This window comes from Capricornis sumatraensis, chromosome 8 (assembly GCF_032405125.1).
Source record: "Capricornis sumatraensis isolate serow.1 chromosome 8, serow.2, whole genome shotgun sequence".
NCBI lineage: Eukaryota > Metazoa > Chordata > Mammalia > Artiodactyla > Bovidae > Capricornis > Capricornis sumatraensis.
The window spans coordinates 101,973,187-102,085,591 of NC_091076.1; the positions used below are offsets into that span (position 1 = coordinate 101,973,187).

At 49.0% G+C, this 112,405-nt stretch overlaps 3 protein-coding genes and 1 pseudogene across 4 annotated transcripts; 1 reads left to right on the top strand and 3 right to left on the bottom strand.

Moving 5' to 3' along the window:
• Positions 1 to 17,008: 17,008 nt before the first annotated feature.
• Positions 17,009 to 29,029, top strand: EIF4A3 (eukaryotic translation initiation factor 4A3). Its single transcript, XM_068976662.1, has 12 exons — positions 17,009 to 17,209; positions 19,185 to 19,257; positions 19,882 to 19,948; positions 21,023 to 21,085; positions 21,902 to 22,034; positions 22,238 to 22,318; positions 23,516 to 23,657; positions 24,524 to 24,662; positions 25,276 to 25,391; positions 28,297 to 28,404; positions 28,505 to 28,632; positions 28,814 to 29,029. Exons 1-12 carry the CDS (start codon positions 17,041 to 17,043, stop codon positions 28,828 to 28,830), a joined length of 1,236 nt encoding a protein of 411 aa, XP_068832763.1. The 5' UTR covers positions 17,009 to 17,040; the 3' UTR covers positions 28,831 to 29,029.
• A 2,738-nt stretch (positions 29,030 to 31,767) lies between these two features.
• Positions 31,768 to 47,515, bottom strand: GAA (alpha glucosidase). 2 transcript variants are annotated; one of them, XM_068977018.1, is made up of 20 exons: positions 47,488 to 47,515; positions 44,223 to 44,889; positions 42,876 to 43,021; positions 41,786 to 41,951; positions 41,607 to 41,703; positions 41,007 to 41,126; positions 40,815 to 40,933; positions 40,599 to 40,730; positions 39,559 to 39,669; positions 38,998 to 39,111; positions 38,816 to 38,900; positions 38,274 to 38,391; positions 37,757 to 37,890; positions 36,450 to 36,601; positions 36,139 to 36,287; positions 34,825 to 34,966; positions 34,283 to 34,426; positions 33,693 to 33,857; positions 33,259 to 33,411; positions 31,768 to 32,856 (listed from the first exon to the last, which is right to left on the bottom strand). In XM_068977018.1, exons 2-20 carry the CDS (start codon positions 44,727 to 44,729, stop codon positions 32,797 to 32,799), a joined length of 2,814 nt encoding a protein of 937 aa, XP_068833119.1. In that variant the 5' UTR covers positions 44,730 to 44,889; positions 47,488 to 47,515; the 3' UTR covers positions 31,768 to 32,796. The 2 variants fall into 2 exon arrangements, with proteins under 2 accessions (XP_068833119.1, XP_068833118.1); XM_068977017.1 differs by having other exon boundaries at positions 38,274 to 38,406.
• A 1,820-nt stretch (positions 47,516 to 49,335) lies between these two features.
• CCDC40 (coiled-coil domain 40 molecular ruler complex subunit) lies at positions 49,336 to 90,492 on the bottom strand. Its single transcript, XM_068977510.1, has 18 exons — positions 90,085 to 90,492; positions 86,990 to 87,122; positions 85,688 to 85,851; positions 84,861 to 84,946; positions 84,566 to 84,783; positions 77,985 to 78,142; positions 77,664 to 77,786; positions 74,493 to 74,614; positions 62,604 to 62,847; positions 62,341 to 62,523; positions 57,972 to 58,217; positions 56,792 to 57,005; positions 56,205 to 56,374; positions 56,025 to 56,116; positions 54,492 to 54,612; positions 52,216 to 52,404; positions 50,529 to 50,687; positions 49,336 to 49,581 (listed from the first exon to the last, which is right to left on the bottom strand). The coding sequence occupies exons 1-18, from the start codon at positions 90,490 to 90,492 to the stop codon at positions 49,336 to 49,338; spliced, it is 3,276 nt and encodes a 1,091-aa protein (XP_068833611.1).
• LOC138082764 (inorganic pyrophosphatase pseudogene) lies at positions 64,799 to 68,554 on the bottom strand (annotated as a pseudogene).
• Positions 90,493 to 112,405: the final 21,913 nt, after the last annotated feature.

The following is a 112,405-nucleotide window of genomic DNA, read 5'->3' on the forward strand; positions in this document are numbered from 1 at the left end:
ACATGGTATCTTATTTTCTCAACCAGGGATTGAACCTGTCCCCCTGCTTGGAAACTCAGAGTTTTAACCACTGGACCACCAGGGTAATCCCTCAAATACCTCTTGAAGAGGTCTATATATGAAAAATGCTTGAAAACTATAGCAAATCAACCCTTGTAAACTAAGAAAACAAGGAGATGGTCACTGGAGGGTCCTATCCCCATGGAAAGCCCCCTACAGTCCATGCGAGGAGCCCCATCTTTAGCGAGGACTCACCAAAAACTGCTCAAATTCGTTTTTGCAGGCACTCCTTGCGCTGGGATGGGATCCCGGGTCCCCTCTGAGGCCAGGTGTGGTGCCGGCAGGATGGGGCTGGGCAAGAAAAGCCTGAAAACCCGTGCTAAGATGATCTCATATCTATCTTGAGCCACATGACTTGCACAGAAACTGAGTTTCGGCACCAAAGACTAATGTAAGGAGGGAGAAAAGCAAACTGTTCCAGGAAACAATTCGACAGATCTTTGATCCCTACCATTTGCTTAGGAACTATAAAAGCTTCCTTGGGGCTTGGAACCAGGCTTGTAGAAGGAAAGTGAGCTTTGAACCCTAGGAGACCAAGGAGAGTGCGCAGGTGCAACAGTCACATGATGTGTCTCTGTCATCATGGGGCCAGACTCCACTGACACCCTTCCCCTAAGTCTTGTACTCAGAAGGAGGGATCTGCTGACAGTTGTGGGTGGGAAAGGGGCATGGGGCTCTCACTGGTTGAGGAAGAAGAGGGAGCAAGCCAAGAATAGGAGTCCTGCCCTTAGGTGGTTCATTCCTGGTTTCTTCAGGGAACAGTTGATGGATGCTTAGGAATCAGGGTTTTATAGGTTGAAGTCCTCACTCCCAGTACCTGTGAATGTGGTTTCATTTGGAAATCATGGCAGATGTGATCAAGATAAATTTGTTCGGGTGGGGCCTTGAATCCCTTATGACTTAGTGACCTTATCAGAAGAGAAACGATCCAGAGACAGACTTACAGGAAGAAGTCATGTGACAGCCAAGGCAGAGATCAGAGCGATGCTCATAGAAGCCAAGGGTCACCAAGGATTGCAAGCAATACCCGACGCTCAGAGAAAGGCATCGAGCAGATTCTCCCTGAGACCTCCAGATGGAGTCTGGACCTCCTGGCGCCTGAATTTCGGATTTCTGGTCTTCAGAACTCAGGGCAAATACATTTCTGTCATTTTAAGCCATGCAATGTGGTAATTTATTATGGAAGCCTTGGGAAACTAACACATAAGCACAAAGGGAATTTGGAAACTGGCTCAAGTCCTGGAGTGCCTGGCCATGTCCAAGCAGTCAACTACACACTTGAATGGAAAGCTCATGAGCTCCTGGGATCTCTACCCAGTGGAAGTCTGCATCTCTTTGGTGTGGCCTTTCAAATCAGGATGACCTACCTTGCATCAGGACCAGCTGTGCAATCCACAGAGCCCAGTACAAAATGAAAATATGGGCCCCTAGTTTTAAAAGTTTCCAGAAGTTCTAGACAGTGACAGCAGAGCATTAGACCAAGCACAGGGTCCTAGGGACAGGTTACATCCATGAAGCTGGCCCTGATTTGCATGATCAAGGGGTCTCCAGGCCCCCATTCTGTAATTTATGCCTAAATTCCTATCTTATCCAAGTGATTCTCTTGTGATGATCAATGCCCTTTTGTGAGGTTCTCTTTTAGATGTCGCTGGGGGAATAAGCATTCACTTCTTGGCACCTAGAGGTGGGTGGGCTTGTCAAGAGATGAAGGGCCAAATGAGACGCACCTTCTCCATGGCTGCCAGACTGGTGACTTGGGGCCAGGACAGGCTTCTAACTGGTCAACCACCCAAGGACCCAGGACAGAGGATCAATTCCAGGAGCAGTCCTTCCCAGCCCTGCCTCCAAAGGCCATAGTCTTTTGGCCTTTCGAGGTGTGGCAGAATAATATATCAGGTGCCCAGCCCCAGTGCTTGGCCAAAGGCGGTTGGGCCTGCAGTCACCCAACAACCCTGCGCCCCCAGCCAAGCTCCCATCCCCTGCCCCAGAGGCCCCGATACAGCAGAGTGCTTCTGCCCTCGGCCGATTGTGTTCCCTGCAGGCCTCCTCTGTTCCACCCACGTGTGTGCATGCTTAGTCACTTTAGTCATGTCCAACTCATTGTGACCCCATGGACTGTAGCCCAACAGGCTGCTCTGTCCATGGGATTTCCCAGGCAAGAATACTGGAGCAGGTTGCCATGCTCTCCTCCGGGGAATCTTCCTGACCCAGAGATCAAAGCTGTGTCTCTTGCATCTCCTGCATTGGCAGCATTGGCAGATTCTTTACCATCAGTGCCACCTAGGAAGCCGCCCCCTCATTCCACCCCTACACTGGCTCAGTCCAGCCTCCCATTCCCCTCAGTCAACCCCACTACCACCAGGACTGTGTTACATGGGTGCCAAGGTGCCTAGGCGAGGGGTTCCCCTTGTGCCTTTTCAGATGACAACCTCGTGAGTGCTGCAGCTCTCACCGTGTCCAGTCCAAAGGCTCTGGGTCAGATTCCACACAGAACCAGTCCAAACGGGAAAGGTGCTGAATGAAGAAACTCAGAGTCTCTCTTCCAGAGCCTTGCAAAATGAGTCAAAAAATGTAAACAAACAAACAAGAACAACAACAAAAAACCTGCAGCCACAAAATACAAACAATGGAAAGGTAAACAAGTTTCTCCCCAAAGTTGTGAGAAATGTCAGAATATCAGATGAGCCCCAAAATGGATGAAGTGGTGCTAAGAGGCTCAGGACTGCCAGCGACAGAACCGCATCTCCACGGAAGCATGTAGATTTTAAATAAAGTCTCTACCTTGTCATGGTTTTCGTAATCTCTTAACTTTAGCGGGAATTTTTAAAGAAGTAATGGTTCTTGAAACGTTTATACTGCATTTAGCAATTCAACCATAATCTTAAATGTAAGTAAAGCTAAAATTTTGCTTTTAAAACAGGTGAGGACTTCCCTGGTGGTTCAGTGGTTAGGATTTTGCCTTCTAATGCAACAGGTTCAGGTTCAATTCCTGGTCAGGAAGCTAAGATCCCACATGCCTCATGGCCAAAAAACCAAAACATAAAACAGAAGCAATATTGTAGCAAATTCAATAAACACTTTAAAAATGGTCCACATTAAAAAAATGTGTAACATGGTCTCATGTTTATGGAATGATGTCAGTGTGTCAGTCTCTCTAGCAGTCCCTCAATCTATATTTTAATTCATCCATCCATCTAATCTGTCCATCTTTCTCTCATTTGGGGTGTGTGTGTGTGTATGTATGTATGCGCATGTATGAGTACTCGAATGTATAGGAGAGAAAGACGGAGAGAGAGAAATACAAACAGAGAGACAGAAACAGAGAAACACAGAAAGAGACAGAGAAAGACAGCAGGTGGATTTTGGAATGCTGTTCACTGATGCTATTTGTGGTGGTAGAATTTTAGGAAATCAGTTTTTTTTTAATTGATTAAACTTTATAGAATGAGTGAGCCTAGGTTCAATAAAAACCATAAACTCATAGTTTCAGAAAACTATCAATTCAGTTGATCAAATAGAGAAGGAAATCATCACAGATAAGCTGCCCATCAGCCCCAGAGCACCCGGGACACTTGTTGCCTAAACGTGATTATTCATGGCACCTCCCCCTTTCTCTCTCAAAATGACGCAGTTCAGGTGACCAGTGATCAGAGACCAGCAGAGGCATCCCCTCTTTTGCTTTCCCTCAGTTCCGGGAGGAAGAGCCAACCCTTGTGTGCTGGGCACAGAGAGAACGGGAGCAGACCAGGATGACAAGCGCTGGCTGAAGTAACTTCTGGAAAAGGCAGGAACATGGGGAAAGAATACTTGGTTGGCCCAGTTCTGCATCAGTGGGGAAGGACTGCTTCTTAACCCCAAAACAGGATTTCTTAACCTGCACTTCATAAAGAAGAGCAGGGCACATTTATAAAATCCTGTTTCCCCACAAATTTCTTATAAAATATCCGTCTTAATATAAATCGAGCCTGAGCCTGAAGGTTCAAAAACATGAGAAATAAATACACCAGCCCTGAACAATGACCCTAAATGCCCTCCTTTGATTGGAGTTAATGACCTGGATTAGCTAGCTCCAAGGAGACAGTGACCAAAAAACTTGGGCTCATGGAATACTGACTTCTATTTTTAGCCAACTACACCCTGGTGTGCTGTCTGGTGTTATATGATATAGTCGCCAAGGGTTGGGGCCAGGGGCAGGAGGTTGCCTCTCCAGATTGCAACTCAAAATCTGGGAGCTCCAGATACCCAGGTCTCCATGGATGCCCTGTTGACAGGGACTCGCTGGGAAGCCTTCCCAAGGCTGGGTCATAGTGGGTGACACGCTCCTGTCCTGGGAGTGCCTTCTGGCTCAACTGCCACTCCTGCCCCTGCATGCCCATAGTATTGTAGGACTCCCAAGGACTGTCTGTCTGACTGTACAGAATCCCACTTCCACCAAAGGGAACTCGGAAAATCAGGGCCGGCTCAAGCGACAAGCTGCCTTACCAGGACAGCTGAAGACAGACCTCTCTGGGACTCTCTAAACCTCAAGCAACTGCTCCTGACTCCTGGGACCTGTCAACCACCCCAGGGTGTGCGTATAAGTAGATATAATTGAGTAGAAGCCATGCTAGTCCTTGCTTCACGCAGTGAAGCAGCTTAAGACAGGTCACCAAATGGGAATTTAAAAGGTGGGAGCTTCCTGGCAACTTAGCCTCAATGTAAATAGGGGTTAGTTCTAACAGTAAAGAAAATTTAGCCCGGAGATCCTTAAGGAGAGTTTAAACTCTATAAAATCCTCTTTTAACCCTAGAGTAATTCCAGAGGGAGTCTTAAATCATAAGAACCCTAAGCCTCTAAGATGTGGGTCCTCCTATTTCCCCATGTCAATATTCTTCTCATAGCCCAGGGCACAGATTTTTGCCTGCCTGTGAAGTAGGGGAGAAGGAGCAGTGAACACATACATGTACACACACATACACACATACACAGAGGCACATGCAGGACTCCAGAGTAGGGGGAGTAGGTTAGAGGAAGCTTAAGGGAATTGATGACCCACAAACATGGTGAGTGAGGCAGAAGGTCACCAAACACAAATGGGGTGCTCCCTTGCACCCCTCAGCTAACATCCCGCACCAAAGCATCATTGTAAATGTCTGGCTTTGCCCTTACCACCAACAGGAAGCAGTTGGTCTTATTTTATTGTTGTTGCTGTTTAATCGCTGAGTCGTGTCCAACTCTTTTATGACCCCATGGACTGTTGCTTGCCAGGTTCCTCTGTCCATGGGATTTCCCAGGTAAGACTACTGGAGTGGATTGCCATTTCCTTCTCCAGGGGATCTTCCTGACCCAAAGATTGAACCTGCGTCTCCTGCATTGGCAGGAGGATTCTTTACCACTGAGCAACGATGGAAGACCTGGTCTTACTTTACACCTGAACTTAGAAACCTTTCTTTTCTTTCATCCTGGGCAATGATGCCGAGATAGGAGTACTAAACAGAACACTTCTTTCATCCAGCATGGCCTGTACTGTCTTAGGTGGTACTTAGCAGCCAGAAGGTGTTTAAGTAATTTAACCAAACAAAATGTGACGAGCTGATTTCTCCTCTTGTCCTCAAACCTGGCACACGTCCATGCCTTGCAAGGAGGAAGCCAGCCCTTCCCATTCCCCCTACTGCTTCCCATTCCCCCCTGCCCCACAAACAGCTCTTGGACCCCATGCCTGTCCTGCCCACCCTCCCTGGGTATGCTGACCTGCTCTCCTAGAGGTAGACTCTGTACACCTGCCTTCGTCGTCCCTGAGAAGCGATAGCTGACCGGCTACAGTCTCACCTGAGCAGCAGGAGCAGCAGACGAGCAGGTTTGACAGGTGCATCTGTCTGGGCCCTGCCTACAGAAGCAGCACCTCACTCAAGCCTCCACGCATCACTGAAACTCCAATACGTTCCCACAGCAGGGAGGATGGGTATAAAGGGTGTGTTTGCCTTTGCCAGAACGAAAGGAACCTTCTGAGAACTGCCTGTGCATCTAGTCAACCCACAGAAGGTGGTGGTTGAGAAGATGATGGAAAATCTTGGGGCAGATGGAATCTTATATATGAATAGTCAGCCCATAATTCTCCAGAAAGATCCTAGGAAGTTTAGGGTAAACTCACATTAGCAATTCTGGGAAGTATCTAAATAGTCCCAATAGATCCATCTAAAATCAACCTGGATACTTACTACTTAGATTTAAATGAAAGTCTTGGTTCTTCTATGTTAAGAGGTATCCAGAATCTGATCACTCTTGCCATTTGTACTGCTGTGATCTGATCGGCGCCTACCAGGACGGCTGCAGTGACCTCCTAGCTGCTTTCTCCATGCCCCTCATAGTGAGTTCTCAACACAGCCAGAAGAGCCTCCTGTGTTGCTAGAGGATGAGTCAGGTTATATCACTTCCTTTGCTCAAATTTCCAATCCTCAAGTCCTCACCCCGCCTCACATGCTAGGCCCTGATTTCCTGGTGCTTGCTAATCTCATTAGCATTCACCTGCGCCTTGTATGGGACCTCCTTGCTAGTCTTGGATGGCTCCAGGCACATGTCAGCCCCAGGGCCTCTGCACCTGCTATTCCTTTGGCCTGCAGTGCTCTTTCACCTCCTTCACGACTTCACTCAAGGGCCACCTTCCCAGAGAGGGCTTTCCAGCCACTCTGTTTAAAATCATAGACTTCCCATACTACTTCCCCTCCCCATTTCCCTGTTTCATTTTTCTCTATTGGCCTCACTGCTCCCTGACATATTATATATTCTAATTATTTATCTGCTTTTTGCCTGACTCTCTATGACAAGCCTGACCCAGAGGACAATAATTCTTTCCTTTCTTGTTTTCTGCTGTGTCCTCACTCTGCATGATGGTTCATGAATACAGGTTGGGTGAATAAATAAACATCGGGTGCCTGGTTCACACTGATGCAGATGATAGACAAGAAAGAAGGGACAACCATAGTTCCAGGGCCTATATGAGTAAGAAGGATCTTGAGGATCATCCTCCTGACTCGGCAGGTTCCCAAGGTCACAGAGCTAATTGATAAGAGGGACAGCAACCAGAACCCAAGACTCCTCCTCCTGGCGAGTATGAGAGCTGGGACTGCAGCAGCTCAGGGCAGAGCAGGTAAGAACACAGATCTGACCTCAGACAGGGACACAAGTTCTTGGATCAGAGTCCCAACCCTGCTGCACACCAGCTAACCTCTGGGCCAGGCTATTTAAACCCCTAAGTCTCAACTTTTTTATTTTTCCAGGGGAGAAAAATAGCAGTGGCTCCTGCTCATGGTGGGAAAGCACTTCTCTCCATCCCTGGTGCACAGAAAATTCTAGATAGCTATTAAAAAATGTCAAAATGTTGTCCTTCCAAGTAAAAGAGGCAGCCAGCCGATGGTATTAAGGTGGCTAAAGCCTTCTTGAGAGACCCTTGGACTGCAAGGAGATCCAACCAGTCCTGGGTATTCTTTGGAAGGAATGATGCTAAAGCTGAAACTCCAGTACTTTGGCCACCTCGTGAGAAGAGTTGACTCATTGGAAAAGATTCTGATGCTGGGAGGGATTGGGGGCAGGAGGAAAAGGGGACAACAGAGGATAAGATGGCTGGATGGCATCACCGACTCGATGGACGTGAGTTTGAGTGAACTCCGAGAGTTGGTGATGGACAAGGAGGCCTGGCGTGCTGCAATTCATGGGGTCACAGAGTAGGACACGACTGAGCGACTGAACTGAATGAAAGCCTTGTTAAACCTGTTAAAAACAGAAATTCCTCAAGTTACGAGAACAGAGTTGAGGAAGCCCCAGGCCCCCAAGGACTGTGAGCTTTCTGAAGGCAAAAACCCTTTCTTAGTCACCACAGAGTCATCAGGATTCGACTGATAGTTATTCTGTATGACATGAGACCCTAGCTGGGTCCACACTTCTGGGGTCAACCAGGTGGCACTTTGGTGACCTGGTTCAGTGGGAAGAGCATCTCCAGAGGAATTCCAAAGGGCTGGGAGGCACCAGGAAAGCCCCACCTGGTGAGCAGGGCCCAGGGCAGCGATCAAGAAAGGAGCACAGAGTGAGAAACAGATGGACATTGTGAATGTCCTGGTAGCTCTGTGGAGGGCCTCTGGGTGTCACCTTACCCACAGAATGTAGGGAGTTGTGGGGGGTGTTCTGGGTTTGCCTTGGAATGGAGATGCTGGAACCAGGTGCTACAGGAAAGGCCCCGTAAGAATAAAGTGCAAGTTCACAGCACAGAGCACCCAAGGTCAAGGGTTCAGGTTTAAGATGGGGACCTCCAGCCCGGTACCCGCATGGGTAGCAGCCAAATGGATGACAAGGGCATCATAAGTCAGGGGAAGAGTCGCCTCTTTGCTCTTCAAGCTAACACTCAGGAGGATCCCAGGGCTTCTGTGGTTTTGGCTGTACCAGGTCTTGTGGCTCAAGAGATCTTTATGGCTGTGTGTGGGATCCAATTCCCTGACCAGGGATCAAACCCAGGCCCCTGCGTTGGGAGTGTGGAGGCTTAGCCACTGGACCACCAGGGAAGTCCTGACCCCAGGACTTCTACTGAGGCATTCTAAACAGGTTTTCAACAGGTGAACTGGCCACCTGAGCAGGCATCTAGGGGTGGGCTGGATGTGGCTCAAAGGCCTCTGCGTGGGAGCATGGACCCCTCACCCCCACCCTGGCCTCCATCAAAGCATGGGCCAGGGGAAATCAGGAAGCAGCAATTTCCACAGGAAGAGCTGACACTGCTCATTCCCTGCTTCTTTCTCACATTTGAACATGCAACTACCTACCTACAACTCCCTGGATACCTAGGCATCTCAGATTTAACTCAAGGAAATAAAATCTTTTTTTTTTTTTTTAATCTTAGAGTGGGGTCATGCTAAATTGCCCAGGCTGGAGTGCAATGGTTATTCACAAGCGCAGTCCCACTACTGATCAGTAGGAGAGTTTTGACCTGCTCTGTTTCTGACCTAGGACAACTCACCCCTCCTTAGGCAAACAGGTGGTCCTCTGCTCTCGAGGTCACAATATTGATGCCAAATTTAGTGTGGACACTATATAGGCATAATGTGTTACAGCTCAGAACTCCTGGGCTCAAGCACAGATATATATTTTTAAAATGTTTGTTAATTGAGATGAAATTCACATAACATAAAATTAACCGTTTTAAGGGAGAGGGAGAGGGTGGGATGATTTGGGAGAATAGCACTGAAACATGTATAATATCATCTGTGAAACAAATTGCTAGTCCAGGTTCAATGCATGATACAGGATGCTCGGGGCTCGTGCACTGGGATGACCCAGAGGGATGGTATTGGGAGGGAAGTGGGAGGGGGGTTCAGGATGGGGAACACATGTACACCCGTGGCGGATTCATGTTGATGTATGGCAAAACCAATACAATATTGTAAAATAAATAAATAAATAAGAAAAAAAATAAAGTGAACAGTTTAGTGGCATTTAGTACATTGACAATGCTCTGCAACCATCTCCTCTATTGAGTTCTAAAACATTTTTTCACTCAAAAACAAAAAACAAACAAAAAAAAAACCCAAAACCTTGTGTTCATTAAGCAGCTCCTCCCTCATTACCCTCATTGCTTTGTCTCTGTTCAGTTCAGTTCAGTTGCTCAGTTGTGTCCAACTATTTGCGACCCCATGAATTGCAGCACGCCAGGCCTCCCTGGCCATCACCAGCTCCCGGAGTTTATTCAAACTCATGCCCATTGAGTCGGTGATGCCATCCAACCATCTCATCCTCTGTCGTCCCCTTCTCCTCCCGTCTTCAATCTTTCCCAGCATCAGGGTCTTTTCAAATGAGTCAGCTCTTCACATCAGGTGGCCCAAGTACTGGAGTTTCAGCTTCAGCATCAGTCCTTCCAATGAATATTCAGGACTGATTTCCTTTAGGATGGACGGGTTGGATCTCCTTGCTCTCCAAGGGACTCTCAAGAGTCTTCTCCAACACCACAGTTCAAAAGCATCAATTCTTCAGCAATTCTTTGGCACTCAGCTTTCTTTATAGTCCAATTCTCACATCCATACATTACTGGAAAAATCATAGCTTTGACTAGACAGACCTTTGTTGGCAAAGTAATGTCTCTGCTTTCTAATACGCTGTTTAGGTTAATATGCAGTTCATGGGGTCACAAAGAGTCGGACATGATTAAGGGACTAGATTGAACTGAACTAGGTTGGTCATAACTTTTCTTCCAAGAAGCAAACATCTTTTAATTTTATGGCTGCACTCACCATCTGCTGTGATTTTTGGAGCCCCCCAGGTAAAGTCTGTCACTGTTTCCATTGTTTCCCAATCTATTTGTCCTAAAGTGATGGGACCAGATGCCATGATCTTAGTTTTCTGAATGTTGAGCTTTAAGCCAACTTTTTCACTCTTCTCTTTCACTTTCATCAGTTCAGTTCAGTTCAGTTCAGTTGCTCAGTTGTGTCCGACTCTTTGCGACCCCATGAATCGCAGCACACCAGGCCTCCCTGTCCATCACCAACTCCCGGAGTTCATTCAGACTCACGTCCATCGAGTCCATGATGCCACCCAGCAATCTCATCCTCTGTCGTCCCCTTCTTCTCCTGTCCCCAATCCCTCCCAGCATCAGAGTCTTTTCCAATGAGTCAACTCTTCGCATGAGGTGGCCAAAGTACTGGAGTTTCAGCTTTAGCATCATTCCTTCCAAAGAAATCCCAGGGCTGATCTCCTTCAGAATGGACTGGTTGGATCTCCTTGCAGTCCAAGGGACTCTCAAGAGTCTTCTCCAACACCACAGTTCAAAAGCATCAGTTCTTTGGTGCTCAGCCTTCTTCACAGTCCAACTCTCACATCCATACATGACTACTGGAAAAACCATACCCTTGACTAGACGGACCTTAGTCAGCAAAGTAATGTCTCTGCTTTTGAATATGCTATTTAGGTTGGTCATAATTTTTCTTCCAAGGAGTGTCTTTTAATTTCATGGCTGCAGTCACCATCTGCAGTGATTTGGGAGCCCCCCAAAATAAAGTCTGACACTGTTTCCACTGTTTCCCCATCTATTTCCCATGAAGTGATGGGACCAGATGCCATGATCTTCGTTTTCTGAATATTGAGCTTTAAGCCAACTTTTTCACTCTCCACTTTCACTTTCATCAAGAGGCTCTTTAGTTCTTCTTTGCTTTCTGCCATAAGGGTGGTGTCGTCTTGTCTCTGTGGACTTGCCTATCTGGGACATTTCACATCAGTGGAATCATACGCACGTGACGTTGGAGGTCTGGCTTCTTTCATACAGCATAATGGCTAAAATATGTCCCATCACGTGGATGGACCATGTTGTGTTGGTTTATTCATATGTTTTGTGGACCCTGGGTTGTTCCCACCTGTTGGCTGCTGTGAGTCCTGTGGCTATGAACACATGGGCATATGTTTGCTTTATCTGTTGGTTTTGCCCATGGCTTCCCCGTCTCATGATGGTACCCATCCAGATGCTCACGCCTGAAACCCAGGAGTCAATCTTCATCCTTTAAACCCTAACAGGCCCCTCTATCCCATATGTCACTCCCTGTCCAGAATATCACCTGGGCCCTCCTCTCACATCTTCACTGCATCAGCTCCAGCCACCACCACTGCCTCTCCAGTGGGGCTCCGGCTCTCAGCCCTTCTCTGGCTCCTTAATGCCAATCTCTCAACCTCTTGTTGCAGCCAGGCCACCTTTCTGCACTTGACCTTAGCCAAAAGAGTGAGAAGTGATAAGCCAGCTCGCCTTCCCAAACTGATTATCAGAATGAGTCCTCTCCCAGCAAAGAATGACCACCCTGAAGAGGCTCCTATGGCAACCATGACACATTTAAACTCTGTTTCATAATCTATTGTTGCTGTTGTTCAGGCAGCAAGTTGTATCTCACTCTTCGTGACCCCATGGACTGCAGCACACCAAACTTTCTTGTCCTTCGTTCTCTCTCAGAGTTTGCTCAAACTCATGTCCATTGAGTTGGTGATGCTATCCATCCATCTCATTCTCTGCCGCCCCCTTCTCCTACCCTCAATCTTTCCCAGCATCAAGGTCTTTTCAGATGAGTTGGATCTTCAAATCAGGTGGCCAAACATTGGAGCTTCAGTTTCAGCATCAGTCCTCCCAATGAATATTCAGGGTTGATTTCCTTTGGGACTGACTGGTTTGACCTCCTTGTAGTCCAAGGGACTCAAGAGTCTTCTCCAACACCACAGTTTGAAAGCATCAATATTTTGGTGCTCAGCCTTCAGGTGGCACTAGTGATAAAGAACACGACTGCTAATGCAGGAGACATAAGAGATGTGGGTTCAATACCTGGGTTGGGAACCTCCCCTAGAGGAGGGCATGGCAATCCACTCCAGTATTCTTGCCTGGCGAATCCCATGGACAGAGGGGCTTGGTGGGCTACAATCCATAGCACTGTACAGAGTCGGACATGACTGAAGCAACTTAGCATGCAGCTTTCTTTACGGCCCAACTCTCACATCCATACATGGCTACTGGAAAGACCATAACTTTGACTGTACAGACCTTTGTCAGCAAAGCGATCTCTCTGCTTTTTAATATGCTGCCTAGGTTTGTCATAGCTTTTCTTCCAAGGAGCAAGTGCTTTTTAATCTCATGGCTGCAGACATCATTTGCAGTGATTTCAAAACCCAACAAAATAAAGTCTGTCACTGTTTCCACTTTTCTCCCTTCTATTTGCCATGAAGTGATGGGACCAGATGCCATGATCTTAGTTTTATTTTTTAATGTTGTTTTAAGCCAGCTTTTTCACTCTCCTCTCTCACCCTAATCAAGAGGCTCTTTACAGCCTCTTCAATTTCTGCCATTAGAGTGGTATCATCTGCATGTCTGAGGTGGTTGATATTTCTCCTGGCAATTTTGAATCCAGCTTGTGATTTATCCAGCCCAGCCTTTTGCATGATGTAATTTGCATACAAGCTAAATAAGCAGGGTGACAGTATATAGCGTTGATCTATTTCTTTCCCAATTTTGAACCAGTCCATTGTTACATGTCCAGTTCTAACTGTTGCTTCTTGACTTGCATACAGGTTTCTCAGGAGGCAGGTAAGGTGGTTTGGTATTCCCATCTCTTTAAGAATTTTCCAGAGTTTGTTGTGATCCACAGAGTCAAAGGCTTTCAAATAGTCAATGAAGCAGATGTTTTTTTGGAATTCTCTTGCTTTTGCTTGGATTCAATGGATATTGGCAATTTGATCTCTGGTTCCTCTGCTTTTTCTAAACCCAGCTTGTACATCATAGTCTGTAAGACCTTTTATGACCTGGCTCAGCTCACCCCTTCTGTCACTCTCCCTCTGGCCCACATTCTGGATACTGTAACCAGGCTGGCTTTCTGTCCCTTGGTTGTGCCAATCCCCTGTTCACTTGGCAGTCTCCACCCTACCTGTCCCTTGTTCCTGGAACCTGGGGTGTTACTGTGGCCACCTCTTCTCACAATTTACGTGGCACCTTCTTCCAGTTACCTGGTAAATCCATCACCCACTAACTCTGCTACTTTGCCTCATTTTATTTGAATCACAGTAATTAAAAAATCTATAACTGTCTTATTGCCCTTCTCTGGAACACAAGCTCTGTGAGAGCAGCACTATCTGTCCTGTTTACTGCTCAATCCAGCCACTGAAACAGTGCCTGCATTAGGATGGTGAGGCCAAAATGTCAGATGCCAGTCATGTGGAGTCCCAGGTCTGGCTAGGTGTGGACCAGGTGGTGTTTAGTAGGATGCCCTGCCTGGCTGGGTGGGTTAGAGATACTTGTGCCTACAAAGGAACAGTGTTTGCCATTTCATACCAGGTGATAGGTGCGGTTTCTGGTAGGAAGTTGCTCTTTGGGGACAGTCCCTAGGATCTGGGACATCAACTCCTGTGGTGATGACTCATGGAAACCTAGCCCAGCCCAGGAGCACTGCACCCAAACCTCCACCTATTCCAGACAAGACGAGCTGCCTTGATCATCTACACCCTGAGTCCAATAAGGGTTCAGGGAAGAGGCAGGTCGGCTCCTCGGGTGTAGCTGTTCCTGTCTTGCCCACCACTCCAGCGTGAGCTGGGGGTTTCTGTGTTCCTCCTGCCCTCTTGTTCTGGACATCCAGGCACACCACACTGGAGCCCTGGGGACAAAATAGACACAGGCCAGCTCTCCTTGAGATTAGTCTAATCAGGTGAGATAAACTCCCTCTCCCAAATTTGGAGACTGTGGGAAATGAGACAGAGGGCTGAACCCTAATGTAACAGGTAGGTCCACCTTGGTGACCACTAGCCCTGGGACAAAGGGCATGGTAAGCCATATAAATAGTTTTTCAGGGACTCAGAGTGGGGCAGCTTTTACCCCTTGCTGTGCTGGAGGTTACTTTAACTTAGCAGGCGGGGCCTTAGTTTTCCCAGCAGTAGAACGGTTAAGACAATATATATGACTGCACTCCTTAGTCGAAATTGTGATGGAGGTTTCTGATAAGAACTGGAACATTAATCTGGACATTTAAGCAGTGAAATTATGTACTGACAGCTGAGCTGGGCTGTCAATTCCTGCTTTCAAAGTACAGTTTACTCTTAACAACAGAACTTTAAACTGTGTGGGTAACATCTACAGTGTTTTGGATCATATGACAACATCGATGTAGGTACCGAGAGACTGATAAGTCACCTTGCAAACAATGTAAACTTGGGTTATCAACAATTACAGTACAGTGCTGGTAAATGTATTTTCTCTTATGATTTTCTTAAAAAAAAAAAAATTTTAGGCTGCACCAAGTCTTAGTTGCAGCACACGGGATCTTTAGTTGCATCATGTGGGATCTATTTCCCTGATCAGGGATCTACCTTGGGCCCCTGCATTGGGAGCACAGAGTCTTAGCCACTGAACCACCAGGGAAGTCCCCTATGATTTTCTTAATAATATTTTCTTTTGTCTAGCTTATTGTTAAGAATACAGTGTATAATTCATAGAAATACACTATGTGTTATAAACTATTTATATTATGGGTAAGGCTTATGGTCAACAGTAGTTAAATTTGCAGTAAGTCAAAGATTATACTCAGATTTTCAAGTATGCAGGGAGTTGGCAGCCCAACCCCCATGTTGCTCAAAGGTCAACTTGGGTGGAAGCTTCGGTCCAGCATAACATGCCTACGCAGAGCAAATATTTTAACAAGCGTGAAGAGCCAGGCTTGTTCCAACACACTATTGCTTAGATTATCCTCACCTTCTGGTAATAAAGCAAAGTGTGTTTCAGGGAATTCCCTGGAGGTCCAGCGGCTAGGACTCTGCGCTTCTACTGCATCCTCATCAGGCACATTTAAAAAATCAATTACATGGACATATTCATACCTCAGGGCAAGAGCGTCAGGAGAAGTAAGACCCTTCGCTTGTTTGCTGTCTGTGTGCTGTGCTTAGTCACTCAGTCACGTCCGACTCTTTGCAAACCCATGTACTGTAGCCCGCCAAGTTCCTCTCTGTCCACGGAGATTCTCCAGGCAAGAATATCGGAGTGGGTTGCCATGCCTTCCTCCAGGGGATCTTCCCAACCCAAGGATCGTTTGCTGTCAACATACTGCAAACCTCTGCTTTCTAATGTGCCTGGCTTAGTGGATAAAATGATTACCTAGTTTTCACTAAATTAACATTCACAAGAGGCCAGCAGTTCAAGCAGTTCTGGAAAGAGGCTGTGGATTAAAGATATGGCTAGTGATTGGAGGGGCTTCCTGGCTGGCTCAGCGATAAAGAATTCGCCTGCCAAACAGGTTCCACCTCTGAGTTGGGAGAAGATCCTCTGGAGAAGGAAATGGCAGCCCACTCCGGTATTCTTGCCTGGACAATCTAATGGACAGAGGAATCTGGCTGGCTACAGTTCACGGGGTCGCAGAGTCGGACACGACTTAGTGACTAAACCACCACAGTGATGTGAGGCAAGCAAACAATGGTAAAGGACAGAGCTGGCACCTGGGGAAGTTTGTTTCACAAGACGCTATTCTCTCACGACACAGATGAACCCGCCGCAGGTAGCGACGGTGGTCCAGAAGCCGATTCTGAGCTGGATTCTTAGAGGCACTTAGAGAAGCTTAGCGTAAGATGCCATAACTGGTAATATTCTACAAGGCAACCGAAAGCCATCACCTCCAGGGCCATCTTTTCTGCAAGGCGGGATTTATTAGCGCCGCCATCAGACACGCAGAATACAGGGACTCAAAGAACAAGGAGACGCAGTCCAAGGTCACGCGACCATTCCTGGAGGCCGTGGAGCTGGGGACCATCTCAGAAGCCTAACTCTCCTACACTCGACCCCGGGTAGGAGCTTTTCCATTAGCAGGTTAAAAACCGGCCTGGGGGAGTGGGATCGGGGGGGCGGGGTGGTTAAAGTGAGAGCTGACAAGCAGGCAGTTAGATTCCAGATTTTTCAAAAGACGATGTACAGTGGGGATATCCATCAGAAGGCAGTGATAACGAGTAATAACGCGTGTGCCGGTGCAGGGTTGGGGACGTGCGCCCAAGTTCCCACACGAAGCAGGGCCACCAGGGGGATTTCGCCCGGAGCACGGGCGTACTGGCGCGGCCTGCAATCCCGTCTGCAGGGGCTACAGGTTTACAGTCCCGCACAGAGAATCCGGGAAACGCGAGGCGGTAGGGAAACCAATTCAGCCCGAGAACCCACCCAACAGGGCCCCACGCGGTAGGCTCCTCGGCGCCCCGCTGCCTCCGCACCGATTAATCTTAGGAGTGAGTAGAGTTCTGCCCTGCGAGATCCCACGCGAACCCCTCCCGAGCGAGAGCCACAGCACCGTCCGTCTCTCTGCGGCCAGCCTCCGTTCCCCTTTCACGTGACCAGGAACGCCCCGCCCCTTCCGAGGAGTGGCCCCGACGCACGCTCGTACGCATGCGTGATGGCGTCACTTCCTGGCGGCGGCGGCGCGGGGCCTTGCTTCCGATTTCCGCTGCGGCGCGCGCTCGGCTTTCAGCCGGTTCGGTATCATGGCGGCTACGGCCACGATGGCGACCTCGGGTTCGGCGCGGAAGCGGCTGCTCAAAGAAGAAGACATGACCAAAGTGGAATTCGAGACTAGCGAGGAGGTGGACGTGACCCCCACGTTCGACACCATGGGCCTGCGAGAGGACTTGCTGCGCGGCATCTATGCCTACGGTAGGTGGGCTCGGGGCGTGGGCTGGGGGCGCCCACGGAGAGAGCAGGGGCCCGGCCGGGGGTGGGGCCCGAGACTGGGAGTCCTGCTCCCCTGGGGGCTGGCGGTCGGAGGTGAGGCCTAGCCCTGGGGCCCTACCCACGTTTGTGTCGGCTGTTCAAGTGTTCTCTCGGCATGGCGCCGTGCTGGGTCCCGCGAGGGCTGCAGGGTTCTCTGTGCACTCCCAAGTCATTCATTCAGTGGATGACTGTCTTGTAACTAACAGGTGCTAGAACGTGCGCGGCTCTAGGCACTGAGGGTTTAGCAGTGAACCAGACAGGCCTAGGGTGCTTAAGTTGCATTTGGGAGAAAGTGGTAATGACTACGAAGAAAATAAAGCGGGTTAACTGAATCAAGCATGACTGGGGGAGGAGAGAGTTAATAGGGCAGTTAGATTTGGGACCTCCCAGGCTGGAATCTGACCTGAGATCTGGGACAAAGCCCGTTATGAGTAGATGATGGTAGAACCGAGCAGAGAGAGAAGCTGGTCCCAGGGCCCTGCAGCCTGAAGCCTTGTATATTCCAAGAAGAAAAAGAATTCCCCCTGTCCTGGGAACCTAGGGGCAAGATTGGGGCGTGGGAGGGGCACAGCCAACAAAGCGTGGTGCCAGATGATGAAGAATTTGAATTTTATTTTCAAGTCTAGTGGGGCCTTTGGAGGGTTCTAAACAGGGAAGTGGTGGGATCAGATTAACAGTTACAGAGGTGGTCCTGGGTGTCTGAAAACGGAGGGAGGCGAGGCAGGAGAGGAATCAGGGAATGTTAAGAGGCTTTTGTTCCAGTCCAGGGAAGCGATGTATTGTGTTGGAAATGGAGTGCTGACAGGGTTTGATTATTGGTTGAATGTGAGGCTCAGAGGAAAGTCCTGGGTGTGTGAATAACTGGGTAGGTGATGATTCCCTCTCTTCTGGTGGGGGGCACTGGAGGGAACTCTTTTCTGGATGAGTGGAGCTTGAGGGACCTGTGAACTATCCTGTGGGACATGTAAGGGAGGCAGCTGGGGAGCCTGAGAAGAGGTGGGGTTGGAGATGCAGATAGGAGTGATCAGCACTTGTGCTTAATGCCTGGGACTGGGACAGACATCTTTTCTATCCAACAGTCTCTGACACTGACAGTTCAGCACAGAGAAGGTGCTGAGGGAATGGGAGTTGAAGAGCCATAGCAGCCAGGCCTGGTAGTGTGGCTGACAGCCCTGTGTGCCTCTGGGCACCCAAGACATCGCTGCCCTAAAAACACTGTGTTTAGTTTCCCAAACCATGTGCTGCGTCATCATGAGGGATTTAATTCATCTGTTATATTTGCTTTTGTGTTAGATAGGAAAGTGTATTATATTTTAGAAAACTACCAGAAATTGAGGTATGCTATGTTTATTTTCTTGCACAATAGAGGGATGGTGTTGTAGTTTATGTAGCTGCATCAAGCAGGAATGTGATCCAAGCAGTAGGTGAAATGGAGTTCTAGGTGATATGAACAACTTGCAGACTTACTACTGGTTGGGAGTGGTGGCTACAGTACTGATTGGTTTATCCTCCTTTTTTACCTTAAAAAGTAATGTCACGGAACCCCCAGCAGTGCAGGTTATTATAATGTAAGCCAAACAATACACAAGTAATTGGAGTAAAGTGTGAGCCTCCCTGACCCGGATTCTCCAGGAGTAACCACAGACATTCTTTTTTTAACCTCAGGTCTCTCTGTTTTGCAACAATGTTCCTTAGAGATTGTTTCTGTATAAATAAGATTGTGTGTTGGTATGAAAATCTCCTTCAGCCTAGTACTTCATTCAGTAGCAGTTTCTTCCGAGCTTCCTATATTGGACATTGGGTTACGAGTGGGTGGGGAATTTTAAAAAAATACCATCTTCCCTACAAGGAGCGCCCGTTATGGTTTTGAGTATGCTGTCCTAGTGGCTAGAGCTCATTTTTTTGTTTTAATTTACAGGTTTTGAAAAACCATCAGCAATCCAGCAGCGGGCTATTAAGCAGATAATTAAAGGAAGAGATGTCATTGCGCAGTAAGTCTGCACATGCAGTAGGATTTAGGTGCTAGTCAGCCCAGGAATTTGCGGTTTAGTGCTTCTCCATTCAAACGCCTCTACCAGCTCTTGACTGGACTTCAGCTATGGGCTGTTTTTATTTTTGTGTCCTCCACTCTAGAAAGCATTTTTTTTTTTTCTTTAAGCCAGATTTACTTACCTATTGTTTGGTGTATGGAACTATACATTAATATTATTTTAATAGCTTTATTTCTGATTTGCCTTATTTTTAAAGACTCATTTACCAAAAAAAAAAAAAGTCTGAAATTGTAGAAAAGAATTATATAAAAGGTAATCCTTTTGTGCTGCCTGGAACACCCATTCTACAGATTCTGCAGTTCTGTAACCCCCTGATGCAAAGGCCACTTTTACTGTCCTTATCACCTGTGATTTAAGGTTGTGCCTAAGTCCTACCCCCTTGTAGTTAAGATGTTGGTTAGGGCATTGGGGTCAGTGAAGGGGGGACTCTCCTTGGAAGAAGCTGCCTAAATGCTGCTGCAGCCCACCGCCTCGGAGCACTGCTGCAGCAGGGGTTACCTGAATGGGAGCAGTGGCATGTAGCCGAGCATTCTACATCCCGTTTATCTGTGTTTTCTTTACTAGATCCCAGTCTGGTACAGGCAAAACAGCCACCTTCAGTATTTCTGTCCTCCAGTGTTTGGATATTCAGGTAATCTTAAACTTTAATCCTTGGAAATACTTCCTTTACCTTCTGTAACTACAGTGTTCAAGAAGTACAGTTCTTAAATATATCTAGTACTGAATAAACATTTTTTAAGAGAATCTTAATTGTACACTAGTATCTGAGCTACTATCCTGTCAGAAATTCCTTTTTATTTAAACAGGTTTTTTTAAAATTTATTTATTTATTTATTTAAAAAATTTTTATTTTCACTTTATTTTACTTTACAATACTGTATTGGTTTTGCCATACATTGACATGAATCCACCACGGGTGTACATGCGTTCCCAAACATGAACCCCCCTCCCACCTCCCTCCCCATAACATCTCTCTGGGTCATCACCGTGCACCAGCCCCAAGCATGCTGTATCCTGCGTCGGACATAGACTGGCGATTCGATTCTTACATGATAGTATACATGTTACAATGCCATTCTCCCAAATCATCCCACCCTCTCCCTCTCCCTCTGAGTCCAAAAGTTTTATTGAAATGCAGTTGATTTGCAGTGCTACATTAGTTTCAGATGTACAGCAAAGTGCTTCAGATGTGTGTGGATATATATACACATACATATATACTTTTAAAGATTCTTTTCCATTATAAGTTATCTATTTTATGTATATAGTAGTGTGTATATTTTATTTCCAAACTCCTAATTTATTCTGCTTCCCACCCTTTCCCATATTGTTTTCTATGTAAATTGGGAGGTTTTTTTAACTAGTGGAAATCCTTGTCTGCAAACAAGAATCCTGACTAGTATACCTCATTATTGCTGGTTATCTGGTTTAAGTAATATTCAGACTTGCTTCCCTGAAATCAGATGTGTGGTTAACATGAGGTGATATTCAGAGTAGATCTGAGTCTGAATATGTGTAGTCTACCTGGAGAAGGGAATGGCACCCCACTACAGTATTTTTGCCTGGAGAATCCCATGGACAGAGGAACCTGGTGGCCTACAGTCCATGGGGATGCAAAGAGTTGGACACAACTGAGCAACTAACAGACACACACCTCTCAAAAATACTGAGGTTCTCTATTTTCTGACAAAAATTATTTTCCTAGGTTCGTGAAACCCAAGCTTTGATCTTGGCTCCAACAAGAGAGTTAGCTGTACAGATCCAGAAGGTGAGTTGGTTAAAGATGGCAATGTCGTATTTGCAAATACACTTGGTCCTTGAATACATGAGTTTGAACTGCGTGAATCCCATTTATATGCAGGTTTTTAAAAATGAATACGTACTACAGTACTGCCTGATCTGAACTTAGGTGGCTCCAAGGATAGGGAGGGCTGACTGAAGTCTGTGTGGATTTCTGACTAAGCTTGGGTTTAGAGGTGTTTGGAGTCAGTATATAGGCGTCATCCCTAACCATCCTTTGCCGTTCACACTGGTCAAGCCAACTGATTGACTTTATTGAATCTGTTTTTTCTCTTCTATTGGATTTTTTCCCCCGATTCCTTATGTTTTGCCATAAATCACTGGTTTGTATGAAGTCATCTTTAGTTCTGCTTGTATGATTCCCCTTGGTTTTTTGCAATCTCACAATTATAATTTTTTTCAAAAAAAGTCCATCTTAATAAAAATAATTGTAACTATTCTGTTTTTATAGTGTAAACACTGTGGAAATGGAAATGTGTTTGTTAAGATGTTAATATTGTCTCTGGGTGGTAGGATTGAATTTTGCATGTTTTCTTATTTTTCTATAGTTTCTAATACATACTGCTTTTGTAATAATAAAATAGTAAAACTAACCAGTCTGGTGCAGAAAAGAGTGGAAGGAGGAGACTTAGGCTGTCTGTAGTTTTATGATAGAAGTAATAGCATACTGATGGTCATTTTAAATTAGAACAGAAGCAGTCTTCGTTTGGGGAGAACTCAGATATTTCTGACTCTAGAGTGGTCTTTGGGCAGACCTTGGACATGAACCTGTGTTTTAATTCAGGGCCTGCTTGCTTTGGGTGACTACATGAATGTCCAGTGCCACGCCTGCATCGGGGGCACCAATGTCGGGGAGGACATCAGGAAATTAGACTACGGACAGCACGTTGTCGCCGGCACACCTGGGCGTGTCTTTGGTGATTAATTGCTTTCGTCTGTAAAAAGTGCTTCAGTGATAGAGGACTATTTTCATTTTGATATGCTATCTGATAACTTTTTGCATTTGAGTAACTTTTAAAAAGTGGAGGGAAGGTCCCTGAAATGTGATGAAAACTGGTTGAAATGGCTGGCTTTTTACTTAAAACCTGACCTCTACTTATTTGGAAATCTAATTTTATAGATATGATTCGTCGCAGGAGTTTGAGGACACGTGCTATCAAGATGTTGGTTTTGGATGAGGCTGATGAAATGTTGAATAAAGGTATGAATAACAAGAGTTTTCTAGAATTGAGATGTACTTCGTGTATTTCTACTAAAATACATGCGGACAAATAAGTGAGGACCCCTTCGTGACAGCAGTTGTGCTCTTACTACAGTGACTGGGAGGTGTGTAATGACAGCTGTCACCTTGGTTCAGTAGCAGCTGTGACCAGTACCCCAGAGTCTTCACGCCTCTGTTCCCTGCACACCCCCCTCTGCAGTCTTCCTTCCGCATCGGGGCCCGGGTGGGTCATCTCTAGATACTCTGGTCTCCCAGAGTAAAGGGAATAGTTTCCTTCTCAGGAGTCACCAGTAACTCGTGGGGTTCTTCCCAGGTGTTTTTCTGGTCCCTGGTCCTTGAGCAGTTCTCTTAGAACCTAGAGGCTAATGGTGTCCCTCGGAGCTGCCCTCCACCCCACGTCTGTCTGGGGCCCCTTACCTGGAGGTCCTGCTCGTCAGCTAAGTTAAAGGTACAGTTACTACAAAGTGAGGTCTCTAGACCAGCAACATCTATGTCAGCTGGGAATGCACTGGAAATACAGTGTCTGGCCCCCTGATCTCAGCAGTCAGGGCCTGCCCCCTTCTCATGTGCTGTCTTCTAACCCCGTCCTGCAGAGGTGGTGGTGTGGTGACCTGAGGGCGAGGTCCTGCTTGCCAGCAGATTTTATTCATCCTGTACCCTGTGAAATAATGTAAACTAGTTGCATTATTTAATAGGGAGGTTTTTAAGTCAAGATATCACTGACGTCTAACATTTTCAGGTGTATAGCATGAGTCAGTATCTGTGGGAGATTGGTTTTGAATGGGGGGTTTTTTAATTGAAGATTTTTTGGTGAAAATCCAGATCTCTGGATTTACTTAAAGTATGGCAGGTTTGGCCACCATGGGTGTACATCCTCAGGGCACCAGCAGCTGGAACTGAGGTATGACCACCTGGCAGAGGCCTTGGGTTATGGGCTCAGGTTTCTGTTGTTTTTAACTGTTGGCATCCAGGACTCTTGGGTGGGATCATGGTCGCCAGAGCTCACCAGGGAGAGAAGAGGGGATGTGAAAATTTGGTCCAGCTCTATAAGAAGATTCCTTGTGAAATCTCATACCTTAAAACCACAGTCTACATCTAATTAAATGAACGTTGATGTGCGACTTGTGTCAGAGTGTACAGCTTTAAAGTTCCTGTGTATCTCATTCCTCATCCCAGGTTTCAAAGAACAGATCTACGACGTGTACAGGTACTTGCCCCCAGCCACACAGGTGGTGCTTATCAGTGCCACACTGCCCCATGAGATCCTCGAGATGACCAACAAGTTCATGACCGACCCCATACGCATCTTGGTAAAACGGTGAGGATGCCCTCTTTCTCAAGAGAGACTAAAACATAGCATCATTGTATCAGGTTTTCAGTTCAGTTCTGTTGCTGAGTCGTGTCCGACTCTTGGCGACCCCATGGACTGCAGCACACCAGGCTTCCCTGTCCATCACCAACTCCTGGAGCTTGCTCAGACTCACGTCCATCGAGTCGGTGATGCTATCCAACCATCTCATCTTCTGTTGTGTCCTTCTGCCTTCAGTCTTTCCCAACATCAGGGTCTTTTCCAGTGAGTCAGTTCTTTGCCTCAGGTGGCCAAAGTTTTGGAACTTTAGCAGCAGTCTTTCCAGTGAATATTCAGAACTGATTTCCTTTAGGATTAACTGGTTTGATCTCCTTGCAGTCCAAGAGACTCTCAAGTCTTCTCCAACACCACAGTTCAAAAGGGTCAATTCTTTGGCTCTCAGCTTTCTTTATGGTCCAACTCTCACATCCATACAGAACATGAAAATTCTTTTGACTTTTCTCTTTTGAAAAGCAAGCTTTTATATATTCTCCTTTGATTCAGTAATTTCAGGTATAAAAATTTGCTGATAGTATTTATTTATCAGTGAGATTGTTTGTTGCTGGGAGTAAAATGTGTATTCTATTAAACAGCCAAACATTTTGTTTAGAACCATATGCAAGGTGTGGTTAAAGGTTCAGCCTAACCTCGAGCTTGGGCTCATTCAGTGGAAGTGGTGACTCCTGGGAGGATGTGGCAGGTGGGAGGGTTGGGGATCTAATGACCAGACTCCTGTGCTGCCAGGGTTCAGGCTGGCACCTGGAATGGCACCTGGGCTGTGTGTGCCCTCGTTTGGGTTGGAGGGATGAGTTGACAAAATTGTCTTTGTCCTCCAGTGATGAACTGACTCTCGAAGGCATCAAGCAGTTTTTTGTGGCTGTGGAACGGGAAGAGTGGAAGTTTGACACCCTGTGTGACCTCTACGACACGCTGACCATCACACAGGCTGTCATCTTCTGTAACACCAAGAGGAAGGTGCGTGGTTGTCCTGGCTCTTTAGTGTCCTTGTGGCAAAACAAAAAATGAAAATCATAGAGCTTACACTTTTCCTGTTGAAGGCCAGAAGTACATGTTTTAGGCTCTGGGTACATGGTCTCTGCAGCATACACTTGGCTTTGCCCTTTAGATCAAAGTTGCCATATGTGATGGGTGGACAAGTGAGTATGTCCAGGGAACATGTGTACCGGGTGTTGGTCTGGTCCCGCGATTGTAGGCTCGGGATCACTGGTTTGGATGGCACTGGAGCCTGCGTTCTGTGAGCTCCCATGTGATGCTGATGTGTGGGTAGAGCTGAGAACCCTGGCAACTTTCCTTGGAAAAGGAGGATTTGGACTACATTCCAAAAAAGATTGGAATTAAAATTTCTAATGAGAACATTGAAGCACATATATATGAATATTTTTAAAGAGAATTTTTGCCCCAATATTTGCTGGACAAATTTAAGTTTTCTGCACATCCAGTGAAGATCAGTGTGAGTTTTAAGAACATTTGTTTTATGAGTATTTGTATTGGTCCTGCAGGTAATTGACATGAAATCCTGAATCCAGTCTCTGGTTTGGTTTGTGAGCTTATGTCTACTCATCTGTAGGTTGACTGGCTGACGGAGAAGATGAGGGAAGCTAACTTTACAGTGTCGTCCATGCACGGGGACATGCCCCAGAAGGAGCGAGAGTCCATCATGAAGGAGTTCCGGTCAGGTGCCAGGTGGGTTGGGTGCGCCCTCTGCTCCTGCACTGGGGCCAGCATTTACGGGGTGTTACCTGAGCTCTGGGAGGTCGCTGACATGCTTGGTGAGCAGGGCAGCCACTGTGATGTGATAGACTAGGCTGAGGTGAGAACTAACCTTAACTAGAGGATCAGTTGTCTTATTTAGAAGCATATTTTTCTTGTTTCCAAAAAAGACGGGGATTTTCTGTTTATCCTTTTGTATTGGTTTTAGCTTAATCTCACCACAGCTGGCGAACCCGGTTTGTATGATTTCTTCCCCTCGGTGTGCATTCAGAGTCGCCTTGTGGCCCAGCATGGGGTTGTTTTGAGGCCATTCTTTGTGCTTAGACAGGAGGGGTTCTGCGCTGTGAAGGCGCCCTGTGTCCTGGCTGTGCCTGTTGGCTTTCAGTTGGTTAATTGTGTTTCTCAGACCTTCATCCTTATCCCTCTCCCCTTGACTCTGTTTCATCTGTGTTGAGAGTGCTGGTCTTTCTCTTGGGGGTTCTACTTGTGTGTCCAAGTTCAGAATTACTAGATGTCTGGAGAATTTAGCCGCTACCTTGGAAGTACCTGCCCCGCTTTACTCGGGCCTCTGTCCTCGGGCTCGTCTGCACCAGCCTCCTTAGTGTACCTTTCTTCTTTCACATCTGGTTTCCAGACTTAAGCTTTAGATGGATTTCGTGCAACCAGCATAGTGTTGGGTTTTGTTTTTCCTCTCCTTTAAAAAAAAAGTTAAGTTGCAGCTTGTGGAATCTTTAGTTGCAGCTTGTGTGTTCTTGTTCCCCGAGCAGGGATTGAACCCAGGCCCCCTGAATTGGGAGCTAAGAGTCTTAGCCCGTGGACCACCAGGGAAGTCCCTGTTTTTCCTTTTCTTTTAATCTGATGATGATTGCGCTCTTTTAATTGGAATATTTAGCCCAGTTTTGTTGTTTGTTGTTCAGTTACGCAGTTGTGTTGAACTCTTTGTGACCCCATGGACTGCAGCATGCCAGGCTTCCTTCCCTGTCCTTCACTATCTCCTGGAGTTTGCTCAAACTCATGTCCATTGAGTTGGTGATGGTATCCAATCATCTCATTCTCTGTGTCCCCCTTCTCTTCTTGCCTTCAGTCTTTCCCAGCATCAGGGTCTTTTCTAATGAGTCAACTCTTTATATCAGGTTGCCAAAATATTGGAGCTTCAGTTTCAGCATCAGCCCTTCCAGTGAATATTCAGGATTGATTTCCTTTAGGACTGACTGGTTTGATCTCCTTGCTATCCAAAGGACTCTTCTAGCACCACAGTTTGAAAGCATCAATTCTCTGGCGCTCTTATATTTGGTCTTAAATTTTATAAGACAAAATTGTCTATCTTTAAGTGTATTTTACTTGTCATTTCTTTAGTTTGGATTTTATTCTTGTTATTCCTTTCTTCACTTTTTATTTTGGAAAATGTTTATATTTTATTTCTTTGTGTATTTAGCTGCTGATGATGCTTAAGACTTATCAGCAACGATGGTTGATGGTACTTTTATACCCTCCCCTGAGGGTATAGAGAACTTGAAATCCTTGACTTTAGTGACCCTCCAGACTTCTGTCGCTGTTTTCATGGGTTTTAATTTACATGTATTTCAACCCCCACAAGACGTTTTTGCTTCATGTGACGAAACGGGTCTGATTCATATCATAAATGCTTTGTGCTGACCACCTGCGTTATTCTTCTCTCTTTCCGTTATCTCTGAGCAGCTTCTGTCAGGGCTGCATTTCCTTCTGCCTGAAGGATGTCTCTATTTCGTTTGTGTCAGCTGGCCTCTGAAAATGTCTACTTCATCTTAAAACATCTCCTGATGTTGAAGGAGGCAGTCCAGCAGGATTGGTCTCAGGAGTCCCGTGGACATCAAGCTCTGGGTGCTCACATCCCTTCTGTGAAGTGGTCTGGTGCAGCTGGCCTTCCGTGTTTGGTGTTTCTTGGTTGCCGTTGTTCCTGTCAAGATGCCACTCCTATGAAAACTGTCTTTTCTGCAGGCTGCTCCTTAGGTCTGTTTCGTTTGTGCTTTGTTTCAGTGGTTTTCACCCTCCTGGATCCATGTGTGAGTTGGTCTTTCCCCTCCTGTTTGGAGTTCACATGGCTCTTGGCCTCACCCCACAGGTGGTGCTCTGGCTGCACTCTTTGCTCTCCCTCTGGGCTCCAGTTCTGTGTGATTGTCTGGTAGCAGCAACACCTCTCCTGCTCTTCTGAACTTTTTTTCCTGTTCTATTGTCCCTTCAAACTTTGAATGTTTCTATACCAGTGATATCCAGTAGGAATGTAAATCATGTAAACATATGTTATTTAATCCTGATATCATTTCAGCATATCATCAGCATTAAAAATATTAATGAGGTTTTCTGCCCTTTTTTTTTTTTTGGTACTAAGTATCCAAATATAGTGTGAATTTTACAACTTCAGGCAATCTCATTTAAGACCAGCCACTCCGGTGCTTTGTGACCTGGTGGCCTCAGCATTGGATAGCATGGGTCTGTGGTGTGACAGATTCTGTCCTTTGAGAAGGACAGAGTGGTGTGAGTTGCACTTCTAATTAGAAGACACTGTTGTGCACCAAAATCAGTGAGGCCGGTGTACTTGATTTTTCGCTAGACAGAAGTAAAATGTCCTTCCCAAGTAGTTGTTGCTCTAAACAAATTAAAATGTAATAGAGTAAAAGATAGCCTATATACACACACACATATATGTATTTTTTTATTTTAATGAGGTAAACACATGACTTAACTAAGTAAACCAAACACGCCTTCTGAATGGGGCTTTCTGGTGCTGTGCTGCATGCTTTAGCCTGCGGAGGGACCAGTATGAGGAGCCCTAGTGTGCTCATAGCTGGTTTGACCCTTTTATGCTAGGCGATTGTCTCAAATGCCTTTCTTTCTACAGCCGAGTGCTCATTTCTACAGACGTCTGGGCCCGGGGGCTGGACGTGCCCCAGGTGTCCCTTATCATTAACTATGACCTGCCCAACAACAGAGAGCTGTACATACACAGGTATGCCATGCATGCTTTTCCTTGGTTTCATTCTTGTAGGTGGATATACTGAAACCTTATTTGCTATGTTTACTAAAGTGATTTTGCTTTATTCTTAAAGAATTGGGCGATCCGGTCGATATGGCCGAAAGGGTGTGGCCATTAATTTTGTGAAGAATGATGATATCCGCATCCTCAGAGACATCGAGCAGTACTACTCCACTCAGATTGATGAGATGCCCATGAACGGTGAGACCCTAAGTCTGTCTGTGATTGTTGTAGGAAGAACTTCCTGGTTCCTGGTTTGGGGCACTTGAGGTTTTCTCATTTGGCTTTGTTTCTGCGAAGTCTTTTGTGAGCTTTTAGTTAACTTTATAAATTTTCATTTTGTTTGTATTATTTCTTATTGTTTATCTTTCTTCACTTTCAGTTGCTGATCTGATCTGAAAAATCTGCTCACTGGAGCCTCTTCATCTATTTTGTATCAGTTTGGAAATATTTAGAGGCGGTTTCTATTTAACGGGGTTTGTGCGAACTCTATTCTTAAACCACCTCTCTCCCCACCACCTCACCCCAGAACGAACTCTGGAGATGGGGCTACCTTTTCTTACCCACGTGTAAATAATACATTGCTTTCTTTTTCATTAAACATTTAAAACTTTTCCCATAAATTCTAATTTGTATTTCTTAAGGTGGACCCAGCTTTTACTGTCTGTATGATCTCCTTTTACTCTGAATTTTGACCTTTAAGATGGTAAAATAGAAATGGTAAGCTGCCTGGCCTCTCCACGCTTCCCCAGATTAGAACCTGATCCCATTTCTTTAAGGATGGCAGGTGGGGGAGTCAGACCATCAGTACTTTTCTTTGGGTTGGCCTGGGTCTGTGTGCCTGGGTGCAGAGGGCAAGATAGGATCCCTGGGCGGATAACTGTAAGGAACCGTTCACAGCCAGGCTTCTCTGGGTTAATGAGCCCACCTGTCTTGGCTGAGGAGGGGCCGACAGGAAACAAACCTCAAGGGAAGACACCTGAGAAACTCAGCCTAAATCAGATGTTGTCAAGTAAAGAAACAAATGCAGACGTCCACAGAAGTGTACCCTTGGGGATGATTCAAGAGTGGTATGTGATTTCCAACGGTTTCATAACCATTAGCCCTGAGTGTTGGTGAAGAAAGTGTGATGTTCATGTGAGTAGGTACAGACTTTCTGGAAGGCAGCCAGGCTCTTGGGCAGTAGGAGCCGTTGGAATGATACTCCCCTTTGAGGGAGTCACTCTGCCATCGGCAGTGGTCTGGAGTGCAGGCTGCACAGGTGTGCTCACCAGTGTCCCCAGCACCAGGGAAAGAGGCCTGAAAGGGCTGTGCAGCGCCAAGGGTTGGGGGGTGAAGCGACGTCCTATCTGCACGGATGCACACGGGCGGGTGTCTGGGACCGCTAGTGTCACAGGCCGAGTGGGTTCAGCTGCTCTCCATGGTGGCTAAGTGTTGGAGTTGGTGTGGAAATAACCCAAATGCCCACTGAACTGAAAGATGCAAGTACACATGATGGCTATTGTTTGGCAGTAGGAGGGAATGAAGAGCTGGCACATGTTGCAATTTGAACCTTGAAATAGGCTGAGTAGAACAAGCCAGTCACAAAGAGCCACACAAGTGCTTCTATTTCTATTAAATGTGTAAATCCATAGAGACAGTGGATAACCGGTTTTCTGGGGGCTGAGAGGGGGTGACTGTAAAGGGTACAGGGCTTCTTTGAGGGTGATGAAAATGTTCTGGAACTAGAAGTATGGTTGCACAATTCTATGAATATACGAAAAGGTACGGAATTGTACATTTTAAAGTGGTAAATTGTGCATTATGTGAATTGCATCAAAAATCGGGTGGGGAATCTAACACTTCCTCTAAATTATACTTAAAAAGGGCATGAGCAAGGGGGAAAATACTTGTAAAGCATGTACTTGACAAAAGACAAACTGGAAAATACAAAGAATTTTGTGTGTAGGTAGAATGATGGTCCCCCCAAATGTGTGCTTAGTTGCTTAGTCGTGTCCAACTTTTTGTGACCCTGAGGACTGTAGCCAGCCAGGCTCCTCTGCCCATGGAATTTTCCAGGCAAGAATGCTGGAGTTAATTGCCATTTTCTCCTCCAGGAGATCTTCCCGACCCAAGGATTGAACCTGTGACTCTTGAGTCTCCTGCATTGGCAGGCAGGTTCTTTATCACTAGCACCACCTGGAATTGGGGTCTAACATGACAAACTCAGAACTGAGGGCTAAGTATGAGGGCTACTAATTGTCTATCAACTTCCATTTTTTTTCTTAGGACCTCAGACAATAGTGAAAATGAACAAGGAATTACTGTCTGTCAGTGCTGTGGGCAAGAATATGTCCTAGATAAGGAGTCTCTATTAAGAAATCCATCTGCGGGCTTCCCTGTTGGCTCAGTGGTAAAGACTCTGCATACTAATGCAGGAAACACAGGTTTGATCCCTGATCTGGGGAGGATCCCACATGGCTCAGAGCAGACTAAGCCTGTGCTCTAGAGCCCATGTGCTGCAACTACTAAAGCCCATGCTCTCACTCTGAGAACTGAGAGAAACCCATCCACCCCACCGCGAATGCCCATATCTTAATCCCTGGAACCTGTGAATATCCCACATTAAATGGCCAGAGGGGCTTTGCAGGTGAGATTAAGTTGAAGATTTTGAGATGAAGGGCTACCATGGGTCAGAGTAGTGTAATGGAAGAGGCGAAAGAGAGTCTCAATGGTGAGGATTCAGCTCACTGTTGCTGGATTTGGTGCCCCGAGCTATGATCTGGAGTAGCCCCTAGAAGCTCAGGAGGATGTGTAGGTGACGGTGGACCTCAGACCTGTATGCTCGGGAGACCGAATTCCGGAGAGGAAGCAGCAGCTCTGCTAACACCTGATTTTAGCCTGGTGAGACCAAGTCAGACTTCTGAACTACAGAACTGTGATAGAATAAATCTGTTGTTTTAAGCTACGGAAGACTGTGGTAATTTGTCAGTAGCAATGGAAAAACTATTTTATAACTCAGGGGGAACAAATCCAAGTAAAAAATAGGCAAAATACCTGAACAGACACTTCACCAAAGAAAACTGAGTTACATAAGTCCAAGAAAAGATGCTCACCATCTTCAGTCATTAGGAACACGAATCAGACCCATGAGATCCACTGTCCCTGGAATGACTGAAATTGAAGAGACTAGACCAAGCCACAGCAAAGCTAGTAGGAGCGCAGAGCAGATCACCCACTTTGGAAAACAGTTCAATTATACACACACCCCCTCCATGTGATCTGACCCTGTCATGCTTGGTGTCTGCTCAAGAGAAATGAAAACATGTGCATTCACACTGGTCCCCGACTGCTGACCACATCTTTATTCCTAACAGTAAAAGGCTGAAAACACACTTAAGGCCATTAAAATTTGATAAACCATGTGGCACCTCCACACCACGGAAAACTATTTGGCAATGAAAAAGCACACATACTACATGGATGAATCTCAGAGCAGTTGGATTAATACTAGGGCCCCCCCAACTCGCTGTATGATTCCATTCATAGAAAATTCGAGAAAACATAAACTGATTTATAGTGACCAAAAGCAGACCAGTGGTCGCCTGGGAACGGAAGCGTGGGCATAGCAGCTTTAGTCCACAGAGCCCTTGGGCAGGGTTGGGGAGGGCGCGCATCTCCCATCAGGTGATTGACACCAGGCCTGGCTGGCTGTTCTCCAGTCACCCGAGAGAGGGTGCTGCGGTGTGAGCGGTGGGCTGTGGGGGGCTGCTCTGAGAGCACACAGTGAAGCATGCACACTGCCCGAAAGTGTTCAGGGGCCCATCGAGGATGGAGCCCTACTTCTGTATCAAGACCTTCAGGTGCATCCTTTTATTGAAAATAACTGCACTTCAGATTGAGGGTTCCCTGAGTCCTGTGAACTCTGCTGAGTTGGGGGCAGCAGCCCAGAAAGCAGGCTGCAGCAGCCCCCAGTTCTGTGCTTTCATCATGTCCCAGCAGCAGGGCCTCCCGAGGTGGGGGGCCTTGCAATGCAGGTACCACCCTGTCCAGGCACCACCTCTGCGTCATAGGCAGGCAGTGGTGGCTGACAGTGCACACACTGCAGTGACAGGCTACAGGAGCCAAGCTTCCGGTAAACATTTCCAATACAGGGCACCCCTCAGGGCACTGATCTGACTGGCATCTGGGCAGAAGACTCAGACAAGCTGCTGGCCCAGAGCCAGGGAGACAGACTCACAAGCGGATCTGGGTGTTCAAGGACGTCAGTGCCATGTGACTCGGGGCAGGCGCTTCTGACCCAAGGCCCCTGCACCGCCGACTGAGGGTGCAGGCGCTGGGCCACTGGGAGGTCTGTGAAGGAGCAGCACACCGCTGGGCCCCGGGTTAAGACCAACTGATGACAAACTGCTCTCCCATGGTCAGCGAGACAGGGATGGCCAGAGTCTGGGGACGAGAAATAGGAAAACTGGGCTGGCAACTGAAGTGAGCAGACAGGAGCCTGTAGTGTGGCTGGGCAGTGGACGTGGGGCCTGGCCCAGCCCTGGGAGTCTCGCTGGGTTCCCTCCCAGCACTCTTGGCAGCGGCTGGCTCAATCTGCTTTGGAAACGAGCTGCCCTTTAACCAGGGACCGACAACATGGACACGGGCAGAGGAAAGATGTGAAGTGTAAGGGGCTAAACTTCCCACTCTTCCCTGATGTTCAGCTTCCTTTCTGCTCCTTCTAACACTCAAGTGTCCTCTCCATGCTGGACAGGGAGTCCCATGATGCCAGCTCAGCTGGCATTTCCCACCCCCTCACCCACCCTCAGGGACAGGCCCTCTGGGCCCAATTGTGGGCTCTCTTGCCTCCGTGACAGGATTGAAGGTGAAGCTGGAGACAGGAACGCTGTTGCAGAGGACCTGCTGCGGGGCTGTGGCCACCCCTAGGACGGTCACGTTCCTCAGCTGCAGGCTGGCCCCCTCACTGCTCATGTGCACCAGCTTGTTTACAAAGGTGTTCTGGCCGGAGCAGAGAGAGAGGACAGGAGGTGTGAGCAGATCGTCTGGGGCAGCAAGCCCCACTCGGGCAGGGTCTCTGGGCAGCACACCCCCCGCAACCCCTGGGATGCTGGCACAGTGCAGGGAACTCTAGTCAAGGGACTTGGCCCATGGGCTCTTCTCCCCTTCAGTCTGGTTGACCCAGTGACAGGTGGCCACCCCAGGACCCCAGGCCCAGCTACCCTCACCGAGTCAGGATAGTCACCCCAAGATGGCCCCCAGCCTGGGCGGATCTGACTCACGTTCTTGGCCAGGAAGATGAGCTGCGTGTAGTCCCCACCATCCAGCACTCCCAGGCTCTCCCCGTCGTCCCAGAACAGCTCCCCTTGGGCCTCCCCACTGGCTGTCAGGGCCACAGCCAGGGCCATGGGCTGCTTGCGGGACTCGGTGGTCGTGAGGGCAGGGCCCTGGGAGAGGGTGGCCCACGTCACTGTCCCAAGCCAGGTGGAGGCCTCCAAACCCAGGTGTGAGGAACGCTAGGCTAGGACGGTGCCATAGTGGAAGAAAGCGAGATCCGCAGGACAGTCTACGGCCAAGTAGCCTGGAGGCCCATGGAGACCACTGACCCAGGGGGACACCTCAGAGGACACAAGGCCCATGGAGGTTTGCAGACTGTTTTCTGAGCAGGGCCAATGAAGCTCTAGAAGGCCCTCCCCTCTGCCTGGCCTGGGAGTCAGTCGGTGCAGGGATGTGTCCTTCCCCAGCCCAGGTCATCCTCACCCCTCAGAAGCATCATCTCTCCCTGGGGGCAGACCTCCAGCTGGACAGAGGCATGTGGGGGCCCAGTAGCCCCAGGGCTGGATGAATGGGCTCAGGGGCCCGGTCCAGATACCTGCATAGGGATGATGTGCCCGGCCCGGAGGTGGACGTTGATGGTGTCCAGCGGGGCGGACAGAGTCACCCACTGCCCCTTGCTGTGGATGACAGACGTGAGGGGTGCAGGAGGCGGGAGGCTGCCAAAGGCTTCCATTGGTACCTGGTGGGGGATGTCATGTCACAAAGGGTCCTGAGCAGTGGCCAAGACACTGCTGCTGTTGGGAGGCAAGAGCGGAGACTGAGCCCCACAGTGGGGACAGAGCGAGGGAGGCAGAAGCCAGGGCTCGGGTGGGGCCGCTCAGAGAATGGGAGAAGGGGCAGGTGTGTGGAAGCAGGAGAACTGGAGTCCTGGCTCAGCTTGGTGGCAAGTCACCCATCCAGCCTCAGTTTCTCCATCTAGAAAATGGGTCCTGCAAGGCTCGTACAAGGTGATGCTAGTGGAGCAGCTCCAGGTGAGGGCCCTCATGTAGCAAGGACCCCTCCATACCAACAGCGCCAGAGGGAGAACCCCTCCACCATCTCCCCCATCCTCCCAGGCTTCGAGGCCCCAGGACTCACCGTCTGCAGGTCGTACCATGTGCCCTGGGGGAAGTAGCCAGTGACTTCAACCTTCTCAGCCTCGAGCACTGGGGTGATGAGCAGAGCCTCCCCCCACAGGAGCTGGCGGTCCACAGTCCAGGTGCTGGGGTCCTCGGGGAACCTTCAAAGAGGAAAGACTGGCAGGGTGGTCTAGCAACCTCTGAGGTCAGTGGGCTCAGGAGGCCCATGGGGAGGTTTGGAAGGGAGCTGAAGGACCTGGGTTACACGTGGCAGGGCTGGTTCTGGCTAAATGAAGTCAAGGCAGGAGCCAAGAATAACCTCTCCTTGCCTGATTATCTGGGCGTGACCTGTTTACATTTCCTACTTGCAAACTGTGTTCTTGCCCACGTGTTGTATTTGGTTCTTGATGTTAGTCTTACGCTTGGTCTGAGTTTCTGTACATTAGGGAGAGTGTCATTTTATTGACAAGTGAAAGTCACTCAGTCATGTCCAACTCTTTGTGACCCCATGGACTATACAGTCCATGGAATTCTCCAGGCTGGAATACTGGAGTGGGCAGCCTTTCCCTTCTCTAGGGGATCTTCCCAACCCAGGGATCGAACCCTGGTCTGCTGCATTGCAGGCAGATTCAACTGAGCCACAAAGGTTTTCTGCTATTCATTTGCCTTGACAATCTATGTTTAGAGCAGTTTTCTGTTTATTTTTCTGTTTATGTTCAGAGAAATGTTATCTTTTCTTTCTCTAAGTTAAACCTCCTTCCTTTGCTTTCTGCTTTTGATGCTTAGAAAGCCCTCTCCTGCCAGAGCAGAGGGAAACACGGACTGTTTCCCTGGGGCTTTTTCTACAGTTTAACTTTTGACATTTAATTCATTTGGAATTTAAGTTTGTATGAGATGAGAGGAAAATAGATTTTTGCAAATAGCTTACTAATTACCACACTACTGAAAAATCCTTTAACCCTCTGATTCAAGGAGCCATTTTACATAATAGTAGCTTCTCAGGTATACTGAGTCCTATCTGGGGGATAGCTATTGGATTTCTTTGGTGGTCTTATTACCTTAAGCCCCAAACAGATTCAATCATGATAGACTTACAACTTGTTTTGCCATCTGGGAGGCCTGGTCTGTACTCAGTGTTCACCATGGGATTTTGTTATCAAGGGCTCCCAGCCCTGAACTGGAATCCAGTGGGTGGGGACTGGGGGTATCAGCGGGGAGAGCCCAGATTTTGCTGCCACCTCTTTCCTCTTGGTGCCTGGAACACCCGACGCAGGAGGGTGGCTGCCCTGGGGTCAGTGGGCCTGAGGCCATTGCTCCCAACCCAGGCACTCACTCCAGGAAGAGGGGCCGGGCCACCGTCTCGCCTCTGACGTGGGCCCCGTGGAACAGCGTGTAGAGATAGGGCAGCAGCACGTAGCGCAGGGTGAAGGCCTTCCTCATGGCTTGCTGCGCCGTCTCGCTGAACCTGTATGGTTCCTGCGGCTGCAGTGGAGGGAGTGGCAGAAGCACCTGGGATCTGGGGTGGCAGTGCCCGGTGCCCCCACCACAGGAGACCTGGCAGTTTGGGGCCAGCCAGCGCTGGGCTCCCTGGCACAGAAAGTGGCGTTCCCCAGGGCACAGCCTCCTCTGCCGTCCCCACCCTACCTGGCTGATCAGGGCATTGTGGTTCCGCATGAAGGGGTAGAAGGCCCCCAGCTGGGTCCAACGCACACACAGCTCCTCTGAGGTGTTGCCCAGGAAGCCACAGATGTCGGCCCCCACCAGGGGCACCCCCAGCAGATTGAAAAGCAGGATTTCTGGAGGGCAGAGTCGGACAGGTCTGCAGATGCCACAGCTGGACCAGTCCAGGAGCCTGACAGATGTGTCTGTTGAACTGGCGAGGAAGGAGGATCTCTCCCAAAGACCCTCCCACCCAGCCCCCACCCGATGGCTGGTGCATCCTGCACTTGTGGTTTCAGCAGAACAACCAGCCGTATCTGCTCCCTAACACCTAGAGTGTGCAGGGCAACCTAGATTGGTCAGGGATGAATTGAATCCCCTCCCCTCCCCACAAAGGTTAAGTTCTAGTCCTAACCCCCAGTTGCTGGAAATGTGACCACATTTGGAAACAGGGTCACTGCAGACATAATCAGGTTGAGGACATCAGGGTGGGCACTGATCTACCATGACTCATTTCCCTATCAGAAGAAGGAATCAGGTACAGGAAACACAGAGAGTCCCAAACAAGATGAACTCAAACAGACCTACACCAAGATACAATTACAATGGCAAAAGTTAAAGAGGATTCTGGCCTGACCGCCACGCTGGCCCCAGGGTGAAAATCAGAGCCAGTCAGCACCCGTGGGCAGAGCCGGCAGTGGCTTTGTGAAGGAAGACTGGACTCAGCTTGGCAGGACATCACATACAGGACGTCACATATGCGACATCACATACACATCACACATGGAAGCGAGCCTGTGACTAGGAAAGCACTTCCAGGCTGGAGGGTTTGGGGGAGGCTCTCTTCAGCTGTGACTTCAGGGGGTCACCTCTCCCCTCTCCCCAGGGCTCCTGAGCCATCCCTGGACGTAAGACGTCTGCAGCATCAGAGCTCTTGGAACAAAAATCAAAATTCTCTTTGCAAGGTGGAGCCAGGCAGAGACAACAGGGGTGGGGGCACCCTTTGGACTGAGCTCAGATGCAGTTTTCATGCAGCTCAGAACGTGGTCATCAGAAGGGATGTTCTGACAAAGCATGAATCCAAGATGGGATGCTGGGAAGAGCAGCACCACAGGTGAGCCCACTCACATGGGTAGCTGACTTGCACAGGTGAGCCCTCTCACAGGAGTTGGTGGCAGGCCCCACCCCATCGCAGCAGCAGCATCTCTTTGAGGACCTGGCTCTGGACAAACTCCCCTGGAGAGGGGGCCCACCCTCCCCTCCTTGCCCCACCTCCTGGCAGGTGTGCTCACCTGGCACAGAGTAGGAAAGCTGCTCCCAGTTGCTCCACACATCCCCTGTCCAGTGGCCAGAGTATCGGCCATGGCCGGCAAAGGTTGAGCGAGAGATCACGAAGGGACGAGTCCCTCGAGCCTTCACCAGGGCCCTGGGTGGAGAGAGCTGTGCTTGAGCGGGGTCACCAGGAACCCCATCACTGCTGGCAAGAGTGCCTCGCAGTGCAGCAGGGAGGGCGGGCTGGGAGCAAGGAGCCAGGTAGCTGAGGCCTCCGCCCATGTCTGCCGGGCAGTCAGCACTGCCACCCAAATACCCTCAAAATGCACGTGTCCCATGCTGGACAAACATCCCTTGAAGCTCAAGGAAGCCAGAGGTCCTGGCCAGCCCTGGCTCCCTGTTTCATCACCATGCCCTTCCTCTGAGGCACCAGGCATGGAGCTGGAGGGCAAGAAGGGTTAGAATGGGGGTGGCAGGGGCCCTGGGGGTAAGGGGCCCTGGGCTTCCTTCTCTCCTTCCCCAACCCTGGCCCCTCACCTGTGGGAGGCTAAGGCTTCAGTCAGGCCATACAGGTTGTGCAGGTCGTAGTGCGTGGACAGGAACTGGTGGCTGGAGGCACAGATGGTGGCTGCCCGGAGGGTCCCGCCAACCACCCCTGGAGAAGAGGGGGCTGTTTCCTTGGAGCCTCTGTCCAGCAGGCTGGTGCCCCCCACATCCTGGAGCCCCTTGGAACCTGGGTACAGTCTCCACTTCTCCAAGGACAGGACAAGGTGGTGCCACAGCCTGGCCTCTGCAGACCCAGACTTCACCTCTGCCTGCTTCTGAACCAGCTACGTCTGGAGCGCCCCCTCTGAGCGCTTACGCAGCACACGCCTGGTCAGCATCACGTGGCTGGGGTCTCCCCACGGGAACCTCACTCCTGTCCCAGGCTCCTGCTATCCATCAGCTTCTCAGAAACCAGGGCTTCAAGCCTCCCAAACCAGAGAAGGGAAATCCCTTGATTTGAGCTATTAAATCCCCAGCTGACTAGTGCTGGGAACAGGCGGGTGGAGGCAGGCAGGGATCAGGGGACAGCTCACCTGGGAGGTAGGGCGGGTTCTCCAGGCTGTTGTCTGGGCAGCCATCCACTGAGCCCCTCACAAAATTGGATGGCTCGTTCATATCCTGCGAGAAAGGACCAGGGGTTGGACATCCTACCTGGTGCAGGGCTTGGGGCTGGTCCCCAAGGCCACAGGACACCCAGGGGCAGGGCCACACTCACAATCCACATGCCATCGAAGGGCACTTGGGCGTGGAACTCGGTCACCATGTCCTGCCACCAGTCAAGAGCTTCGGGGTTGGTGAAGTCGGGGAAGGCGGTGAGTCCGGGCCACACCTGGACAAGAGGTCAGAGGGCAGACAGGGCCCCTGGAGCCTGCACAGAGGCCCTGGGCAAACCAGCTGTGGGCAGGGCTGCAGCCTCACTCCTCTCCCCTGGGGGTGGGTAGACTGCAAGGGGGAGGAACATGGGGAAAGGCCCCGGAAGCTACCCTCCTGGTCCTGCGCTTGCCCTCGGGAAGAGGCAGGGACTCTTCTGGATGCACCCCTGCAACCCCTACCACCCTTCCTCAGAAAGCCCCTGGGGACCCAGAGGCTCTGAGGTCTCCCTGAGGAACTTTGGAGCTCGTGTCTGAACTGCCTGCAAACAAGGGCCCCTGACACAAGGATTCTAGGTGCCCTGCCTTGTCAGAAGCCACTGTCACCCCTAGCTGTGAACCCCGCCTTCAGTACCACTGGCTGGAGACCCCTCTTTCTCCCCCTTGCCCCCCAGGCCCCACTGTACCTGCCCAATCAGTGGCTGCCCAGTCTCATTGGTGATGAAGACCCCCCGCCTCAGACCCTCGTCGTAGGGTCGGTAGGTCCCAGCAGGGCCTGAGCTGCTGATGGCAGGATCCTGGAGAGAGAAACCGGTCAGGATGAGAAGTAAACGCCTGAAACCTTGGCCCCATCGCTGGGAAAACGCTCTCCCTAAATGTTAGCAAGGCAGAAATGGATGCGGCTTCACATGAGTCAACACGCTGCGCATGGAGGTGCACGCGACCTGCCCCCGGATGGCCAAACAGGGAGCACCTGGATGCAAGTTACTTTTGCTTGAAGGGCCCAGAATTTCACAAATGCTCTACAGCGACCATTTATTTCATTTAGAAATAAAAATAAGAAACGGTCTGCACCTGCCCTCCTTACTCTGAGTGAGTGGCCCTGGACACTGCTCCCTTCAGAGGCGCCGTGAGGATGGAAATACCATCAGTCCAATTCCAAACGGATTTCCTCTCCTGAAGGGCATCCACAGTGGCGACCACTTGGTTGTCTCCCCCTCCCCACCTCCTCCTCCGGGCACCCACCCCCACAAGCTATACCAGCCCGAACTGCACCCCTCTGGCTGCGGGGACTGGCCTAGGGAAGTGTGTCTTTGTGCTGAACCACTCAGAGCCTGCTCTGCTCCCCACAAGGCAGAGCTGACCACTGGGAGGAAAGGCAGGGGTCTCACAGAGCGTTGCAGCTGCTCCGGCACACAGCTCCACCTGGCCTGCCCACAGCTGAGCGGTGTCAGCCGAGGGATGCCCTCACCACTTGCTTTCAGCGGTTCAAGCAACTTACAGCTGCAAGGATCCTGAGCAAAGACACATTTCCAGGGACATCACTGGATCGCAAAGGCCAAATCTATAAATCTGATATTCCCTCAATACCAAAGACCCTCAGAAATGTCCTCTGTGCCCAAGGCAGGTCAACAACGATGCCACTGAGTTGGAGCCACCAGATGCTCAGACCCTTGGCTTCTAAAAGAGCCCGCTCCGTGTGGCACAGGACACAAGGGGCACTCACCACGATCATGATGTACCGCCGACCACCCTGGTGGAGCTCCTGCACCATGGCCGGGAAGTCCCCGAAGTGGTCCTTGTTGAAAGTGAAGTCCCGTCTGGCATCCATGTAGTCGAGGTCATTCCACTGGACGTCCTGCAGCCAGAGCACAGGGCGATTGGGGCCCAGGCTCACCACCCCCGCCCCGCAACGGGCCCCAGGCCCCTCCCCAGCACTCACCAGGGGGAAGTAGGCCCTGGTCATGTTCTCCACGACCTGGCGGGTGATGGCGGAGGTGGAGTAGCCCCAGCGGCACAGGTGGAAGCCCAGGCCCCAGTACGGCGGCATGAACGGGTAGCCTGGGGGCCAAGGTGACTGTGAGTGGGCAGGAGGGGCTGGGGAGGGAGCAGCCGGGGCTGGGGCGAGGCCTACCCACGACATCCAGGTACTGCTGCACCACGCTCTTGGGCTCCGGGCCCAGGAAGATGTACACGTCCAGGATCCCGCCTGTCGACCTCCAGCTGAGGGCTGGGCTGGGCTGCAGGACCACATCTGGAGGAAGCAGCCTTGGGGCTCAGGGACAAATACTCACCCCCCTTCCCTGGGGCCTTCAGCGCTGCACCAATGGGCCAAACACCTGCTGCAGAGGTCCTCCCGCAGGGAGCTGGGGGACCAGGACAGTCACTCTTAAGCCCAGCTCACTGAGAGACTTGGAGCAAGACAGGAAGGTGCTGAGCAGCCTGAGGCCCCGCTTTTTGGCCTTAGTCCCCCTCCTCACATCAGAGGTCTCACCTTAGGGGCACCGAAGGATAGAGCTGGCAGAGGCCATGGCCCACTGCTCATTTCTCGGAGAATGTACAAGGCCCAATTCTCTGCCCCCTCTCTGAGACCTGCAGCCTGTCAGGCAGGTACAGAGAGCCCCAGGCCCCTCAAGGTAGGAGGGGGTGTAGCTGCACCAGGGAAACCCTGGCTGGGGGCTTAGAAGCAGAACTGGCCAGAAGATGTGGAGGGCCCCAGTGCCCCCATGCTTACCCATGGCATTGCTGTTCAGCAGGAAGACCCCGTGAGCCAACCCGCCATCCTCCAGGACCAGGTAGAAAGGGTGAGATCCGTACAGGTTCACGTTGGGCTGGGACATGGCAGACACCCCACTTTACGTCCTGGCCTATGAAGCCCCTCTGATCCCAGACCCCCTTCTGCCACCCTTTTACCTCAGGGGCGATGTCCCGGTTCCAGAGGGTGATCTTGGTCCAGCTGGTGCTGAGCATCAGGGACCCAAGGTGCTCGGCAAGGCCTGTGATGTGGTGGGATGGCAGGGAGGTGGACAGCTGCAGAAATTGGTCCGCAAAGAACAGGGGGGCCACCGTAGTGTTCAGCCTGCCAGAAGAGTCCAGGTGGCCTCACATGAGAAGCTGACAGCTCTGTGAGCCCTGGCCACAAGCGGCTGCTGCCCCAAACCCTTCCAGTCCTGGGAGTTGTGGCCCGAGTACCACCTCCCAGGAGGGCCAAACTGCTCCCAGACTTCGTGGAGCTGCCCAGCCAGAGGCAGTTAGGGCACTCCGAGGTTCCACAGGGTCAAGAGAAAGGATGAGACAAGTTAATAACTGCAGTGTCTGGTAAACTGATATGTGCCGTGTGCTGTGCTTAGTCACTCAGTCGTGTCTGGCTCTGTGACCCCATGGACTGTAGCCCGGCAGGCTCCTCTGCCCATGGGGATTTTCCAGGCAAGAATACTGGAGTGGGTTGCCATGTCCTCCTCCGGGGGATCTTCCCGACCCAGGGATCAAACCCAGGTCTCCCGCACTGCAGGCAGATTCTTTACTGGCTGAGCTACTAGGGAAGCCCATGTTGAGATGTACTATGTGATAAGTAAATAATAAAGCAGAGTAGGGGGTATTGCCTGGAGTGGGGCTGCTCCTTTAGACTGGACAGGGTTTCTCAGCCGAGGCACTGGGCCAATCCCTCTGTGTTCTGGGCCGTCCTGTGTGCCATGGGGAGCTGGGTGGAATCCCTGCATCCCCGCCTTGGTGGTGACAATGTCTCCAGCTGTTGCCAAGTGTCCCCCGGGGAAAATCACTCCCAGTGGGCCTCCCTGGGGGTGGACAGTGTGAGTGGGGGGCCTTTGAGAAGGGGCCTTTGAAGGCTCGGGTGCAGGGAACAGTGAGTACCAGGGCCCCCGGGGGCCACGAACAGCAAGGAGGCCAGAGCAGGAGGGTGGACCACAACAGGGTCAGGGACAATGCCCTCCAGCTCCCTGGCCTTCCCACCCAGATTGGGGGGGCACAGAGACTGGGCACTCACAGCACCCGTCCGTCCAGCTTCCGCCGCACGACCACCCCAAAGGGCTCCTCCGAGAACTCCACGCTGTAGAGTGTGAACGGTGCCTGACTGTAGACACGCGGGGTCTCCAAGGGCACCTCATAGCGTCTATTGGCGGGATCTTTGATCTAGAGGACAAGAATAGTGTCATGAGGCCCTTGGTGGCTGGCTGCCCCTAACACCTGTCTACTCCAGCCTTCACCCAGAGGAGGGAGGAGTCAGTTCAAGTCCCAGGGCAGCTGCACAGAGCGTGAGAGTTGTGGACAGACTAGCCCACACCCCTGAGCCTCAGTATCCTATAGAGCCAGGAGAGCACCTCCTGTGGGCTGCAAGGTAAAATACAGAACAGCAGGAAATCTGGGTTTCAGACACACAATTGTTTCTAGTATTAATATGTCCCAGAAATTCTATGGGACATACTTATGCTTTAAAAAAAAAAGACCAATTCCTCCGTTATCTGAAATTCAAAATTGTATTTTTATTTCCTGAATCTGGCAACGGTTTTCTGCCTGGCATTCCTAGTCATAGGGTGAATGTGAATACATAATTCGATCACCCAACCATTGTTTGGGTACACAGTCATCACTCACTAATTCATGGCTGTTGTTAATTACTTTGTTAAAATAACTGGGTATTACTGAACTGCGTGCTGCAGGCTCTCTCACCTTTGTGTCTGGACATTCATTCAGTTGACAAGTTTTTACTGAGCACCTGCTATGTGACAGATACTGTCCCAGCAGCTGGGAATAAATCGGACAAGAGGCCCTGCCCTCAGTGGCTGGGATCCCACCGCCCACTGCCTGGAATGTGTCCCCCTTCCTGCCTCCTGCTTTAGGTCCCAGCTGGGATGTCACTTCCTGGGGGGGAACCTAACCCCCCACCACCTCACTTTAAGCCCTGCCCTCTAGAACACTCCTAGAGCCTCCCAGTCACTGTCTGAGTGACGCACTATCCCCTGAATGTGATGCCAGGTCTGCTCAAACCCAGACTCTGGTGAGGGCACAGTACACATCTGTGCGTAAATAAACACCCCACAGAGTCTGTCTTCAGGCTTCCCTGGTGGCTCAGATGCTAAAGAATCCACCTGCAATGCAGGAGACCTGGCTTCAGTCCCTGGGTTGGAAGATCCCCTGGAGGAGGGCATGGCAACCCACTCAAGTATTCTTGCCTGGAGAATCCCCGTGGACAGAGGAGCCTGGTGGGCTACAGTCCATGGGGCCTCAAAGAGTCGGACATGACTGAGCCACTCAGCACAGTAGAACCCGTCTTCATCCACTGTCCACACACTCTCTCTGCCCCTGCCCAGCCCGTGGCTCCCATCCTGCCCACCGTGAAGTGAAGTCTGCTCTCGGTCTCCATCAACACGTCCAGCCTCAAGGTCATGATGTCCTTGGGGAAGAAGGTCGGGACGGCACGGGTCAGGGTGGCCGTGTACCCCGTCTCAGTGGTGGTCAGGTTCTCCAGCCTGTAACTGGGGTAGCTGGGAGGGAAGAAGCACCAGGGCTGCCCCATCTGGGCATCCGGAGGCCACTCTGCAGGCACGTAGCAGCAGCCACGGGCCTCACACTGCTGCTGGGTGATGCCCTTGTCTGGGGCGCAGTCGAAGCGGCTGTTGGGGGGCAGGTCGCACTGTGTGGGCGCTGCCCTGGGGCTGCCACGGCATTCTGGGCTGCTGGCTCCTGGCTGGCAAGCTTGGTGAATCTCGTCTTGGGAGAAGCCTCGTAGTTCTCGGGGGACCACCTCCAAGTCATGAAGCAGGATGTGCCCCAGGAGGGCCAAGGAGAGGAGGGTGCAGACCCCCAGCAGGGTGCGGGAGCAGGGTGGCCACCTCATCATGGGTGGACAGTGGATCTAGGAAGCGGGCAGACAGAAGAACCAGGCTCAACAGGACAGCAGGAGGGAATGCCCAGGTCCTCAGGGGACTCTCAAAGCAGATTCCAGACTTGACTTGGGGCTGGCCCAACAGCGCCCAGGGCGGAAGTGAGTGAGGGCAGACCTGGGGCAGGGAGGAAAAAGGGAAAGGAGAGAAAAGTCCCAAACAGGGAGTTGCAGAATTCTGCCCATTGTGAAGTCTTCTAATATGTCACAAATTAACGCATCTAGAATGTCTGTCGAAATGACTTAATGACTTAACAAAGACAAGATAACAAAATGACTTGACAAAATGACTTACTAAAGACCCACGTGACAAATCAAGCCGAACAAGTTCCCACAGTAGATGGAGTAAGTCCCGCTCTTGAATGAGGATTGTGGCTGAGGTGATTAAATCTTGGCCAATGGGGCAGAAGTGCACCCTTTCTCTGTCCCTCTCTGCTGACCTGGATGTGGATACAGCCTCTGAGGGGTCTTGGGCACCACAACCCAGGGCAACACTCAGGGACGGCCAAGCACACGAGAGAGGCCTGGCCCCCTGGACTTGGCAAGGGGAGCCCCTCCTGGCCCCTGCCGTCAGGTGTGTGAGAAACCTGCCCATAGCAGTCTGTGCCATAGCCACTGCACTGGAGCCTCGCTCTGGTGAGTCTGGTGCTGAGACTGTTATTACCTGCATCTTGCTTGTTTGTCCAGCTCCTCTGAGGAGCAGCAGCCATGGATATGGGACTAAACATAAATCTGCTTGAGAGAAAATGAGGAGGTTGGCAGAGAGGCTGAGACCACCCACATGTACCCAACCGTTTGACCTCACAGGAGAATAGTGGCTCCCAGAGCCCCAGACTGTTATGCAGGTTATGAAAGGTTGGGCAAGGCCATGGCGGTGGGAGTCCTCAAGCCAAAGCTGGTCCTCAGAGGGGTCCAGGTCTCCCAGAAAAAGCCTGCCCTAGTGTTAAGGGCCAGGAGGTGGCCCCTTGCAGGAGATGGCAGTGATGATTTCAGGGCACAGGAGCTGAACCTCTGTCAGCAAAGCTCCTTGTGGCAGGAGGTCTGTAGGCTGCATTCTCACGGCCTCTGGAAACACGCAGATACTGGGGGGTGGGGGTGGGGAGAAGTCACCCACCGCAGAAGTGCACCCACGTCACTGAGAGTCTGAGCCTGTCCCAAACACAGACCAGTCACCTGGGACATTCTGGGCACCATACTGCACCAGTATGTAAGGTGTAAGAGCAAACTGTTTTCATTCACAGCACTTCTGACACCAAAAGTGTGGGGCTTTTGCACACTCAGGTCAATTCAATTCTGACGAGAACTACTGGATTAGCAAAGACCCTACAGGTTGAGGGCTCAGTGCCATGAACTTCCCCCACCTCAGACACTACCTGCAAGTTCCAGACTGTCACTTGCACTTTTGACCACGCAGCTATAAATTCCAGGGTTCACACAACACCCCTCACATCAGGTTCAATAACTGGCTAGAACAACTCACAGAACTCAGGAAAGCACTTTACTTGTTTATTATAAAAGATACAACCTAGGAATACCCAGAGGGCAAGGTATGGAGAAGGGGTGCTCAGCTTCTATGCCCTCTCTGGGCTGGCCACCCTCTGAGCAACAAAATGTGTTCACCAGCTTGGAAGCTCTCTAAACCCCAACTACTTTAGGGTTTTATTATGTAGGCACGAAAGGATGAGATCATTGACCACTGGTAATTAACTTAATCACCAGCCTCGTTCCTGGGAGTGAGGCCAGGTGAAAGTTCCCACCCTGGAATCCTGCCTTGGTCCTTCTGGGGACTAGTTCCCATTCTGAAGCTGTTTACAAACCCCCAGTCATCTCATTAGCATGAAACACATTCTTATCACCACCAAGATTCTAGTGTCTTTAGGAGTTATGTGTCAGGAACTGGAGGCAAAGACTGGGGATAAATATAAATTTTTTATACCACACAGTGCCCCAGCTCCACTTGACTCTGCCAGACACATTTATGATGGTGATTATTCAGAAACTTGGGGAACTCAAAGTGGAAGGTCTTGGCCCTTCCCACCCAGACTTCAGAAGTTGCAGAGGTGGCCAGTGGCACAGTCAGGGCAGCACCCCATCCCTTCCCTGTTTCCATTTTACAGACAGGGAAGACAGCCTAGAGGGGGAAGAGACCCTACAGTGGGGAAGGGCCACCCTCACAGCGCTCGACAGTTTAGAGAGAAAAATGGAGAAGGACTGACCGTCAGTAGGTTAAGTGACGCCCCGGAGGGCCTGTCGCCCCGTTTTCTGGGCTGTGACTTTGAACCATTGGTCCCCAGGCCACAGTGGTGGTACGGACAAGCTTCCTTCAGAGCCCAGCTCCACCACCAGCAGAGGCAGCTGAAGAATTTTAAACCTCCCGTGCCTCAGCTTCCTCCCTGGGAACGTGGGCAAGCACAGCCTTCCTCGTCCAGCTCGGGGGCAGTGAGTGGGTACCGTGGAGCTTCCGGGATCCCCATGTTACTGAGGTCTCTGTCGTCACTGCTGACCGCTGGCGCGCGGCCCTGGCGCGATGCCCTCAACTTCTCCAAAAGGAAAGCACTGACGACCAACCCTTCTATCGATCGACCCCTCCCTTCTCGGGCTTGACGACTTCCTGGATCCGCCAAGCCTCCAGTCTGTGGGGTTAACGCGGACCGCCCCGTCCCCGCCACTCGCTGGGACCACCCGCAGCCCCAGTCCAGCTGTCGGGCCGGCTCACCTCCGCGCACGCGCGCCGGCCGCAGCGGCCACCTCGGGATCCAGCGCCTGCGGCGCAGCGGCGGCGAGTCACGTGACAGTTCCCTGCGCAGGCGCCCTTGGTGAGTGCTCATCCCCGGGCGTGCGCCCTCTGGTGGTGGGGCGCGCAGGGGCATCCTCGCCCTCTTGGCCTCGGCGCCCCTGGAAAGTGGGAGGGGCCCAGTGGCCATGCGCACTGCAGGAGAGAGGGCTCTGGGGAGAAGCCTGGCCTCGCCTTTTGCGATCTGGGGAGGGTGCGACGCCCCCGATTGAGCGAGCTCACCGCGTTCTAGAGCCCACCAGGCCACTCCAGAGGCCTGACTGCGAATTTATCACCCAGAGGCCGAAAATTTGGAAGCAACTTAAACTTCTGAAAGGAAAATATCATAACCCATAAAACCGACTGTCATGAAAATGTTCGATGACAAGTTACTTTTCATACAGTGAGAAAAGGCTCATGTTAAGAGGAGCAAGCTTGTACTGCAAGAAACTAACACAACATTGTAAAGCAACCACGAGCTAAGTTGCTTCAGTGGTGTCTGATTCCTTGCGACCCCGTGGACTGAGACCGCTGGGCTCTTCTGTCCATGGGATTCTCCAGGTAAGAATACTGGAGTGGGTTTCCATGCCCTGCTCCAGGGCATCTACCTGATTCAGATATCGAACCTGCATCTCTTCCATCTCCTGCATTGGCAGGCAGGTTCTTTACCACTAGTGCCACCTGAAGTGAAAGTGAAAGTCGCTCAGTCATGTCCCACTCTTTGCAACCCCATGGACTATACAATTCATGGAATTCTCCAGGTCAGAATACTGGAGTGGGTAGCCTTTCCCTTCTCCAGGGGATCTTCCCAACCGAGGGATCGAACCCAGTTCTCCCACATTGCAGGCGGATTCTTTACCAGCTGAGCCACAAGGAAAGCCAAAAAATACTGGAGTGGGTAACCTATCCCTTCTCCAGCGGATCTTCCTGACCCAGGAATCCAATCCAATGCAGGTCTCCTGCATTGCAGGCAGATTCTTTACCAACTGAGCTATCAGGGAAAGCAGCACCACCTGGGAACCCCAAAGCAACTATACTCAAATATAAATTAATAATAATAATAAAAGAGGAGCAAAATTTTCAAGTGAAAAGTTGGATCCTGTGACCCTGTCAGGTGGAATCAGGTACAGAAAGCCCTACACAGCAGTGTCAGAGTGGGATTGAGGGCTTCCCTGCTTCTTTGTGGGGTTTGCGTTTCTGAAATATTTTAGAATAAATACACTTTTTCTCGCACATTCAGGAAAAAATTTTATTTTCCTGCTGAAACATTTAAAATTATAGAACATTTTCCCTTTAAACTGCAGGGAAGGCATAGGTAGCAGGTGCTTGGGAGTCAGAGTGTGGGCGGAGGCACCCTGGGTGGACAAGGACTCTGGACAAGTGGGGAGACAAAGGGAGGTCTGTATTTACACACCTGTGTGATCTCACCTCAGGCTTTAGGCCTCCAGACGCAGCCAGGGATTCACATCCCCCTGGACTTGCTCCCATAAGTTGGGAATCTGGATTTAACCTATGCTGGAGGTGGGGGCAGGAGCAGAGGCCTGTATTTCCAGTTTTACTATGAGAAGTTAGCCCAACGTGGGAATGCAGGTTTGTGTTCACTGACACTGCCTTTGCAAGTGGAACACTCATCGAAATGGAACCACAAATGCAGGGATTTCCTACAAAAAATTCCTACAATGCCACCCTGTCTCTCTTAAATGGTGTCATTCTCTGAGGGTAGGAAGATTCCAGTTCTGATGACACACAAGACTGGTCTCCTCCTTGTGGGGGTTGGAGTCATCCGGCTCTCTAGGACCCGGATGACTCCAGCCTTTTGGCGATGGACTGGCTGACCTTGAGCAGGGCCTCTTGGAACTGGGGGTACTCTTCCTTCACGTGATGGAGGATGGTGCTGATGCTGACCAGCCTGTCATGCAGACGCTTGAGCTCCATCAGCAATGACTGCTTATTGTGGTGCGTGAAGACGTACCGCCCGTCCTTCACGGCCTGCAGGTACTTAAGGCGCGTCTGCAGGGCCACGAGCTCAGAAAGATTCTTGGGAGGGACAAGAGACCCCATGTCAGGCTATGTGTGTTCAAAAGAGGACACCTGCTGGCCTGGCCCAACTTGAGGATGCGCCAGTGGAAAGCTTGGCAGATCCAGGGGAAGGGGCTGATGGACCCGCCCTCACCCACAGTCCAACCTGACACGTGCCCACCACACCCATCTAAGCTGATCGGGCCCAAACACTGCAGCCCTGAGTGACCCCTGCCTTCTGCTCACACCATATTCAATCCAGCAGAAAATCCCAGTGGGGCAGCTTTGAAATAACGTGCGGAGTCTGATGGCTTCTCACCAGCCTGAGGTTACCCCTGGTCCATGCATCCTTCTTAAGAACTATGATGGCCTAAGACAGGTCCTGTGTCCACTCTCGGCCCTCACATTCCACACTCATCATGAGAACCAAATGACTGTGGTGATCCTAAGTCACTCCCCCCCACCCCATCCCTGAGGGAGCAGCCCATGGTCATGGTGCTGCCCCCTTCAAGCCTCGTAAGCCCGGGGCCTTGGGCAGCCTCCACTCCTGCTGTACCTGGGAGTACTCAATCCCTTGCTTCCCCTTCAAACTTTGACTCAAATATCACTTCCCCTGTGTGGCCATCTCTGGCCACCCTGCCTCCTAGGGCTGCCCCCATCCACCCGACACCCCTTCTCTGCTTCCTCTTCCTCCAGAGTGTCTGTCACCATCAGAAATGAGGTATCATTTTGCTTATTAGTTTGATTATCTGTCCTCCCATCCTCAGATGGTGACCTCGGGGAGGGCAGGGGTTGTCACCTTTTCTGTTCGCTCTACCCCTTGCACCCAGGACAGTGTTGGCCCGTGGAGCCTTCATGAGCAATGTGAGGTGGATGACAGCAGTAGGTTGCTATGATCTGCCTGGGCTTAGCTGGGCCAGGGCAGGCCTTGCTGCTGGGTTCCTGTGGCCCTGGGGCTTGCCTACCTGTCGTTTGAGGGTCGCCAGCTGGTCCAGCTCAACTTCGAGCTCGTCGGCCTCAACATGCATCTTCGACAACTGCTCCTGTTTCTCCAGGAGGGAGTCACTCATGGATTTTTGAGATTCTTCCAGTTCCAGGATGGTTTGGGTGCACTCCTCGGTGGCCTTGGGCAGGGAGGAGGGGGTGATGAGACAGGAGCATCCTGGGACCCTGCCCCCAGTTATTCAGCGGACAGAGAAGAGTCAGGCAGGGAGGACCTCCCAGGTCCCTCTGTGCACACAATCTGGGAGGATTCCAAAGCTGGGGTGTAGGAGAGTGCCTCAGGTGGGGAGGCCAGCGAGGGAGCCATGGCCGGATACTCTCTGGCAGTAGGGAGAGGATTCTGTTGCCAGCCTGGGCAGAGGAGGCCCCTAGGGAGCCAGGAGGGGTGGAGAGGGGTGGATAAAAGAAAGTCCAGGAGTGGCCAACATGGCAGAGAAATGCACAAACCAGGACCAGAAAAGGCCCCTCTGCACCTCCAGGAGTGTCCAAATATTGAGCAGTTGGATCAAATCCATCATTTTCAGCCACGCTTTCCTTATGTGGGGCTCCCCCGACCAGGGCTATTCCAACATCCTCCACCTGGTCCTCTGGGTGACACCACGAGGTGAGGACCCATTTCACAGGTCAGTAAGCCAAGGTACAGAGAGGTCAGACAATATGCCTGAGCCACGAGTAGAAGAGCAGGGCTGGGACACATGGTGGGGCTCCAAGGCCAGGTTCTGTCTCGGATAACCCTTGCCTCTCTGGGAGGAGTCACTGCCCCTGTCTCCACTGACAGATGAGGAACTGTGGGGGTGGAAGGTTTCTCACTCACTGAGGCCACATAGCCAGCCAGTGGGGGCTGAGGGAAATCTGAGCTCGGAGCCCGGCCTGGTGACGGCAAAAGGAGGCGGCGCAGGGGCCGTAGCTGGTCCCCTCCCTGGGCACGCACACACCGCATGGTTAGTCAATGTGGCCAGGTGGACGGGGACATGGGCTCGAGTGGGTGCCCTCCATGTTCCCATCAGCCCATCCCCAGCACCCACTGGGCATCAGTGACACAGGGGCTCACACTCTTCACCAACACTCCATGCTTCCCTGACGCCATTTCTGTTAGAAGAGGGGGCAGAAACAGGGCTGCTTCCAGTCCTGAGCTGCACCTGCCCCATGGCTCTTCTGTTAAACCCAAGACAAACTCCCAAGCAAAGACCTGATCAGAGCAGCGCGGTAGGGACACCCTGGAAGCACCTGTGGATCTGGCCACCACTCTGTCTTGACCCAGAACCGGCACGTGGGGTGTGGGGCTCAGACTTTTGTCCCCCAGTCCAGAAGAAAGTGGCCTGTCTGACTCAGGAGCTGAGCTCCTTCCAGCCCCCAACCCCTACTGCCACTTGTCTTTCTCATAAAACAGCCCCGACATAGCAGCTGGGACCGCAGCTCCAGGAATGAGGGGCGAAGAGGCAGTAAGGCGGATGAGGTGGGGAGGGACCCCCCAAGAAGCAGGCTGGAAGGACCGAGTGAAATCTCAGCCCAAGTCGGAGAAAGTGCCTCAGAAATTCGGCCCTGGATGGTCACGCACGGACGCCTGCCAGTGGGGCCGATGACCCAGCCGACCACCCGTGGATGGGGGGCCCGAGGCGGGGCCTCTTCCCCATGGCCCGGCTCCCCTACCTTGTGAATGTCCCTGATCTTCCGTCGGAGCTCGGTCTGCTTGTGGTGGAAGTCTGTCCGGGTGAACAGCTTCTTGTCCATCTTGCTCTGCCCCTCAGCCCGGGTGGAGATGGTATCTCTTCGGGTGATGGCCAGCTCCATGTCCCGAATCATCTTCTCCTGCTGCTTCAGGAGCTGCCCGTGCTTGACCTGGGTGCACAGGGCAGGGGGGCTGGGCAGGAGAGGGGCCCGCGCCGCCTCCCTCCGCACCCAACTGAACCAGCGGGGAACTCATGCGGGTGATGTCCCAGGGAAGAAGGGAACATGGGGGCTTTGTCAGCTGGTCAGAATGATTTCAGTCCATGTCAAGAATACCAGGTCAGCAGGGCGACACTGAGAAACCGACAGAGACAGGGGTAGATGGGGACACTTGAGGACCACATGCAGCCTAGGGTTGGGTCCTAGAGTAGAAAAAGGACATTAGCCAAAAAAACAGTGATTTCTGCTTAGAGTTTGTAGTTTGGTTAACTGTATCACACCAAGGTTAATTGCCTTGTTAGGAAAAGGCATCGTGGTTTTGTGAGATGGTGGCCTGAAGGGTCTCTGGGGCCTGGGGCTGGGGGCTGGGCTGTGGTGGGAGTGGGGCTGTGAGGGGTGTCTGAGAGCTTTCTGCACAGGAGGGCATGGTCCACGTCTCCATGGGGCGGTGGCCACATTATGTACACTGGACATTTCAAGTGAGTTCACATTACTGCATGTAAGCTTGTTTATTGTTTAGTCGCTAAGTCATGGCCAGCTCTTTTGCAACCCCATGAACTGTAGCTCGTCAGGCTCCTCTGTCCACAGGATTCTTGGCACAAGAATACTGAAGTGGGTTGCCATTCCCTTCTCCAGGGGATCTTCCTGACCCTGTGATTGAACTCATGTCTCCTGCATTGCAGGTAGGTTCTTTACTGCTGAACCACCAGGGAAGCCCTGTAAATAAATTATTCCTCAATAAAGTTGATTTAAAATAACAAGAGGGGGACTCCCCTGGCAGTCCAGGGGCTAAGACTCTGTGCTCCCAAGGCAGAGGGCCTGGGTTCAGTCCCTGGTCAGGGAACTAGATCCCACATGTTGCAACTAGAGATACCATGTGTTGCAACTAGACCCAGTGCAGTCAAATAAATAAACATTTTAATAAATCAAGATGGTGTGGATTTGGGCTCTTAGATCAGTGCACACAGAAGACAGTCCAGAAAGAAACCCCCCAAAATATGGATGCTGATTTCCATAAGGATGTCATTGTGACATTGTTTGTAGTGACAAACAGCAACAAACTGGAGACAGTCAGCATCTTCACATCAACCTGGGAAGGCTTCGTTAAATTATGTTGTATCCATAGGATATTCTGCAACTATTAAAGAAAGTTTATGTCTGTATCACTAAAAAGACAATAAGTTGCTAAGTTATATGTACTATTTTGGTGAAGGAAAACAAAACTGAAACACAACTAGGAGGGAGGGGGCTGGCAGTCCCATTTGTGTGTGTGTCTCCCTGTGTGTATGTGTGCACCTATGTATGTGTGTGCGTCTCTGTGTGTGTGCGCCTGTGTGTGTTGTGTGTGTAAGCTTTGTGGTACAGTGCTTGACCTGCTGCAGCAACATACATGGCTTCTGTGGTTTGAAAAGTCAGTTAAATGGAGTGCTTATTAATGGGTGCATTTGATCAGAATTCCTCTGGACTCAGCCAGCAGGGTTATTATTGACCATGTAATTATAAAAGTGATATATTTCTTTTTATGACTTGCTGTGATTTGTATCCTTAAGTTCCTAAACCTTTGGCTCAGTGACAGCCTGTGATTTAATTACCAGCCTTTTTTTTTTTTAAGGTAATGAAATCCAGCTAAAGATGACAGTAGAGAGAGAACATGCCTTGATGGGGAAACATGGTGTGTTCCTTGCACTCTGTTACTGAGTGAGTCTTTTTGGCCCAATGGTGGGATACAAGTGGGTCATGAGATTGGGTGGGGATTGGTCACAGTCAGCATTTAGAAATACTGGAGTACGTTGCTTGCTTGGAGTGAGGGTAACATAGTGATTTGTGAATACCGTGCAGGTCACTGTGTGTCCTGTGACCATTTTGGTGCAGTAAGAATAAGAACTGGACAGGCACTGGTGGAGAAAGTCAGCAGGGGGAACAGCGAGTTTCCTTGGTGTGCTTGGAGTGCAGGCTGCTGTGCCAGAGTGGTTTCTTCCCAGGACCCCAAGCTCCAGGCCCCCAAGCTCCAGGCCCCCCACCTCCCTCCTTCCACCCACCTTCATCCTGTGTATCTCTGCCTTCATGGCCCGGATCTCCATCTGGCCTGTCTCAGAATCCACAGAAGCCCGCATCTCTTTTGCCAGTTGTATTTTTTTCTCCCAAAGCATGATCTGGTGTCTTTAAGGGGAGGGGAGACAGTGTAAGAGCTGCAGAACAAAGGGTTTTCTTTCTGGAGCTTCGGTGAGCATGGAGCACTGTGCTTGGGGCGTGCTGTGCTTGGAATGGGCTCAGAGCTCACAGAGCAGTGTGATAGGCTGGGAGACCCTTGCCTTCCTGATGCAGGGTGCCCTTGCCGAGCAGGTGGCATGCTTAATTTGCAGGCACCCAGGCAAGGGTTTAAATAGAAACAAATGTCCCCCATTTTGGGACCAGAAGGTAAACTCAGCCCCAAGGCCTGCCATCCTCACCTAGAGAGAGGGGGGACAAGGGAGAAGGCAGATATGTAGCTTTAGGAGAAGCTGAGTAAGTCAAATATAAGTGACAGAAGTTGACATAAGGAGAAGTCAAAAGCCTAAATAGACCAAGAGCCTGAAAACTATTAAAATGTTAGCAAAGACATATTCCCCCCACCCCTGTTGTCTGAATGTTTGTGTCCCCACCTCGCAAATCAACATGTTGGAATCCTCATGCTGGGTCTTTGGTGGGGGCACGGGTGATGAGGTCGTGAGGGTAGAGTCCCCATGAATGGGATTAGTGCGCTCATAAAAGAGACCCCAGAAAGCTCCCCTTCTCTTGCCACCCTGGGAGGACACAGTGAGGAGTCTGCAACCCAGAAGAGAGCCCTCACCCGACCTCACAAGTACCCTGATCTCGGACTTCAGGCCTCAAGAACTATGAGCAACAAATTCCTGTTGTTTATAAAGCCCCAGCCTGTGGTGTTGAGTTATAGCAGCCTGGAGGCACTAAGATCCCCTGAAAAAGTTCCAGGTAGTGTTATGTGTTGACTCTGTCAAAACGCAGGGAACGGATGGTCCCTTTGCCGCTCAGCGCCTTGGAAAGCACATGACGCCAATTAGGGTGCACAAAGGGCAGCTCAGGGGTCCTTCCAGCTCGGAACGCAGACCCGTGCACCCCGAGGGGGAAGACATCCACAGAAAAATATAATAAAGGCTGCTTCAAAGGCAGACAGAGAAAATCGCACTATGGTTTAAAACAAAAAAAAAGAGGGAAAGAAACCCACAGAGAAAATGGTAAAGGAAGAGGGCTGGATTAGGCGTGATTCTCCTTTCTACTCTGCACTCATTGCTATGGTTTACAATGCTTACCGTTGGGTCTGGGTTACTCTCATAATCAGGCACCAGAAAGATCACACAGGTTTTAAAAAGTCTGTCCTGAGGGAAGCTACTCCACTTCCAGTGATCGCCATCATGGCTTTGCAGAAGGGCTGCCCGGAGGCACAGAACTCCGCTGTTCCCAGGGATCGCGCTCAGGTTCCAGGGCCGTGCCTCCCCCGGCCCCCCCCCCCCCCCCGCAACTGGTTTCCGTGAACCGTGGGCAGCGACTCTCCGGAGCGGCGCCTGGGCACTCACTCCGCCTCCACCAGGCTGTTGAGCACGGCTGCCTTCTCCTCGCTCAGCTGATTCAGCTTCTCCTGCAGCTCGATGGTCTCCCGCTCTGCGGCCTGCGCGGGGAGGACAGGGGCGGTGGGCGGGGCCGAGGGCTGCGCGCACCTGCTTGCCCCGCCCATCCGCTCTGAGCCCGGAGCGCACCTTGAGCGAGCGCACGAACTCGCCCTGCGTGGCCAGGTTGTCCTGCTGTAGCTCCTCGGAGCTGCACCGGTTCTGGTTCCTCAGCAAGTTGAGCTTCTTCAGATCGTTGTCCAGGTCCTTCATGTGGCGCTCGATCTGCTTCTGCTCCTTCTTCTCCTGGTTGATCTTGTCTGTGGGGAGGGTGGCCGGGGGTGGGGAGTGGCCCCTGGGGGTTGTGATCGGGGGTCTGTGCCCACGGCGCCCTCCCTCCCCGCTGACCCTCGGGCATCCCCACCCAGACGGCGGAGGCAGAAGGGGACGTGGTTGCCGCTCAGACACCGAGTCCCCAGGAAAGGCCAGCAAGCTCTGGGGTAGGGGGTGGAAAGCAACGACCCCGACCTCGCACAAGCAGGTTTGGGAGCCCCGAGGGGCGGACAAGAAGGCGGCAGGACCTCTGGGAAGAAACAGGCACGATGTGTCCAGGCAGAGTGGGCCCAGGACACCGGCAGCACTTCCTGTGGGGCTGCCGGCCCGGCTGACCCGGTGGGACCAGGTGGCCCCAGAAAGCCTCAGCAGGTGCTGTGGAGGGGCTGGGCAGGGGAGCTCACTTTCTATCCGTATTTTCTTCTGCTCCAGGATGTGGATCTCCTTCTTGGACATGTTCAGGGAGATCAGGTGCTCCTCGCGCTCCTGCGTGACCTTCACCATCTCCTGCTGCAGCCGCAGCCAGGTCACCTGGGCCTGTGTCACGCTGGTGTTGTTTTCCTCGATCAGCTTGGTCAGCCTCTTGATCTCCAGCTCCAGGGGCCCCACTTCTTCCCCCTGAAAGTGATGTTCACCAGAAAGCAGGCTGAGTCCCTAAACTCAGGCGGGCTGCAGAGGGCGGGGACACCTGAGACCATGCCTCTGTATGCGGAGTGGGGGGGGTCTTTACTCAGAGGGCCTAGGGGCCCTGTCGTTGTGTCCCCTCTTCCGCAGTCCCAGGCCATATCGTGTGACCTGCTGTGGGAGATTCTGTTTTGGTGATTTGCCAGTCTGCCACCCCCTTCCCTTCCTCCACTGGCCTGGCCCCACCCTGCCCCAGTCTTGTGGGGCCTCTGTTTCCCAAAAGGGCTTTGCAAATAGTCTTTTCACAACAGACTGTCATAGGTTAGGGTCTTTACCCCCTTGGAATCCATTCGGGTTGCAGCTCTGAGACCACGCTCTGGTTGGGGTCTACCTAAGAGCGTGCCCACCGACTGCCCCTGCTGCTTTGGGATTTGAGGCTGTTGTGGGGTCCTCAGGTCAGGGACACTGGATAACCTGTAGAACTTCAAACCTCAAACCCATCAGACCACTAAGAGCAGCGGTGAGTGAGATCCTGCCCGCTGCCTGTCTTCACATAGTCCATGGGACACACAAAATATCAAAAGAAGACAATTTCGTGCCAGGCGGAAGTTATACTGAATCCAGACTTCAGGGGCCATAAGTAAGGTTTCATTGCACATGGGCGCACTCGTCTGTTTACCTACTGCCTGTGGCTCCTCCTTGTAACCGCTAGGGTGAGGGGTTGCAACAGAGACCGTATGGTCCATAACACCTGAAATATTGACTATGTGGCTCCACAGAGAAGGTCTGCAGACAGCCCCTGAGTCAGCATTCTACACAGACATGTACATTTCACCCATAAGAGGGGTAGGGTGGGAACGCCTGTGTCCTACATGAGTCCGTTCCTGAACATAAGCAGTTTCGGAAATGGCCAGGCACAGATATCAACCCGAGTGGCCTCTCCTGGTCCCAGGGTCCTACCCCAAGTTCAGAAACCATCTGCTCCAGCTGCTTGTTGAAGAAGTTGATGAGGCCTTGCTTTCTTTCAATCAGGATCGTGCGCCTGGAAATTTCATTTTCACTGTTGGTGATGAGGTCACTGACTTTTTTCACTTCCTTGTCCAGCTCAGCCAGCGTCTTCTGATGCATGTCCAGCCTGCAGTTGGTGTTCGTGACGTCCAGGGTGGCCTGAGCAATGTCGCCATCAATTTTGGAAAGATGTGTCACCTGAATAAGCAGAAAGGAACAAGTCTGAACTTTTTCCCTCTTTCTGAGAGGCTCCACATGAGCTGGTTGGCTTCTTGTTTTCCTTGATCTGGATATTCATCTGGAGAAATTCTAAAACAGAGGAGGATGTTGATTTTTTCTCCACCTTATGACCTGTCAAAGGACTTACTTGTTTGACCCTAATGATTCCTCACAAAAAAAGAAAGCTGATATTATCTCTTCTTATCAAACAGTAAAATACATTGAAATGGGGAAATGTAAAAATACAGATGATCACCCGTAAGCCTGCCACATAGTTATCCAGCATCACTATTTAGAATCTATCCTGCCTTCTTGACTTTGTATATAAACCCTCCTCCTCCCTGCCCAAACAAAAACAGGGTCACACTGTACATATAGCTTTGAAAGCCACGTTTCAATTTGACACATGTCATGTCACTTTTAATGGTTGTATAATAGTCATATTTGTAACAGAGATTGGGAAGCAAGTCACAGCTGTCCCTGGGAATGTCATCTGTTCCACAAGTACAGGGGCCCTGCTGTCGACAGCTCATGTGCTTTTGGTGAAGAAACCCAGCATGCCTGCCCTCTTTGAGCTTGTCGTCTGTCATCAACATTCCTACTCGAAATAATGCTATGACAAATGCCAGCTTCTAACTTCTATTTTATGGGACAAATGTCCTTTGCATTTCACTAAAAAATTGGACACCGTCCTGGAGAGAAAAGATTGTACTGTGGGGTGTCATTTACCACCTGGCCAGAGGCTTGTGATCCTGGAACTCTTGCCAAGCATGGTTTTGGGGTTGGGAGCTTCAGCCCAGGGCAGAGCTGCCCAGGGCTCCTTGGACCTGCCCTCTGTCCTGAAGGCTGAGCCAGCCCACCCTACCTCCTCTGCAGGTTTCAGAAGACAGATTTGCTCCATTCTTTCCTACAGTGGAGAGTTGATTGTAAGGACACTTGTGAGAATTAGGGAGGGAGGCAGCTCAGGCTCACTTTGGTATCAGGGCCCTTTTCCCTGGACTGTGGCTATGCCTTGACCTTGCCAGCCAGCCTCTCACTGTTGGCTGCCCAGCGGCTCCTGCCCATGCAAATCCTCAGCTCTCTATCAGCCTGCGGCTCCCACCAACTCCTGCCCATGCTCCAGTCATCTCTTCTCTTCCCCCACGTGACCCCAGCTGGCTTTGTCAAACACCCACTCTCTGACCAACTATCATGCCTGGCTTTCCAGGACATCCCTAGGTTTAAAGTCAGATCTTGCCAGCATCTCAAGGCACCCAGCTCCCTATGGTCACAACTTGGCCCCTTTGGCTCCTCTGAGCTCTGGTTATCCACCCATCCCTTTCTTTGCCAAGATTATCCAAGGTTGCCAGGTCTTCACAGGGACCATGCTTCCTCACCATACTGGAAGGGCTTCAGTTCCTAAGTCTCCTTTCAGCCACCAAAGAGGCCAACCAGAGCACCCTGACCTCCCCTCAGCCTCCTCAGGCTGTTTGTCCCCCATGTTGAGACCACCCTGGCCTCCTCCTGGGACATCGGTACTGCTCCTTTATTAATTGTGTAGACCCCATGGTTCACCCATGCCTGCAATCCCTCTGAACACAGCTCTGGATGATTCTGTCCCTCTACAACTTCTGCTCCCTGTCCCAGATATCCTGTTTGCCACCAGGCCACAGGGGTATTGAGCAGTTGGAGAAGTGCCTCCTTTCAAGAGCTGGATTTGCCATTGGCTATTGCAATAAATGCTGGCACAGGACTCTTTATTGCCCTCATGTGGACACGAATAGTAGTACACCTACTGCCCACAAAGCGCTCCAACACATACTGGTTCAGGACTCTTTACTGCCATCCTGTGGACATGGGTGGTAGTACACCTGCCACCCACCAACTGTTCCAACAAATGTTGGCCCAGGACTTTACTGCCCTCGTGTGGACACAGATGGTAGTACATCAGCCACCCACCAAGTGTTCCAACAAATGCTGGCCCAGAACTCTTTACTGCCTTCCTATGGACACGGGTGGTAGTACACCTGCCACACACCAGCTGTTCCAACAAATGCTAGCCCAGGACTTTATTGCCCTCCTGTGAACATGGGTGGTAGTGCACCTTTTGCCCACGCATTTTTGTAATAAATGCTGGTCCAGGACTCTTTATTGCCCTCCTGTGGACATGGGTAGCAGTACACCTGCTGACCATGAATTTTTGCAATAAATGCTGGTCCAAGTCTCTTTACCGCCCTCCTGTGGACATGGGTGGTAATACTCCTACCCCACGAATTTTTGCAATAAATGCTAGCCCAGGACTCTTTACTGCCCTCATGTGGACATGGGTGGTAGTACACCTGTATCCCACCAAGTGCACAAATGCTGGCCTGGGACTCTTTACTGCCCTTCTGTGGACATGGTGGTAGTACACCTACTGCCCACCAAGTGCTCCAACAAATGCTGGCCCAGGACCCTTTACTGTCCTCCCGTGGACATGGGTGGTAGTACACCTACTGACCATGAATTTTTGCACCACATGCTGGTCCAGTACTCCTTACTGCTGTCCTGTGGACATAGGTGGTAGTACACCTATCACCCGCCAAGTGTTCCAACAAATGCTGACCGAGGACTTTACTGCCCACCTGTGGACATGAGTGTTAGCACATGTGTTGCCCACATGGGTGACTGGGAAAGGGGGACACCAGGGAGCCTGGGGATCAGCCTCTGTGATGTTGCATCAGGGCCGGGCAAGTTTATTTCACACTCACCACACTGCATAACTTTTCCAGTGCACACTTGGGCCCCATTGTTTTGCTCCCAGCAGGTAGTCTTGCCCCCACTTCCTGGAATAAGAACTGGTAGGACTCCACTAGCATCAACCAGGACATCTCAAGGAGACCCAGGCATGCACAGTCTTGGCTCCAGCCCCCTCTCCTCAGTTCCTGGGCACAAGCAAGCCAGGAGCCAGCTTGTCTCCTCCCAGGTATCTGGGAGGCATGAGGTGCCTCAGAGTTCTAGCAAGCCACGTAGACAGCACCCTGAGGCAGGGGGTCACACAGGAAGAGCCAAAGAAGAAACAACCTAAGTAGCAAATTGCTTTTTTCAGGACATAGGGACCCCTGCTCAGAGAAAGGAAAGACCCTGGGGGAGCAAAAGAGAGCTCTTTCCAGGGATAAGGATTGGGTCCTCAGTCCAGAAGGGCCAGTCACACTCAGGACCCTCAGGCACATTCTGGGAAAGCAGAGGGTCAGGCTACTCCATGACTCATTGTAAATGCTCCTACCAATTTGACCAGGGTCTCTGCTGCAGTAATTTATCCTTAGACATGTGGACAAAGATGTGTGAACAGGTATGTTCAGTGCTGAGTTATTTCTAAAGTTTAAAACATAGAAACAACTTTAAGTGTCCAAAGAGAGAATTATTAAAGAAAACATGTATATTTGAAGGATAAAATGCGATGCATAAACCAACAGGCACTTTTTCTAATAACATTTATGGAAAATGTTATGTTAAATATGACCAATAATGTAAAATAAAGCACTACACACACAGTGAAAAATTAATGGGCTCCTACACTTGTTGTTTGTGCACTTTTCACTCTGTGTTGTGTTTCAGTAAAATTAATGAAAATGGATTAGAGTGGTTTAAAGACTGATATATAGGAAGAGTTCTATGTCCTCTTAGGTTGTGTGTGCATATGTATCTTCACATGTCTGTTCATGTATGTGAACAGGTTAAACAAATGTGTGTGTGTGTGTGTGTGTGTGAATCTGTGTGCTTATGTTTGCTCATGTGTGCATGTGGGGATGTGTATGTGAATGTGTGTTTCTGTGTGTCTTTATGTGTATGAGTATGACCATGTGTGTTTAGAAAAATTTCCAGAAGGAAATACACCCGAGTTTCAGAAGAGATTATCTGTGGATGGTGGGATTGCAGCTGTCTTAGTTTCTTCTTATGCCTTTTTATATTTCCAGGTTTTCCACAATAAAAATGCATTACTTTTACAACTAGACAAAAATGAAAGGTGAATGGACATGCTCAGTGCCCTTCCACTGTGGTCTGTCCCCACTAGAGCTGCCCAATGTTTGAGCACCATGAAAGCATCCACCCGTTGTGGCCCAGGTGTGTGCAGCTGGCATACCAGGTTGGTCTTTTCCTTCTGGAGCTTCAGGATGAGCTGGTGGAAATATTTGGTCATCTTGTTGGAGGTCATGTGCTCCTGCAGCTTCTCCGTGATGGAGGCATCCATCTTCCTCCTCAGCTCCAGCTCGTGCTGGATGGCCTGGTGGAGGGTCTGCAGTTCTCCCATAGTTGTCATGTATTCCTAGAAAGGAAGAGTCAGAGGGTGGATACCATGCAGCAGAGTGGGGAGGCTTGCCCTGCTGGTGGGGGACATGACTGTACCACATGGGCCTTGCCCAGTGCATCCTCTGTGTCCAGCAGGGTGAGCCTGTAGGTGTTAAACTCATTCTGCAGGGCCTCCTCCTTAGTCAGGCACTGTGAAGTCAGTTTCTGCATCAGGTTGGCTTCTGTCTCTGCCCGGTTCAGGATGCTGGCCAGCTTCTCATTCTTTTCTTCCTCCTTCATGATGGATTTCTTATAGGCTTCAAGCTCACCATCCATGGACTTGACTTGATGCTGGCATTCACTGCCAAAATTGAAAGAGCAAAGCCAGGACATCAGAACACCAATGTGTATGGTGGTATCCTACTGGGAGGAAGCTCACAGAGTGAAGAGAAAGAAATTAGGAAACCAACTCTATTAGTATTAGTCGAATATTAAAAAAAAACCTTTGCACTGCTTTCAAATATTATTTATTTTTTTAGCCACACTACACAACATGTAGGATCTTAATTCCCCAACAAGAGATCAAACCCATGCCTCCTGCAGTGGAAGCATGGACTCCTAACCACTGAACCATCAGGGAAGTCCCAACAGTGGTTGAATCTTGACTACTATTTTCTAATGTGCTGAAACTATTACCCTTCTCAAGCCCTAGTCTAAAACTCTTCTAATATTGTGATGATAGGAGGAGGAAGGACAGGAAACTGTTGGCTTGTGCTTGGTTGTGAGGAGTGGTCACTGCCAGCCCATCTCCTTTAGTTGTGATCATAATCTTGGAAAGAAAATGCTGCTATCTCAGTTTGGTACTCTTGAACATGAAGCTCAGGGCATTTGAGTAAATGGTGTGGCTGGGAGGAACACAGGTGGCTGTCTCTTCAAATTCTCTCAGCATACTGGCCATGGACATGCCCATAAGTAAAGTCAAGTTAAAAACTGCAGATTCTGGATAATGGAATTTGAATTTTTGTGTGTGAGACATTTTTTCCCTTAATTCTTTTCAATGACCAAATAGAACTTTAAATACCTCATTGGCATACAATTAGGCTTTATCCAGTTTTGTTTTTTTTTTTCTCATCTCATCAATGTAGCAGTAAACATCATTAGTCAGTCAGTTCAGTCACTCAGTTGTGTCCGACTCTTTGTGACCCCATGGACTGCAGCACACCAGACCTCCCTGTCCATCACCAACTCCTGGAGCCTGCTCAAACTCATGTCCATTGCATTGGTGATGCCATCCAACCATCTCTGTCATCCCCATCTCCTCCTGCCTTCAATCTTTCCCAGCATCAGGGTCTTTTCCAGTGAGTCAGTTCTTTGCATCAGGTGGCCAAAGTATTGGAGTTTCAGCTTCAACATCAGTCCTTCCAATGAATATTCAGGACTAATTTCCTTTAGGATGGACTGGTTGGATCTCCTTGCAGTCCAAGGGACTCTCAAGAGTCTTCTCCAACACCACAGTTCAAAAGCATCAATTCTTTGGCACTCAGCTTTCTTTATAGTCCAACTCTCACATCCATACATGACTACTGGAAAAACCATAGCCTTGACTAGACGGGCCTTTGTTGGCAAGGTAATATCTCTGCTTTTTAACATGCCATCTAGGTTGGTCATAACTTTTCTTCCAAGGAGTAAGCGTCTTTTAATTTCATGGCTGTAGTCACCATCTGCAGTGATTTTGGAGCCCCCCCAAAATAAAGTCTGTCATCATTACACATTAAAAAAATAAAAAAACCCGCACTCTGAAAACTAAAAGATACTGATGAAAGAAACTGAAGATGACACAAATAGATGGAAAGATATATTGTATTCCTGGGTTGGAAGAATCAGTATTGTTAAGATGACCATACTACCCAAGGCAATCTACACATTCAGTGTAATCCCTAACAAATCACCAGTGGCATTTTTCACAGAACTGGAACAATAACTTTTTTTTTTTTCAAGTTGAAACAAAATAATTTTTATTTCCTAACCCATGGCAAACATATACATCCAATATGTACTTATCTTGCATACTCGGTCACAGATGACCTCCAAACTACAACTGCCTTCATATTTAAGCAGGAACTAAAAGTTACCTTAGTTGACATGATAAATGCTCTTAGATGGATCATGTATGAATATATTGGATTGGTGACAGCAGAATCTGACTAATTAGTTCTATAAGTTTAAAGCTTGGAAAAGCTACTACGTTCACATCTAACACTTTCTGACAAGTAGGATGCAGCAATATCAGCTTGTACTCCAGAGAAATTTCCTTAGCTTTTCCACTTATCCACATCTGTTGGTATTGTGCAGGCAGATTCACATGGTGGTGGTAAAGCATCCACAATGGCTTTGGCAGCATCAGGATCACACTGGAAGGGGCTCTCAGACACCGTGGTGTTCATGCAGCTGATTCCTTTCCCATCAATTTTCTTAGTCACTAATGTTCTCCAATAGTCATGAGTGCTTTCAATAATGTCAGTTGCAAAGTTCTTATCTTTAAATTCTGCATTGAAAGCAAACTCATTCTCAGGTTTTCCATCTGGAACCTTGTACCTCCTAAACCAATCCACAGTAGCTTCCAGGTAGCCAGGTTTCAGCTGCTTGACATCATTAATATCATTATAATTGGCTGCATCAGGGTCTTCCACGTTAATAGCAATGACTTTCCAGTCGGTTTCCCCTTCGTCAATCATCGCCAGAATGCCCAGAACTTTCACTCTGATAATTTCCCCTTGTGCACACACCTTGCTTCCAATTTCACAAACATCAATTAGGTCATTGTCACCACAACAGCCAGTGTATTTGTCATTGTGTCCTGGGTCTTCCCAAGTCTGAGGGATGGCACCATAGTTCCAGATATATCCTTTATAAGGGAACAGATTTGCAACATAACGGAGTTTTCCTTTCTTCACATCTTGTTTAATTGGGTTTAAAGGGTCCTTTGTAGCAATCTCCATTTTTGCATTCGACCAGCGTGGTACTTCAACAACCATGTGAAACACTTCCTTATCTGCATAAATTGGAATATCATGAAATGGAGAGATATATTGTCCTTTTTCATTTTTGAGGAAGACTCAGTACTCGAGGGTGAAGGGCACCGTGCGCTCCCGGAACAATAACTTTTAAAATTTGTATGAAAACACAAAATATTCTGAATAGCCAAAACAATCTTGAGAAAGAAGAACAAGCTGGAGAAATCACACTCCCTGACTTCAACTATACTATGAAGCTACAGTGATCAAAACAATATGGTACTGGCACACACACACACACACACACACACAGCAGATGCATAGATCAATGGAACAGAATAGAGTCTGGAAATAAACCCCCACACACGGTCAATTAATCTAAACAAAGGAGACAAGAATATACAACGGAGAACAGACAGTCTCTTCAATAACAAGTGCTGGGAAAACCAGACAGCTACTTGCAAAAGAATGAAATTAGAACATTCTCTAACACCATATACAAAAATACACTCAAAATAAATTAAAGACTTAAATATAAAGCCAGATACTGTAAAACTCCTAGAGGAAAATATAGGCTGAATACTCTTTAACATAAATTGCAGTAATATTTTTTTTTGATCCATCTCATAGAGTAATGGAAACAAAAGCAAAAATTAACAAATGGGGACGTCCCTGGTGGTCCAGTGGTTGAGAATCTGCCTTGCAATGCAGGGGACACCAGTTTGATCTCTGGCCTGGAAAGATCCCACGTGCCATGGGACTATGCACCACAACTGCTGCGCCTGTGCTATGCAGCCCACTAGCTGCAACTAGAAGCCTGCCTGTCTAGAGCCTGTGCTCCACAATAAGAGAAGCCACTGCAATGAGAAGCCCACACACTGTGATTAGAGAGCAGTCCCGACTCTCCACAACCAGAAAGCATACACACATCAATAAAGAGCCATCACATTTAAAACATAAAATAAAAGAAAAAATAAACAAATGGGACTGAATCAAAATAAAATGTTAAAATAAACAAATGGGACGGAGAAGCTTTTTCACAGTGAAGGAAATCATAAACAAAAAAAGAAAACATACAGACTGGGAGGAAATATTTGCAAATGATACGACCGACAAGGGATTAACTTCCAATATATACAAACAGTTCAAATAGCTCAATATCAAAAAACCAAACAACCCAATCAAAAAATACGCAGAAAATCTAAACATACATTTCTCCAAAGAAGGTATACAGATAGCCAAAGATGCTCAATATGGCTAATAATTAGAGAAATGCAAATCAAAACTACAATGGATATCACCACACACCACTCAGAATGGTCATAATCAAAGTGAAAGTGAAAGTGAAAGTTGCTCAGTCGTGTCTGACTCTTTGCAACCCCATGGATTATACAGTCCATGGAATTCTCCAGGCCAGAATACTGGAGTGGGTAGCCTTTCCCTTCTCCAGGGGATCTTCCCAACCCAGGGATCAAACCCAGGTCTCCTGGATTGTAGGCAGCTTCTTTACCAGCTGAGCCACCAGGGAAGCCCAAGTATACTGGAGTGGGTAGCCTATCCCTTATCCCTTCTCCAGTGGATCTTCCCAATCCAGGAATTGATAGGGTCTCCTGCATTGCAGGTGGATTCTTTACCAACTGAGCTATGAGGGAAGCCCATCAGTCAAAATGGTCATAATCAAAAACTGCGAATAACTGGGACTTCCCTGGTGGTCCAGTGATTAAGAATCTGACTTGCAATGCAGAAGACGTGGGTTCAGTCCCTGGTTGGGGAACTAAAATTCCCACATGCCGCAGAGAAACTAAGCCCTTGTGCCCAAACTACTGGGCCCACGTGCTCCTGGAGCCCACATGCCACAACTAGAGAGCCATGTGCCACCAGCAGAGACCCCACGTGATGAAACCAAGACCCAACTTGCCCAAACAAATGAATACTTCAAAAAACCACAAACAATAAATGCTGGAGAGGGTGTGAAGAAAAAGGAATCCTCCTACACTGTTGGTAGGAATGTAAATTGGTGCAGCCTCTACAGAGAACAGTGTGGATGTTCCTTAAAAAACTAAAAATAAAGTTACCATGTGATCCAGCAATCCCACTCCTGGGCATGTATCTGGAAAAGATGAAAGCTCTAATTTGAAAAGATATATGCACCCCAGTGTTTATAGCAGCACTATTTACAATAGCCAATACACGAAAGCCATCTACATGTCCATTGACAGATGAATGGATAAAGAAGATATGGTGTATATATAAGTGATTACTCAGCCATAAAAAAGAATGAAATAATGCCATTTGCAACAGCATGGATGGACCTAGAGATTATCATATTAAGTGGAGTAAGTCAGAGAAAGACAAATACACGGTATCACTTAAATGTGTAATCTAAAAAAAAATAATACATATGAACTTATTTACAAAATAGAAATAGACTCACAGACATAGAAAACAAACTCAGGGTTACCAAGGGGGAAAGGGGTTGGAGGGATGCATTGGGAATTTGAGATTAACAGATACACTCTGCTGCTGCTGCTGCTAAGTCGCTTCAGTCGTGTCCGACTCTGTGCGACCCCATAGACGGCAACCCCCCAGGCTCCCCCGTCCCTGGGATTCTCCAGGCAAGAACACTGGAGTGGGTTGCCATTTCCTTCTCCAATGCATGAAAGTGAAAAGTGAAAGTGAAGTCGCTCAGTTGTGTCCAACTCCTAGTGAGCCCATGGACTGCAGCCCACCAGGCTCCTCCGTCCATGGGGTTTTCCAGGTAAGAGTACTGGAGTGGGGTGCCATTGCCTTCTCCAACAGATACACTCTACTATATATAATGCTAGCTAATAAACTGTCATTGTCACAAAAGGAGAAAGACGGTGGTATTTTAAACCTTTATTTCTGTTTTCCTAATTTCCTGGGATGTGATCACTTATCCTGAATAAAAATTATTCTTAAAAAAGACACACTTGGGAATTCCCTGGTGGCCCAGCGGTTAGGATTCGGTGCTTTCACGCCGTGCCCAGGTTCAATCCCTGAGGGGGAACGAAGATCCCACAAGGCACACGGCATGGCCAAAAAGTAAAATAAATAAAAAATTTAAAAGACACACTTTAAAACTGTCCTTCACAGAGAACAGACTAGTAGTTGCCGAGCAGGGGAGGTCAGAGGGGAGATGAAGTGGGAGGTTGGGGTCAGCAGATATAAGCTTTTATAGAGAGAATGGATAAACAACAAATCCTTATGTATAGCACAGGAAAACTATATTCAATATCCTATAATAAACCATAATGGAAAATAATATTTAAAAAAGAATATATATATGTATAACAGAAACACTTTGCTGTAGAGCAGAAATTACTACATTGTATGTAAATCAACTATACTTCAATAAAAATAGATTAAAATGTCCTTGATTAACAGATATGAATAGAAAAAAAAAAACCCAAAACATAAAGAACTTGTGGAGTCTAGAGTATGTCTGAAGCTTGACCCAATCCATCTGAGGATTAAGAGGGAGCCCGCTGCAGGAGCTCAAGGTGGTGAAGCTGACAGATTAACACCTGACAGAGGTGCTGAGCCCCGCCTGCCCCCGGGTTTCCTGTAGGAAAGTATGGCAGAAGCAGAAACCCAGGCACAAGGGGACCTGTGTGTGTCCTTGACCCTGAGAGGGCGTAAATTCTAGGCAGGGTGTCCTCCCTAACCCCAGGTGAGCACAGTTTTAAATTTTCTGGCTTGTTCTGAGATGTTTCACATGGGAATAACCGGTTTGCTTTTTTTTTTGTAACTTTTATTTTGTATTGGAGTACAGCCGATTAACAATGTTGTGATAGTTTCAGGTGGGCAGCGAAGGGACTCAGCCATATGCATACATGTACATATCCATTTCCCCCTGAACTCCCCTCCCATCCAGGCGGCCACATAACATTGAGCAGAGTTCCCTATGCTATGCAGTAGGACCTTGGTGGCTAGCCACTTGAAATGTGGCAGTGTGTACATGTTGACCCCAAACTCCCTAACTAGGCTAGTGGGCTTTGCAGGTGTGACTTCCAGTGTTTGCTGCAGCCTCCTCATGATTCTGTGGTTGGGACCCCTCCTGATGGGACTTTGTCACTAATGGTAAAGAGTCGGTGGGAATCTTGTCTTTCACGTCTTATTGTAGCGGAGACCCATTGATCTCAGGTCACCTGCTGGGTCCCAATCAACACGACATGCCCATGAGTCCCAGGGAGCGAGGGCCACTTGGCCTCCCCAAGTGGGAAGGGGGTGATGTGACACGATGTGTCAACAGGGCAATCCCCAAGGGCCTTGCCAGTGCCCTGTGTCTGCCCTGTGTTAACCAGCAGCTCTCTGTGCCTACGGCAGTCCTGAGTGTCCAGAACTACAGGCCTCCCTGGGCTTGGGGGACGTTGGCAGTGGTGGGGCACCACTGCCAGACCCTGGGCCTGATGGAGGCCAGCCGGTGCTGAGGAGGTAGTCCCTGCCTCCAAGTCCCATACCACCTTCGACCTCCCTCTCTTCTCCCACAGCTAAGGCACTTCCTCAGCACCCAGACAGCTCCCAGGAGGGTCAGGGGCAGGGAGGTGTCTAGCTTCATGTCCAATGTCTGGACCATCAGCCAGGAAATCACCATTTTTGTTCATTTTCTAAAATGGTCTACACGCTACAAGCTGGTATTTGGTACTTTAGTTTAGCTGCTGAACTGGCCTGGAAGTCCCAAACGATGCAATGTTCTGTTTTTGCAACACCTTGAATGCAGAGTTCCAAAGAATAGCAGGAAGAGATAAGAAAGCCTTCTTCAGCGATCAGTGCAAAGAAATAGAGGAAAACAACAGAATGGGAAAGACTAGAGATCTCTTCAAGAAAATTAGAGACACCAAGGGAACATTTCATGCAAAGATGGGCTCGATAAAGGACAGAAATGGTCTGGACCTAACAGAAGCAGAAGATATTAAGAAGAAGTGACAAGAATACATGGAAGAACTGTACAAAAAAGATCTTCATGACCCAGATAATCATGATGATGTGATCACTAATCTAGAGCCAGACATCTTGGAAAGTGAAGTCAAGTGGGCCTTAGAAAGCATCACTATGAACAAAGCTAGTGGAGGTGATAGAATTCCAGTTGAGCTGTTTCAAATCCTGAAAGATGATGCTGTGAAAGTGCTGCACTCAATATGCCAGCAAATTTGGAAAACTCAGCAGTGGCCACAGGACTGGAAAAGGTCAGTTTTCATTCCAGTCCCAAAGAAAGGCAATGCCAAAGAATGCTCAAGCTACCACACAATTGCACTCATCTCACATGCTAGTAAAGTAATGCTCAAAATTCTCCAAGCCAGACTTCAGCAATACGTGAACCGTGATCTCCCTGATGTTCAAGCTGGTTTTAGAAAAGGCAGAGGAATCAGAGATCAAATTGCCAACATCCGCTGGATCATCGAAAAAGCAAGAGAGTTCCAGAATATTGTCACCCTGCTTATTTAACTTCTATGCAGAGTACATCATGAGAAATGCTGGACTGGAAGAAACACAAGCTGGAATCAAGATTGCCGAGAGAAATATCAATAACCTCAGATATGCAGATGACACCACCCTTATGGCAGAAAGTGAAGAGGAGCTAAAGAGCCTCTTGATGAAAGTGAAAGAGGAGAGTGGAAAAGTTGGCTTAAAGCTCAACATTCAGAAAACGAAGATCATGGCATCTGGTCCTATCACTTCATGGGAAATAGATGGGAAAACAGTAGAAACAGTGTCAGACTTTATTTTTTGGGCTCCAAAATCACTGCATATGGTGACTGCAGCCATGAAATTAAAAGACACTTACTCCTTGGAAGAAAAGTTATGACCAACCTAGATAGTATATTCAAAAGCAGAGACATTACTTTGCCGACTAAGGTCCGTCTAGTCAAGGCTATGGTTTTTCCTGTGGTCATGCATGGATGTGAGAGTTGGACTGTGAAGAAGGCTGAGCGCTGAAGAATTGATGCATTTGAACTGTGGTGTTGGAGAAGACTCTTGAGAGTCCCCTGGACTGCAAGGAGATCCAACCAATCCATTCTGAGGGAGATCAACCCTGGGATTTCTTTGGAAGGAATGATGCTAAAGCTGAAGCTCCAGTACTTTGGCCACCTCATGTGAAGAGTTGACTCATTGGAAAAGACTCTGATGCTGGTAGGGATTGGGGGCAGGAGGAGAAGGGGACGACCCAGGATGAGATGGCTGGATGGCATCACTGACTCGATGGACGTGAGTCTGAGTGAGTTCTGGGAGATGGTGATGGACAGGGAGGCCTGGTGTGCTGCGATTCATGGGGTTGGAAAGAGTCGGACACGACTGAGCAACTGAACTGAACTGAACTGAACTGCCTTTGGTTAGTCTCAGATTCCCTCCTTCACACCTATCTGGATGCAGCGCTGCAATCACAGGTCACAATTCTCACAGCATCCTGTGCGGTCAACACATTTGAAAGGAGGCCTCCCTCCTCCTTGGCTGATGTATCTGGGGTTGCAGGAAGGCCAGCTGAGCCGGAACTAGTGCCCCGTGACTTGTTGTTAGGGGAGGTGTGTGTTGCTAAAATGAACATTCGATGGGCACCTGTTATATACACATGATATCATTTTTCTCATCAATGAGATCAGCACAGTCAAACATGTGCTCAGTTGTCAGGGAGGGGGCTTTGGAACACTGCTGGGGGAGGTGTTATCGTCTCAGCCCTCCTGGGGAATCCCTGTCCAGCCTGCCGAGTGCGTACCCTGGAATCCAGAACTTCCCGGCTTGACAGGGAACATAATTATACAGAATGGTATAGACTACAATCGCCCTGGATGTGACTCTGTGCAGCAACGTTGTGATGGGAAAGGCATGTGGATAACCTTGAGTCCATCAGAAGGTGTCTGGCAGGAAAAGAAGGAACAAACAGCCGGTGTGTTTTGATTTGGGAAGATCTCCAGGACACGCAGCGGAATGAAAAGAGCAGGCACAGAACATGGCACGAAAGGGAAAGTGAAGGAGGCGAATTTGTGCAGTCTCTTTGGCTGTCGTGGATGACCTAGGGATGGAGACCCAGGAAACCAGGAGGAGTGTGTGTGTGGGAAGGGGAAGCAGACCATGGAGGACACGGGCCTATTGACCTCACTGAATATGAGTCTACAGATAGTTTAGACCAAGTCACTGTGTTATCTATTCAAAATACTGAATTTCAAAACAAGAAAAAAGAAACGGAGTGACCGTCAAGCCATGCTTTAGAGGACAGGTAGGAACAGCCGGGGGGAGTGGAGGGGACAAGGTCAGGAGGAGGGTTGTAGAGGGACATCCAGTTAGTCCTGGAGACACAGAGTGCTGGGCTAAGCGCAGTGTGTCCCCCTGAACTCTGGAGGTCCCTGTGTGGGGGAGTCCATAGGCCATGAGACTCTCAGCCTTGACCTTACTCAGGGTCACTGTTGGGCAAGAGGCAAAAACTGCTCACTAGCCAAGGCCTCTGCTCACCAAACATGGGGCAGCACTCAGTCGACAGACATAGAGGGAACAGGTAGACCAGCAGCCCCGGTGGGGGCTGGGCAGGGGTCAGCCCAAGCCCACAGCCCCGAGACAGCCCAGTTCCTCACCTGCGTGTTCAAAGGGAAGGCAGATTCTTAGCCAGACTTTGCCTGGATAATTCTATGATTCTCCCTTTGGCTTTCTTTTTAAAAAATTTTATTTACTTATTTCAGATTTTAAACATTCATTCATTTAGTTCTGGCTGTGCTGGAACTTTGTTGCTGAGCGGGTTTTCTCTAGTTGCAGGGACGGGGGACTACTCTTTGCTGCAGCGCACGGCCTTCTCATTGGGGTGGCTTCTCTTGTTGCGGAACACGGGCTCTAGGTCACACGGGCATCAGTAGGTGTGGCTCATGGGCTCTAGAGCACCCGCTAAATAGTTGTGGTACATGGGCTTAGCTGCCCTGAGGCACGTGGGGTCTTCCCAGAGCAGAGATCGAACCCGTGTCCCCCGCACTGGCAGGCGGATCCTTAACCACTGGACCACCGGACCACCAGGGAAGGCCTCCCTTTGTCTTTCTATCATCGATTCAGGGACGTGAAGGAAATGAGTATTTTTAGTCTGGTATTACCCACATAAATGTGGCTTGTTTTAAAAACAGTCATAGGTATATGCCTCCATTTTTGTTTTTCTTAATCACAAGACTGAGAAGGAACGTCTCTCCTAGCTGTTGGGCTACCAGAGGCCATGCCATGGGACTGGCAAAGCAGCCCAATCCCTCCTCCCTGTGGTCAGCAGGCCTCTCCTGGGCACAGCTCACTGCCAGGCTGCACACTGAGGGCTGAGTTGAGCTATGATGCGTTCCCTCCAGGACCTGCTTCCACACTTGGGCCCCAAGCATCCTGCTGGTTTGGGGAACTAAGGCAATGGTGGAAGCCCCAGTCTCCAGCACCCCACCCAGGGTGCACGTCCAGCCCTTGCTAGAAGTGAGAGGGGAATGCCAGGCGGGGCCTCTTCCTTCCCTTTGCGGGGAGATTAAAGCAGGATTTCGGTTGGAACTCAGCCCTCGGCAGAACAATAGAAGAAGGGTGAAGTTTCTGCACACAGGTGGTGAAACTGCAAATCAAAGGGACACCTTTATCTCTCCAAGATAAATACCCCTTTTTCTTTCCCTCTCTCTCTCACTGTTTCTCCTTAATCCTCCCAGGAAATCTGAGCATGAAAGCTTTGCAGCTCCCGGTGCCACGGAAAGTTTGAAAGGATTTAAAAAACACTGAAATCTGGGTGAACAATAAGGGGGGGTTTCAAGAACGGAAATTGGGGCCGCAGGGCTGCAGGTGCACCCCTTTGTCCCAGGAGAGCCGGGGACGGGCGCTCCGTGCTCGCCTGGGAGGAGGCGGGCATGGAGTCCACTTTGCACCCGCCTCCGAGTTCCCACATGTCACGAGTTCTCCCACCGCTCCATCCAGGGCCCTGCCTGTGGCCCCGAGAAGCCTGGCCCGCCTCTGTGGCAACCAGCAGGGCCGCCCGTACCTGAGCGCCTCCTGGATGGTCCTGTGAGCCTCGTCGCGATGTTTCATGCCCACCAGGCTGGTGGCCCACTGCTGCAGGATGTGCTTCTTCTCCACGTTGATGGCCTCTATTTCCGTGCAGGCCTGCAATGGAGAGTTGAGGTTACGTGGACGCTGGTCTCACGTCATTAAGCTCAGAGCCCCCAAAAGGACGTCAGAGAGCCCCGAGCTTCCCAAATCACCTTCCTCCTCCGTGACCCTAGCTTTGCTTTATATGCAGCAACAGAAGGACGCATGTGAAATTAAACATGGCTCAAAAGGCCCATCCAACACTTGCCTGAGTCTTGAGCGCCAGCCGTGACATGGGAACAGTAACAGTACCCACATGCTGGGGCCATCAGATCAGACAGGATGGTGCCTGTAGGCCCAGCACACTCAGCTTGACCCCAAGTGCTGGGTCTCATGAATGTCCTTATGTGTCATTCCAGGGGAATCACTGCACTCCTAGCAGTTTGGCCTCATGCTGATTCTTGGAAGGGGCACAGAATGAGGGCTCGGGGGAGGCCCTCTTTAGGCCACGAGCATCTTAGTGGAGATGCTGAGTCCGATCAGCCTCTGCTCTTGCGGGACGTGCATGGTAGACACTGGAGGAGGTCAGAGCGGCCTCGAACACTCACAGGGATGATAAGAGGGCAGAGCTGGATGTGAAAGGAGGCATTGCACTGGGAATCCTACTCCTGTCGTCAGGGCTTTAATAAATCATCTATTCATTACCATTATAGAGCATAAAGTGGTGAGTTAATTATACCATGACTGCTGAGACATTTCTGGATCTGGGTAAGTTATTAACTGAAAAGCCCATTCTGTGGCATGGACCAGCTTGTACACCAATGGTACCCGGCTGAGGCAGAAGGAGCCAAAACTGCTGGGCTCCTCCCCAGGCTGGGCTCAGTGGGGACGGTCAGCCAGAGGCAGGTGCCCTCCCACGGAGCTCCCCAATCTGCCAGACAAGGGCTTGTTGACCAAGGTACAGGCTGAGATGTAAAGACTGAGCTGAATTCAGTTTTTAAATGTTTTAAACACAGTCCCCATTAAAAAAAAAGTGTTCATTCTATGCAAATTAGAATATGTAAATAAGCAAAAAGAAAATAAAAATAATCCCATTATTTGAAGTTTACATTTCTATCACCCTGATGTTATCTTCCTGTGTGTGTGTGTGTGTGTGTGTGTGTGTGTGTGTCTGTTGTATTTGCCGGTGTGTATGCAATCACATTCTATTATTGTTTTATAACTTAGTATTTAAAAGTAGCATATTGTGAATGGGTTTCCATGTCAGCAAATATTTTATTGGTGAGATAGTCCTCTACTGTATGGATATATCATAATTTGTTTAACCAACGTCCTCTTCTTGGGACTTTCTTTGCTATCACACGCAGCACTGTGTCCCCAGGGACTCTCTATTCATTTTCTTCACTGAGTATTTAATGTACAAAAAGTTAATTTGCATGCCCATTTTCCCTGGAATGAAGGCTGAACAGTGATATTTCAGGAGAGTGTGCTAGGGCATGGGGAGGGTGCCTGTGACATGTGGTGCAATACTGCCCTTGAATAAAGATCCTGATGAAGGCACGCTGCACCCCCACTATCAGTGCAGAAGCCCTGCTTCCCTTGCCTTGCTCATCTTCGCCAATTTGGTTGGGAAAACCCCTGCCCTGCCCTCGTCTGTCATCAGTGTCTGTGGTGCACCTGCCACGGCCCCTACCCTCCCCCCAGCCCCCTGCTTCTGGGTGCAGAAAGGCAGGATGAACAAACGTGGGATGGCCCTGTCCTGGCAGGACACAGCCAGCAGGGAGCGGTGGGAGACACAGAAAGACGCAATGGAAGAAAAACGACAGCGTCGTGTGTGTGTGTGTGTGTGTGTGTGTGTGTGTGTGTGTGTGATCAGCACAGAGCAGAAATGTGCGTGGCAGATTCTGGATTGATTTTCAAAATCTCTTTACACCACCAAACTTACTGGTATTATGCTTAGAAAGCCCTCTTCAGCCCAGGACTCTACAAATATTTCTTTTTCTTTCTTCTGGTATAGCTTCCCTCATTTCAATAAATTTGTTTTAGTGTGTGGTATGAGGAAAAGATGTGATTTTTTTCCCCCAAATGATTAACCAAATGTCCCAACACCACTGGGTGCATAACTCACTTGCTCTCCATTAATTTACAATCCATGAAATTTCTAGGCAAACGTTTCCTTGATTCTGGCCTCTCTCACAGGCTCCCACAGCCTACCTGTCTGTCCCTGACTCCAGTAAGTCATTATTTTAGCCACTTGGGCTTTATAGTATTTAATGTTAGGGGGGGACCCACCATCCTGGTTTGTCCTGGACTCCCCTGGTGTTAGCCTAGAAAGTCTCATGTCTCAGGAAACCTGTCATTTCTGGGCAAACAGGCTTCATGAACTTTCCTCCCTGGACACTTCTCTGCTAGTCCTCTGAATTTATATTTTAGGTAAAGTTAAGAATTGCTTTGTTAACTAAAAAGCTTCCCTCTGCCGAGATTCTGATGGGCATTCATTCTAGATTAAGTATACTCACAGGCTGGTGAGAACTGGGCACTTTCCCATGTGGACTCAGGTATATTTGTTTGTTTGTTCAAGCCCACCCATTTGTCTTTCCTTCAGTGAAACTGTTGTTTCTTTCATGCCATCACTGCACGTACGAACATAGATGGTGATTCACAGATTAAAAAGCGACAGCAATTTTGGTTTCCAGTGCCAGTCACTGAACTTGGCGTTGCATTGAGCCTGGGCTCTCTCTTACTCGCCATGGAATGGAGACGTGGGCACTGCCCAGGTGTGCCAGCAGTCCAGGCTGAGAATGGTTAGGGAAACTTCAGCCCTGCTGTTTGCTAAGAAAGAGGTCTGCTGTTGCTAAGAAGCTTGCTAAGGATGTCCCAGCAAGCAGGACAGAATGTCCCAGCTCCTGGGACATCTTCTAGTGTATCACTGCTACGATGAGATTAAGAATACTGGCCATCAGTCAGCTGGTATCATTACCGTGAGTCAGTCAGATGCTCTGAGATGCTTATGAGGACAGACAGATGTGCAGGGGGTGGGCCCGCTAACTGAGGGCTCAGTCAGCCTCTCAGCAGGCATGCAGGCACTTCCCAGGCACTGCCAGATGGCGTGGGTGATGCGTACCTCACTCACTGCTTTCCTGAGCATCTGAGTGTCTTTAGCCTGTGCGTGGTACTGGGCCTCAAACAGGGAGGTTTGTTCTTCCAGCTGGTTGGCTCGGGTGGTCAGCCGGTCCACGTGCAGGTCCTAGAAGGGCAGAGATAAGATGCATGGTGAGACGATAAGGGATAAGATGCATGGTTGGTCCCCACCAACCCAGACCCATGTCAGCGATCCCAGGCTGGACACGGCTCCCCTAGGGCTGTGGTATTCAAACAGGGGCAAGGCTGACTGGGAAATCCAAGGTGTAGCCATCGTCACGTGGGCATCATCTTTGCAGAATACCTGCTGCTTCTTCTCCAGCTCAGCCCGCATGCGCTGGGCTTCTGACTTCTTCACGACTTGCTTCATCACTTGGATGTCATCACGCACGTCCTGGTCTATGTTCTGCATGTAGAAGAGATGCAGAGCCAGGGTCTCCATCTCGGTTTGCAGAGCTGCCACTGGGAAGAGAGGGGGAGGGTGTCCCACACTGCACACAGACCAACACAAACGCAGCACTTCTCCCCCCACTGTGGGATGGGCCTGAGAAACAGCCTTAAAACTACAAAGACCCAGACCATGTCATCAAAGACCTTACAGTCTATTAATAGGTGGAGAGACAGAATATATAACAACCTACACAGCATATTAAAAAGCAGAGACATTACTTTGCCAACAAAGGTCCGTCTAGTCAAGGCTATGGTTTTTCCAGTAGTCATGTACGGATGTGAGAGTTGGACTATAAAGAAAGCTGAGTGCCGAAGAATTGATGCTTTTGAACCGCGGTGTTGGAAAAGACTCTTGAGAGTTCCTTGGACTGCAAGGAGATCCAACCAGTCCATTCTAAAGGAAGTCAGTCCTGAATATTCACTGAAGGACTGATGTTGAAGCTGAAACTCCAATACTTTGGCCACCTGATGCAAAGAACTGACTCTTGGAAAAAACCCTGATGCTGGGAAAGATTGAAGGCAAAAGGAGGGGACGATAGAGGATGAGATGGCTGGATGGTATCACTGACTCAATGGACATGAGTTTGAGTAAACTCTGGGAGTTGGTGATGGACAGGGAGGCCTGTCATGCTGTAGTCCATGAGGTCGCAAAGAGTTGGACATAACTGAGCGACTGAACTGAACTGATGCCCATCAATTGCAACATGCTCTCCAACTCCCACCACATGTTAGAGATTCTTCATGTCCAAGGATGTTTTGAAACAGTGTCAAGGTTATGAGGCCTTGTGTGAATTTTACAGATTTCTTACCACATGGAGTTGGCAACATCAGGTTCGGTCCTAAATCTCCTGGGAGAAAAACCAGCCTGAAGGGTGGGCTGAACACCACTGAAGTATGGGTTCCTTGTAACAAAACTCTCATGAGATGGATTTATAAGCTAGAACATCAGCTTATTTAGGGAGATAGACTTCCACCAGTAACTGTTCACTGGTGTAGAGCATTCCTTATTCAGTGTGTAGATCCAAATGGAAAATCGATTTATAGATTGAAAGGCTGCTGGGTGAATATCATATTAGAGTCAGGTGTTTCTGAAGGATGGACTTAAACTTGACAAACACATTTTTTTTTAACATCCAAGATGATTTAAAAACTCTAACACTAGGGAATTCTTTGGGTCCCATGTGGATAAGAATTATAGGGGAGGGGAATGGAGGGGGTACAGGGAAAAGAGGGGGGAGTTTTGTAGAAAGGGTGGTTGCTGGGTGGACTGTAGGAGTGTATCTGGGGAGAGGGTCTTTAAAGAGGTCATTAAGGTAAAATGAGGTCACTAGGGTGGGCCCGAACGACTGGTGTCTTTAGGAGAAGAGGAGGTTAGGACATAGACACACAGTGGATGGGCCCCTGTGTGGACACAGGGAGACGATGACTGTCCACAAGCCCAGGAGATTGGCCTCAGGTAGAACCACCCTGCCAACACCTTGATCATGTACATCTTGCCTCCAAAATTACAAGAAAGCAAACTTCCATTGCTCAAGTCGCCCGGCCTATGGCCCTTTGCTATGGCAGACAGCGCTGAATAACCCACCCTACCTGAATCAGGGAGCTTGCCCACCCTTCCTCCAGGGCACTCACTTCTGCCCCCTCTTTCCTTCTTTTCTGGCTGAGTGACTGAGAGCCAATATTTCAAAATTTTTTTTAATTAAAAAAATTTTATTCATTTATTTTATCTTTGCCTGCACTGGGTCACCGTTGCTACAAGCAGGCTTTCTCTAGTTGCGGCGAGCGGGGGCTGCATTCTAGCTGCGGTGCTTGGGCTTCTCATTGCAGTGGCTTCTCTGTTGCAGAGCATGGGCTTTAGGGCCTGTGGGTTCAGTCGTTGTGGCTCAGGGACTAAGTTGCCCCACAGCATGTGGGATCTTCCCAGACCAGGGATAGAACCCATGTCCCTTGCATTGACAGGCAGATTCTTACCACTAGATCATTAGGGAAGTGCTCAAATATTCTTTTTAATTTGTATTCTTTGAACATTAGTGAAATCAAGTCTGTTTTCACAGTATGAAGACCGGCTGTCCTTTTCCTTCTTTGACTTGCCTGCTCATACCATCACCCCTTCTTCTAGAGCAGGATAGTAGTCTTTTACCTATTAGGCTTTGAAGGGCCCTTCATGTAATAAGACAGGGTGGGCAGAGTCTTGAAAAGCACCCATGAGCTCTGCCCTGGTGTCACTCCTGAGATCAGGTTGTGTTTTGTGGCAAAAAGGGTAATTATCAGACGGGCCTGACCTCAGCAGGTGAGTCCTCTAGAAGCAGAGTTTTCTTGATCTGGTGTTAGAAAAGGAAGTCGGAAAGATATGCAGGGTCAACAGGCTTTGCTTAGCATGAAATAGGAGTCTAAGTGTTCCTTTTTGGATGGTCAAATGAGCGAAAATATTTAGTGATTTTAAAGTGCAATCTGTACATTCAATTTGCAGTAAATAGATAGATTCCAGAGTAAACTTCCTGGAACTCCTTACTCTGCACCATTGATCTATTTGCCCATTTTTTTCCCTTGAGCCATTTTGTTTCTATTGCTGTAGATTGATACAGTGCTTTGATACCTGTTAGGACAATATTCCCTCATTACACTTCTTTTTCAAAATTTTCTTGGATATTCTTACGCATTTAGTGTTCCAAGCGATCTTGAAAATCAATTTGTTGAGAATGGAGAATTTTTAAGGTATTGCTCTGGAATAATTTCTAGCAAGCATTGATAAGAGGGAAAAAGCAAGGAACAGAGTGGTGGGCATAGTACACAGCTACTTGTTTAAAAAAATAGAAAAAAATACCACACCCTTATAACTTTGCTTTTATATGCAAAAATATCTTTAAAAGAATATACAAGAATCAATAATACCATTGTGACTCTGCAGAGGGGGCTGGGCTGGGCCAGAGGGAGACTCCAGAGAGCTTCAATTTTGTATTATTGCTCCTCAAAAATAATAAATAACTATGTTAAATAAATTCAAGCTCGCCCAAACATCCCATTGTGGATTTTAACTGGACTTGCAGTGAACTGCTTGTTAATTTAGAGAAATAACATTTATATACTATGCATCCTCCCATCCCATTATAATCATGACTGTTCCATTTATTTAAATGTTTTATATCCTTTAGTAAAGTTTTATTGTTTTTCTTCAGACAGGTTCGCTTGCTTCTTTTTATTGATTGACTGATTTGGCTGCGCTGGGTCTTCCTTGCTGTGTGTGGGCCTTTTCTAGTTGTGGTGTGTGGGTTTCTCATTGTGATGGCTCCTCTTGTTGCAGAGCACGGGCTTCAGGGCGTGCGGGCTCAGTCACTGTGGCACAGGCTTAGTTGCCCCAGTGCATGTGGGATCCTCCAGGGCCAGGGATCTAACCCATGTCCCCTGCCTGGGCAGATGGATTCTTAACTGCTGGACCACCAGGGAAGTCTGGTTCACTTGCTTCTGATTAGACTTATTCCTAAGTATTTTATGGCTGTTATAGCTATCATGGATGAGATTTTTAAAATTACACTAATAATTCATAATCGGATATGACTGGCAGAAAAGAAAATTATAACTCTGGTATTCAGTTACTTTATAGATTTCTTATTGCTTTTATTTGCTTCTTTTTCAACAGTAATCTTGAATCTTCTAGGTAAACAATCATACCATTGGTGGAGAATGAGTTTCATGATGTCATATCCAGAATCTATACTTTGTTTATATTTTCTGTTTACTTTCATAGCTGGAACGTCCAAAACAGTGTATCCTCATCTCATTCCTTACCTTAGCTATGATCACTCCAGGGCTTTCCACTGAGTAAAACTGTCTTATTAGTTGCTGATAAACACTTACAAAGAAATTTCCTTCTACCCTAGTTTAGGATGAATAATGAGTTTTATTCAAATATCCACTGGGCATCCACCCAGAAAATCTTTTTGTTCTCTCTCCTTTAAGAAAAAAGTGCAGTGAATCAGTATATTTCCTAATTTCAAATTATTCCAGAATTAAGCCCTTCTTCACTAGGAGCCATTTTTTTCTTTTCATATATTGCTGAACCTAATCTTTTGTTGCTGAGCAAAAGTTTAATATTTGCTAATATTTTATTTAGGATTTTCATATCATGTAAGTAGGATCACTATGTTTTTGTACACTGTAAGCTTTTTCCAGTAAGGATTATACTGAGAATTATAAAACAAGCCTGGGAAGAATTTCCCAAAATTTCCACCCTCTGGAGGGTTGAATAACAGGGAATGTCTGGTTTTGTCCTGTCTGTAATCCTATGGCATTTCCCTCCTTTTACCTTTGGAATTTAAAAATTTCACCAACTATGTCTGGGCATGTTTATTTTTTCTTCCACCCACCTGGCCCTACATGAGTCTTTACACCTGAAAATTCATCTTTCTTGAACTCATGCAAACGTTTTCCTCTGATGTCATTGGTTAATGCCCCTAATCTCCTGGAATTCCTATGTTATGGGTGCTGACTTTACCAGACCTACAACCATGTCTTTTATCTCTTTCTCAGAATGTCCATCACTTTGGGTTTTTGTTCTGAATTCTGGATAGAATTCCTCACACTGGACTTTTAGTATACAAATTCAGTTGTTCAATTTTCAGCAGTGCTGATTTATCTATTTCGTACTTTTTTGGGGAGGGGGGGATGTTGCTGCTGCTGCTGCTCCTGCTGCTAAGTTGCTTCAGTCGTGTCCGACTCTGTGCGACCCCATAGACAGCAGCCCACTAGGCTCCTCTGTCCCTGGGATTCTCCAGGCAAGAACACAGGAGTGGGTTGCCATTTCCTTCTCCAGTGCATGAAAGTGAAAAGTGAAAGTGAAGTTGCTCAGTCGTGTCCGACTCTTAGCGACCCCATGGACTGCAGCCTACCAGGCTCCTCCGTCCATGGGATTTTCCAGGCAACAGTACTGGAGTGGGGTGCCATTGCCTTCTCCGACGGGGGGATGATGATTCTATTTTTTAATTCTGAGTGTCCTTTTCTCTAATAGTTGTTTTCCATTTGACTGGTGAGATAGCCTCTAAAATCTCACGTCAAACACCAGTTGCACATGCTCTGTTTTCAGAACCTGATGCTTGTCTGTGGAGAGGTCTGCTCTCCTGTCTGGGGATGGCTGCTGTGGACTCACACTTGGGTGTGACGGTTACTGACTGGTGGGTTTCACCTCCCTCCCAGGTAAGGTGGGCAACCGTAGACACTGTCCAGAGGCAAAGGCCCATGTTTCACCTACAGGACTGGGCAGTGGCAGCACCTGGTGGGCAGGGCTGCGACCATCACCCAAATTCCTTAGTTCAAAGAAGGGAGAAATGGTGCTGTGAGGTGGGTCCTTGCTCGGTGGAGCAAGCTCTGCCCCTGCTCCCTGGTGACCTCCAGAAAGGACACAATGTCCATAAAGACAACTGGATCTTTCCAGAAGCCCATCTGCGCTTGAGCCTCTGATGAGGGTGCTGGTGACCACTGACTGCCCCTTTGTGGAGGGAGTGGGGGACTTGTATCCTCTTTCAAACTGGTCTAACTTCTGTTATAACTGGAGGATGTGGCTCCACTGTTCCAGTGTGAGTGCCCTGCTCTTCTCTTTTTGGTAATTCTGTTAATTTGGTGATAATCAGGGAGGGGTGCTCCCTAAGTGAGCACTTCCCCAACTCTGTCCAGAATCCTCTCCTACATTTCTCAGGGTCCAAAATGCTTCTTTCCATTGACAGTTGAGATACAGGTGTGATTCTGTTTTCTTGCAAATTCTTTTAGGTTACTTCCCCCATTATAATAGTCACACAGAGGTGACGAAGAAAGTCGGAAACACGAAAAACACAAAAACTGAAGTAATCTGCTGCGACCACGCTGTTCACTGTGGCCCACTGCCTTGCTCTGTGCAGGGCTTCGCTCTGGTAGGAACAGTGACTAGTCCTAGCCCCGTGGTCTCTTCTGCTCCAGAGTCACCTGCTCCCCTTAACCCACCGCATGGCCTGGGGCTGCAGGGCTCTGGATCATGGGTCCCTGCACTTTGGATTGGCCTCACCTATACCTCCCCACCTGCTTAAACCCTGCCCATTCCCACTCTTCCCTGCTTTCTGGAGACCCTATCTTCCATCCCAGCAGCCCAGCAGCCTCTCCCACTTTTGACTCCATAAACCCAACCTGCCGGCTTTTAGTGTTTGCTGCTTTGCCTAATTAGGTGCATTTTAAGACATGTCTTTCCTTCCTAAAAAGGATGGGAATGCCTCCAGGATGTGAACACATCTTGCCTTTCATGATATCCCACAGTGGTCAGGACAGCACATGGGGACACCCCTTGGGGTCATGATGGCACTTGGGCCACCCCACCCGGTTGCAAAGGTATTCAGGGATTCGATGGCAGGTGAGGATCCCCTTGGGGTCTCTGTGGCATGTGGGGACACCTTCAAGGACGCGGAGCTGCCTTACGCTTTTTGCGCTCCTCGTTGGCAGTCTCACAGGTCTTGGCGTAGAGCAAGCGCACCCTCCGCAGCTCCTCCTCCTTCTGCTGCCTTGTGCACGCAGCGATGGAGTGGCGGTCGTGACTTTTCTCAAGCTGCATCTGCAGGCGGGCCAGGTGCTGCTGGACCCCGTAAAGATTCACCCCTAACTCCTGCCGCTGGACTCGGCTTTGCTTGGTGGCCACGCTCTGCACCAGAGAGAGAAACTACGTCATGGAGATGCAGGAGGGAGCACAGCTGAGTGGGAGGTGGGACAGGTACGCACCAGTTCTTGAAGTTCCAGCCTCATTTTCTCTATCTGCCGGTTAAGGTAGCTCTTCAGGGCAGCCTGGAATCTTATCATCAGGGGCTAGAACAATGGAAGAGCATAGCCAGTTATTGTCCTGTCCCCTCCAGGGCTTAGCCACAGCTCTTGGTGGGGCGGAGACAGAAATGACTTTCATACTGGGTGCTCCCCACTTCTGCCCAGGATTCTTCAGAAGTCACTTGTGGTCTCACCGTAGGCACTGAAGGACCTGAGTGCATATTTTGACAAAATGACAGGATGAGCTGGGGTGGTGGTACTGGTTTAATTCCTGGAGCTGAAGAGCAGTGATTAGCAGAGCCTTGGATGCCAGCACCAAATGAACTTTGAGCCCCATTTCCCACTGCAACCTTAGTGCCAGTCAAGACCCATCCTTCCCACTTGCCAGAGGCATGGGACACGCAAGGCAATGGCTCTCAGTGGAGGTGACCGTGCTCCCACCTAAAGTCTGGAGACATTTCTGGCCATCACAACCAAGATGGCGCTGCTGGCATCTGGTGGGCGGAGGCCCCGGGGTGCTCCTCAGCACCCTACAGTGCTCAGGAAGCCCCCACCACAAAGAAATGCTGAGTCTGAGTGAATGAACCTGAATGGAGAATACACTTGACACGGTGGCAGCCCAAAGCCTGCAGATTATCTATTCGGGGAGCAGATGAAACAGAGCATGGCATTTGCTGGGTAAAAGGCGGGCCGTGGAGGCTCCAGGCAGAATAGGGCAAATGCGGCAGTGTCTCTAAGTCCAACTTCGCCTGTGTGGGGCAAAAGCAAACCCCCCGAATGTCTTACGTGGTCTGGGTCCAAGACCACCAGCTGGGATCTGTCTTCTTCCGCCTCATCGCTGCTCTCAGATTCCACTGTCTCCACCAGGACCCCTTCCTCCACCATGCTTAGCTGCTGGATCCTGTCCACGAAGGAGGACGCGGCTCCCTCCCTGGGGTGGGTGTCGGGCTCTAGGGGGACAAGTAAGGGGGGAACAGCAAATGTTATTGAGGAGTTAATAGAGTGCTTCTCTGGGGGGAGTTCATCAGAAAGCTAAATGCCCAGCCTCGTGCAACATGAGGGAAAAGAGAAAGACAAAGCACCCCCTTGGGTTAGGGTTCACAATGCTATTCACAGGGTCTTCTGCTCATGAATTTTCTCCTAGCTAATTCAACATATTTTGTAGGAATGATGGAACTTTAAAGGTAGACAAGAAGCAAACACATTTTGTGGATACCTTTTAATACATAAGTAATGAACAGAAAGGGGGCTTCTTAATGATGGACTAGATTTTTTTTTTTTTTTTAAAGGAAAACAACGGATACGATTGAAAAGCAATCAGTGAGGCTCAAGTTTCAGCTTTTCTTCCTTCCTGAGCTGGAGAGATCCTGTTTGGTTTCTAACTCATTTACATGAGTGCTGCCTGCACGTCACTTGCAGGTTAGGTGAGGTTTTGTTGGCTGGATCGTCTGCACACCACCATCAAATGGAATACTTGTTGTTGTTTAGTCACTAAGCACTATCTCCCAGAGTTTGCTCAAACTCATGTCCACTGAGTCGGTGATGCCATCCAACCATCTCATCCTCTGTTATCCCCTTCTCCTCCGGCCCTCAATCTTTCCCAGCATCAGAGTCTTTTCCAATGAGTCAGCTCTTCCCATCAGGTTATATACAATATAAAATAACCCAATCTGCTTTCTCATGTACTCAACACTGGGATACCAGAACCAAGTGGAAAGATAGGGATGTGCCTGAAAGCACCATGGAAAACTCAGCCCACAGGGACATGTTTAGGGCCAAGCTCCCCTCAGACCAGAAGGCCAGGGCTGTGTCACTGGATTTCGGTCCAGGCTTGGTTCTGCCACTTAAATGGTTAAGTTACTTAATGACTCTCATGGTGTGTAAAATGGAGAACAGTTCCTTCCTCACCAGGTAAGTGAAAGGATTAAATTAGATAGACCAGAACAAATGTTCCACGTGTCTTATCCATCTCTATTAACGACATTTTTATCTTTAGGCTCACAGCCCAACAGGAAACGAGGTAACACGGGGCGAAGGAGTGGGAGCCCTTGCACAGAAGGGGATGGGAAGCGGCCTGTCCCGTGGTACCTGACTCCAGGGTGAAGGGCACCTCTGTGCCCGGAGGCAGCTCGTCAAGACTCAGGGATGTGTCGCTGCTCCCCGGGCTCTGTCTGAGGTGATGCCCAGCCTCCAGAGGAAAGACCTTCTGCTGGGGCGCTCCCTGGGATTATATAGAGCAAATACAACCAAATCTGAATTTATGAGGGTTTAGTCAGGACTAAGGCCTTATTCAAATTTGATTATTACAGTGTTCAAAATTTAACACAGTTGGTAAAGCAATAGAAAATTGCTTGCATATCATTTGGCTTTCGCAATTGTCAAAACAAAAAACACCTGCCTCCACCCCAATGAGGGATTTAGGAGTGGTCTCTGCCCATCTAGATCTGTAGCAAAGTGTAAACACTGAGGCATGGGCATGTGCTGGATGTGAGTTTCTTTATTTCCAAATACTGCTCTCCCCGAGGCTGGTAAACAGCATTTCTGAACGCCTGAGCCCTGTCCAGGGTCTCCCGAGAGAGCTGTTTCTTCTCTTCTTTCAAACGGTTTCACTTTGGGGACATTTCCAGAAGAAAATGTTTTCCCAAGCACCTGGCTCCGTTTTAACTCTAAAGGGGACTCTTGCAGTGATTATCGTTGACAATAACTACTGCTGCTGATGAACTGGTGAACATGAGTAAGGGCAGACAATGACCCTCCATGGGACCCTGCAAGGTGGATGCCAGGCGTTTCTGTCTCCTGCAAGGGAAGCAGCTCACGGAGGCTGAAGACCTTGCTTAAGTTCGCCTAGCCAACCAAGGGCTGTCTCAACGCCCAGCTCCTGCTTTTTCCAGCTGTTTTTCCTCAGGTGATGCTGCTTCTAGAAATGACTTCTGAGGCATCCAGAACCACAGTGACATTCATGGGAGCCCAGGGTCCAAAGCCTACCTCTGGGGGGTCCAGAAAGGGCTTTTCTTAATGACCACACCGATGACCCAGCAGCTCCCACTCCACAGTTAAGTTACTTGAGAGCTAGGAGGAGGGAAATAGGGTTCTCTCTTAGGGTTTGTCTCTGCCCTTCTGGTTGATCAAATTTGGAGACTGTTTCCCAGTGAGTTTTCTTTTTCTTATAAAGTAAGAGGTTTTATTAAGATACCAAGCCATACTGTTTTTTTCTCTCATACCAATCTTCTTTTTAAAAAGAATTATTTATTTACCTATTTATTTGGTTGCTCTGGGTCTTAGCTGAGTCATGAGGGTTCTTTAGATGCAGCATGTGGAATCAACCAGGGATTGAACCTGGGATCCTTGCATCAGGAAGGCAGAGTCTCAGCCACCAGACCACCAGAGAAGTTCCCCAGGTGAGTTTTCTAGAAACTAAACTTGAGGATGCAAACTGGGTTTACAGCTCAGCAAGCGACCTATGCTTTAATACTCCTGGCTGTGTTTGGTTGCTTGTTTTTTCAGCCATGCCATGTGGCTTGTAGGATCTTAGTTCCCCAATCAGGGACTGAACCCAGGCCCTTGGCACTGAAAGTGCAGAGTTCTAACTATTGGACCATCTGGGAATTCTCGGTCCTGGCTATCTCATAAAGGAGGGCACTGTTTAGTTGTTAAAATCTTACAAGTGGTTTTGATATGCTTTTGTCATTTGTAGTCATAAAGCTTAATTATGGTGCATCAAATATTGAATCATGTGATTCTCTAAAGTTATTATCTCTTTAGCTTTCACAGGGTGGGGAGGAACTTCACAGTTCAGAGCAAGCATGACTGCCACCATAGCTGCATGCCTCTGGGTAAGGAAGTCCTTTGGCTCCTCAGTTTCCTAATCTGAGCAATGGGGATAATAATAGTTCCCACCTTATGGGGTTGTTGTCACTGAGACAACACATGTAAAGGGCATGGAAGTGTCCAGTCCAGAGTACATGATGAATAAATATAATGCCTTCTCTTCCTGCCCTACCCCTCACTTCCCTTCTAGAACAATCAAACCTAAAGCCAACAGGTGGAGTTGACCCAGTATGGAGTGATGAGTCTGGACAAAATGAGGAAGGTGGGTTCCAGAGACTGTCCCCAAGGTGAGACACAGGTATCAGGCCTGGGCCTGGCGAGGAAGGTCTTGGCACGGAGAGTTACAGCCCAGACATTTGGGGGCTTGCCCATCAGTAATGGACAAGCTGAACTGAGGCACCACCTGATAGAACACCAGAAAAACATGGCATCCTTCAGTGACATTCTAAACCTGGAGACCTGAAAATACCAGGCAGAACCAAGCTGAGGGACATTCTACAAAACAGCTGGCCTGGGACCTTTAAAAGCGTCAAGGTCATCAAGGTCCAGGACAGATTGAGAAGACTAAAGAGACGATACAGCTGAAAGCGGCAGGCGATTCTGAAGTGGAGCTCTACTATAAAACACATTACTAGGACACTTGGTGAAGGAAGCCTGAGGTGTATTTGGTAATGTAACACATTGATTTTGATAATTATCACATGGCTGTTTGTGGAAAACATGTATGAAAACATTGGGAGGTAATTTACTGTCAAATGCTTTTAAAAAAAATTCTTAAAACTTCTTTAAGGTATTCCAGTTTTTCTGTGTGTACTTGATTAAAAAGTTCTTTAAGGTACTCAGTTTTTCTGTGTGTACTTGATTTAAAAGTAAAAAGTAAAAGTAACCCTATAACTATTATTATCCACAGCTGCTCTGTCCAGTCTGGTAACCACTTATAACAGTTGGATATATACATTTAAACTAATTAGAATCCTCAAAAGGTGAAAAGTTCAGTTTCTCTATCTCCCTGGCCACATTTTAAGTGCTCTGTAGTCACACGTGACTAATGGTTACCATACTGGACGGCGCAGATAGAGAGCATTTTCATTATCATGTAGAGTTTTACTGGACGGTGTTGCTCTGGAGACTGGACACCCGGATGCCCTTACGTGGAATGTTTCCAACTTGGGTTTGGGAACACAAAGGAGGGTCCAGAAACTCTTGGCCTATGATGGTGGCTCCTGAGACTTAAGTTTGCTAAGACATTTCTAACAGGCATTGCCATGTGAACTATTTATAGTGTACCCTGAGTTCCTCACATAGATTTACAAACGTCATGAGCAGTAAAACACTATAGACCTCAGGCTACTCACCTGGTTCATTTGCTCAGACAGGCCTAATACTTGCTGGGAGCTCTTTGTGGTGACGAACCCCATTCCTGTGGATTTGGATGGGTGGGGGGCCTCTCTGTCCTCAAGACCCATTTCCCTCCTTGCTCCTTCATACGGGTGTGCGCGGTCAAGTTCATCTTTTGGTCCCTCCCCAAGACTGATGTCTGAGGAAGCCAGATCTAGAGAACTGACTTCCCCTTCAGGGGACATGGCTTCCAAATCAGATTCTAATTCCTCTTCTAATTCAAATTCCTCTTCCATTTCCATTTCCCCTTGGCTTCCTCCATAGTCCCCCTGGGCTGTGACTTCCCCATCATTTTCAATTTCCCTTTCGGAATGCTCTGTAGCACCCTCAGCTTCTTCATTTCTCTGGTCGTTGCTCTTCTCCATCGACGATACCTGTAGCTATGAAGCAGGAAAAAAAAAATCAGGAGACAGATTGTAAAGGATCTTGTGAGATTTTATCCTTAGTAAGGTAATTATAATGATGGGAAAACTGCATCTATACACTCGGAGCATCGCTAAGAGATTATGTTTCATAGTTTAGCTTATCTGCTCTTTCTTTTTTTGGTAAATATCTTGCATCCTTTGTTACAGGAAATGAGCTCTGAAAAACTCAGGGTGATCTAGGTGTGGGATATCCAAGGCATTCTTGATGAGCCATCCACACTTCAGAAGGAGGAGGAAGGAAACTAGGTTTCTCTGCAACTGAACTGAGTCTGTTCCAGAGCAAGGTCATAGGATCATCGTGCAATTTTCTTAAACAAATCTGAACTCTAATTCCTAGTAAAAACAGCCTAGACTAATTCATCCCACAAGGAACTTCACCTTGCCGCCTTCAACATTCTGGTCCTCTTCTCCTTCAGAAGACGATTTGCCTCCCAAGTGAGACCTGGTGGCGGAGAAACAATTGAACAGTTTCAAATAACATCTTTCTTTCTCTTGGCATTTCTCCCCTCCTCACTGTCTATATATCTAGTTTTTATATTTACTTGTTAACTGTCTGCCTTCTCTCTAGGCTGATGGCCATGACCTTGTCACCAATACCAGCACTAGACCATGCCTGTCACACGGCACAAGAATCACTCCAAGAATGAGCGAAAAATGCAATGATTGAAACATTTAAGGAACAGTACAAGTAGATTATGCTAGAAGGTCACTTTAAATATACTTGTGTTTGTGACAAAATGGGGAAAATAAAAAACAAAATAGGAGAAAATTGCACAAAAAGGACAAATACTCTAGAAACTTTTAGTTTCCCTATGATTTGGATAGTACAAGAATGTCACATTCTTAAAACTGTTTTTTTTTCTAATTAAAAGTCAAACTAATACAGCAATATGTGACACAGACAATGAAAATCCCCTGTGACTTCTCTCCTGTTCAAGATAACAAGACGTAATAGTAAGAGATTTAAGGATATTTTTTATGTATTATTTTTTATTTTTTAGATATTTATTTGGCTGTGCCAGGTCTTAGTTGTGGCATGGTCTAGTTTCCTGATCAGGGATTGAACCCAGGCTCCCTGCTTTGAGAACATAGAGCCTTAGCCACTGGGCCACAAGGAAAGCCCCAAGGATATCTTCTTTCAAATATTTTTCTGTGCATTTAAAGCCACCCATCCACCAAATTAGAGATCACACTATATACACTGTTTTGGATTTAGTCTTTTCATTTATTGTAATCTGGACTTTTCCATGTCAGTAGACGCAGACCCACCTTAAAAAAAAAAAAAAGAAAGAAAGAAAGAAAGAAACAATACAGAGGTGTCCAATGTGAAAGGTAAATTTTTAAAAATAGTCTCTATCCTTTTAAACAAAGTGTAAGAGAGCAGAGGCCTGGTGGTCCTGTGTTTACCTGACTACAGCCTATCTGTGTGCTCAAGGCATTCACGGTGGGGCTGCCTGGCCATACCGAACCCAGTCCATCACCTGCCACCTCCAATCCCGGTGAGGTTGGGCTGGTCTCCCTCTCACTGACCTCGCTGGGCGGCATCCAGCACAGAGACCCCTGCTCTTAGGGCTCTGCAGCAGGGATTATCAAGCATCGTGGTTGCCATGGTTACTGTGGACTGAGCAAGTCCGGGGTTTCAGAGACAGGAGCGCCCAGAAAACGGGAAAAAGGGAGGGTACGGGAGAGGACAAAGGGATGAGAGGTGAGAAGGCAGAAGGGCGTGCAGGAATGTGGGGGTGACCGGGGAGGTCAGGAAAGGCCCAGAGAGAGGGGAGGCAGGGGTACAGGAGAGAGGAAAAGGGCATGGAAGGGAAGGGGTGCCTGGGGGGCTATGGGAAGGGGGAGGTGTGGGGGCAGCTCCAAGGCCCCAGATCCCTAGGCCCGTTTACCCGCCAGCGCTGCCGTCCGGCTCCGCCATCTCCAGTTGCTATGCGACGCCGTCAACATCCGGCGGGCAGGGACCACGCGCTGGGCTTGCAGTGCAGGAGGCCTTTGTGCCATTTGTGTACACTAGAAACACAGAATATTTAACTCTGTAAATGTATTAAAGGATAAATACGCATCTTCTCCATCTCTAAGTCCGAGCTCTACCTAGCCTGACTCAGTTTCTGTAAAGCGACAACCGTGTCAACGTGTGTCCTGCCGGCCACTCTGGCGCCCCAGGGGCTCGCGCAGGGCACCCGGGAAGCCGGGGACATGGGACGGCCAAGTGTCCTGAGGATGGCAGGAAGAGGCAGGGGCGCGAGGGGGTCCGGAGCCGGCCGCGCCTTCGGGGACCGAGCCTCCGCCTAGTGCCTGCCTGTCCATCTCCGGACCTGGGGGGCTCAGTACCCCCTTTCCGAGGTTCTTGCGAAGAATTCATGGCGGGAGAGGGATGCCCCGTGGCCTCCTGGTGGGTGTTGTTCTCTTCCTATCCCAAAATAGGAAAAACAAAAGCAGAGGGGGGGACAGAGAGGGCGAGCACGCACGTGGGACGTCCCAAGGGTCCTGCCTTTACTCCGGGGGCCACGGGGCTTCCCACTGGGGCAAAGTCCCGGGGCCGGAGGCCCGGGCGGGCGGCGAGGCCCGGAATAGGAAGGGGGCGTCCGGGCCGGGGCCTGGTATCGGAGAGCGGAAGGTGACTGGGGCAGTTCCGCGACACGGTTGGGGCCGGGTTGGGACTGGGGCTGGCGGGGGTGGGGTGGGCGGTGGGTCTGATTGGGCCGGGGGCCGGGTTGGGCCGGGGGGCGGGCCGGGGGCCGGGCCTCGCCGCGCGTCCCCGCCCCACCAAACCTCACTGGCGGCGGCTGCAGAGGCGGCGGAGGCGGCTCCGGGAGCCGGCGCAAATCCGGCCCCGGGTGCGGGACCCGGGTGGGTATCGGGGACCTGCCGGGGGCCGCGGGGGCGGGGCCTGAGGGGCCGGCGGGGGACCGGGCAGCGCCCCTCGGCGGGACGGGCTGGGGGCGCGCGGGGCGCGTGGGCCTGCAGCCGCGGGGCCCGGGAGGGGCCGGGGTCTGGCCGCAGCGCAGAGAGGTGCAGGGCAGAGCAGGAGTGGGGCGGCAGGATCACGCGGGGAGCTCCCTGAGGGCCCCCTCCGCGGTGGGTTCTGGCGCCCTGGGCAGGGAGTGGGCCTAATTTGAGGAGACTCGGTCTCAGGCTGTCTGAATCTGTGGTCCGGAGAACTTGCGGTCTTTGTCTGGCTGGATCGTCAGAGCACGCGAATGAGAACTTGTAGGGGCCCGCCGTTTGCCGACACAGCCCCCCAAAGTGTGTGTTTCACCCGCACGGGGCGCGCGCTTAACATTCTCGGCCTTGGGGTGGGTGGTCTGGCTGCTTAAGAGCCGCAGGTCATGAAACTCACACCCTTTAGGCCCGAGCTCTTCCTCTTGATCTTTTCTTAAATGATAATAAAAGAAAGGAAGAAAAAAATAGAAAGAAAAGAAAAAGGGAAAAGAAAGAAAAAAAAAAAAAAACCGGCAATTTAAGAGTTCTAAATATAACCTAAGGCACGCTGCCAGAAGGCATGAATCTTGAAATCCTGTTATTCCCACACTCGGAAGTTGGTGTCATATGTTGGCCACAACCTAGTTCAGATTCTATTCAGAAACAGAAAACGAGATAATACGTTCACTTTTCTTACCATGAAGTTTGTTTTACTGTCTCCTCAAGTTCATAAGAGAAGCCAGGCCAGCCCCTGTGTCTGGTCCCCTTGATCCTTCTTTACCACCTGCAGGCACCAATTTCTATGTCTGTAAAGAGGGAACTGGTTCTCAAAAACCAGCCATGTGATGGAGCATATTATCAAAGGGCAGGGGCAAAGGCCCAAAGGGAGAATTCCATTCTAAATCTGTCACAGATTGATTAGAGAACTTAAAAAAAAAAAATCTGTGTGTTTGTTTTAGAAATTCCCCACTAGAAACATCAATATTTTGTTGATTAGCAAACATTAAACACTTTTAAGGACCAGGAAAACTTTTGCAAAGAAAAGATTATTAAAGTGAGGAAAGCCTCTTAGTATTAACTGTGAAACTCATTCACGGCCGTGTGTTGTTGGTATTGGAAGGCTTGTTCTCTGCTGAGTGCACTTGGCTTGTGGAGCGTTCGTGGTCAGCAGAGTCTCAGAATATGACTAAGGAAAGTTCTTATCAGTGGAATTTTTTAATCCTCCAGTCATGATGATTGTTATGTAAATAGATTCTGATTATCTTGCATGAATTAAACCCATAAAATCAGGAACTGAAGTGATCCCCATTTGATAGGTAGAAACACTGACACTTAAATTCCCCCAGTTCACGCATCCCGGAGTGACAGAAGTACAGGCCTTGGGCCCAGGATGCTCCAGCTCCACTGTACCACACTGTACCACAAAACCACTGTACCATACTCCCCCCGCCCTCTTGCCCCTACAACTCACGTGCACACATTCTCCCTGCCCTAGGGACTTAGAATAACATGGTTCACTCTGCCAAGTGATTCATAAACATTTGAGAGAGTGAGGACTAACCGATGTCACCACTAGCTGCTAGTATCAATTCAGTTGAGTCTATAAAAAGCCCCCCAGGCCTCAGTGTAAAGGCATCTGAGATGATAGCCTCTGGGTTTGCAGAACCCTACCTACAACTGCTGGTCTCCCTGGCTCAGGTTTTGGGTAGCTCAGTGCATGGGTTTAAAACATGGCCTCTGAATATAGACTGCTGGATTTGAATGCCAACCCAGTGCATAGTACTGACTTAATGCTACTGTGCCTTGGTTTCTCCATCTGTAAAATGGGAGTATTATAACCTGTCACAAAGTTCTGTTACAACAGTTATCTAAAGTACCTAGTACCTGGCTCATTCAAAGTTCCTGTTAATATAAGTGTTTAATTATTATTAGTGACCATTGTTTGGATTTTTCACATTTAACTAGATTGGTAAAAATATTTGGTTTTGTTTTTTGGTTCCTTGTATATGTGGTCCATCAGGTGGAAAGCTGATCATAAGCAGAAGTGGCATTCTCCATTTAGATATATTTACAGTCTCTCTTTTTTTTTTTAGTTTTAAAATGTGGACATTTATTATTACAAAATCAACTGGTTTGATTTTAAAAAACTACTATATTTTAAAATAATACAAATACAAGTTAAAATAATTGTAAACTGTCATTCTTTTGAGTGCAAACAAATAGTTACCCAAAGAAGAAATAAAACCTCCTTGTGTGCTCAGTTGTTAAGTTGTGTCCAACTCTTTGCGACCCCATGGACTGTATCCCACCAGGCTCCTCTGTCCATGAGATTTTCCAGGCAAGAATACTGGAATGTGTTGCCATATCCTTCCCCATAGATATATTTACACTCTTGATAATTTTGTGGGGTGCTGGGTCCCCCTGGGCCGACCAGGGACCAGGGTGACCAGGTTGCCTGGCAACGCAAATCTGGAGTAGAGATTTTAACTTGTCCCCCCACATCCAGCCAAGGGTTCCCAGTTTTCTCCACAGGCCTGAATCCTCTCCTATAAAATTAGTGAATTAGCTTCATACAGTGGTACAGTTGGGGAGGGTGACTTTAAACATGAAGGATCTGTAGCAGTGAAGGTTGGTTTTATTGGTGTACTTTGTTATTGTACATTTTTCTATTGTATTAGATTTATGAATGTTGATGAGGCCATTGCACACAGAAGGCACATACTTCTCCCAGCCCACCCCCACCTCCTCGAAAATGACATAGGGAATCTTTTCCCACTCACTTCCATGTTGGTGGTTTTGATGCTAGCAACCACCCACGTGTCCTCTGGGCACTTGGTCTTGCATCTGTAATAAATCTGCTTTGATGAACTGCCTGATGATATGTGATCTGAAGCATGTCCTTTACTCCATCTTCTGAACTGATATAGCCATCCTCAGAGAGGAGAAATCAGGCACTTAAGACTTGTTTAAAAAAAAAGATCAAGTTCACCTTCTGCATGTAGTAGCCTCAGTTGTAAGGCTAGTACAAGGAAAGAACTGAAAGAACCCAAATGCATTATCCAATCTGAACGGCATTCCCTTCTCTGCCTGAGCCTCCAATGGAGAGTCTTTCCAGGTGTTTAGAGCTGATTGGAGAAGGAAATGGCAACCCACTCCAGTGTTCTTGCCTGGAGAATCCCAGGGATGGGGGAGCCTGGTGGGCTGCCATCTATGGGGTCGCACAGAGACGGACACGACTGAAGCGACTTAGCAGCAGCAGCAGAAGCAGAGCTGATATACAAGATGAGGGGTCTGTATGGACTCACCTGACTGCATACAGAGATGTGGTAGTATCTTTTCCATGCTCTTTCTAGATTGGCTCCTATAGAAACCACAATCACCTGGGTGCACCCTGAGCCTGTGTCTGAACCTGCTTGCACACTTTGGTGTTTGCTCTGGTTTTCCACTGAGTGACCCTGAATTCAAGTGGTTGATAAATTGGTTGTTACACTCTCTGGCATTGGAATCAGGACAAAGGACATATCTGTCAGATGGCATTTGATACCTTTATGATTTTTCAATTTCTTCTATTTTTTAATGTTTATTTGGCTGTGCTGGGTCTTAGTTACAACATGTGGGATCTAGTTCCCTGATCAGGGATCAAACCCAGGCCCCCTGCATTAGGAACACAGAGTCTTAGCCACTGGACCACCAGGGAAGTCCTGGTTTTTCAGTTTCTGGAGCTAAAATGCTTTCCCTGAGGAAGATCAAGTGTGTTGCATTCCGGGGGTGTTGTCAGTATGTTCCCCCCCAGTTTGATTTCTGTTTTGTGGTGCATTAGCTACTCCTTTGCCACAGACACTGAGAACCTCTCTGTGTTAAAGTTTATAGGCACAATATAGAGGTCAGATGCCCCTCATCCACTTTGGGGTTGGTCAGTGGTTTCCTGGTTGGCTTTACCCTTTTCCTTGCTTTTTGGGTTTAGTCCTTCCTCAGTATGGATCCTGACTCATCTTTGAGTCTGTTTCTCCTTGCAGGCCCCCCTTCCTTGGCATGTTGGGGGAGGTGGTTTGAGGGTATTTTCTGTCCAGGGGCATGGGCAGCAGATGGTCTTTCTCTGGATAGGCAGAGGGTTTGGGGTTTTCCAAGGAGTGGGTGATAATTGAAGTGACAACTGGACAGTTGGGAGAGGAAAAACAGCTAAGCAGGCCACCAGGTCTTCCCTCACCCTCGTTTCTTTAACTGTCTTCTCCAGTTACGGCCTCTTGAGTGTCCTTTTTCCTTATGGCAGTTGGCCCAGGGCCCCAGCTCTAGGATTTCTACCCTAAACTTCATTCCTTCGATTTAACTGCAAGTGGACTGTGTTGTCCTCACTTCCACACAGAGGGCCCCACGCACAGCAGCCCTATCTTTGGGCCACGATCTTTTCCATGTTAATCCTGAATGCAAAACACAAGTGCAGCAAATATATTTCTCTTCTGCAATGATCCCATAATTTGAACTTAAATAAGAAGAGGGGTGATATCAGCTCCCAGGTGTCTTATCTGGGCAACGAGACTGAAGAAGACCCAACTTCCCCAAACTGTGCACCCCAAAGAAAAGTTTCCTGATCTGCAATATTTGTATCACCCATTGAACTGCAAAACCGGATGTTCCCCAAAAGACTGAGGTGCATGTGCCTGGCTCTAGGAGAGAAAACCAGGGCCTCTTGTGAGGTGTATTAGCAGCAGATGTTTTATGAGAGGAAAACAATCCTTGTTTGCCTGTGCCTGGTTCATGTTTAAGATGGCATTACCATGTCCCTGCTCTGTGTTGATTGGTCTTTGAGGGCAAAGCAGATGAACCAGTTTCTTCTGCTCATCTGGCAGGTGACCAGAACTCAGGGCAGTTTGCTCCTGAGCGGTGTGACAGTGGCAAGGTTAGGGGAAGAATCACCTGTGGGTTTTGCCACACAACACGTCCCCTAAACGTTCATCGGCCCCACTCCCTACCTGTTTCCCCCTCACTGCAATGGACAGCTGTCACAGTGGACGTGGGCTGTGACAGGTGTGCGGGAACTGCCAGATCATGAGCTGCCAGGACCGCACTTGTCCTGTTGACCCAGGGTGGCCCTGCGGCGGGGACATGGCACAGAACAGTGAACGGGAGAAGTCTGGGCAGAGCCTCCCTCCTACTGGCTCCAGCCTGCTCTGTTTCTTTTGTCTTCTTAGAAAGGTTCAAGAGGTGTCTGCACCTTTGCTCTATTTGTTTTCCATTTGGGAATTGATGCAGCTCCTTACACCAGCATGGGGGCTTCCCTGGTGGCTCAGCAGTAAAGAATCTGCCTGCAATGCAGGAGAAGCATTGGGTTGGGAAGATCCCCTTGGAGAAGGAAATGGCAACCCACTCCAATATTCTTGCCTGGGAAATCCCATGAACAGAGGAGCCTGGCGGGCTATAGTCCATGGGGTTGCAAAAGGGCTGGACACGATTTGGTGACTAAACCACCACCAGCGTCAGCGCCTTACACCAGCACAGGAACCAAGGCTCTGGCACTTGTCTGTGCACAGCTTTCCTCTGTCCTGTCGAGCCATCGCAGAGGCTGGGTCTCCCCTCTGCAACATCTAGGCCCAGGTTCTCATCATATTGCTTAAAGGCTAGTTGCTCTGAATGGAAGTTTGATGGACAGTGGAGATGGAAAGCCCCCTGAAGAGTTAGAAGTCAGCTCTTTACAGTGTCCTTGGTGTGATGTGGTTGGCAGAAGAGCAGTCCCCAGATGTCCAGATGTTACTTCCTAGTTCTGGGACCTTGTGACTGTATTGGGTCATGTGGCAAAGGGGATTCAAGTCGCAGATGGAATTAAAGTTGCCTATTGGCTGACTGTGATGTGGAGAGATTGTCCTGGATTATCCAGTGAGGTCGTGTCATCACAGGGTTCTTGAAAGTGGAAGACGGGGCCAGAGTCAATGTCAGAGTGATGCCCTATGAGAAAGACTGCACCTGCACTGCTGGCTTTGAAGGAGGAGGAAGGGGCCATGAGCCAAGGGATGTACGTGGATTTGAGCTGGAAAAGACAGGATTAATGGATTGTCCCTTGGAACCTCAGGAAGGAACCCAGCCCTGCTGACACCTGAGGTTAGCTCAGTGAGACCTGGGTTGACCTCTGGCCTCTGTAACTGCAAGATAATACACTGTATAGTTTTAAGTCTCTATTTTTGTGGTGACTTGTTACAGTAGCCAATACACTGGGGATAGAAGTGCTTTGTGAAGGACGCAGGAGGGGAGACTTGTGTCTTTTCTAAAGGATGTCATTTCTGCGTCTGTGTTTTGCTCATTTCTGTCTTTTTTGATGACTTTACCTCTCTATCTAGGAGGACTTTCACTGGGTCTAAATCACTAAATCTTGGGGAATGAATTTGGGGTAATAGTTTCTTTTCTAAAAAAGAATTCTTCAGGTTTCTTTTGGCTGTTCTGCGTCCCCTTTGCTGTGCTTGGGCTTTCTCTAGTTGTGGCGAGTGGGGGCTACTCTGTTGCGATGCATGGGTTGCTCATTGCAGCAACTTCTCTTATTGCAGAGCATGGGCTCTAGGCACACGGGCTTCAGTAGTTGTGGTTCAAGGGCTTAGTTGCTCTGAGTCATATGGGATTTTCCCAGACCAGGGATCAAACCCATGTTTGATCCTGCATTGGCAGGCAGATTTTTAACCACTGGGCCACCAGGGAGGGTAATAGATTCTTAACTTTACCCCTGTAAATATTAGCTAGAGGAGAGCCCCACCCCACCACTGCCATACGGAGTTACAAAAGCCTTGCTTCCTCTGGGCCTTGCTTCCTCTGGGCCGAGTGTCAGTGGCCACGTGGTTCCTGGGGAGGGAGGAGGGAACATGTGTGGTTAACAGCAGGCCTGCTGCTGCCCACTGGCTCCAACCCAGCATGGCAGGGCCAGTTCTGAACAGGGCTGGGAGAGAAGAAATCTGCTATCCTTTCCAGGCCCCACCCTGCTTCTCTTGGGGCTGCTGCGGTTTCTGACATCTCTCTTCTATAGGCACCCTCTCCCCACTCTCCAACCACCTCAAAACCTCTCTCCTCCTGGAAGCAAACTTGAGTTACCTTCATCACCAATGTGACTTACTCCTGCAAGTCACAGAGGACCAAGAATAGTTCTCAAAGATGTTCTAATTCTTAAAAGAGTTGCAGGTTAATAGGAAGAATGACTTCCTAGTCAAGGAGTTTCTGTAGTCTTTTGTTTCATGAGCATGTTTGTGTTTGTGTGTGTGTGTGTGTGCGTTTTCTGAGGAGAGGCCAAGTTGATCTTTTCTTTCAAATTATACAATAGCCTATTTTGTAAAAAATGTGGTCCTACCCAGTGGTTCCTGATGGCTCAGAGCAGCACAGAATTCAATGTGTATTCATGCATTGACCAGAGATGGTTAAAAGCCAGCATTGGCATTTTTATTTTATATCTTTTAAAATCATTGCCTTTTTTTGCACACTCAAGCTAATGCACATTCCAGATCTTGGCCTGACTCCATTTCTGTATTCTTTGTGCCAACTGCCAGGTTGGCATCACTCTCCTTTCCATCAACAAAAACATGGCATTTGGAACTCTACTGAAGATGGCCTTTCATAAAAGGAACTTCTCAGAGATGTCGTGGGCTCTGGAGCTTATAATCTAAGATCAACAATACTGATAAGAACATAACCATTTTGAAAGTAAAAGTATTAAATGAATGCATTCAAGGAGAATGAAATTTTGTTTTGTTTTGTATTTTTAAATAGTTGTCATGGTTCTCACTGAAACTGTTTCTCTATCCACCCTTCATCTCTCAGGATTTGGGGAGAGGATTTATAATATTGGTACAAAGTGCTTTGAGCATCTCAAGCTGCTTTTTTATTTCAATTAACACTGAATCCTTAGTAGAGATGCAAAAAGTCAGATAGCTGTTTCTGACTATAGACATCACTGGTTTTGTGTGTCTCAGGATCTCTGCTGGTGGCATTTTTAGATTATACGAGAGTGTCCCCTTGTACAGGTCCTCTCCGTACACCCTCTCCAGGTCCCCACCTCTATCCAGGTCAGGAGGAGAGTCAGACTGGCCCGTAGAAAGACCCCAGATCTGTGAAGGGGACCTGGGTGTTCTGCTTGCTCCAGGTTCTGTACGTGGCAACCTTTCTGGAGCACAGTTTTCTGGTCTTCCAGTGGGGTGGGAATCTTTGTTCCCTGCAGGACTCCAGGTCCCAAAGGTCCCGGGTAAAAACTGCTTTGCACATCTGCTCAAGAACTGTTCAAGGTCATGCATCTTGTGAATTCAGGGACATTAGAAGATCTGTCATCGGGTTGCTTGGTCTTTGCCAGCCCCTGGCATTGCTGCTGGCAGCCTGCCTTCAGTGTGGGGACCTGAGCTCCCTTTGTCACTGGCCTCAAGCTCCCTGTCCTTTTCCTTGCCTCCATCCACACCATTCCACTTCATCCTGGCCTCTTTGGCTGCAAGCTTCCTGGTCCCAGACGTTTTTTTTTTTTAATTAATATATATTATTTTTTTAGGGCGGTACAGAGAATCTGTACACCCTCTCCAGGTTCCACTATCATTACTATTTTTTCATTGTGATAAAGTACACACAGCAGATTTTGAATACTGAACACTTTGAAGCACATAATTCTGCAGCATTAAATGTATTCTCATCCTTGTGCGGCCATCACCCCCATCCATCCCCAGGACTCTTTCCTCCCCTCCACCCAGGCCGCTCCTCTGGCCGGGAGCTTTTCTGCATACCTGTTCCTACTCCTCCCAATGGCTCCTTCCAAACAGCCCCTGTCATCCCAGCCCGCGGTACAGGGGTCAGGCCCTTGATTAGCTCTGCCTCCCTATCAGTCTCTCCTCCGTTTTATGGGTCCCTAGGCATCTGGTCCCATCACTTCATGGGAAATAGATGGGGAAACAGTGGGAACAGTGTCAGACTTTATTTTTGGGGGGCTCCAAAATCACTACAGATGGTGATTGCAGCCATGAAATTAAAAGGCGCTTACTCCTTGGAAGGAAAGTTATGACCAACTTAGATAGCATATTCAAAAGCAGAGGCATTATGTTGCCAACAAAGGTCCGTCTAGTCAAGGGTGTAGTTTTTCCAGTGGTCATGTATGGATGTGAGAGTTGGACTGTGAAGAAAGCTGAGTGCCGAAGAATTGATGCTTTTGAACTGTGGTGTTGGAGAAGACACCTGAGAGTCCCTTGGACTGCAAGGAGATCCGACCAGTCCAATCTAAAGGAGATCAGTCCTGGGTATTCTTTGGAAGGAATGATGCTAAAGCTGAAGCTCCAGTACTTTGGCTACCTCATGCGAAGAGTTGACTCATTGGAAAAGACTCTGATGCTGGGAGGGATTAGGGGCAGGAGAAGAAGGGGACAACAGAGGATGAGATGGCTGGATGGCATCACCAACTTGATGGACATAAGTTTGGGTGAACTCCGGGAGTTGGTGATGGACAGGGAGGCCTGGCGTGCTGCGATTCATGGGGTCGCAAAGAGTCGGACGTGACTGAGCGACTGAACTAAACTGAACTGAACTGGAGGCATCAGCCCCGCTCTGGCCTGGCAACGACCCTCTTCCTTGGCCTGAGCCCCAGCCCTGGCGTCTTTGAAGGATCGCCTCCACCATCTCCTTCAGGGCCATGACCCTGTGTAGTGCACCCTATAAAAGTTCCAGCTGCCCCTCCTGTTGGCTGTGATGTGGACCCTGCTGTGGAGCAGTCATGTGCTCCCCACGGACCCCGGGAGTGCACCCTGAAGGAGACAGGGGGCCCCTCCCAGGCTGCCCCCCTGTCTCAGCTTGGCCCCAACCCCTGCCCCACCCCCAGCCTGTTGAACCCTCTGGGGGCTCCCAGTTAGGACATAGCCTCAGGGTCAGGAGAGGGTGGCAAGTGTACAGAGGGTGCCCATGGGAGCTGTAGATGTGGCTTGAAGGTGGGATTGGCCCCAAGGCCAAGACTTTTCCTCTCTAAGGCCAATCGCTGAAGCCTGAGAGCCTGCGAGCAGAGGGGCTGGGAGAGGGATGTGAGGTGGGCTCCACCAGGAGATAGCTGGTCAGGGAAGTGGGGGAGCAGGTGCCGGGGCAGGCCCTCCTCATCCCCACCCTGCTCCACCGAACCCTCTTCCCAGTGCTCCCCCAGCCTCTGGCCTTCTAACTCCTCACCAAGCCTGTCGGAAGCCCAGGCGTGTGGTCTGCTCCGGACACAGTTTCCCCTGCAGTGGTCAACCCAGAGGAAATGATTCCGGCAGTGGGCACTGAAGGGCCAGGACGGCCCGACCTTAGAAATCTAGGCAGGGGACTTAACAGTAGTACAGAGGGGCCCGCTGCTTCCCAGGGGTCTGGTCGGGTGGATCTAGGGACCCTAAAGGAGCTGGACACTGCTCTGCTCACGTGTGGCTTATCTGTGAAGCAGGAACCACATGACTGATCATAAACCTTTCCACCATCCCAGGGTCATAGGGACACCCCTGAGGGACAGGAGGGGACACAAGGAGCTGCTCCCAGCCAGCCCACTGTTCGTCGGGTCTCGTTGCCAGACCGGTGGGCACTGAAGTCCAGGGGCCTCCTCGCAGGAGGTCTCTGAAGGCCATTCTCCAGGCCAGCTCCTTCTGTGTCGCATCTCTGGACACAGAGCTGCACGCTCCTCTGCTCTGGGTAACACATGGGCCAAAAAAAAGCCACTTTTATTAACCCAGTGACAGGTGCTGGGCTGCGGGCGGGGGAGAGGCCTTCTGCAGTCTTGGATCCACCCGACACTCAACATCCAACTGGTGACAGACCAGAGGAGGCGGTGGGGGAAGGCCCTGGGCAGCCACTGACATGTCATTAATTTGTGCTGATAACAGCACAGCCTGAGCGGCAGAGGGGCTGGTCTGCCTCCTGTCAGAGCCCGATTCTCTGGCTTCCTTGGGGGTTCAGGGAGCAGTAGGTGAATGGTTCCCAGTCCCACATGGTGATGGTGGCACCTGGGCGCCCCCTCCCCCAGACCTCCTGGGTCAGAGTGTAGGGATTTGCCCTCCAAGTTTCTTAGAGCCCCCTGCTTTGGAGAAGCACTGCATCAGGTGACCGTAGAGCCTCTGGACATCAGTGCTGTTCTGGCTGAGCCCTGCTTTCTTAGCAGCTCTGCTCGATTTGGGGCAGCTGCACCCCAAGGGCACTGTCCTGAGCTTTGGGCCTGGGAGGGCCTCCGTTCTCGTCTGGGAGGTGGAGGCCTTTCAGCAACTGTGCTCTCTGGGATTCTTTTCCTTCCCTCTCTTCTGACAGGGTAGGGGTAAACTCAGATTTATGTTCACCAGCTGGAGGACTCGGATAGAACTGCCAAATTAGGATGCTGCCAACTCGGATGGTGGGAGCAGAATAGAAATTCACACCAAGCAAGGAACCCAACCTCTGCGGACTCGCATGTTGCCTGGCTTCCCCATGGAGGTCGGCCACCAGACACAAAGTGTGACTGTGGAGCTGGGCAGCACTATGTGACAGGCGATTGTCACTCTTGGCCTGGGCGCAGGTGAGGGGCCCTTGGCAGGCCCCGCTGGGTGTGAGACATTCTGGATACATGGGCCTTGCCTTCTAAATAGCAACAAGCCATCTCTTTCAACAGAAGCAAAATAAGGCAGTAAGGGGGATTCCAGAGGAAAGGACTGCAAGGGGTGGGGATATGGACAGGGAGGGCGTATTTGGAGGGCTTGCTCTGGGTTCCTTGCTTTGGCCCAGATGAAGAAGCTGTGGCCGGCGGATCCTGAGAAGGACTGCAGTGGCTAGATGCAATCACCATGTCAGCTGCCTATGAGCAGAGCCTGGTTACTGTACACCCGGGGGGGACTGCCAGTCCCCACGGAGGAGAGGGGCTTCCATGATCGATGGCGTGAAGGGCAGGCCATTGAGTTTCTGAAATTTACTGTAACAGTGGTGCTGCAGTGGAGTGGGGGTGGTTGCTGGGGAAAGAGGTTAACATGACCCTCCCCTTCCTCCATAGCCCCCCTTTTTTAAATTTCTCATAAGTTGGTACATGACAAGTATCCGAGTTTTAGTAAGCCTTAATTGATCTCCCTATTTTTTAATCAAATAATAGTATACAGTAAAAATGGGAAATAGTGATAAAAACAACACACTCATTCAATGAGCTAGTGAATGCACAATTTTTTCAGGTAAATGTATACTTTGAATTAGACTTTTTGAAATATCAGAAGTAGTTCATTGAAAATGGAACCATAAGAAAATTAGATGAAAATATAAGCCAACAATTAATGGATTTTTGGCTTGGGAAGAATGATATAAAGTGTAAAACTGATAAAAAGAAATCACTAAGGGAAAGTTACCATCAGTTTGCCTAGATGTTTAAAACGTCTGTATTTCAAAATAGGTAACAAGATTTAAAGGCAAACAACAGATTAGGGAAAATATACATACAGCAAAAGATTAAGATCTTTGCTATATAAATACTTCTTTCCTATCAATAAGGATTCTGACACCCCAGCAGAAATATTGGCAAAGCACACAAACAGACAATTCACAGGTAGAACATAAATGTTTAATACAAATAAGGCAACTCACTCAAGCAAATGGATTATCAGAAACCATTTTGCAATGACCAAATTAGCAAAAAGTCAAATTCCTCAAAACTCTGATACCTTTTTAGAAATCCACTGGACATTATATCAGTTTGGCCTCCTAAGGAAATAGCAATCCCAGAAATTAACCTAGGAAAACAGAATACAGATGAAGATTTCTGCATAAAAATGTGAAGTTTATTTTTTAGGTAGCCACTATTTGGGGAGAAGGCAATGGCACCCGACTCCAGTACTCTTGCCTGGAAAATCCCGTGGATGGAGGGAGGAGCCTGGTAGGCTGCAGTCCATGGGGTCGCTAAGAGTTAGACACGACTGAGCAACTTCACTTTCACTTTTCACTTTCATGCATTGGAGAAGGAAATGGCAACCCACTCCAGTGTTCTTGCCTGGAGAATCCCAGGGACAGGGGAGCCTGGTGGGCTGCCATCAATGGGGTCACACAGAGTCAGACACGACTGAAGTGACTTAGCAGCAGCCGCAGCCACTATTTGGAAGACAAATATCTAGTGATGGTGGCTGGTTCAAGAATGGTACAATTCTTGTAAGATATTTATAGTTGTTAGGATGGAGGGTTGACAATTTGGATTTTTTGATTAGTTAATAATGTGGTGTATTAATTTTCTGTGACTGCCATAAAAAGTACCACAAACTGGGTGTCTTAAGCAACAGAAATCAATTTTCTTACAGTTTCAGAGTCAGGAGACCTGAGATTGTGAAGGGTTGGTTCCTTCTGAGGCCTCTCTCCTTGGCTTGTAGAGTTGTCTTCATGTTCACACTACATTCTCCTTGTATACCTGTGTCTATCTCCAAATGTCCTCTTTTTAAATGACACCATGGACTTCCCTGGTGAACCAATGGCGAAGACTTCAAGATCCCAATGCAGGGGACCTGGGTTTGATCCCTGATCAAGGAACTAGATCCCACAGGCTGCAACTAAAGACCTTGCGTGTGACAACTAAGACCTGGTGCAGCCAAATAAACGTTTTCCAAAATAATAATAAAATAAAGGACACCAGCCACTGGATTAGGGCCCACCCTAACGACCTAATTCTGACTTGATTATCTCTATATAGAAGCTACTTTCAAATAATGTTGAATTATGAAGTGTAGGGGCTTCCCTTGTGGCTCAGATGGTAAAGAATCTGCCTGCAGTGCAGGAGACCTGGGTTCAATCCCGGGGTCTGGAGAAGGGAATGGCAATGCACGCCAGTATTCTTGTCTGTAGAATTCCACAGACAAAGGAGCCTGGCGGGCTACAGTCCCTGGGGTTGCAAAGAGTCGGACACAACTGAGCAACTAGCGCGCACACAGATGAAGTGTGGGGGTGAGAACTTTAACATTTTGAATTTTGAGGGGACACATTTTGGCTTATAACACGTGGAAAAATATGTTATAACAGAAAGCAAGGTATGATATAATTCCAGTAGGTGGTTTTGTTTTGTTAAGATAGACACAGAAGATAGTAGAAAATACACAGATATTTTTGGGTTGTGAGTTCAGCGACACGTGTTCTTTATATTGACACTTCTCTGAACAAGTTTCTTAATTAAAAAAAGAAAAAGCTTTAAAAAAAATAGGTCAAGGAGTCTCCACTTCTAGTTTGAAAGACAGCAGAGATTGGGAACCAGTTTTAATTGAGGCGAAATAGGTTCATGAAGGAATGAATACATTGAAAAAAATAAATGAACATTTTCTGAAGAGAGTAAATATTTGTGACTAATGTTTAACAGATGTGTGGGATCTCCAAGAAGCAGATTATCTCCCACCCTTGAATAGCCTTGGGGGTGGAGCTGGGGAATTGTCCTTGCTTACCCAGGCTGGGTGGGGGGGCCTAGGAGCCGGAACTCCAAGCAATAGAGGACAAAGTTCTCCCGTCCAGGTGCGTCCACTCACTTGGGTGACTTGGGGTGTGCAGTACCTGTTTTCTCATTTGCAAACCTGTACTGCTAGGACTCGTTTCCCAGGGCTGCAGTGGGACTTCACAGCCGATGTGGGGAAAATGCTATGTTGTGAACACTTGTATTTTGGAATCCCCTTCAGAGCTTGCAGCACAATCTTTTGATTATGCTCAACGGTGGCAAACCATCTTCACTTATAGATGGTGTGGTTTTTGGAATCAGCTGAGCGTTGTTTGCAGCTCATTCTGGCAGTTAGGGCAATTAAACTAAGTATTAGTAATACCATTTGAGGCTCAGAAGGAGGTAGGGCCCCAGCCCCGCCCCAGTCTTGCCCACCCGGAGGCCACGGGCCCCAGGAGGCCACTAAGCACCTGGACCACGGCTGGTCTGAACTAAGGTGTGCTTCTGTTCAAAATACAAACCAGACTCCAGAGACGTAAAGGATGTAAACTAGCTCATCAGTAACTTTTCCGTATTGATTACATGCTGAAGTGATACTGTTGGGGATATAATGGCTTAACGAAAAACGTATTGTTAAAATGAATAGCTGTACTTTGTACTTTTTAAAAGTACAGCTACTAGGAAATTTAAAATTGCATATGAGGCCTCACATTGTATGTCTCCTGGGCAGTGCTGATCTGAAGAAGGGAATTCATTTTCTTGTATGGCTCATTAACTGATCTTGTAATTCTGGAGTGATTCTTGAATTCTAAAAATATTCCAGATGAATGGAATGAAGTCATCATTAGAATTGGAATATAGCTGTATCAGGTGATTAATTGGAAAGAAAACACATATTCTGATGTGTAGGTTCCAGTGTGATTTAAGTTTTGAATCTTGGTCAGATGTCGTGTGTTCAGGCAGGAGAACTCAGTGGTTAAGATGGGGGAGACGCCCCCTCGACCTGGGGAGGCCAGAAGGCTTCCCCAAAAGTTGGCCTGGAGGGGGTTTTGGATAGTGAGGAACAGCCCTGCCCTGAGTCTCCAGAAAGTGGTCTGAGCCAGGGGTTGGCCACGTGTAGCCCATGAACCAAATCCAGCCTTCTGCCTGTTTTGTACAGTGCACAGGCTAAGGCTGGTTCTGACATTTGTTTTTCATAATTTGATTTCTTGGGTTTATTTTTGGGTATGCTGGGTCTCTGTTGCTGCGAGGGCGTTTCTCTAGCAGCAGTGAGCAGGGGCTACTCTCTCGATGTGATGCACGGGGTTCTCACTGTAGTGGCTTCTTTTGCTGTGGAGCATGGGCTCTAGGGCTCTCGGGCTTCGGGAGTTACGGCATGTGGGCTCAGTAGTCCTGGTTCCCAGGCTCCAGAACACAGGCTCAGTAGTTGCGGCACACGGGCTTAGTTGCTCTGCGGCATTTTCCCAGATCAGGGATGGAACCCATGTCTCCTGCATTGGCAGGCAGATTCTTTACCACTGAGCCACCAGGGAAGCTTGGTTATGATATATTAAATGATTGAAAAAAATTGAAGGATTTTCCTGTGTGACAGGAAACTGGCGAGAGTGAAGTGAAGTGAAAGTGTTAGTCTCTCAGTCATGTCTGACTCTCTGTGACCCCATGGACTGTAGCCTGCCAGGCTTTTCTGTCCATGGAATTCATCAGGCAAGAATACTCGAGTGGGTAGCCATTCCCTTCTCCAGGAAATCTTCCAAACCCAGGAATTGAACCTGGGTCTCCTGCATTGCAGGCAGATTCCTTACCATCTGAGCCACCAGAAGAAGCAAACAGTCTGATGGGGGCACAGTCACACCTGCCCGAGGACTGCCTACTTTCGCACAACAGGAATGAGTTGAAAATACTTCCTTTCTGGCCCTTTACAGAGCCAGCTTACCATTGTCGAGGCTGAGGGGTCAACTTGATTTTGTAACCCACATTGAAAGTGGGGTCTCAGGCTTGGGGGATGCCGAGAAGGGGTGGATTCGGGACCCTGGACATGGCCAAGATGGAGGGGCTTTTGTGGCTCAGGGATGAGAAGGCAAGGACACCAGCTGGTCCTGGGTCCCCAGGGCTGGTGATTTTCAAAGTCATCCTGCCCTTAGGAACTTCAGCAATGACAGGGAAGAGAGTGGTGGATTTCTCTAGGCAAAGGGGCAGAGATGGGAAGGGTGGCTCCGGGGGGACCCCATGGAACTGTGTTTGGGAGAGTTAGTAGCCCCAGACACAACTGAAAATATACAGGTAGAGGGGAGATCAGAGCAAGGGGCCCAGAGGGGCAACCAGAGAACCATAAGGGACTAAGGATCCAGCTTTCAGCACCTGGTCCCAAGACATTGAAGGAAATTAGCCCCAAGACCACCCCTCCCCTGCTGAGCCAGATGGCCCCCTAGTCCCTGCTGTCTGCTCCAAGAAACTATCCAAGCACTGGACACAAAGAGAACTCCATTTAGGGACCATCCTAAATCAGCCCTGGATTTAGGGGTAAGTGTACAAAATGCAGAAAGTGCGAAGAACAATATAATTTACCCTGAGAACCTCCTCCAGTTGATAATTTAAAAAAGCTTTATTGTGGTAAAATATACATGACACAGGGAATTCCCTGGTGGTTAGGACTCTGTGGTCTTAACCATTTTCAAGTGACAGTTCAGCAGCACTGGGGACATTTCGGTCCATGTTGTGCAGCCATCACCAGCATCCATTTCCATAACTTCTTCATCTTCCCAAACAGTAACTCTCCCCATTAAACACTAACTCGCCAGCCCTCACCCAGCCCTGGGCACCCCCGCTTCTATTCTCTGTCTCTGTGTGTTTGACTGTCCCAGGCACCTCATGTAAATGCAGTATTTGTCCTTCTGTGACTGGCTGGTTTCACTGAGTATGTCCTCAAGTTCCATCCATGTTGTAGCAGGTGTCAGAAGTTCTCTCCTTCTGAAGGCTCAGTAATACCCCATCATATGGGCAGACCCTGTTTCGTTTATCTGTTCCCAGTCAATGACCTTATCATATTGGCTTCAAGTCTTTTTTGTTTCTTTCTCTGAGAGTTGGAGTTGCAGCCCATCTGCGACACTCCCGTTCCAGCCACCTCCCCCTTCGAGGCTGGCCTGCACCCTGCCCAGTGTGGCCTGGGTCTCAGACATCTACGTTCTCTGACCAGGAGCTAGCTTTCCACACATCCGTTCATTTACACAGGCGACATCATGCCCGTGGTAGGCACTCCCAGCTTGGTAGGCAGCCTTCATGAGCCCCATGGACAGTAACATTTGGTTGGTTCACATCGCTGCTGCCTGGGCTTCTGTTTCATTTTTGCTGGAATTAACATTGCTTTTTGCCAGTGTGTCAGGTGTTGGGTTTTCATTTCATGTTCTCAGTCCTTCCGTTTCCTCTTCAGTGAATCGCCTGCTTTTTCAGTTGGGATATTGCTCCTTTTTGCGGGGAGTCTTTAGGAGTTCTGTATATGTTCTCAAGGTGATTCTTTGATTCCTAGTTTTTTTTTTTTTTAAAGAATGAATTGGGTGTTGACTCGAGTTCTTTATCTATCACTTGTGACCCCTTCCCAGCAGAGGCGGCCAGCATGTGTTAGGACAAGAGGTTGGGCTTTGGAATGATGACACACAGGTCAGGTGAGGATGGAGAAGACCTGGAGGGGTAGGAAGAAGAGGGAGAACCAGGACATTCCCTGGGAAGTAGAGGGCTGAGAACCTTAGGAAGGAAGGGACACAGTGGTGAACTCTGAGCAAAGAGAAAGCCTGGAGGTTTCCCTGGTGGCTCAGATGGTAAAGAATCCACCTGCAATGCAGGAGACCTGGGTTTGATCCCTGGGTTGGGAAGATCTCCTGGAGGAGGGCCTGGCCACCCACTCCAGTATTCTTGCTTGAACTGTGGTGTTGGAGAAGACTCTTGAGGGTCCCTGGGACAGCAAGGAGATCAAACCAGTCAATCCTAAAGGAAATCAGTCCTGAGTATTCATTTGAAGGGCTAATGCTGAAGCTGGAACTCCAATACTTTGGCCACCTGATGTGAAGAACTGATTCATTAGAAAAGACCCTGATGCTGGGAAAAATTGAAGGCAGGAGGAGAAGGGGATGACAGAGGTTGAATGGCATCACAGACTCAACAAACATGAGTTTGAGCAAGCTCCGGGAGTTGGTGATGGACAGGGAAGCCTGGCGTGCTGCGGTCCATGGGGTTGCAAAGAGTCAGACACGACTGAGCGACTGAACTGCTGTGGGAACAGGTTCCTCTAGACCAGTCCTTTTGTAGGAGGTACACACTTTGGGCTTGTGGGATCTTAGTTCCCAACCAGAGATTGAACCTGGGCCCACAGCAGTGAAAGTGCCCCATTCTAACCACTTCACTGCCAGGCAGTTCCCTAGACTGGTTCTTCATGGGGTGAGTTTGCCTTCGAAGGATATTTGCAATGCTGAAGACATGTTTGGTTGTCATAGTGGAAAGGGGTGCTAGTGGAATCTGGTGAGTTGAGGCCACAGATGCTGTAAAACACCCTACAAGGCACAGGACAGCCACCACCGCTAA

What these genes read in the sequence shown, in the direction of transcription:
- EIF4A3 (XM_068976662.1), top strand. Translation starts at nt 17,041, where the DNA reads ATGGCGGCTACGGCCACGATGGCGACCTCGGGTTCGGCGCGGAAGCGG. An exon ending in TAGCTGTACAGATCCAGAAG is followed by an intron (nt 21,086 to 21,901) that starts GTGAGTTGGTTA and finishes GTTTTAATTCAG; the next exon opens with GGCCTGCTTGCTTTGGGTGA. An exon ending in GAGTTCCGGTCAGGTGCCAG is followed by an intron (nt 25,392 to 28,296) that starts GTGGGTTGGGTG and finishes TTCTTTCTACAG; the next exon opens with CCGAGTGCTCATTTCTACAG.
- GAA (XM_068977017.1), bottom strand. Translation starts at nt 44,729, where the DNA reads ATGATGAGGTGGCCACCCTGCTCCCGCACCCTGCTGGGGGTCTGCACC. An exon ending in AGAGCAGACTTCACTTCACG is followed by an intron (nt 43,022 to 44,222) that starts GTGGGCAGGATG and finishes CTTGTCCTCTAG; the next exon opens with ATCAAAGATCCCGCCAATAG. An exon ending in CCTTCAATCCTGTCACGGAG is followed by an intron (nt 32,857 to 33,258) that starts GCAAGAGAGCCC and finishes TCTCGTCCCCAG; the next exon opens with ACTCTGGCCATCCCTGTCTC.
- CCDC40 (XM_068977510.1), bottom strand. Translation starts at nt 90,492, where the DNA reads ATGGAGAAGAGCAACGACCAGAGAAATGAAGAAGCTGAGGGTGCTACA. An exon ending in CTGGAACTTCAAGAACTGGT is followed by an intron (nt 84,784 to 84,860) that starts GCGTACCTGTCC and finishes TCTGGTGCAGAG; the next exon opens with CGTGGCCACCAAGCAAAGCC. An exon ending in AGATGGTTTCTGAACTTGGG is followed by an intron (nt 57,006 to 57,971) that starts GTAGGACCCTGG and finishes CATCACTTTCAG; the next exon opens with GGGGAAGAAGTGGGGCCCCT.